At 39.5% G+C, this 144,179-nt stretch overlaps 6 protein-coding genes across 6 annotated transcripts; 2 read left to right on the top strand and 4 right to left on the bottom strand.

Moving 5' to 3' along the window:
- Positions 1-57,290: 57,290 nt before the first annotated feature.
- On the top strand, positions 57,291-71,875 carry LOC128738374 (alpha/beta hydrolase domain-containing protein 17B-like). Its single transcript, XM_053833441.1, has 4 exons — positions 57,291-58,080; positions 70,770-71,144; positions 71,219-71,631; positions 71,687-71,875. The coding sequence occupies exons 1-3, from the start codon at positions 57,806-57,808 to the stop codon at positions 71,433-71,435; spliced, it is 867 nt and encodes a 288-aa protein (XP_053689416.1). The 5' UTR covers positions 57,291-57,805; the 3' UTR covers positions 71,436-71,631; positions 71,687-71,875.
- Positions 71,592-87,368, top strand: LOC128735361 (uncharacterized). Its single transcript, XM_053829850.1, has 4 exons — positions 71,592-71,631; positions 71,687-71,703; positions 71,764-79,912; positions 85,898-87,368. Exons 1-3 carry the CDS (start codon positions 71,592-71,594, stop codon positions 73,495-73,497), a joined length of 1,791 nt encoding a protein of 596 aa, XP_053685825.1. The 3' UTR covers positions 73,498-79,912; positions 85,898-87,368.
- A 9,496-nt stretch (positions 87,369-96,864) lies between these two features.
- Positions 96,865-98,468, bottom strand: LOC128737205 (senecionine N-oxygenase-like). Its single transcript, XM_053831797.1, has 2 exons — positions 98,380-98,468; positions 96,865-98,272 (listed from the first exon to the last, which is right to left on the bottom strand). The coding sequence occupies exons 1-2, from the start codon at positions 98,380-98,382 to the stop codon at positions 96,971-96,973; spliced, it is 1,305 nt and encodes a 434-aa protein (XP_053687772.1). The 5' UTR covers positions 98,383-98,468; the 3' UTR covers positions 96,865-96,970.
- A 562-nt stretch (positions 98,469-99,030) lies between these two features.
- On the bottom strand, positions 99,031-100,385 carry LOC128735360 (senecionine N-oxygenase-like). Its single transcript, XM_053829849.1, has one exon. It carries the CDS (start codon positions 100,383-100,385, stop codon positions 99,114-99,116), a length of 1,272 nt encoding a protein of 423 aa, XP_053685824.1. The 3' UTR covers positions 99,031-99,113.
- Positions 100,386-112,996: 12,611 nt separating this feature from the next.
- LOC128734850 (senecionine N-oxygenase-like) lies at positions 112,997-114,777 on the bottom strand. The gene is made up of 2 exons (XM_053829226.1): positions 113,924-114,777; positions 112,997-113,863 (listed from the first exon to the last, which is right to left on the bottom strand). The coding sequence occupies exons 1-2, from the start codon at positions 114,492-114,494 to the stop codon at positions 113,145-113,147; spliced, it is 1,290 nt and encodes a 429-aa protein (XP_053685201.1). The 5' UTR covers positions 114,495-114,777; the 3' UTR covers positions 112,997-113,144.
- A 6,584-nt stretch (positions 114,778-121,361) lies between these two features.
- Positions 121,362-132,102, bottom strand: LOC128734591 (senecionine N-oxygenase-like). Its single transcript, XM_053828863.1, has 3 exons — positions 131,933-132,102; positions 122,604-123,171; positions 121,362-122,537 (listed from the first exon to the last, which is right to left on the bottom strand). The coding sequence occupies exons 1-3, from the start codon at positions 131,939-131,941 to the stop codon at positions 121,834-121,836; spliced, it is 1,281 nt and encodes a 426-aa protein (XP_053684838.1). The 5' UTR covers positions 131,942-132,102; the 3' UTR covers positions 121,362-121,833.
- Between the last annotated feature and the right edge of the window lie 12,077 nt (positions 132,103-144,179).

Below are 144,179 nucleotides of genomic sequence, written 5' to 3'. Positions count from 1 at the left end.
TTCAATTACCAGTACAGTAGGAAGTTCAATTTCAAGTAGAATCCAAGTCCAGTTTCCAACTTTGATCTCTGTCTTTTAACCATTGACTTTAAAATGTATAATTTCGATATGACTTCTAATTTGGGTTGGCTTTTAAAATTAGTTTTATTTAATTTTGACTTTTGATTTTAAACCTTCAACTTTGAACTTTCGGACTTTTAAGTAAAATTTTAACCTTTTGACTCTTAGTTTTTGATTAGAATTTTCACATTCAACTTTTGATTTATATATTTTCACATTTGACTTTCGAATTCTAACCTTTAACTTTTGACATTTGGATTTCAACTTTTCTTCGTCTTTTGGCTTCCTCGTTTTTATTTTCGATTTTTGACGTTTGTTTAAAATCTCGACTTTTGATTTGTGTCTTTCTTCTATTGATTTTCTATTTTTAGCATTTACCTTTCGATTTTTGATTTTTAACTTCTGAATTTTCATCATATCTTTTGATTTTTGGTTTTCAACTTTTGTCTTTTCATCATAGTTTTGAGCTTTTGATTTTGGGCTTTCAGACTTAGACTTAGACTCTTACTTTTTTTTTGACTTTTGATTTTTGTCGTTTTACCTTCAACTTTGGATTTTGATTTTTTTAGAAGGCCATTACAAATATTTTAAAAAGTTTTTGCCCCTCCGATGTTGGGCCACTGAAGGGTGGACGAAAAAAAACAAAGAGAATTCTCTTAATCGAGCAAAAAAAATGCATTTCTATTTTAAGTTTAAACGTGAAAACCAAATCTATTCTTGCTCTTAATATATAAGTTGTTAATTTCCATGCAAAAATCTATGAAAAAAGGACAAAAACAAAAGAAAATTTTTTTGGCCGATTTTCGGAAAATCCGCTGTTTGAATTTCCATTTCATGCTAGAAGCGTTAACTCAACTCGTACACCCATTTTTCAAGTTTTTCAGGCTGTACAGCCCACAGACAATTGATTTTTTTTTTTTAAATTAACTCATATTCTATAAATTATTTTTTTGCCCCCCGATTTTTCAAGCCAATTTCCTAGGGGGGGTGACAAAAACTTTTAAAATGATTTGCAATGGCCTAACTGTAGTTTTTCACAATCGACGAAAAGAATGATAGAAGAAAGTAATGAAACAGATCGGGAACAAGGTGTGAAGGGGAAAATTAGGTAATGGAGGGTCACTGAAGCGACGCTTAACAAGTTGTGATACAGCTTCTTCTTGTTCAAGCTGGGGAATTCATGGATCGAACCAGGCTGTAATCGGAGCATTACAACCGGATTCGAACCCACTACTTCTTCTCCGGCCCGGTTTGGATTTTTTGGGCTTTTGACGTTTGTTTCGTTTTCTTTATTTTGACTCATAAATTTTAACTTTTGATTTTTAGCGGTCAAATGTTTATTTTTAAATTTTATCTTTGGCTTTCAACTAAAATTCTCTTCTAAAACTTTCAACTAAATCAAATTGCAGAGTGAGCACGAATTAGCGGCTATCTGATGATTTAAGGCATTTAATTTGATACTTTACAGTTAGTTGCATGCAATTGTTTACATAGTTGCGATTGTGTTGCTGTCAAGTGTGAAATAACTGAACAGCAAAATGTCCCAATAATGTGCAGAGGATGTTAGCTAATTGATGATATTTGACTGTCATAATCTTCATTCGTTGTTTGTATGTTAGTTGAAAGGCAATTATATTTCAAAGGAACCAGTCACAATAATGGTGTTATATAAATATACTATCTGCAAAGAAATTGACGAATGTGAACCAGTGGTAAATGATAACCCTGATTATTAATTTATTTTCCCGTTCAACCGTAAGTTGTGCGTCCAACGACAAATAATGTATGTGCAAGATCCTCAAACCAGTTAACATTCGTTTCAAGCCAGTTGCCTAAAGTTGATTAGTGCTACAAGCCACACAAAAACAGATGATGCTCTTAGTGGAACTACGAACTCTAAAAACGGATAAAACTGATATACAGAGCATGGGCATTTAGGAAATTTAAAGCTGCCGAAAGCAGCAATGAGCCCGATTATGCTTTTCGCTGCTTGACAGCTACCACCATAATTAGATTAAGCTTTTCACTACATACCCAATAAAGCATACAGCTTGCTCCGATAAAAAGGTAAATCATTTAGCCAGCTTTGTCAACTTGAAAATACATCCGTGATTAGAAAAGTTAAAGTTTTACTGTCCGCTCATCCAGTTCAATTTGCTTTATAGCGATCATAATGAAATATCCCATAGAATAATTAATATATTTTCAGCAGTGTTCGCAGGTGTGCGGCACATGCGCGTTAAATTTGATCGTGGATATAAATATGATAGGTGAATAAAATCAACTCGCCATCGAAATTTCGCAATTTTTTAAAGTTAATTGTTTAAATAAAGTAAATATATTCATGAAAACTAATTGATAATAACTATCTTTCGGCAACAAACGTTACTTTGGTGAATTTTTGTTTGCGAGCTAAAAACAATACAATACAAAAATATGGCTATATGACCTTGCAAAAAATATTACTTAGGTGTTGAACTCTTATATTCCTCATAATAGCAACAATAAATTTGATTGGTCAGGGCATTACAGTTTTGACAGCTTTGAAAACTAACAGCTTTATTGTGGTTTGACAAGCAATCACAATAAGATATAAAGATCAATTTCGATTGATGTGACGTATTCTATTGCTAATCCTCTCGTATGGTAAGATCATAAGAGATCTGGAGCAGCTAACCAGTTTTATCGCGATAATATAAGCAGCATACTAGTAGTTTTATTGTGATTTTATATCTAGCTATAAGTAGTTTTTGACTTGTATCATCTTGGCTTCACTTGAGAGGCAGCATGGCGGCAGTTGTCGCAAGCGGCAGACTGACTGGATTCAAAAACAGTCAAATGGTCGTTTTCAAAGCGCAAGTTTAATGCAGAAAGCGTACGCATTCGTGCAATCACAGTCAACATGCGATCTCGTTTCAAGCTCTGGCAATTATTGTGGAGTAGCTGTAGTTTCAACAAGACGGCATAACACATCGCGCCGCGCATGTAACAACTGATTGATGAAACGTTCAGCGTAATAGACCCATAAATTTACCTCCGACTCAACATAATTTTTTGTGTCATAGGCCCAGCTGAAGTCTCTGGTTTACGGTGTTAAGCTGACTACCCCGTTACACTTGAAAGACAATATTCGCCACGTTATCAATCATACACGGCCTCGATTACTGGATAAAGCTCTCGAACGTCGGATATCCTCCGAGGCAGCCGAAATAGCCGTGACCCGGAAATCATAATCAAACAGAAATGGAAACGGATTATTTTCCGAATACGGCCAAGTTCTATGTTTCTAAAAATCGCCTTTTATCTTAGCAGCGAACCATGCCTTATTACGAAGAGGCATGGGCATTTAAGAGAAAGTGGACTTAAAGGGGGAAAATCGCATAACTTGCAATCAACACGGGTTTTTTTGTGATTTTTCGATTATTTAGAACGGGGCAACTAAGGGACCATTCCCTTATTACCCAATGCATTTGGGAGAGGCCCTACATAAGTCACGAAATTTGTAAATGGTGTCTCAGTTGCATCGTTCTTCGAAGTAATAAAAAAAACCGCGTAAAAAAGACTTTAGTGTAAACCTTTTGTTAGGGTTGATATCCATATGCTATTATTCAAAACGTTTGGATTTGAGGCAAAAACACTAAAACGGATTGAATCTTACTTGATAAACAGGTGGACATCTTTCTGACCCAGTTAAGGTAACATCCGGGGTTCCACAGGGCTCTCATTTAGGTCCTTTACTTTTCATTTTATTTGTTATTGATGTTACCCTTGTGTTGAATCATCACAAAGTATTGGATAATACCGATGATATGGAATTATTTATGGAAACTGCAACTCAATTAGACCTTCAGGTATTCCAGCAAGCGAACGACGTTTTTTACAACTGGTGCATCAAAAGTCTTCTCGATCTTGATGACTTCAACTGTATTCTTGGAGAACAATTTATAAAAAGATTTAATAGCGTAAGATATTTTGGAATGATTCTTGATTCAAAACTGGCATTCGTAGACCATTTCAACACGATTGTTAACAAGGCCAATAATATGCGTAGTTCCATGAAAAGAGTTAGCTATCACTTCAGGGACCATAAAAACTCTATAAGTTGCATATGTATGATCTATTTTAGAATACTGCAGTGTAATTTGGTCTCCTTACCAACATGTGCATTCCAATCGTATCGAATATGTATTGCCCCTTTTATGACTATTTAGACTACTGTAATAATCGTTTAATTCAACATACCGCATTTTGCACTGTTACTCTGACACTAGAGTGTTTTGGTTTATTCAACTTATGAGTTTGACTTCTTTTTCCTTCTTGTCCTTCTTTTTCTCGTCATTTTCCTTGAGCGAAATCGTGTGCGAAATCCGACTGTGATAATCGTGTAAATCGGGGTAGTCTAAATAGGGGCAAATGTCGCAATACAAAAAAAAAAATTTATTATATGTACACAGGAAGCTAGGTTGGAATTAATTTCCTCTTCCTCCGTATGAATTTCGATGTATGCTCATTAACAACGAAACACTTAAAAAAGGAGAGAGATGGCTATGCTCGCGTTTGTAAATGATATAATTTCGCAACGTATAAATTCGGAAAACATACTAGAAAACCTTAACTTCTATGCACCAGTGCGTTTGTTAAGAACACGTAATCTCTGTATGTTAAACCCATATAGAACAGATTATGCAAGAAACGGTCCAATTAATAGAATAATGAGCATTTACAATAAATATTTTAAAACCATAGACGCACGCTATGTCTGAAGGGTGCGATTATGCAACTTGGATGTACATAAAATTTTCTTTCACAACGTGTTAGTATAGGTCTTCACGATTCAGAATATGCTAATTTTAAAAAAATCCATCGGGAAAAAATTGAAAAAAGTCAATTTGAATATTTTAGCTATAATCAACCGGGTACAGGTGTACGCACTTTTATTTCATGATAAAAAGGGCTCCGATTTTGTTAAAACATTGTGGATTTGAAAATTTTAGACCCGTACTTTCAATTTGGCGCTTAGGGTGCGTTTCTTGATTTGAGGTGGTCCCAAAAATCATGACACCTTCTTTTGAATACTTAACTTTTCCATGCCAATTTTGAATACTGCCACGAAATCATTAAATATTTAAATTTTTATGCTTGATTGAATGAAAATTGTTAAATATGAAGAATTTCACTTGAAATAACTCGAAACAGTGGACCCCTCGTTCGCCAAGTGGCCAGACAGTATTAAAAAGAGTTGATTTTTGGCTAACTTCAACATTTTTATCATGTGATATTCCCTAAATTTGCTATATAAACAAATAACAAATGACACGGTTTTGTAAAAAGAAAGGATGAGGCTTTCAAATTAAGTAAAACATTTTTGGAGCGTCCAAATCCAAATGTCGCCATATTGCAGATTGCAAGAAAAATCCTCACATCGCGGTTATCTTGACTGTTGAACCAAACCATCAAAAGGTCACCGCAGAGCAGATTTCTGTAATTTAATACATGAAAATTTACTAAATCAATTGTTTTTCATCAAAACCGTGCTACAAGATTGTTATTTTGTAGAATTGCAAACCATAAAACCTAACTTTTAATATTGCGTTTATCTTGCGGTTATCTCCTAAGCGTGTTATCACCGCCGCTGCAGGCGGATTTTTCATAACCGCAGCAATATTAGGTTATGCCAAGAAATCGACTTTTTGTCACATCAATCCGTTTTATCTAAGATCTAAGATGACCGCTAACATTATTTCCGCTTAATTTGAAAGCTTCCTTTACAAAACTATGCTTTTTGTAATTTATTTCATAGCAAATTTAGGATATATTACATTACGAAGTTGTCAGGATTTGGTAAAAATCAACTTTTTTGAACACTGGTGAGCGAGGTGTCCACTGTTTCAAGTTGTTGAAAGTGTAATTCTAAGCTTTTAGTCATTTTCAGTCAAAGTCTAATACTCCGATTTCGATCAATCGGGTAGAGGCATACCCACTTACCAAACTATATCTCCAAAACAAACCAAAAAATAAACGTTCAATCTAGACACGATAAGTTTTGTACAAAATTTTAAGCTTTCAAAAAGTATAAAAGTTGGGATCTTATTGTTGTCATTGCATGGAAACATGTTCAAGGTTTTTGTAATTATGCCATGGTTTGGATGGTTTGGGTTTCAAACCAATATTATTTGTAAAAGTTGATACAATGCAACGTTTTTATTAGATACTCATTAATGTACCTTTCGATTGCTATCAAAATTGTTGTTTTCCGTTTGAGCGATTCAACAGTTAAGTATTTAAGAGAAGGTGTCATGAAACAGATGATGATTTATAGCACCACCATAAGTGGTCCACACACCCTATCCAAAGAGCGTGTACCCTAAGCATCAAATATAAACTACAGTTCTAAACTTTTCATAGAAAGAACAAATCCACAAAGTTTTAACAAAATCGGAGGCACTTTTGATCATGGAATTACTAAGTGCGTACATCTGTACCCGCTAGATTATAGCTAAAATATTCAAATAGACTTTTTTCAATTTTTTCCCGATGGATTTTTTTAAAATTAGCATATTCTGAATCGTGAAGACCTATACTAACACGTTGTGAAAGAAAATTTTATGTACATCAAAGTTGCATAATCGCACCCTTCAGACATAGCGTGAGACGTAACTATGTCGCGAAACAGAAAAAAGGCCTGTACTAGAAGTATACCCAAGCAACAATTTGGGTTTTATTATACTCTTATAATGGCTTTTATGACCAAAACTGGTCATTAAAACCAAAATAAAAGTGCAATAAAATACATATTGTTACTTGGGCATGACTTCAAGTTATTGCCAGCCACAGATAGCCCACCATAAGTTGCACATCATTAAATTAAGACACTAAGTAAGCTATAGAGTAAAAATATAGTCTACAATGTTTGACGAAATAGATAAATTTCTTGTACCTATGATCCGACAGTTCTAACCTAATGGCGTGAAAAGGCGTGGACCTGAGATACAGCGAATGTTATCCAATCCAAATTTGCAAATAGGAATTACACTTTGCTCTCCTTGACATTCGGTACTGATTGCCCTTGCGAATAATTCAGTATCTTTATTGACTGTACACGGTAATCAGTACAATGAGCAACTCCAAAGTCCAGCAAATCCTTTGTAATCAGGTTGATATCACTTGCGCGAGAAACCATTCGCAAACAACAGTAATCCGGTTTGCTTGTATAAGGTTCGTAACAGAAACGAAGTAATGTGAAATGATAAAATATTAAGCAACTGTTGTACAAGTAACACAAAAGTAACAGCAGGTGCACATAATGTATCAAGTAAATTTTCAAACAGAGATCCTCTGAAATTACCTACTGTCTTTAACTGTCCACACCGCAGAGGGTTACAAGCAGTACTGAAAATACACGTATCTGTAAAAATCGCTTTAGTGTAGTAAAATGGAATTTTCGCTTACTTTCTCGTTAACTCAGGAATTCTACTGAAACGCTCGAAAATAATCTATAATCTTATAGTAAACAAACTGGCGAATTTACATCCGCATCGGAAAAGTTTATTCAAGTTATATTTATTAGTTGAATTAGTCAAAAAGATTTGACAAATATTTGTATTGTACAAAACCATTTCTGCTAATCCTATTAGCCCTTGAACCTTTAACTTCAATACGACGAACTTTTTACTGACACTGAAGTAGAGAAAGAATAATTTAAAACTTCGCGACACCAACCTCTCGCTAGGTGGATTAACCCAACAGCCCGCTCGCGTGAAAGAACAATATTAAATTTTTCACTCTGCGGAACATAAATTGAAACTTTTCACAGCCTCCGGCACAACTTCGCTCTAAATTCAACAACTTTATCATACCGTAAATCAGTCATTCCTGCGGAATCTTCCACTATTTCGCAATAGTTGGCAGAAACCTACATTTCGGTGCCAGCACCCGGTGTGTGGTAGCCTAGCCTGCTAGCCAGTATGCGTGCACAAACGAAAGAACGCTCTCGTTCCATACCATAAATCCTATTAGTGCCCCGACTCGGAGTGAGCATAGGTCCAGCCAGTAGAGTAGTAGGTACGTACTTCGGTCGTTTTCCCAAGCCATCATAAAAGATTCATCTCGTTTCAACTGCTGGTTGGCTGGCCGCCCCGCCGCCGGCCGGGTGGCAAGTGTGCGGGTTTATATGTACCTAGAAGCAAACGGCTCTGCTGCTGGCCGTCGCAGTTTATCACAATTCGGATGGCGCTGTTTTAATATTATGCCTCTATATTGCGCTATCTATATTCATATAGATGTACTGTGCTGTACTGCTGCTCAGGATTCTGCAGTTTTTGGGACAGTTTTGTGTGCTGCTGTTCCTGCTCCTACTTGGCCAGTGGGCACATCAGACCGGGCGTCCGAGCAGTTCTGTAGTGAAAATTAAACTTGCAGATATTACCAACGGGGATGCCCTCATCATTTCGTTTCCTACCGGGCGGGAAGAAAACTCAGCTCGGAATGGTTCCGGCGAATGGGGATGGCCATAAAATTTCGATTTGTAAAGCTGTCAGCATTTGTAGCTCAGTCATGACAACGAAATTATTATTGATCGCAATTTTAAAATAGAAAAAAAAACGCATAAAAAGTCGCAAGGGTTTGTTATGGACTTCAAGAGTATCTCTACGGCTGGAGGCTAAATTCAAAAGTTGCTGTCAACCATAAAGCCATCAGCTTCAGATGTGTTGCTGTTCCGACAGTCAAATTCATCTCTGCAGAGTACCATTATCAAACTAAGCCTCAACAACCGTACTGCTATTAGTTTCACATTCGAAAACATACAATGGACCAACTATGGCTAAACCCCAAATCCAGGAAACATAATAATAGGTCCAAATGGCCATTTTACATTCTGCCACCGTTATCGTTGCCGCACCACGGTAGTTGTAACGAGTTCTGCTGGGGCCTCTTCGTGGCCGGTTCACAGGAGCCGATGCATACGGAGTCGGGAGAGCGATAAATTTCCCCTCTCTCGAGCCCCGCAGTCCGGCAAACATGACTTAACTTATCCTAGTAGGCAACAGGAAACTGCTGAATTATCATACACGGGTTGACCACTTTCGCACATACTTTCCGTAGGGTGGTGACTGAGTGGGTCACTTTGCTAGTTTTTCTCACATAGAACTGGCGAAACTGCTCAGTATCATTACCGGACGCTGCGTTGGTCTGTTTATCTCTTGATAAAAATCATTAGTGCCAGTTATCAAAACTAACGTCTCCCTAGTGCAAAAGCAGTTTTGAAGCCGAATTTGAGGACGCTCATTTGGCAGTAGTTCGGTTTGGATTCTTGGCATAAAATTGCCCGAGTTCATGTTCACTTATTATTGTAAATCATAGTTGTTGGAACATGTATACCTCTCCATTCTATTTTCGAAATACAAATGTTCCTCTCGTTATCAGCAGTGTGTTTCACCTTACCCTTACCACCCTAACATTTGCGAAGGCCGAGCTACTAAGGCCCAGCTGATAGGGCGCGAAGAAGATGAAAACATTTCCCTTGATAAGATACACGTACCTACCGGAGAAATATGCTCTAGGAATGTTCCTTTCGACTGACCTTGTTTAAATTTAATGCATCTAAAAGGAGCCCACATAACTCCTCGTTTCGTATCTGCTGCCCTTCTCGTTTTTGCCAGAATAGAAATGAATGTTCTCAAAGGCGTACCACCGACCACAGGGGTCGAAGGCGACGACCTGTCCACTCCTCGGTGCTTCAAACTCGGGACAAGCTCCCAGCTTGCTTCCGTAGTCCCAATAGAGAGCATCGAAACAGACTCCCCAGTCCCCACAGTCGTTTCGTCGACCGGGGCGCAAACCGGGGCCCTACATGTACAAGATTAACCACAGGCTTACATAAATTGTACCTTATTCCGACAACGACGTGCTCTCTCCTTTAACCGCATTTTCCCCCCACCCCGACCCACCCAGGCAAAGCATGTTGAAAGTGTTAAAAACTATCTTCTTTCTTTTCGTTTTTCTTCCCTCGAATCGCCACCGCCACGGAAAACAGATCCACCGGAGATCGAAGTAGAACAGCAGATCGTTCACAGCGGTGTCGGACATGAGGCTCAATTAGTGTGCATCGTCCATGCCGAACCGGCGCCCAACGTGATTTGGTACAAGGAGACGACCCAGCTGGGCACGACCGAGCAACATTCACAGCAGGTAAGTTTTCTATATATTTTCTATTGCCCTCCCGTGCGCCTCACTTTCTTTCGGTACTGCATCGAAATAGAGCACGTACAGTCAGTCACCGAGAAGATACATTTTGTCCACTGCATCCAATTGGTTGGCTGGTTGGTTGGTTGGTTGGTTGGTCCTCCTGATGCTGGATGAAGTAAGTCATTGGATGTATCTCCCTACCGTGCGGTTGCTCAATCGAATTACAGCACGTAGAAAATGGTGAACGAATTCCCGGGAAAAAGACCATCGATGGATGTTTCTTTTTTTTTGCTCGACAAGCAGGGCAAATCGAAAAAAGCTGCATTTAATCAGCCTTAGCTTGGCAGTTAAGGAGCAAACCGAACTGCAAAAGGAAAATTCCGAAACACGCTTCAAGCTCTAATGGCTGATGAACTAGAAGCTTGTTGAATTGTTTTGGGTTTATCTAGCACTTGAATACCTGCACAATTTCTTTAGAAAAAGAAAATCAATGTTTTGCGTTGAATAGCAGCTTTCAAATTTTCACCGAAAACACTGGAAAGTAGGGTTTCAATATTTGTCATCTAAATTTTAAAGCAAATTAAACTCTTCAATGATACAACATTAATTGAAGTACGAATTTTAAAAATCTTCAGTGCTTTGCGTTAAATGTGTGTAGGACTACAGTAGGCATTTGTGGTCAGGAAAAAGTTCATTTATTTACATCATAGCAAGTCCTGACCAAGCGCGCCGTGAATCGATCCTGCACGCTCGTAATAATAATCTCGGACTAACCGCTCGTGAGTTCACTGAACTATTGATTTATCCCAAATCCGCTGGATAAATAACCTGGAACAATTTGGAGAACGTCAGAATATGGACAGGAAACCCGAAAGTTACGCAAAAGCAAAGCCGTCGTAAAAATTTTGCATTCTTATTAGTAGTAGGTAGTAGTAGGGGAAAGCCACCATCAGTTCAAGGACTTGCCAATGTATGTGGGTAGAATTACAGTAGATCCAAATTTGATTATTAAATGAATTTCACACTAATGTTGTTAGAGAAGGGCCAAAAGGGATTGGGCGGACCCACAAGCAGAGGCACTTGTGCGCATTCCGGGGTCATAAGAGTCGCCATCCAGCATTAGGATGCTTCCATGTAATAATCAATTTCGCTGTACCAACTTTAACCCACGTGATGATTTGTTTGTTTTGAATTGAGAAGTGCCATATTTGCTTCAGACCTTAAGGATTCAGGTTGGCAATTCACTCCATCATCCAGCCTTCCACATTTATGATATCAATAATAATACAAAACCATATTATCGTCAATCTATGGTATGTTTCGGTAAGGAATATTCTCAATTTACACCTTTCCTATTTTGCGCTGGTGTATTGCAGCCTCCGACAGATCGAAACTTTTCCAAACATTTGTTTTTTGTTTCATCAGCGGAAAAACATTGTTTTCCATCGACCAACATCTGTAGAGCACAGTTTTCTGCAGATCTTCCATTTCTAGTATCTGTAATATAGTGCCAAAAGCTGTATATAAGCTATACATTTTTGCCTCGTCCGTGAATCGCAATTTTGCCCCGTCCGTGAATCGCACCTTTACTCCACTAGGCGCTTGACGGGGTTTGATTAAATTATGGAAAAGCGAAATATATTTTGTAAACTCTTTTCACCGTATTTTCAAAACATATATGCGAGTGATGTAAAACACTGCTACAAATTTTCAACAAGTGATACCCTCCTGTTGATATCGTATTACCCGTATAACAAAAAACTACATCAAAACCGCCCTAAAATAACATTTGCACGTAACTCAGCAACTATGCTTCGTAAGCAACCAAAGTTTACGTTAGATTCAAGCAGTCACCCATTAATGCCAATGTAGTCAATTTACTCGGAATCTGCGCCGATAAATCATCAAATCGCATCCTTACTCTATAACAAAGGTAAAAATGAAGTTTCAACCACATTTATGGTTGTTTTCCAAATGGATATGTATGATTAAATTGAAAATATTTACAACTCAATTTGACAATACTTTATTTTTAATTCAAAACTGTTATTTTCTTGATTCAAATAGAATTTCTTTTTGAAACAAAAATATTTTTAGGTTGTTATAAAAATTTCATTTGAAACAAACTGGAATTTTTTCGCTCCGTGATAGAAACGAAACCTTTCCCCGAACAACCCCGTTGAGAATCGCGGCTATAACACTGACGGACGAACAGCGTCGCGCGCAGTACCTTACTAGTCGCAAGGACTTGCATAGTGTCGTCGTCCCGTCAGTAAAATGAGTTAGATCCCCATCCATGAATCGAACTTTTTCCCCGTCAATAAATCGAACTTATGCCCCGCTAGGCGCTTGACGGGGTTTGATTAAATTATGGAAAAGCAAAATATATTTTGTAAATTCTTCTTACCGGAATTTCAAGAGAGATATCTGAGTGATGTAAAACGCTGCTACAATTTGTCAATAAGTAATATCCTCCTGTTGATATCGTATTTGCCGTACAACGAAATATTACATCAAAACCGTTCTAAAATAACATTTACCCATAACTCAGTAACTATGATTCGTAAACAATAAATGTTTATGATAGATTTAAGCTGTCAAAGTACTCACCCATCCATGCCAATATAGTCAATTTACTAGGAATCCGCACTGATAAATCATTGAATCGCACTTTTACCCGCATCGCACTTTTACCCCTCCTTACTCTATATGAACAAAAATAGAGCAATCTCACCAGCAGTCCTTCGTATGGAATAGAGTAGCATCCTTTGAGGTTCCATAAGTGCTTCTAATAGTTAATTTAATTTTTTCATTCTAGTATCCACGTGCAGTATTAAGACTCGTTTTGGCCAACGTTTTTACGTTTTTACTTGATGCTTCATAAGCTAAAACGAAAAAAAATAATTTAAATAACTTATTAGGCTTATCTGTTAGCTAGGCCGTGTGGCTCCGTCATCTGCCCAAAACCGCGGTTTTGAGACCAGGCAGCCGGGAACCACCCAGCATCGCACCTCCTAGCTTGGCTACTCAATAGAGCATTACTAGGTATGGCCACGTGGAGCCGCTAGGTAGGGGTTGGGATGGCTACAGCTATATTGGCCGCTCCTATCGAATCAAAACCATAATGCGAATCAAAATCTAGAGCCAAAAAACATTAAAGTCATCATGGATGATGAAACGTTCTTGGATGCCATTTTCGCACAAATTCCAAGAAAAGAAATCTGTGCACTGGAAGACTGCCATAATAAAACAAAATCGACATTCTCGATAAAGTTCCTCGTTTAGCAAGCAATCCGTTCAACCGCAATAAGAATGCAATAAAACTCGAATTTGCGATTGACAACTGTCATTTTTGGGGTGTATTAGTAATCTTTTTCCACCTCTTTTCCATTCCATTTTAATTGTTTTGCCACACTTGACAATTGTCCAAAATCTTTTGATGATACAAAAATCTGGTCAATTTGGGGAATTCATACATTTTTCAATAAAATTAATATTATTCTGCTTATACGTAATTTATACGACTTCCCGACTGCAATGGCAGCTGACTAAGTCGGACCAAATCTACACAGGACCTTCGTGTGATCGAATGATTAGTAAAATTATCTTCTAAAGACACATGTCCACTTGTAAATTTGTCCATTCATAGTTGCTGCTGTGATGAAAACCTTTTCTTTTCACAACTACAGATGTCAAATCGTCAAGTTTGTGAGAGATTTCATCTGCGAAGACAAATTTGAGTCCGGGGAGTCCGCCTTACTTTTAGCAAGGTAATAGTTTTGACCCGGAAATTGTCCAGAGTCCATTTTCACATACTCTAAGTGACAGTTTGAGTTTTATTCCACTCTTATAGTGGTATTTTTTTCAAATTTTGGTTATTAAAACCACCATAAGAGTGTAATAAAACCTTTGATATTACTTGGGATTTTTCATCGTCCATGATTCAACGTTAATGTTTCCCGGTAATTTTGGAAATTTGAGAGCCTTTTTTTACTTGTATGGATAATATCACTACGACCAGCATTTTGATCTATTGTGATATCCAGGTGTTTGTTCCGCACTTCGTTATTTTTGCAGTATCGCTATGGGGTGAGCGAACTGCTTATTATCCGTGCTTAAAGTGTCGGTTTTTCGCCCCTTTTTCCTTCAGCGCTTCGTCCTACTTTTCAACCAATCTTGTTCTAGAGCCAGGAAGTAGTGCGGAAACTAGTTATAATTTGTACTTGGACAAGAGGTTTCATACGCACCTGGAAGCAAGTATCATACTTATAACCAGCCTCGGCTAGAGACTTTATGAGGTTCTCGTTCCTAGAACCAGATAGTGGAACAAGTTATAATTTGCCCTTGAACAAGAGGCTTCATTCGCACCTCAAACAAGAACCACTCTTATAACGCGCCCTGGCAAGAGGCTATATTGTTAGTAAATGCAGAATGCAGAAGGAAGGATTTAGAGGGGCCTGAGAATAAACCCATGCTAAAGTCTCTCTGACATCGAATGGCCTGATTCTACTAAGATCCGATCCCACGATCACTCGCTTGTCAACGCAGACTCGGTAACCTTGCGGCTTCAGGGCCCCCATTTGAGAGCCTCAGCGACCATTCCATCTGACCATATTATTTACAATGTGTGAGTGCAGAATTTTTTCGAGTCTCTCGCATTCCATCTTCAACAACTTTTCGATGCGTGAATCAATCCTGATTAATTTTACCACTAAAACTGTGAACTTTTTCACGAAATTTTAACAGTTCGATAATTATTTCTCCTCGAGTGATTAAAATCAGTTTAAAATGCGAACCATTTCGTATTTTGATAAATTGATAGTTGTTTTGCTCAATGAGAGCATATGAGGATGAAGATGTGTTTCTGTAATAGCGAATTTGTTTATTCAGTCCGAGGTAGAACTGGATGAATTTTTGGTGTTCATTTGCTCCTATATGATAGATAAAATTTATCTTATTTCAACCTGGGTGGAACAAACAAATTCGTAATACGATAAGCATCCATTAGTAAAACGAAATCCAAGGAAAAATCAATGAAACAAATCGAAGCTCTCTTTCTCACCTGTACTTATCTCATTGGCACTCAGAATAACCATCGAACTGTCAAAAATAGCCATACTTCGGAGCCGTTATTTTCGTTATTTTCGACGGAAGGTGAAATCACTATCGAACTGTCAAATTTTAACTAAAAAGTTGAAAATTTCGCGAAATGATTCACAGCCTAAGTAAATAATCCCCCCAGATCAAAAGGCTGTTGTTAGTTTTAGGCACGACAAATAGAAGCGCTACAGTAACTAGGTATATAAACCTAACACTGAAACAGACTTTATTGAAAGTATTTTATATATTGCATACCACCCTATCGGAACTCAGAAAGAAAATCTAAATACCTTTCTGCCAGTAATCGATTTCTTAAACATTTTCAAGTAATACAGACATGTGATTGAATTTTATTATCAATTCTCTTGTAGTTGTATTCTCCAAAATCCTTGTTTAGTGAAATTCAATAGCTTTGGAATGGAAAATGTGCAAATTCCCGAAAATAAACAAGAGAGACTTTTATCAGCTTACTATATAACAAACTATAGCTAGCTATCAGCTATCAGCTAACCGTCTCTAAATTGCCTCTGAATTGCCGAATTGTATTCTTTCTTGTCCCCATTTTTTACACTGCGGGGTGGTACAACGACAATGGCGTCACTGTGATTCTAATGAAGTTCGCCCAATACCTCGGAACAAAAAACGATTCTGAAAGACCAACTGAAAAAGAACTGCAAGTGACGAGAAGGAGTTCAAGCGAAAATAGAACTTGTCTATCCAACAAGTAGGAAAACAGCAGGTGCAAAAGATGATGGACCGTGCTTGGGAAAAAGTTTGATAGCGTCTGTTTTGTCGTTCCTGGGTTATGATTAAGAAGAATCAATCTTCCTAAAAATTACTTACTTCCAAAACATTTTTCATTTAAACTCAAGAGCTGTTTGTGAATAAAGACACATTCTAATGAAGTTATTGTGCTTCAACTGAATAAACCCCCTAAAAGGGGATTACCTACGAATGGACGAAGCACAAATGGTCGAATCACGAATGGCCGAATGTCATGTACAGCCGAAAATATTCACGGCCTTCAACTTGCACAAATGTTGGGTATATGCTATTCCTTCTCGCTGCCGCTCCTTCGGACTTAACTAAGGAATAATCCCAACTAGTCAGTAAATCTAGGAAAATCTATGCACCTAAATAGAAGTGGTTTCTGTGGGAGGGGGGTGTCGTCACCCCCACCCCTCCGGGGTAGCCGATGACGGATCACCAGCGAACACTCACAACCTGTGGCATCTAGGAAACTTCGCTACTGACGCTACTGTTGAAAGTCAGGAGCGAATGGCTGTTCCATTAGGTTATACTAAAGGTATGGAGGAACTTCCTACGGACTGGTTGGAAGATCTCATATGCCCTATTTACAAAAAGGGCCATTGACTCGAATATAATTATCGAGTCACTTTGTTTACAGATTTCAAGGCGGCGTACGATTTAGTTAAACGAAATGAGTTGTAATACGCTTGATGGTTCAAGATCAAGCGGCAGGATAGTGGGTGAGTCATTCGACTCGTTTGTCACGTTAGATGGTCTTTAAAGCTGCTTAAGGGTGTTAAAGTGGCTTTACAAACTAATACCAAACTTTCATTCGGTTCACAGCACACCTGCTGTCAGATAATAGAATATCGCAATTCGATTGGCAGCAAATATATATGTCAGTTATCGACATTATCGACTGCTTCAACTGTAAAGATATTTTCACTGACAGTTCTGCAGATGCAGATGGGGCGGACCATACGGTGAGTCCTGATCCATAAGATGGCGGTTCAATTCCCGAAAGATGACGACATGCATTTTTAATTATACTTGCATATACGAGTTTAAGTTTATTCGAAATTAAAAATATAGCATACGGCGCCATAGCAAAATAAATATGATGCGTTCCATTTTGAAAAAATTGATTTTTTATGGCTGCATAATGGTTGAAGAGACGTTGATTAAACGATTGAAAAAGTATTGCAAAACTATTTCTCGTTCTAAAAATAGAATTGACAGCATTGCGCAAATTGGTTATTTAAAAACACGCAAAAGCCTCTATTAAGCTCCATTGCAGCTTTGGAAGCAGCTACTTAAATAACAATTTCAGGCTAGTCAAACGTTTTTTAGTTGAATTTTTTCAACCTGTGGCTGAACTATGGTTCAGTTCTAGAGACAAAAACGTTTTTTCAGCTCTTAAACATCTAAGTCAAGCTTCGGGCTTGCTAATAGCTACTTTGAAGCTGTAATGTAGCTTAATAGAGGCTTTTGTGCGTTTTTAAATACCCAATTTGCGCAAAGCTGGAAACAAAGCGCACGGAGGCGATATAACTGCTTAACAAGTGTTCAAACGAAATAGGTTTTCTCCAATTTCGGTTGAATAAGTATTGTAGAATTGTTTACATAAATTACTATGGCTGAATAATTATGGCTGCTAAAATGTTAAATCAGTGCATAAATGTTTCTTGGGTGTGCTCAACCTTATGGTAAAATTTCTAAAATATTTTTTTCTTGTTTCTTGTTCTTTTCGTTGTTCGTTTCACACTTTGACAAATGTGTGTTTATTAGTGATTAAATATAGCACGATAATGTTATTTATTATTACTGAGTGATGTCCAAAAAAGTCGATTTCTTAAAATATACATTAAACATTATGGAGAAAGCTCCAGTGGTAAGGAAGCTGTTTAGAATAATGAATTTTCAACAACTAATCATAAACAATCAAGCGAATTAGCGGTTATTTAATCCACCGCATTTCAAGAGTTATCTCAGTAAATTTAGAAGAAGTTTCGCACCTTCATTTTAAATAGATAAGAGGTGTGACTCAAATACAATCTGCCAACCCCGTCTCGAAAGAATTTAATTACGCTAACACGAAGACACTTCACACTTAATATATAATTCATCCGACCCAACCCCGCTATCATTAGACATTTTTCTCCGAAGCGTTGAATCGACAATTGAATCGTGTACTGTTCGGCATCGGATAGGATTTCCCGCCAGCAGTCTACCGCCAGAAAGTGCCTGGAAAAAGAGCCATCTTCCAGAACCAGAACGTTTCAGGCACGATGCATTGCATGGTGAAGTGAGCCTCATCGCAGCCGTCCACCTTTTTCGCTACGGACAACGACGGTGGCTTTATGCACCAGAACACAGTGCAGTGCAGTGCAGTGATTGTGGTCGGTAATGGAGAGACAGAGAAGGAGAGAGCAACATTGTTTTTCCGTTTGCAACCCCTTTGGCACGGCATTCGCCAAACGTACGGTTGGTGCATGGGCGTTGGGGAGGATGCGGTTCGGTAGAGGATTTAGTCTGGCATTTTCAGCCAGCCGCAATAATATGATGATTCAATACTCCAGCGAAGCGAAAATTGATATTTCCATTATGTTGATTGTGTGCAAGTTATTTATACATACGGACTATAGGACTGGACCACCCACAAACCGTATCACAGGCGGGCGATAGCCAGGTGATCCTGGTGACACGTTGAATGCGATTGGAGATCACTGGGGTGGAAGCGAACCATTATTGCAATAACATACTGCTTTGAAGGAATTATTGCTAATGATATTGTCGCAAAATTATAATAAACCGACGAAGATTACTTTAATTCGATCGGAAGAGTTGATGAAGTGAATATTCGGAATATTAAAACAAATTTATACATTCTGCCGATTCGTTCCACCTCATTTTTGCGGAGAACGGAATGCCGGCCGAAAATTTATTGTTCCTCTTTGCTGTGCAAATTTACTTCCGTAAGGATGCCTAACCTAACCATGCGGCGCGGTTGATCTCGGCTGAAGTCAAAAGCCTCCACGAAGGACTTCGCAAATCGTTAACGTTGCTCTTTCAGTCTCGTCGCAATTACTCTTACCAGAAGGGTTCTGCTACGTGCAAGCGGCCGTCCCTACGTGATGTTTGTAAGGCTTATGGTAAAAATGTGAGAGGCGAAAAAAGGGCACAGGAGAATGCCACTTGAATCTATAACATTCATCCATTTGCGCTTAGCGCAGCATCCACATACACAACAGGCAGGAAAGAACGGCTGCTTGTCTGGCATTCGAGGCACATTCGCATACCGGCCGCGCCGCGGCGGGAAGTTGGGTGTATCAACGGCGACCGGGTTGTGCAATTCCTGTCGAACTCCTAAACTTCGTTGTCAGTGTAGAAGACTGTTAAATATTTAGCATGTGATGATGATGACATTTGACTCTGGAGGGAGAGCAACCGCGTGCTAAAAATATGACACCACTTTGCGGTCGGTGGCTGGTTCCAAATTAGGATCAACGAGCAAGAAGTTTCTCTCATAAAGTGAACCGAGCAAACTTCCGTAATTAAAAGCCGCATCGTGTTGAATCGATCTTTGACAATTTCGTTAGGAAACTTCTAACGACCGGCTTTGATCCCAGAAACAGGTGCTTAAAATCGACCGGTTTTGCCGGCTGGGGAAAGTGGAGAAACTCATTATTCCGAAACCTTTTGCCCGAGGGATGAGGGAGGAAGCCCTTCGGGCGGGCACCGCGGGCGGGTGATGCATAGCGACGACGCCGCCCGGCGAGGTTATTTGACTTCCACTAAATTAAATGTAATTCAGAGAAAAAGTTTCCTTTATTGTTGTTTTTCTCGCTGCTGTTGCTGCTGTTAATTGCTTTACGAGCGGCATAATTTTCATTTTAAACGAGTGGCTGGGTCGCTTCTTTCCACTATGAGGAGCAGCCTTGTTCCTCATAATTAAATGGGGCTGAATTATGAGCGATGGGTGCGGTTTAGATGAGCGCGTGATGTGATGCCGGTGAACTGTTTTCGGCAAGTGTTTAACTTTTCCCCTGAATTGCTGTTGCAGCGAACTTTTGCCGGTAAAATATGGTTTTACTTGTTTTTCTGGAATGGTTTTTTGCCATATGAAGGGTTTTGTGCTGGAATTGGCATATTCTGTTAACGCCTTCGTCTTGTTTGGCAGCTGAATTGGCGTGTGATTTCAGCGGAAAAGTTTTTATTTTTACTGCTTGTATGACATTTTACTTAAATGGATATTTAATTTACAACTTGTAAACTAAGGAATGGATTACCCAACAAACATTTTTGTTAAATAACCGCTTATCATACGCTTGTTACCCGGTAATTTTTTTCCTGTATGGACTCATCACTGCGACCAGTATCGTCTATCTATTGTGATATCGCCTGGGTGTTTGCTGTATTACATACACTGCATTTTTATGCTATAATCGCTATTGAATGAGCGATATGCTTATTAAATTTTATGCGTGCTTGTCTGTAATGGGGTTTACCCTTCCTTCGACAGCCAGATGTTCTTCGAACCGTTTTATGACACGAGAAACCGTCGAATTCGGGATTGCCAATTTTTGACCGATGTGATAGATTTTCATTTTTGGTGTAGTTGTGTAGATTTTTTCGCAAACGAGCTGTTCTTTCGACTCCGTTTTTCATATCTTTGCTCACCTGGTAAAAAGACTCACACCGTGCAGAAACAATGTACTTTGAACTTTTTCTATGCAAAGTTTCAGTTAATTGTACCCAACGGTTCAAAATCTAGAGCAATTTAAATGTGTTGCAATTTTATCGTGGACACCCTTTATGCCTATCATGTATTATGACTAATATTCGTATGCCTAACCTTCATATGCGTAGCGGCTGTATACCTAACGTCACGCATCCTTTTGCGAAGATGAATAGCAACGGTCCGAGTACGCTACCTTGAGGAACGCCGGATGGAATACGAAAAGTTCGAGAGCAAAAGGTGTTCGCTAATTACGCTTTCTCCGAAAGATAAGTGGGTAGCCATTCCGTGGTCCAATCCACATGATCTTCAACTTGTCGTTATACGACATTCGATTCGAATCGGACTTCGAAAAGGAGAAGCGTTCCCGAGATTCTTTGAGAACGTCACGAAGAAGGTGCAGTTCCACTGTCCACCAGATTTAGCATAACGCTGCTTTGTATGCTCGTCTTTTGTGCGGGACTAGATCTTTTATGATTCTTTGCAGATGCATGCATGTTATCATCGGTGTTCTCGTTAAGTAGTAAAATAAAGAGTGCATGATGAACAGCAACAGAGAAGGTCTGTGGTTTAGAAGTCTGTCATTCAAGTTACCGAAGTTGCTATTTAGAACTGGAAGCCCACTATGTGATTGTTGCGAAAAATAGGAGTAGATTTCGTTGCTATCGATGTCTTCGTGAAGCTGCGTTAAGGTGAGCATTCCGTAGTCGCTGTCAATTTTAACTGCCCCGTTTGAGTAATTTGAGTGTACAAACCTCTCACGTTTTAATAGTAAATCGTGAACAAATGGTCGAGTGTTTCCTTCACATTGATAGCAAAAATTCAACTGTGCCGAATGGATCAGAGAGTTCCAAAATTCCGACAGGCTTCCCAAGTAACAATTTCAATTTTAAGGTGCACTTGAAGAGGTTTCCAGCATTTGCTGCTTAAAACCGATCTCAAAACTTGTAATTCTACAAAACTGCGATAAAACAGCCATAAAACCCTTATAAGGCGAGGGAGGCCCACACTAAAGAAGGTTCTCAAGAAAATTTCCAAAGATCCATTTAAAACTTGTAATTCTTATCGATATCTATTTATAATGACTTCCAAGAGTCGCTTGAAACAAAAAGAAAACCGCCACAAGTGTTGATGATTTTATGGTTGCGTCTTCAAAGAACACTTGCAAGACATCATACACTTTTCACAGTCTTAAATGTTTTAAATTGACCAAGAGCTATAAGCTATAAGCATTCACAGATATTGCTATTTCGAAAAGGGTATAAATGAAAATTGAAAATAAAAGTGGTGATAAAAGCAGCTGCTTTATTGCTCATAAATGAGAAATTTTTGATGCCACGCTCGGTTTGTCGATGTTTTATGACATGAAAGTTAGAAAATTTTAACGCGCCAGTTATTTTTGCTAGATTATTGAAAAATTAAATTAATAAAAAAAATTAATAATTTCATGAAGAAGTTGATAGCTACCAAATTTTTAGCTAATTGTGGAAAAAAGGCTTTTATATGTCTAAACATTTATTTAAAAAGATAAGATTACTAATAGTATTGCATAATACCATCTTTATAAGCGCCCATATGCAATTGCCTACAATTTCAAAAGTAATCAAAATAGCCCTGTTCGCCATTTTTTCAATGGTTTTATCCAAATCAACCCGAAAGCGCTTATTAGACTAACATTTCTTGCACAAGACAAAGAAAATTTTTCCAAGAGCGCGATAAGTTCATCAATACTTATTGTATTCTTGAAGAAGACACGTTGCGCTTGAATAAGAATTGTTTGAATTACTTGAGGGCACCAAGTTTTTGCAAGATAACCATTCTAGTATAAACAAAGAAAACATCAACGAAGTACCCACGACTAAAATACACAAGGCTTGCTACTCCGCGACCAGCTATTTTTTGTGACGTTGATAAGTTCGATGAAATAAACAAACCGTTTTTTCCCATTCATCTCCAAATGATTGTTTCAACCGCCGAAAACGTTTCTACTATGTTTCCTTAACAACCCAATGCAGTTTCCAGCATTATGAATGGAAAAAACATTTACCACGTGCAAAACAATTTGAAGCCTACTACAATATTTACGCCGACGAATTTGATGATGATGGCACATATTATGTTTATCTCTAATGAGCTAGCCTCCTATATTTAAGTCGTGGAAGTACCGACGTAACGTGTTGTTTGTGCTGTTTGGACTGCACGTCAGTTCCAAGCGTTTAATTTACAATCGGTACAACTGTTTTTAAAAATTATGCTTCAACTGCTTCAGTGCCTTCAAACACTTTCCATACAAAGACATCTGACATTTGATCTGAGCTCTAGAGGAAACCCGCACCGCCTCTGGCAAATGCATCATTACCGGCACTGTCCTTCCCCAGTTCAGTTAGGCCTGAGATCTTTATTGTTTTGTGACTTCGCTATCTGTTCATATGAAAGAGTTTTCAAAATATTTAAACAGATTTTCGCTTAATTTTCGTTTAAAAGATCTGTACTCTTCAATTTTCTCCAGGTTCAGACGCCCATTTTGACAGATTAGTTGTTTACGTGGGAATGTTCTTATTCAAGCGTATAATTTCTCTTTCAAGAACATACGATTTTAAGAGAGTTTTATGGCAGTATTGTTAAGATAAACGAATCTTGCAGAAGAATGTCATAAGTTTTTGTCAAAACTATTGTTAAGTTTTAAGAAGCGTCGTTTATAAGCAAAAATGAAGTATCCTTTAAAACCCCTTATAAGGTGAATTACACTTATTGATAATTTAGTTTTATGGGTGATTCTTCAAGTCTCCTTCAGTCATACTTCAGAAATGTTAGTCAAATAAGATAAAATTCACTTGAGGAAAAACATTATAAAACCTAACAGACTTTGAAATGCTCTGATAAAACTACTATAAGAAATGAATAAGACCAATTTGCTATTGGATTGTTACTTGGGATTGCATCCCGGTGGTAGTAAATTATACGGCTAGTGCTTCTCAGTGGAGGATGCCTTGACGATAACGGATACTCTGATACATGGAAGCTGATCAGAATAGAAAGGTTGCGCACATTCTTCATTTCATTTGCATTTATTGTCCGATAGCGTAAGGCAAGCCTTTTTTAACTACTATCTCCGATCTTACTAAGTCAGGTTTGTACAGTCTTCTTTTATAACTAATCCTAGTAAACTAATTTGTATTACTAATGTCGGTTCCAATAATCTAGTGAGCCCCTCTTAAAAAATGCTTCTGATGGTGTTCGCTTTAATGATCTAGGACGAACGTTCCAATTAACCACACCAAATACAAATCGCGAATTCTTGCCATCAAGAGTATAACAGAAAGCGATTCAATGGTTGTGGGATTCAAAATAATGCCATTTTGTTAGGCGTGTTAGCGGAACTAATCAGGTTGCCCAACCGTGGAGCTGTAAATGAAAAACCTACTATTGTACTGAAGAAGTCTAAAAGTCTAAAGTCTAAAGTGATAAAAACGATACAATAAAAACGAGTGAAAAGATCACCAAAAAAGTTTAAAACATTCAGTTAAATGTTAAAAGTTAAAACAACTTTAGTTTAAAATGTAATACTGCTCCAAGCAAAAGCTTGTTTCGTCAATATTATAGATTCTCTCGGAAGGAATGTTGCGGGTAACGTCCCGGAGCAAATCATAGTAATGTGAGATCAAAAATGGATCAGCAGCTCGTTTCTTGGCAAGTTCAATCGTTTGTGGCTTTGTTTGTGGCAAAAAATTATCATCTCTTGGGATGCCATTTTTACCGCACCGCCTTAATGGAGTTTCTCTTCAAGTAGCTCTAAGTAGTAGCAATGCCTCTTTCGAGTATATAAAAATGGTTTTCCGAAAGTGCTTTCGGACCATGATGAATTCTGAAACCGAATACTCAATTCGAAATAGGAGGTTAGTCGAACACTGTTGCTGTTTCAACTCGCCCCTCTGTATGCATTTCTCTTTACCCGATGAGGTTAAAATATAAGGGGTAAACTGAAATGGCCACAATACAAAAAGAAAAAAGTATTCTACTTAGACTTTTTTAACATTGTTACACTTAACCAAACCCAAATAATTACCTGACGTACAATTTTGAGTCAAAACTTACCAAACACACATTAATGAGCAGATTTAGACAACCCGAAAAAATGTTTGTGTAAATTACTGTATTGTAATGGATTCTTAGAAAAAATTCCAATCGATTGACACCATTATCTCTGGAATCTATTGAGGGATGACTAAGTTATAAGCGTGCAAACTAAAGTGGAACTCAATATAGAAATCAAAGACGTAGCCCTACGTCAATAGAGCCAGAGTAATGGGAAAAGTTGGTGGTTTCCGGCGCGGCAGTTGATTTCGCTTGAGTATCCTCAAATTATCTGAATACGAATCCCTGAGATCAAGCAGCTGAGCTTAAGGCTGTAACGCAACATTCTCTGTCGACAAGTTGAGCGACTTGGCGGTTGTTTTTGATTAGTTCGTCCTTTAGTTCAGACATGCTTTTCAACTGTTGCCCAACGACAGTGCAAATCACATTGCCCACACACGAGACTTGGGTTTTGAAGCAGCAAAACCAAAAAGACAAACAAACAGACAACGCGATCAACTACTACCAACTGTCTTCATTCGCAATATAAAACAGACAGGGAAGTAAACGCCATTTATTCTGTTTTGTCGACAGCAAGCCCCGAAATTGCATTGGCTAATTTTAATTAGGTTTGGAGTTCCACAAGGTAGCCACCGCGGGTCCGTTTCTTCTCCTCGTACAGATGAAGGATGCAAACAATACCTTGAGTTGTATCAAGAAAAAATCTCACGCCAATAACATGAAGCTGTATTACATTATCAAGAAGCCAAGTAATGTTATTCTTTCTTCAATAACAACAACTAGTGACTTAGACTGATTGGTAGAAAACAAATCGTATTGTCTTAAAAGTTTATGAAAATGGTTTCTTGGGTTAATCTTTTGGAACCAATGAAATCTCCACGTCCGGATGGTATGTAGCCACAGGTATTCTATCCAATTCTAAAATTAAAAATAACTATATTCTCAATGAGTTTTTAAAGAACTCTCCGTTATATTGTAATTAACATGGATACCGTTAAATCGATAATTGAGAAACCACTCAAATATCAAGAGACGGCACTTTGTGCTTCCCTTGATACTGAAGGAGCTTTCGATTCTACGTCTTTCGTTTTGATTATTATGGCTCTCTCTGAAAACGGAATCGATAAGTTATCGTGTTAAGTTATCATAACACTACAAGGCGCTGAATTCATGTCCACCAGAAGAAGTTCTCTCCCCCTTACTTTGGTCATTGGCGGCCGACGCACTCCTTCACAAGTTAGTAGATTAAACAGTGTAACTACCCAAACCCTGTGGCAACTGAAAAAATTCAATTTAACTCGTAATAAACTACCCTTTCACGAGACTCCTAACTCGACACTGTCCCGTTTTTTATCACAAGAACGGCTTAATTTCTTCGGAAGTTTCCTTCTTACTCCATACCGAGTATAGAGTCCAAATCCCAAAAGGTCGTTGATATTATCAACCATATATTTAGTACCGAAATGGGGCTCAGGATTACAACTATCTAGCACAACTCCATCAATGGGTATAAGCAAGCAGGGCTTCGACCGATCCTTTTTTTCTACCGCAGTCACACCAACGCGCATTCAAGTTCAGACCGTCCGTTTAGTGATGGAATATGAACGCTATGCATAACACAACTGGCAGTTTGCTCAGTCAAACGCCGATGGCACGCAGTAGAATGAACGCATTCTAAAGCTTTTTTACATTTTCGTTTCGATCAAGTTGCCTTTACCGTTTGGAGCAGCGAATGACTGCAAAACAGTCACATGACTGGCAGTCACCACGCTTACGAAAAGCAACCGCACAAGCGTATGATTCAATACTACAAAAAAAAACAACCACTACATGTGCATGGATGAAGTCGGTCGGACTCCGTCCAATACAAACGAATATTTTGCTTGCGTCGGACCGACGTCCGGGTGACAAACTAATACTGTGAGCAGCCGATTTGGAGACAAAAAGAGAAACGAAAAAATACGTCACCGTATGCTTCCAGTCAGTTTGCAGTTTATATTCTCAAAGCGCAAAGCAAAACGGGAGATTGACTGTTTGCTTTTGCTGAGATGCCGCATGAATTGTAAGACGGCAGCAGCGCAAGCGGCAGATTGACTGCATTCAAAAAACAGTCAAATGATCGTTCAAAAAGCGGAGTTTGAATGCGGAAAGTTCGCATTCTCGGAAGTCACATTCAACTTGCGATCCCTTTTCAAGCCCTGCACCCAAGTAACAATTTGGGTTTCATCACACTTTTATGATGGCATTTAAAACCAAAATTGGTCATGGAAACCGCCATAAGAGTACAATAAAACTCTCATTGTTGCTTGGGCAGTCCGTAACATGTGTAGAGCAGTTGAAGCCTGTCCCAAAAGACGATCATTAAGTGGCGGTTTAACCCAATGCCCTTCTGGCATACAAAAAAGGCCGCGCTGCTTAATCTGCACAGGACCTCGCGCGTTATAACGCCGGCTCTGGTAGGCAGATCCGCCCCAAGCAACCAAAAGTTCGGATTTCACTTAAGGAACGAACTCGGAAGTTCATATTTGGTTCAAATTTAGTTCCACAGGACTTTCTTGCTGAACAACATGATACTACATTTCCGAACCAAACTTGATTCCTAACAAAGTTTCGTTAATATTTGTAGCAACTTGAAAGTTCATCGTGCGGCTTGAGAGTTCAACAAGCGACTTGAAAGTTCAACATGCGATATGAAAGTTTGAAATTGAAGCGAAACTTCGACGTAGACACTGAAACGGCGTTTTGATTGAATAGTGAAATTTAAACTGCGGTATTAAAACAAAAAATTGATTTTTCTAAAACAATAAAAATAAAAGGGTTTGTTCTATGCCTGCGGTAAAGCGAGTGGTGGCTGCATTGGTATGGATGGCTGCATTGGTATGGGTATGGGTGGTTCCAGCTTTGCAATTACTGGAGGCAGAGGCAGACCTGCATTATTCAGAACCAGCATGTTTTGAAAGCTCACAGGATTCTGGCTAACATTTTTCTTGCGTTGGCTGTTGGCTGGCGCGCATCTGATGGGGGCTCACCGGAGAGTTCCTCACATAAGCCCACCGTTGGACCGGATGCCGTTTCGCTTGATCGTACATTTATATTTTAGCCATGCTTTTTTGGGGGTGATGTTGGCATCCCGAGGTATTTTTTTCACATCTTGAACTCGCTGTGAATTGGGCCACAGCATAATGTTTCCGGATTTGGAGCTTCGGATCCATTTTTCTGGCACCACCGGAAGCTCATTGTGGCCCCTTCCGTTCATAGTCTCGACTACGGCAAACGGCATATCTGTAATCAATGAAGCTGTAATCAATTTTGCGTCAGTCAATATTGTTTGCATTGTATATAATTACTAACCTGGATTTTGCAAAAAATGTTGCTGCAGAAAAAATTACCGCTTGCTGCTGCTGAAACATTCAAAACAAACTGGTGAACTGCCAAACGCAAGTTCACATAAAGCTTCGCGCGTATTTTTCCTGAACTGTCACGTTCGGCTGAAGTTTCGCGCGTACTATTTCAAAACTTTCACGTTCGGATGAAGTTTTGCTCGTACTATTTCTGAACTTCAAGTTCAGAAGCAAACTTTTTGCGAACTTTTTAGTTCTGTTTGAAAGTTGCTTAGCATTCCTGCTCGAAACTTGAAAGTACGGTTAGTGGCTTAAAAATGAAGCTGAATAGAATTCTATTCATGATAATTTGGGTAGCTGATTAAGCTAAAAAAATCCCTTTTATCGGAACTTTTGGTTGCTTGGGACAGGCCTAACTATAGAATGCCGATCAAAAGAATGGAGCGCGTTTTCGATTACTTCGATTTTGGGTATAGACGTGTCATTAGAAATATTTTGTAAGAGTTTTATCTATATTAGATTAGTTTGTATTAATCGTAAATTATTTAAGTTGGGGTTGTTTTTAACTGGTGTATTGCTTATAAATAAATACAAGTACTAAACAAAAACAGTTCTGAATTATGAAAATAATCTAGCTCCTCCTAGAAATAAAGGCTAGTTCGACCAATAGATACAACTACTACTACCGAATTGATCGATCTGTTGTCGATTAAGAAACCGAGTTTTATTGTTTTTACCTTTGACACCTGGAGTCCCTCGAGGAAGTATTCTGGAACCATAATTTTCTAAATTCTTGTGAATAATGTGACTGCAGCAAGTTCATTCACCATATGTTGATAGTACGTCCAACCGGTGCTTTTCGATCGTCCAAAAATCTATGAATAAAGCATATGGACTTCACATCAATTCGTTTTGGGGGCATTTGAACGACGAGGGTTGAGCAATTTCCACAATTTCAATTGAAAGCACTCACTTGAAAAATACTTACGAATAGGTCTCTTTAATATACTTTTATAAGCATATTTCATGCTTATTCAAAATTCGATAAGAGAGGTTTCAAATAGTGCTAAATCCTGAAAATCTGAATAAAAATTGGTATAGCTTTGCAGTATATTTCAATGATTTATAGAATTATGATTCAAAAGAAGTTAAATAGATAAATGCATCAAACATCTAAAAACCGAGACGATGTGTTATACATTAGCAACAGTCGAATCCTCTTAGAGCAGTCTAGCACTTTAGGTACCATTGCTTAAATAGAATGCGACGAGCAACGAAGGACGGCGGCAGTAGTGAGTGGTCCCGAAGGATGTTGAATGTATGTGCATACCGTATTCAGCCGCCGTCACTTCCCCCTGTCGCGTCTGTCGGCCTGGATTTGCACATTCAATTTAATTTACGCTGAAATATGAGAGCATTAATCTGCGAAAGGCTGAAAGTGTATTATGAAGGATTATGATCTAATAATTCATTAAAGGATAATAGATTGCGGCAGCGACAACGACGGCGACGGTACGTCGACGGTTGTGACATCAACGACAACGACGGCGGGCGGCTGCCCGGTTAGCAGGATCGCACAGAGCTATAGCTATAGCATCGAGGAGAACGTGGTGACTAATAAAAGATTGACTGTTGTTTCACTAATTCGATGCTGTGTTCAACAAGATTATAACGTACCAAACGCTAAATCTATACATGTAATAAATTGAGTAATGCCTCAGCTATGAACAAAGAACCAATTAAAACCGATTGCTTTCCATTCGCTTTTGCGTTTTCTCCCATTGTATTTTACCATTAAGCGCGCAATTTCGATAAACTATAAATTGTTATTACGAAACAGTGGCCTTCATGTGCAGATTATTCCGTTGTGCTCGGTATAAAAGCAGCCACCGGGAAAAAGGTTTTGCAGCAACGCTAAACTTCCCCCATTAACTGGCAAAGCGGGGTGAACATTATTATTTTGTCTGTTGTGTCGTTATAATCTTTAAGGATAACCAGCTGACTGCACTGCACTGTTCAGAAATGGTTTAATGTGTTAAACTTTAAAGTTCAAACCATGCTTAAAATGTGTTCTGGTTAGGTTCTTTTTTGTTTCTTCCTTCTTTATTTTTTTTTTCTTGGTACCACAATTTTTCAACTTTATCTGCATTCAGATAAATAAATATCACTAACCATATCATATGTTCCCATATCACGCCGGCTGACAACACCAAGCAACAAAGTTAACACTTTCTCCTTGTGTGGTGTCCTTTCGAAAGGGTTCCAACCACTTGGCCAGCCAGCCATGTAGTTGTCTCCAGGCGATGGCAAGAAACTTTAATGGAGAACCGCAATATCTGTTCATAGCTGTTCGGAATGCTCTTTGCTTCATCTCGTTTCGTAATAATTTAATTAATTTCCACTCGAGCTCGACTGTTTCCATCTGTGTGTAGCTCAGGAAAAAGCGACGCACAGGAGTACCAGGATAGATAGTGAAGCATTCTTGATTGTTGGGAAAAGCTACTATAGAGTACCGTCAACAGCGAAAGAGTGGTTATGACAGCGAAAGATTAACCGTCGTATCCGTATTTTCTGTTCTTTTCCCACCATCCGCAGGTTCGAGGCAACAAGCACAGTCTAATCATTCGAAATGTGACATACCTGGATCTCGGCAACTACACCTGCCAAGCTTCGAACAGTCTGGGCAAGGACCGCGGTGCACTAACCCTGAGTGGCTTACCCACGATCTGCTACTTTGACTCGGTACGTATGATATAACCAACCATATTTGTGAGACACCCTTTTCCAGTGTTCGTCGCCTCCGGATGTGATGTGGTTTTAATTAAAATTTGATCCTCTCGTATATCAATCACCGGACCTGCTCCCGCTTTTCCTGCCGGCGGCGGTCAGATATGAATATACTACATACCCTATATTGATATTGACCTAAAAATTCGCTTTCTGTCAACGTCCCGAATGGGGGAAAAATTTCTCGTCGTGAAAGTTTCGGCAATTATTTACATTTTTCGTCAGCTTCGTTAATGTTTTTTGTATCTCCCTCCGCAGCCCACACTGAGCAGCTACCGAGACCAGTACAACATATCCTGGACCGTTCAGAGCTACTCGCCGATCCGGGAGTACCGACTGTTCTATCGGCTGCAGTCCTCGTCGAAGCACAACCTGCTGCACGCGTCCGGCCATGACAAGGCACTGGACAATCACATCTACAACCACGCCGGCAGCACGCACCAGATCTACAGCAGCAACCCGTACGGCGGTGGCTCCGGATCGCACCTGGGCGGCGAGCAGTGGGAGAACGTGGTCATCCCGGAAATGCTGGCCGATTACAACAGCATCCACGGGGGGCACTACTATCAATCCCCGTACAGCTATCAGTCCGGAACGCGACATCGGATGAGCTTTCAGCTCAAGAAACTGCTAGCGGGCAGCAACTACGAGGCACGGGTACAAGCTCGCAACGACCATGGCTGGAACCGGCTGTCCAGTATATTTCACTTTTCTACTCGTTCCGAAGGTACGTCACCGATCAATGTTTGTTCTGTAAAATTCAACACACCATGTAAAACTTTTATGAAATACTTTCGTTTGTACTTCTTATGAACTTATGAAGAATGAACACTGGAAGAATTGGGAAAAATGATATGCAAACTGTGAAAAATAACTGATTGTCCATGATAAATCCCAACTGGACGGTCAATTATTTTTCACAGTTTGCATATCATTTTTCCCAGTTCTTACACGGGTGCAAGCTCGCAACGACTTCAGTCAATTTCAACATTTATCAAATATTACTACACAACACGTTGATTTATTTGAGCGAATGCACGTGATGCTAATAATTATTAGCAAACATACAACCAACCCTTCAACGGGTAGACTTCTGTAGATAGTTTTTGCTTTGAGAGTCTCAGAGCCACAAATGAAATTTATTCTAATTGGATAACAAAATATCTGTGTTGAGAATAGATTGACATTTTGGCATCAACATCACAACATTCCCAAGCAACAATTTGGGTTTTATTGTACTCTTATGATGGCACTTAAGACCAAAATTGGTGTTGAAGACCACCATAAGAGTACAATAAAACTCACATTGTTGCTCGGGTTCTGACTATGCGTTCAATAGTTCTTATGTTTCAAAATAAAAAATTCAGGAACACTGTGACAAAAATAATTGCACGAATTTTGTCAATTTTTACTTTTGAAAACATGGGACATCTAGAACAAAATGTTCAACCTCAACAATATTCAGAGACGAGCTACTCACTGAGTTTTGTAATATTTGGAAAAAACAAGGATTGGATATGAAAACCAAAATAAAGATTTTATAATATATCTTACCTGTTGCTAGTCCAGATTATTACTTTTGCATGAATATCAAATCTTGATATTCTTTTAAGTGTACTTTTAAGAAAAATAGTCATTATCTATCGTCGCCTCTTGAGAAGGTTAAATATGTACAGTTTCGGGAATACACAGAACAATCTATATGTATAGCTCTATGGCTGGTATCCTTTGCCTCCGACAGTGCAAATGGTATTAAGATTTCTTAATTATGTAATTTATCAGCGTATATAACATAGTTTTTTTCTCAATGTAGGTATTGATACTAAACGTATCAAATGAACTTCATGAATATTTTTCGCTAACAGATTGAAAAGACCGCGATTGTCATAAGATAAGCGTTTGTATATGTCTCGATAAAAAATAAATAGTAAAGCAACAAGCTTTGTATTATGTTTTAAAGACAGTTTCTAAAAAAAATAGTTACGCGAAATTGTGTTATAACGCTTTGAAACTGAGCCAGAAACTGTGCTGTTAGGGATGGATAAAACGAGAACCTTAGCTACAGTAAATCATAATGTTCAAAGAGTTTTATCTTTTTTAAAAAAAATAACACCTCCACCATTTTTTGCTAAAAACTTTGTGTATATGTGTATATTGAATCGCCAAAGTTTCATCAAGATTCGTTTGCCGCTTTTCGAGTTATGCTTTAGTATTGGCCTGTTTTTAATCTGAAATCGGCTATATCTTATTAACTCATAAAGATAAAGCAAAATAGTCTCCTGCAAAAATATTCTTCTCTTACGTATAAAACATTTTTTAGGACCTCATATTGAGCTATCTGTTGAGATAAATGAGTTATAAGAGGAAATATGATTTTACGGGTCGTCCATAAACAAAGGTCCACTGCTGAAAATACGTAAGAGTTAGAAATTTGGAATGTTTAGAAAAGTTATGTGAAATGAATCTATCTTTAATGTTTTGGAACTAAAAAATGGAAAACAAACTTATTAAAAAAAATTATTATTTGAATTGTTGTTACGGTATCATCTGAACATTGAACGACCCTTTCGAAAGATGCATCATGTTTTCATTCAAAAAGTTGCCGAAGACTTCATTGAGCTAGAATATCCCGTTTAGGCGCAATCATTTTTGTCCGTCTAAAATCGCTTTCTGGACCATAGTGCATTGTTGTTGCTGTTGTTGTTTTGCATACGCGTCAGACCATGTCCGTCGCACGCGGTGATCTGGTGTGCGATGCGTTATGTATGCATGCAAGCAGTTTTCAGCTACTAATTCAACCCCCAAAACTATACGTTCAAAATTAAATTGTAACGAAACTAAAAAGGATACCCGTTGCACGGCAAAAAACGAATTGTAGAACGGTACCAGCTTCAAATTGGGAGATAAAAACAATAAACTTTATCACACCTTTTCAGGAGAAAATGGATAAAAACGCCTCGAGAAACACTCATTTCAAAGCTCTTTGCGTCTGAAAAGTTACTAAATTTCATGAAGTAGGAAGTTTAAAGACAATTATCAGTACAAATTTTTTTCAGCTTTCGAATGAAAGTAACAGAATTGAGCTAGCAAGCATACTTTTTGTACTAGAGCTAATTTAAGACAAACAGAACCACAAACTAAAAATGTTTAATGACTTTAACGATTCAGATTTGATCATATCCGTAGAACGATATTTTTCATCAGATGTGTTCGTCTATCACCTTCTGAAATATTTGCACTGAGCTACCTAACACTGTGTATAAAAATTGTTTTTCACAAAACTTTTCACGATGGTGAAAGTTTCACGATAGCATTTTCCAGTAGAGTTATGCTAGAATTATGGCTGGGAAACTCGATTTTCCCTTTTATTTAGATGATTTTTTATAGACCAAACCTCGTGTTTATTTAGTCTTGACCGTGAAATGCGATCAAACAGATATTAATATTTTTTGAAACGTTGGTTCTACAATGGATGAAGGGACAGTAGGGGAAAGTAATTAAAAGTTTTTTTGAAAATGGAGAGGAAAGAGTGAAAAGGTGAGGGGGGCGGGGGGTTATTGGTAGCTACGCTTAACAAGTCGTCGTTGTGACTCCTACCTTTTGTCCAATGTCCAATGTCCAATTTTGACCCATGCACCTTCCAGCATTGGACAAAAGGTAGGAGTCACAACGATAGCTTGTTAAGCGTAACTACCAATAACCCCCCTCACCTTTCCACTCTTTCCCCTCCATTTTAAAAAAAAAATCATTACTTTCCTCTACCGTTCCTTCATCAATTGTAGAACCAACGTTTCAAAAAATATTAATTTTTTTAAAACAAAACAGTTTTCTCAGTTATTCAGAAAAAAATATTCTCTGGGAAAAGGTTTCCATAAAATTTTGCACAATGATGGAAAACTTGAAAAAGATCCGGATAAGTGATGTTTTACTTCATGGAAAATGTTTAATTTTTTTTTTCTTTACTTTTCTTCTTTAATAAAAATGTCACGATAATATTATGTTTTATTCCTAAGGGAATTCTCCGTTTTCTCCGTTTTCTTTGTATTCTTAGTGTTCCTTGGTACCGTTTTGATTCAAACTTCGATCACTTAAGCTATGCTGAAACTTTCTTTAAAGTAAAAGGTTCGAAAACATTTTCATTCTACCCCCATAAGCGGTTCAATAGCATGACAATTTATTTATTTTCGTGAGAAAATTTTAAAAATGAGGATAAAATGTTATTTTACAATGAAAAACACTAAAAAGTTACAGTTCGGTTTTGATTCAAACTTCGCTTCATGATCGACATTCAAGCCTCGAATATTTCAGTCTCAGACATCGAACATTTGTATTACTTTGATAAGTATTAATGTTTTTAGTGTCAATCAACTAAAATGAGTGAAATTATATTCTTTTTCTAAACACTGTCTTTCTAAATTCACCTAACAGTATGATTTAAGTTTTTCACGCAATAAGGCCATTACAAATATTTTATAAAGTTATTGTCCTTCCGGTATTCGGCCACTGAAGGGGGGGGGGGGAGAAAAAAAAACAAAGTGAATTTTTTAATCGAGTAAAAAAACATGAATTTTAAGAATTTTTATTTAAGGTTTAAACGTGAAAACCGAATCTATTCTTCCTTATAATATATACCGTCATCCGGGGATACTTGCAACACGGGGGTTACTTGCAACACTTTGGCGCATCGCACTTTTGACAGCTCTAACGCATTTGTTTGTTAACATAACCATTTGTACCCAATGCCATTTTAAAGAAGGGGCGTTTACCTATTGTTTAGTTAAGTTTAATCCATTACATCATTGTTTTGCTTGTTTCTATACGATTGGAAAGTAATACTACTTTCAGAGTAGGAAAAATGGATGTGCAAAGTTGCGTCAGTTCACTGACATGGAATTATTTATTATTGTTTGGTTCCTGTACACTATAAGTGCATCATATTAGCTAACAAATAGCAACTTTGAGCTTTGTTTATATTTTGAACTTGGAGAAGAAACGATGAATTCGTGTTGTTACTTCCAATATGGCGCGGCTAGCAGCACCTCTAAAAATGAAAATTATCGTAATAGACAGTATATACAAAGTAAGTTTGCATCTGTACGATGTTATTTCGTCTACCACCATCTCCAGAAAAATTAAAATTGTGAAAAATTTCACGTGCCTTGAAACGGCAATTTGGAGTTCGCCGACATGCTGCATTTTCATCGAATATCTTTAAAAAAGCGATAGACGAAATTGGGAAACAAAAAACGCCTCCAGTATCTCTTGTTTTACTACAAATACATTCAAAATATCTCAAAATAGTCATTCGCGGTTTGAAATCAGATATAAAATCATAAGAAACGCAAAATCAGAAAAGTGTTGCAAGTAACCCCGTTTACTGGGTAACTTGCAACACCCCTATTTTCGGATCATTCTACAGATTCATTTAGTTTATATTTTTTCTCATAATCATAAATCAAAAGTACTCACCACTATACAAGTTTTGGCTACTTACACTTGGACCTAAACCGTATACTTCGAAAGTTATACTAAGTCTAAGTTCAAAAGTGTTGCAAGTATCCCCGGATGACGGTACTTTATTATTTTCTATGCAAAAATATACGAAAAAAGACAAAAACGAAGGAAAATTTTTCAAGCCCGATTTTTCAAGCCAATTTCCAAGGGGGGGGAGTGATAAAAACTTTAAGTATGATTTGCAATGGCCTGGTGTCAATCCATACTTCTGAAGTCAATCGCTAATATTTTCGAACTCTATGTACCACATCTAAAGCAAGTTGACTTTGTACAGCTTTACAGTGCAGACAATTCATTTTCCCGAAGGAAAAGCCGGAAAAACCTGATATTATTCGTGGCTATTCGAAGTTTGAATCTGTTTTCTCGGTTTTCTCCATATTTTCTGTTTTTAATTTTTTTGGTTTTTGTTTTTCCAGTGTTCTTCGTTTACTGTTTTCCTTGTTTCCTCTACTGTCTGTTTTCTGTAATTTCTGTGCTTCCTCAGCTTTCTCTGACGTTTCTCCTTTCCCTATTTTCTGTCGTCAGTTTCCTGTATTTTCTCTCTTCTTTCATTTCCCCAGTTCTGCTTGTTTTCTTAGCTTTCTCTGTTTTACCTCTTTTCTTCATTTTTCTGTTTTACTTCTTGGTTTGTTTTCCCTGCATTCTCTGTTTTCTCTGTTCCTACTGTTTCTTCTGTATCATCTCAGCAATGTTGCTTGCAATGTTTTTCTATTTTTTAGTTTTCTGTTGTCTCTGTTTCTACTGACTGTTTTTACAACTTCTGCTTTTTTCTCTACATTCTTTATTTTCTTTCTTCTACTCAGTTTTCTCTACTTTTTTAGTTTTCCCTGTTTCCCATATATTGCCTGTTTTCCCAGGTTTTACTGTTTTCCTTATTTTCTCTGTTTCCTTTGCTTCCTCTGTTTGGTTGGTTTCATTTATGTTCTCTGTTTTATGTTTTCTTAGTTTTCTCTGGTTCCTCTGTCTTCCCTGCTTTCGTATGTTTCTCTATTTTACCTGTTGATTTAACTTTTTCTGTTTTCTTCGTTTCCTCTTTTTCTTCTTTTTACAGTTTTCTCTGTTTCTTAAATTTTGCTGTGTTTGTAATGCCTCCGTTTTTTCAGTTTTACCTGTTTTCCGCGTTTCCTTTGTTTTCTTAACTTACTTTGTTTTCTCTGTTGGGTCTATTTTTTATTCTTACTGCTTTCTCTCTTTACTTTGCTTTCTCAATTATACCTGCTTTCCATGTTTTCTGTTTTCTGAGCTATTGTGTTTTCTCTTTTCTCTCAGTTATTTTTGTCTTTATATTTTCCCAGTGTTATTTGTTTCATAGTTTCTCTCTTTACTTTGCTTTCTCCATTTTTTCTATTTTCCTTGTTCTCAGCATTTTATTTTGTCTACTTTCTTTTTTCTCTGCGTTTTTTGTTTTCCTAGTCGTCTCTGCATTTTTGGGCTCCCAGTTTTCTCTGTTTTATCAACTGTCTCGGACTCGAACTGGATCTGTCTTACCCGTTGCTGTTTTCTTGCTTTTCGATTTTTCGGTTCTTCGGTTCGACGCATTCTCTGTTTTGCCAGTCATTTCTATCTTTGGGTTTTCCTTGTTTTCAATTGTCTTTTTACTCTATTTTCATTGTTTCATTGTTTTCGTTGCTGGCTGTTTTTTCTGCTTTCACAGTTTTCTCTATTTGCTCCGTTTCCTTGTGCTCTCTGTTTCTTTAATTTTCGTCCGCCCTTATTTAGAAAATTTTCAAGAACATTATTCACGGATTAATGCGGATTCATGTAACAAATTGTTTTCAAGATAAATGTAAGTGAATTTTCTTAGAAATCAGGAAAATAATCTAGAAAAGTTTACCACAAAATTACCACGGTGATGGAAGACTCCAAAAAAAAGTCGAACTCAACAACAGACACTAATAAAGCCTGCAAGTCATAAGCAAATGTCGTATCTATCAAAATCAAATTTCTAGTGGAACTAGACTGTGAAATGGTTTCGACTTATCTTTCATTCAACTGAAAATTATTTGCCCGAAAATTCAAATCTTATGTATCGTTCTGCATGTTTTATCTTCAATACTTTCACTGTCTCCCTATTTTCCCTGTGTTCTGTACTTTCTTATTCTTCTCTGTCCTTTCTGTTGGCTCTGCTGTTTCTGTTTTCTCCGCTTCTTTTTTTCCTATATTTTTACTGTTTTCTCTGTTTTTTAGATTTCTATTTTTTAGCTTTTCTGTAGCCTCTGTTTTCCCTGTTTTCAGTTTTTTTTGTAATCTCTGTTTTTCCTATTTTCCGCGTTTGCTTTGTTTTCTTAGCTTACTTTGTTTTCCTTGTTGGGTCTATATTTTGTATTTCCTGCTTTCTCTCTATTCTTTGCTTTCACAATTTTCTCTGCAGTTCCTGATGTCTGTTTGTTGAGTTACACTGTTATCTCTCCCTGGCATGTTTTCTCTATTTTTCTCAGTATTCTCTTTTATTCCGTTTTCTCTGGTTTCCTGCACTGTTTCTTGCAATCTCTGCACTTATGACTTTCCTATTTTCTCTGTTTTCCGTCCGTCTGTTAGTCTTGTTCTCTCTGCTGTCTACTTTTCGGTTTCCTTTATCACGTGTGTTTTTCGTTTTCTATGTCGTTTCTGTTTTATCAACTCACTCTGTTTTGCATATTTCCTCAGTTGTCTTTATTTTCTCTATTTTCTCTGTGGGAGCTGTCTTATCCATTGATATATTCTTGCTTTCCAGTCTTCCGGTCCGGTTTCCGCTTTCTCTTTTTATTCAGTCATTTCTGTTCTTTAGGTTTTCCTTGTTTTCTGTTTTCTGTTTTTACTCTATGTCTTATTCGTTTTCTCTGTATTCTCTCCTTGCTGTTTTCGTTGCTTTCACAGTTTTCTTTATTTGCTCCATTTTCTCTATGCTCTCTGTTTTCTCTATCTCGATAGCACATACCCTCGATAATACGTACATTTTGCACAATTTATTTGTTTCATTCCAAGCTTTACAAAGGGCAAAATCATTGATTTAAAAAAAATAAAAATTAACCGCTATACTAAATCAACATCACTGAAATATAGATTTATTCAAAAGTGTGTGCAAATTTACAAATTTCATGCAGTAGTAAGCCATGCCTCAAAACCCAAAATCGTGATTTCCTCAGAAATCGACTAAATACTCTAAAAAAAACTTACCACAAAATGTCCATGATAGTGGAAGACTACAAAAAGAGTCGAACTCGAAAACAGATACTAATAACGCCTGCAAGTCGCAAGCAATATGCGTATTTATCGGAATAAAATTTATAAAGAAATTCAATTGTGAAAGCAGTTTCGACTTTCGTTTCATTCAACTGAACAGTAAAAAAGCAAAGCCTAAGCGCTACATTCCGTTATCGAAACTTGACCTTCTGCTTTTATGCGACAGACTTCGCAGCCAGCTGTTAGAAGACAGGACAATTGCAGAACCAGGGGATACGATCCTATTGATTCCAACAGCCTCTCCCAGCCGAGATTCGAACACACGATTGAAAAGTACTTACTTCAAAAGATCATATAAGTATAATTTATTATCTCTACTTCTTCTGTTTTCTTCGTTTTCTCTGAAAAACAGGGAAGTTTCTGTTTCTTAGCTTTCTATGTTTTTCCTGTTGGTTTCCTTTTCTTGTTTTTTTCTTTTTCCTCTCTTTCCTCTTTTTCCTCTAATTTTACTTTTTTCGCTGTTTTTCTGTTGACTCTATTTTCTCTGTTTCCAGTGTTTTCTCCGCTTTTCCACGTTTCCTTTATTTCCTTAGCTTCCTCTGTTCTACCTGTTGTGACTATTTTTGTGTTTTCTCTTCTTTCTCTGTTTTTTTAGCTTTTTTGAATTTTTTGTGTTAGCCTGTTTTCTGTTTTTCCTCAGTTATCTCTGTTTTTCTATTTATCCACTTCTATCGGTTTCATGACTTATTCCTTTTCCTTTTCCTTTTCCTTTTCCTTTTCCTTTTCCTTTTCCTTTTCCTTTTCCTTTTCCTTTTCCTTTTCCTTTTCCTTTTCCTTTTCCTTTTCCTTTTCCTTTTCCTTTTCCTTTTCCTTTTCCTTTTCCTTTTCTTTTTCCTTTTTATAAACATTTTCCTTTGTTTACTTTTTTCTCAGTTTTCTTTGGTTTCCCACTCGTCTCTACATTTTATGACTATACTTTTGCCACACGATTTCCCAGCTTCAAGGCAGGTCTTCAGCCAAGATTGCGGCAAATCTGGACATGGAAAAAATTTTAAGTTGATATTTCGGCAAGAATGGAACATTCACGATTTGGTATTCGCCAAAGAAGGCATATACCTATCATCCCGTTGCCTGTTTCTACTCAATCTAAGTCGAATACCACGAGTCAGTATCCGGATTAGGTATTGTTGACGAGAACCAGGGGTGACATTGCGATTCTGGTTCGTTTCGCCCATTCGTTTAACGAGGTCGAAACGAACCAAAATCACTCGAAACGAGAATCGCAATGTCACCCCAGGTTTCATTCTCGGTTTTTTGCTCGGTCGATGCTCATTTGACTACAGCGCCTGAACTAAACAGAATTCGAAAAAGTAGTGTAAAGCGCAATTGTAGAACTAATTATTATCTACATTATTGTTGAAGAAAGTATAGTTCTATCTTTCATATTTACGGCGCTATGGGGCTGTTACCCCGTTGGTAGCCAAATGAGCGCTCTTTTCGCTACCAACGGGGTAGCAGCCCCGTAACGCCGTAAATACGAAAGATAGAACTATGCTTTCTTCGGCAATAATGTAAATAATAATTAGTTCTATAATTGCCATTCACACTACTTTTTCGAATTCGGTTTAGTTGATGCGCTGTAGTCAAATGAGCATCTACAGAGCAAAAAACTGAGAATAAAGCCTGACGAGAACACATCCGAATAAACTAAACGTTTGATTCCACTACATCGTCACAAGTATCAATTCTCAAACCGTTCGGTTTTATTTGAATTTTAAAGGTTCTATTGCGTCCTAATCATTACTGTAAGTGTTACTATCAGGAAGGCGTAGTAATACAATGGTGTACCAATACAAAATTGATGTTACTGTCCTGACCAAACAGATTTATTGTTGCTTTTATGATGAAAATTGGAACTCAACCCCGAAAACATTGCCTTATGCGAGGCTACATTGTCGTATTCTAGCACCAGCAGGTCAAAGTTCATCAAAGCAAAGGGTGTGTTGCAGAAAGAAAGTTATTATGAATCGGTTATCATGTCACGGGAAGCAATTAGAATGATTTAACCAAAAATTGATATTCACTAATTGAATATATTTATTTGGCTTAAACAACTGGTTTTCAACTGGTTGCGTTGATTTTAGCCACCTACCATTCTAATATGCACGATAAATGTTAATGCGCATATGCTGCCCAACTACGGAAAGAGCTGTAAACTTATTATTTATTCTTTCGGATATTTTATAACGATTTCTACTAACGATATCGTATGGATATATATCAGTCAAATTGCAAACCCAAACCCAACTAAATTCTAGTTCAATCTGAATGCCGGTCGTAAAAGCTAAAATGTTTCTAGAATAACGATCAAAGTATCAAACACTAATTGTGGCAATCACGGTCCGTACATTACCCTACAAATACAATACTTGACACGTAATTAAGGCTTGTTTCAGTTTGCACCGAATTTACATTTCTTTTTTGTCCCTCGCAGATATGGAACTGGAACCGTCAGCCCAACCGGCCGTCCACGGCGCTGGCCTGCTGGATAAAGGTCTCCTAAGCAGCAGTGCTGCGACAGCACCTACTTTCCATAAATCATCGAACCACGGTCTGCTGATGCTGGTGCTGGCCGTGGCGGCCCTGTTGCTGGTACCCTCGCCGGTGGTGGCGGCGGCCATGGCCTCGCAGCTGCCACCGGTCGTCTTATCGGCATGATTTGCATTGTTTCCGTTTACCAGTCCGATAAATCACTAGACGACGACGACGACGGCGACGATCCAGGTGCAGCTTATTAAGGCTAAACAGGACGACAAACAAATTCAGCACGAAGAACATTAACGTTTGCCGCCGCCGCCGCCGAGAATCGCCCGGAAAGAGGTTAGGGGTTTGTTATTCACGAGTAAACCTTACATCGCCAACACGACTCGAAAGCCATTATACGAACAAATTGTGAGAAACGAGCACAACATGCCGCGTCAGGAGGATTTTTCCATATTGTTTAGAATTAGTTTACTTTAGAGGGTCCATTTTCTTTCGCATAGCCATACCATAGCCTACTCGATGAATCCGACTGTGTCGTAATTGCGTTAAGAATGAAAACTAATTTCATTACCACTTTTCACGATCACAGACAAATGGTGAAGTATTTTTAGTCACGGATAATTCAGTTTACAGATTTAAGTTAGTCATTTTTAATCAACCATATTTTGTACCAAAGAAATAGATGAAATTCAAAAAGTGAAACAAGAGACTTTGAGCAGATTGCCGAGAAAACCAAATCGAAAGAGGTAAAAATAAAAAAAACTGGCACTGGAAAGTAAACAAGTGCATATTTATTATGTAGGAAAAGATATAGAAAGTAAAGCTATTTTACAAAGTAATTATTATCAAAGGCCGTGTTGTCGTGTAAAAATGTTTTGTTCAAAATTGTAGTAGTAATCTTAGATTGGTTATACATAATTTTCGACCTGCACAACCTTTCGTGTCTTTCTTGTAAATTTCTATAGAATTCCACGCAACGCAAACGAAACTTTCCATTTTGCTTATTTCCGAATCAGTCAGAAGTAATTCATCAACTAGGAAAGAAACCGTATGTAAAAGTTAAGTGAATAAATTCTATAGTTTAAGGAATGAACATCAAAACAAATGAAACTTAAGAATAGGCCTTTCTGAACATAAAACTTCACACATCATCACTGCTCTGGTAACAAAACAGATTGAGAACAGTTATCGACACTTTCAGGCAGTGACTTGAAACGGCGTTTCAAACCGCTTGATGGTGGTGGGTACGTGCGAGTTTTAAAAATTTAAAATCGTAAATATATAAACAAACCATTTTACCGCCGATTAGTCTTGAGAAGATTTTTCTGTAAATAAACATTCCATTAAGAACAAAAAAAAACAAAATAAAAGAAAACTTTCATCAGAACATTTGAAACAGATTGTCGTATGAATTGCCAAAAACCTCAAACCAAAACGCTAGTAAAAGAAAAATATGACACGCATAGTAACAATTGCTTGTAAACATTGTTGCACAGCACTTGCACACTGATAAACACACTTACCTACTCGTAAGAACGAAGTGAATCGGATTGATTTTCATCGATTTTTGTTGTGGGACCATACAGAACGAAAATAATAAACTGATTACGAAAACATACAAACTGGAGCAGAAGATGATAAATCTGTTACCAGCTGATTGTATATTGTCCACGATAGCTGCTGTGGAAAACAACAATCAAACAGCAGTTGTTAATTGAGGTATAATTAAAGCTTGTATATCATGAAAGCAAAAAAACAACAACGATGTCAACAGCAAATAAAAACATGCAGGACAATTTTCCGCGGTCGCGTTCCCAGGAATACGACGACGCTAGCGCACTCATATACGAATCGATACTTCACAGCCTTTGTCGTTGAAGTGTTATCTGATGTTTTTGATTTACCAGTGCTATGCCAAATAAATTGTTCCGTAGTTTTTGTTTCATTTTCTACTTCCCATTTCACATAAAAAAAACTTCAAATTGGAAAATAATGAAGTAATAAAAATCGCAAATAAATTATTTTATTTATGTTATTGTAACAAAAAAACACTGAACCATTGTAGGAAACATGAACACACGTGCATGCTCGAAATTGACCGAAACAAATGAATAAATTTATTAAAAATGATCCCTTTCGTAAGATAAATTCATTCAACCGGCGACAGAAGCAAATTGATTTCCTGTTTGCAAGCTTTCAGGAATCCACAATAAAAAATAGCACAGTAATAAATACCGAGAATTAAAATCAGAAACATGCCACAGCATTCAGACGTATAGAATTTCGACGAGCAAAAAGTAGCGAGGAACAACAAATTGACGATCCGGTCATAAAGTGAATTCAATTCGCACAATGGCGCTCATTGCCGGCACCGGCACATTGCGCTGGAGCGGAACTGCTATCACACCGCGCATTATACCGATACAATATATCAGCGCTGCCCGAAAATGAAGGCGAAAGAGGTGTGCACATCCGGAAATGGTTTTTTTTAATTGAATTTTCTTTCATTCACACAAAACGGCAACCTACATACGCCTACCTACTACCTACATAGGAACAAATATCATGCGTGTACATACGAGAAGTAAAAAAAAACACAACACAAAATACATATTCCTTACCGCACAAACCGGGCGGAAGCGATAACTTAGAATTATTGGAGATGATAGGAAAGAGCACCCGCTATTATTTAATAGTTACCAACTAAAAGAGTGTATGAACCAGACGGCGCAAATGGCAACCGTGAGGAAATCGTAGGATCAACGTAGCAGTAAAACATTGCAGGACGGGTGCGTTAAAAGAAAAGTGAAAAAAAAGATACACATCGGAACAAAACAAAACACTAGTATTAAAAATTAAAACAATGCTATCTTAAACCTATGTGAGAAGAAGAAAAACAAGTAAGGAAAAATAGCAGAGAGAACAGATAATATTGTAAATTATATATAAATGAAAAATGATTAATAAAAAAGAAATACAATCTAAGAACTTGTGTGGCGCATATTTCATGATTACAGTCCACTCACTGGTCGGTCAGAAAGCAGTAAATTGTATAACTAGGTATAAAATAACCATGCGTCCCCTTTTGGTTGTCAACTACTGGCATTGAAGCAGTTCCAGTTGGAATGGAAAAATGATCCATCTATGTTTAGCGCCCAAAGCTTCGTATGCTTATTGCTAGACATTGGAGTTACCCACTTTAGCAAAATTCAGCGCCAGCAAAATTAAATGGGCGAAACAACTTGTACTCTGGAGCCTTAGGGTTGAAGCCTTTAGACCGAAAGCCCGGCTACTGTAGGCCAAGGTTATAGTGTCTTATTTAGTTCTCTGAATAAAAATCTGATTAAACTCACCAACCAACACCGAAGTGCCCAGATTGGGACACACTGGGGGCAACCCTACTAGCACGGTTGTTACAAAGTAGTTGTGGTAACCGAATTATTACTAATTTCAGTCGAAATCCGGTTGCTTTAACTAAATGGACCTAAAGTGTGCTACTTGGGAAGTACCCCACCTTCCAGAATCCGGCAAGTCAAGTCGGGAGTTGTCAATTTAAAGCGCTATTTTTACGATAAGGTAATTAACAAATGCATAATTGGTAATTGGTCCAGTCCAATTCATACTTCGACTTGAGGTTCAATTTCAGTCCATTTCAATCCATCTAATTTCAAATGCAATTTGAATTCCAGATGAGCTCCACTATCCAGTCCAATTTAACGTCCCATTTTAAATCTGGATTCAAATCTTATTTAAGTCCAGTTTCAATTTCGATTTGAAATTTAATGTCCCATTTTAAGTTCAGTTTCAAGCCCAAATTAATTCCAATTTTACCTCCGATTTCAGGGCCAAATGAAATGTAAAACATTCTCATTGTTGTAACTCATTTAGTAATGAATAAGCAACATTGGCCGATATGTTAACAGGCCAGTTTCGTCGCTGGCGCTAAACAAAAATTTAAAATTAAAAGTCACTCTGCAAAATAGTCAGTGTCATGGGATTTCTGTGTCGGTGTTGCCCATAAAAGGAAGCGGAAAAGAAAGCGGCGAAAACCGCATTTGAAACCGCTACATTTTTTCTTTGATATTGAGTAAATTTTGGAAACAAATCGTCCAAATCATAATAATATTACTTGAATGTACATTATAGAATACTTTTACAAGCAATTTGTTCACAAGTGACCTACAATTTGTTCCAAAACTTATAAAAACTACCGAAGTTGTGCTTGAATAAGCAAGAATAACGCATAACAGTCACACTCACAGCATGCCTTGATCCTTGCGTTGCCGGTGAACCGGTGACTGCCGGTGGAGTATTTTCAAGACCACGTGTCGTTGTTATTTTGATAATTCACGTGCCCGTTTAATTCATCTGTTTCAAATGTCTGTACTGAACTATTTGAAATTTTACGGGAGTAAGGATAACTCTGAAGATAAACTTCCAGTTCCTAGCATTTTCTGCTTTTATTTGTAATTTGTTATCGTGGGGTCGCATAAGGGGTTTTGTTCAATTCAGAAACTGGTCGCTTTCCTGTGTCAGGAACACTCCCAGAAAGTGTCCGAGTGTGACCAATGTGATCCTGGACATATTATATGACGACAAATGAACTATTCTGAGGTAGTTTTGCACTTTTGCGTACTTAGAGATGTCACATGTTGTATTTTAGTTCTATTCAGAAACTGATCCCCGTAGGGGTATCCGGAGCATTTCCGGATATGTGGTTAGATATGGTAAATGACGTCTTGAACACTTTATACAACTACCAATGGACAAGTTTTGCAAATTCGAGTACTTAGAGGTGTCGTATAATTGAATTATTGTGATTCAAGGTGGTTCAAGTTCCGGATATTCCGGAACTTATTCCGACTATAGCTTAGGAACCGTCTATCCGCTCCAAATTTTCTTTAATAGTGTTCTTGTAGGCCATAAAATCTTTCGTTTGGTAGTTGTTGCAGTCAAATCGGTTCAGGAATTTCCAAAATCAAATGCTTATTCGTTATTCATATATTTTCACTACTGTGACTGTTATGCGTTTATTTGTACTATGGGACTGACATAGTTTAATATTTTTTTCAACATTTTGGGAACAAACATGGCTTTTTTGTTTGAAATATTGAAAGAATAGATAATTTAAAGACGATTCCCAGGTTTATCTCAAAAATGGTGAAAAGTCATATGGGACTGTTATGCGTTTATGGGCAGTGTAGGTGTCGGTCAATTTAGTAACCGACGTTTGACGATAACCAAAAATAAAACCGGCCATTTCCATGCAATTTTGTCCATTGACAAAAAAAGTAAAAAATCAGGCTGGAAGAAGAAAACATTTTTTTTTTAATTTAAAGCTTTGGAACGGAGGATGTTTGAAGACGGATTGATATCCACCACGTCACGTGCTCCATTTTCTATAACAAAGTTAATGTATAACAACATAATTTCTCAATATGCAACCATCCAGTCAGGACTCCGGAATCGTCAATTCAATAGCTGGGTATTGAGTAATAAGCAATAAGAAAATTAATTGAGTTGAAACAAATTCTGCTTCAAGGCCAATTTTAACTTTAATTTAGAGTCCGATTTAAGTTAATTATCAAGTACGATTTGGAGTAAAAATTCAAATCTAGTCATTTCTAGTTCAACTTCAATGTCCCATTTAAACTTAATTTCCAGCCCAATTTCATGTCCAATTCCCAGTCTAATTTCAAATCAAATTTCCAGCTCAATTTTCATGTCCAATTTTCTGTCCCATTCTGTGGTCAATTCCGTGTCTAATTCAAATCCCACGGTGTTCAAAATACCGTTATTAAAAAATAAAATAGGCCATGTAAACGGAAAATGCCAGTTGGTTAGTATTGCCATCCTACACCCCTGAACCAATTTTTTAAAAAATCGATCGACGAATTTTTGAGTTACGCCCTTTAGGGCCGATTGCTCATATAAAGTAAATAAAAATATTCAATGACACTTCCAAAATGAACGTAAATCACAGCCGGTATTGATTTTTTATGCAACATATGCCTATTGCCGACTATTTTAGGCGTTTTACGCTGTATTGGAACTAACCGGAAATGTTCCGGATTAAGTTATCGCTGTGGAAAATAGCCAATATCGAACATGAACAAATACTTATCATGCGACACCTCAAATTACGCCAGAACTTAAAAACTAGATCACTGACAGTCAGATCAACTACCTAGCGCCATGTTGGTTATATCTGGACAAGTTCCGGGGGCTTCCGGGGACACCCAGACCAGTGGCCAGTTTTGTACATAAACAAAAAGTTATCGTGCGGCACCTTAAATCACACTAGAATTCAATAACTAGATCAATGACAGCCAAATTTATTTACTTCCCAGAGGTTCCCGGGGTCCCCCAAATATGTTCAGATATGACCAAATCTAACTCTAGATAGCAGATTTGGCTTCCATTGATCTAGTTATTGAACTCTAGTGTCATTTAAGACATTGCACGATAGGTTTTTGTTCATGGACGAAATTGGCCACTGGTCTGGGTGTCCCCGGAAGTCCCCGGAACTTGTCCAGATATAACCAACGTGACGCTAGGTAGTTAATCTGACTGTCAGTGATCTAGTTTTTAAGTTCTGGCATAATTTGAGGTGTCGCATGATAAGTATTGGTTCATGTTCGATACTGGCTATTTTCCACAGCGATAACTTAATCCGGAACATTTCCGATTACTCCCAATACAGCGTAAAACTCCTAAAATGGTCGGCAATAGGCATATGTTGCATAAAAAATCAATACCGGCTGTGATTTACGTTCATTTTGAAAGTGTCATTGAAGATTTTTATTACTTTATATGAGCAATCTGCCCTTTAAAACTTCAAAAGGGCGTAGCTCAGAAATTCGTCGATCGATTTTTTAAAAAATTGTTTCAGGGGTGTAGGATGGCAATACAAACCAACTGGCATTTTCCGTTTAAATGGCCTATTTCATTTTTTAATAACGGTATATTGAACACCGTGATCCGTTTTCACCTCCGATCTCATGTCATGTCTCATTTGATCTGTCCAATTTAAAGTCCCATTTTAACTCCAATTCCGAGTCTAATTTAGGTCCAATTTTATCTCCAATTTCAGGTCCAATTTGAAGTGCAATTTAATGTTCGTTTTTAGGGCCAAATACAATTCAATTTTCAACTACAATTTGAAATTAGAATCAGGTCTAATTTCAATGCCCCATTTTAAAGCCAACTTCTAGTCTATTTAAACTTCTCTTTCACCGCCGTACGATTAAGTACGATTTCACGTCCAATAATCCATTCTAAGTCGAATTCGGAGCCTAATTTAAATGCAATTTCACCTCCGACTTCGATGTAATCAAGTCCAAATGTCCGGTTTTAAGTCCAATTTCATATCTAATTGAAATCCAATTTCAACTCCGATTTAAAGTGCAATACCAACACTAATTTGAAGTGCAACCCCTATTTTAAGTAGAATCTGAAGTTCAATTGTGTCTCAATTTCAAGCTCAATTTAATGTCCCATTTTAAGGCCAAGTCTAATTTAATTTCAATTAGTGTTCAATTAGTAGGAACGAAAGTTGAAGTCCGGGTTCTGGTGCGGTTAAAAATCGGAACGAACTTTCTTAGTCCCGCTTTATTCCGATCCGATTTGACTCTGTTCCGGTTCCGGAACCAGAACTAGTCCAGTCCAATTTCAAGTCAAATTCAATTCTGCTTTCAAGTCCAATTTGAAGCCGATTTTGAGCTCAACACCTAGTCTAATTTAATTCTAATTTATGTTCGACTCAAAGTCTAGTGACTGAAGTTTTTAGAGCGTCTTAGTGGAAAACGAAACCTGAAATTGAAGAATTTTTCTGATTACATTCCACTATTAATCTAGTCCAACTGGCAACTTCCAATTCAGGTCCAGTTTGAAGTCTAATTTTTAGTTCAATTTCAATCCAATTTTAACAATTCCAATTTTGACGTTTAAACAAACGACAATTCAAATCGAAAAGCTAATCTAATGTCTGATTTAAAGTTCAATTTTAAGTTTGGATCGACATATATTTTGTCTTAGTCCCGTAGGATATTAGAATTGGTGTTGATAGGGATGCTGTGCTGCCACCTATAAAAGATTGTTCCACAAGCGAAGCAAGAATGGCAACTCGTCAGAGTGCAAGAGACAGAATGTAATGCAAAATATTTTTTTTTACAACATACGGCCAGTTATATTAGTGTACAAGAGATCGTTTATTGCCGTCAATGCCAGTTTATCTGAGTTACCGCCATCCGGGGTGAGATTGTGCCACGGGGGTCAGATTGGGCCAAAAACCAAAAATGTTTATTTGTGAAAATTTATTATATCTATAGAAACTGGTGACCAAAATTCAAACTGATGATAAACATAACATATTTATTCATAACTTAGAGTGGAACACAGATAATATTAGCAAACTATTTAGCCCAAACAGCGCTTCAAAGTTCGCGATCAAAAATACTCGGAAATAACGCTTGTAAAAAATGTCCTGCATAAACCAACCCAAACAAGAAATCGTATCAACTTGCTATTTTGAAGGTATATAAACTAATCATTTACAATGTATTGAAAGGTTATTATGCGTTGGATAAGTTTTGATTACGAAAATAATATTTTTCGAAACTTTGTACTTTTCGAGCTTCATGGGGGTGAGATTGTGCCAAGCCATAATGATCGATCCTATTTGTGGATTTCACATACACAACAAAAATACGTCAGTATACACCAGTACACTCACATTCCTTACTATTGAGCACAATATTTTGACAGATTAGATTGCATCATCCATTTTAGAGCAAACAGCATCATATGTCTGCTGAATAATTTAAACTAATTTTTACTTTTTCTCTGGATATTTCAGATACTTTGAATAAACACTCTAATATAAGACGAATATATTATACCGTGTATAAACCGCAAGTTTTAAGGAGGGGGAGGGGCGTGGGATGTTCTGCGGCTGCGGGTTTTCGAACGAAGTAATGGTTACTGTTGTTAAATGATCAAATAGGTATGCCCCCTTGGGATACACCCCTTCATATATCTCCTCTTTGTTAACCCTCGAAACGCTACTGGCTATATAAAGGCTGTCCATTGAGTACGAACTCATTTTTAGTTATTTCAGACCTCCCCGGATTATTTTCGTTCATACTTTTTGTATAATGCGTTGTTTTTAGCCGATCCCCTGCCCCTAATAGTCCACTAGGGTTGGGATACCGGGAGTACCGGAACCGGGAATACCGGTACTACCGGTTGATTTTCCAGTACCAAAATACCGGTACTGACACGAGAGAAAACCGGTACTTTCGGTACTGATCAATTATTCAAGTTTTCTAACAATCGTCCACAAAAACGAAGGTGAGTATCAATATTAAAATAAATATCCAAAACTGCGCCGAATATTTCGATGAAACAAGCGGAGGAGTTACTTCAGTGGTTTGACACCAGCAACAAAACTGAGGAAATCGTGGATGAGGCACCGCCGAGCGTTAGTTGTCGAAGTGATTATAACATGTTTAGCGCGAAGAAAAATTTGAACGGACTTCCGAAGCTCAAGGCATTTTTAGTTTCAAGGAGTTCGATTAGGCCTGTTTTCCAAAAAACACTTCAAAATGAATTCACTCACGTTGAAACTCAAGAATTAATGAGCTAGTATTAGACTATGCCTTTCGGTGCCTTGAGTACAATTTGTCTTGCAGGAAAAAATACTGAGAAAGTCTGTCATAAACCTTTGTCAGTTATGTTACTAAGATTCGTTTTCGCATAGAGGATAGTACATTGAATATTCTGTGCATTTTAAGTAGCATTATTGAAACCTCCTCCTCTAGCAGCCAAGGTGGTTTATACTGAATCAAGAACTTGTTTCCTCTGTACTTGGTTGAGCTTCTGGACACACGCCAGTCAGTTTCAACCTGGTCGAGCCATCTAACACGCTGGGCCACTCTATTCCGGGCGCCGGTGGGATTCTTGAAGAGTTTAGCCTCCCGACTTTCACCAGGTACATGATGGGAATCTCTCCATTTTTTGCGACCGCCAACTCTGTTAAGGCTAAGAGTAAGAATGCTAACAATGGCCCTATACTTACAGTCACGTCACTTAAATTTTTTAGATAGGAACTGGGTGACTCCCCAAGTAACAATGTGTGTTTTATTCAATCTTTTTTGCGGTTTTCGTTATCAAGTTTTGTCATTAAAGCCATCATAAACACTTAATAAAACTCAAATTGTGTTTGGGCCCGGTTGCTTGAGTGACAGTACAATTGAAATAGGTACTGTAAGGTGAGGGGAGGTGACTTTGAACAAGGCCCCAAATCAATAAGTATTAAGATTTTTAAGAACAATAGTTTTCTTGTTAATAACTCGGGTACCGGTACCAGTACCGGTATTACCGGTACTGATGCTTCCAGTACCGAAATACCGGTTGTCAAAAAATGCAGTCGGTACTCCCAACCCTATAGTCCACTTAGTTCATGGACAGCCCCATATGAACTACTTTATACTGATATTTATGTGTATTGTTTATAAACATGCTAATGTTCACTGTTTAGATTTTTAGCCTAACTTTATCTTTTTGGCACAATGTCACCCCCTAGAAGGGGTGAGATTGTGCCAAAGTTCATGCACTTCCAGTAAAATAAGGTTTCATTGTAACTAAACCATCTCTACGGTAGTTGTTAATTGAACAATTTAGTATAATTTGACAGGTTTGAAATCAACTTAGTTCCTAAATTGCGTGTATACTGAGCTAAAGAACAAAAACATATGCTTTTTTGGCACAATCTCGCCCCGGATGACGGTATGTCATTATTTTGAGAATGAGTTAATAATACTCATTTCGCGATTCGATCTGTTATGCACTGTTAAATCTATTCGAAATTTTACCTTTAGTATTAACTGTATTCTCCGCACATTGTACTCGGTCCTGGCCTACTCGTCGCCAATTCATTGCGTGTCTCCTTCAACCGCTTCGACGCGCTTCAACCTGGTTGAGCTATCTAGCGCGTTGGACCCCTCTATTTCTTGTGCCAGTTGGGTTTTTGGAGAGAACGGATTTCACTGCACAGTCGTCCGGCATCCTTGCGACATGGCCGGCCCACCGTAGTCTCCCAACTTTCGCCAGGTGTACGATGGGAATCTCTCCAAGCAGCGCCTGTAGCTCGTGATTCATACGCCTCCGCCACTCTCCGCTTTCCGTTTGTACTCCACCAAAAATAGTTCGCAACACCTTTCGTTCAAATACGGCAAGTGCACGTATGTCTTTCGTAAGCAAAGTTACTGTCTGAAGTCTGTAGAGGACTACCGGTCTGACTAGCGTTGTGCGGCGGCGTATACTCCCTGATCGAAGCGAAGCGTCTTGCGGAGAGAAAAGTAGGCTCGATTTCCAGCGTGAATGCGTCGTTGAATCGGTGTCGGTCGACGGTGACCAAAGATCCCAAATATACGAACTCATCAACCACTTCCATTTCATCGCCGTCAATAGTCACTGTCCGTTGGAGGCAAACGTTGCTTTGTCTGGATCCTCTTCCTTCCATATATTTAGTTTTCGACGCATTGATTTGTAACCCTATCCTCTTAGCATCCGTTTTTAGTCTGGCGTAGATTGCCTCCGCCGACCCAAGGTTTCTAGTAATGATGTCGAGGTCATCTGCGAAGCCTATGAGTTGGCTACTATTGCTGAAGATCGTTCCTCTCGTTTCGATGCCCGGTTGCCGGATCACACCAGCGATGTTGAATAACATACAGAACAGTCTATCCCCTTACCGCAACCCTCTATGCAGCGGGGTGCTATCCCTATCTTAGCGAACGGTGTTTGACAGTCGACTTAACGAAGGGCGCTATTCCAGAAAAAGCGCCTGTCTGACAGGTAAATTTGATGCCACCATTGTCGAGTAAAACGTATGCAGTGACTTGCTGTTTCTTTTTCGCATGTGCTGAGATGTTGGCGACAAAAGCATGGCACCCATCGGAAGCCCTGCCTCTACGCGTTTCGAAAGGACTCGAGAGTGCTCCCGAAACGCGTACGTAGCACATCACTCTCTCCAGTGTAGCCCTTGATCAGCCGCGTCAGTTTGTCCTGAAACCCGTACTCATGCATTATTTGCCATAGCTGTTCGCGTTCAACTGTGTCATATGCTGCCCTGAAAATTTTCGTGGATTTCAATGCGTGGACAGGATGCGTGAATGCGGGGATTTGCCGAGTAGTAGCACGGGCCCTGACAAAGCACGCTTGATACTGTCCTACGAGTTCTCTTGCTATTGAGAATAGACGACGCAGCAAAATCTGGGAGAGCACCTTGTAGGTGGTGTTGATCAGCGTAATGCCGCGGTAATTACAGCAGTCTAACCGATTGTCTTTTTTGTAGAAGAAACAGACTACATTTTCCATCCCCACCTCCGGTAATTTCTCCTCTTCCCATATCCTTGAAATTATCTAGCGAAGTGCCGTTGCTAGCGGTTCTTGGTAATTTTTGAATAGTTCTACCGGGAGTTTGTCCTTTTCGGCGGCTGTATTATTCTTCAGCTGACGAATTTCTCGCCGGACCACTTCGAGATCGGGAAGCGGCACGCTGTTGTCGTTTGTAGGCACTTCTAGGTTAATGTCAGGGTTAGGTGTGTAGTATTTACGAGTTTGGTTCACCTTCTCGTAAAACTTGCGCGTGTCATTAGCCCGGAAGAATTGTTCCAACTCCTCACGATCTCTGTCCTCCTTCTGGCGCTTTTTCCTTTTTAGGATCGTGGTCAACGCATTTGGCGCTCATCGATACTTTGCAAATTCTCTCTCGTGGATATGCTTAGATACTTTTTCCAAGCTCTTTTTTCCTCTCTATCGCTTGTTGGCAACCCCCGTCAAACCAATCAAATCGTGCACTTTGTGGGTACCTTTGCGAAAGAAAGTCTCGGGAAGCTGCAAAGTTGATGCATCGCTGGCCGTTATCAATCGTCTCGGTGTGCAGGCTATGGGGTGCCGATCACCGGTCCCATGCCGTTCTATAAATTGCCAGTCCATTACGCTAACCTGCACCGCTCTGGTGAAATTGGGCTTGGCCGGCAAGGATCCTCCACTCCTTCTCGCCTTTGCCACAGATTTCCAGCAGTGCCACGATGCCAAACTGTCGGGGTTCTAATCGAACGAGCAGCACCCTGACGCCGCCCACGAAATTTAGCGATCTGCAGTTCCAGGTACCAAATTTCCACTCCATGTCCTTATTAGGTCGCCTTTGTCCATGCCGCATGTTCCGAGCAGAAATTCCTTGTTTTTAGTGTGTTGAATTTAGATAGGCTGCCGTACTAGGGCCACGCTACCGAGTCTCGTGTTGGGCATATTCAACCTTGGATTGTAAAAAAACTAGATTTGATATTTACGAACGGTTTTTGTTATTTTGTTCTTACAGTTTTCATGTTACAAAAGCTCATGCAAACGTGTACTTTCGTTCAGCAGCTTGTCCTTTAAGCGTCCTTCAACGCGCGGCCGAAAAAACGTCACATTTGTACCACGTTTCCTCTATATGTACTGGTTTGTGAAAACATAAAAAATCAAATATTTTTTTATTTAGTATTACAAGTAGACGAGGACTCTTTAAAAAAATCAGTTTTTGTAGCTCGAAAAACAAAGTCAAAAATCAATCTTTTTGTTTTAACCACTGCCATTTTGCAACATACATATACAGTAGTCAGCCCACAATCATGGGACACACACACAGTTATGGACCGTTTTAGCTTTATCTGCCGCTTAATACGCGAATATTATACATAGCAGCTAAAACTTAAATGACCCACAACAGCCACGTAGCCAGAGGTGGGGGCCAGGAGTCATATCTTGGCTCCTAATACATTATATGCATATCTTATTGGTTATAACTATAATATATTATAATACATTTAATGTATTGTGGTTCTAAACGAAAAAATATGCATATAAAACAGTTAAAATCAAAATTGGGCCCCCGGGCCCCCCCTTCTGGCTACGTGGCTGACCCACAATTGTTTTTGACCCATAATTGTGGACTGACTGTATTTTGTAAATTTTAACGATGCTAGATTGCCAACTATTTATTCTACAAAAATTCGCATTAATCTCGGGTAGGTAACTTTTTCATTTCAACGTAGCTGACAATAAGAGATTGCACGAATCGGTTGTCGGAGTCACTAGCTAGCTAAATGTTTTGAAAAATTTCTTTTCAATGCTTTAGTTTTTCGCCGTAAAAAGCGGAAAAGAGGGGTCACTAAAAGAATCTCTCATTGTCAGATACAGTCGAAATGAAAAAGTATCCCGCAGTAATAATCTTTTTGCATGGCTTATGCCACTTATGCGATAATTTGAAAACTTAATCCAGATTGGAGCGACACCTTTCAATAATTAGCCGCAATCATTTGCTAAGGACGCCATCTTTCGCATATCTCAGGAAAATCAGAACAAATTTTTGGTTCGTAATTTTGAAATTTTGCTGTGAGTTTCATAGCACAGCTCTACTCACTGTTCACCAAAATTTTATCGTTTCTGATACATAAACATAACAAATGTCAGGGTAGCCAGAATACTGAATTTAATTACAATACTTAAACCACAATTACTGACTAAATCTAACAGCTTTACAGTGATGCGTAAATCAACTACTAACAACAAATTAAAAATTAATTATGTGTTCTGTATGCTTAAGATTGCCACTTCAAGTTATTCCAATAAAATAATTCACATTTCCTGCATTCGTTTTTGCGGTTTTTGCAGCTTCAATTGTGGGCGCAAAGGTATTGGCAACACAACTGAAGGTGGGCAATCGTGTGAGCGAAATGGAAGAGACAACAAAAGGAGAAAATAAAGCGCGTAGAACGCGTAGAACGAGTATTAACATTTCTCACTTATCACCATGCTCTCTCTCGGTCACGCTCACGATATTTGCGTATCTCCCGTCGCGTTCCTCTTTGTTCGTGTTTTGTTCGTTCGGTGAGGTTCGGTGATGATGAGCGTGAAGCGTCATAGATGAGACATTGACAGAATACTTGAATCGAAAACTGCAAAAAGTCAGCCAGCAGCTTACTGGAAGGGAGTGTGTGGCATTTTTGCTAGGAAGAAAAAATAGTACGCGAAAAACAGTACAATTTTGTGTAAATTTGCTGATAAAAGTGTTTAATTCGTGTGCGCTAATCACATTTGCGTCAGGAATATGTTGGTTTGCCACAGTGTCAGAAGCGAATCTGTGCTAGACTAGCCAGTAGTAGGAAGTCAAATCTATTGTGTTTTGTGTAAACCTGTAGCAGTCATTTTTTCTTGAGGCTGTGAAAAAGTCTGCTGCCTAGTTTTATAAAAGAAAAATTCGCTGGAAAAATAAGTGTTTATTTTGCTTGTGAGCTTTGTGAACTGTAGTTTTGGTGTAGCGAAGCCATTCAAGCTGGAACCAGCAAAAGAAGCAAGTGTTACAGCCACAGCTCGTAAGCTCGGATCGGAAGGAACCGTTTCCGCTGAATCCGAATCGGGCACAGCAGTAGCAACGGTAACAGTCGCTGATTCGACAGGAGAAGTATCCGATAGCAAAAGAAAGATGAATGGTCTCAGCTTCAGTGAACTCTGTTGTCTGTTCTGCTGTCCTCCCTGTCCGGGGAGGATCGCTTCCAAGCTAGCCTTCCTGCCCCCGGAAGCGAGCTACGAGCTGAAAGCGGACGATGCAGCCAACAGTAAATTTACGCTGAATTTGCTGGATCGAGCAGACTGGCAGTACGGTGACCGAGAGAAAGAATGCTTTGAGGCATTTTTTGCGAGGTCCTCCAGAGGGAACCGAATAGCCTGCCTATTCGTTAAGTGCAGTACTAATGCTAGGTAAGTGGACATCACCTACATTAACCCATTTCTAGTCCCAACATAGCGTGTGTTGGACATAATAAATCCATGTTTAGTGAACCAGATGATCACTGATAATGATCTGAAGGTTGCTGGCAAGGTACCTACATACAGAGAAGTAACGGTAGTCGTCTAACATGCAAACAAGAGCAACGCAACACTGCGTGCTTGGTAGGCTACTATATCATGTTGAACATGGCATGAGCCAATTATGCCTAATCCGACAGTACACTTGAACTCTACATTCCGTGGATCTATTTTGATTCATGCTGCACCTACAACTACGATCAATAAAAACGGTGAATAAATCGAATTTCACTGTAAACGTTCCACTCATTGACTCCTCGCGTACAATTTCCTCTATTAGAGAAGTCGTTTAAAACAGCTGCTATCAGGTTTAGGAAATCTAATTATTTGTCATCAAATGGTGAAAGATTTTTAGTGTCCGGCGTTGAGAATTTCTCGTCCCTGCAACTCAAGGAAATAAAATCGACTGATAAGACTTAGCGATAAGAGCAGAAAACATCGGGCTGTGAACGAATTCACGTACTTCATCCAATGCTGTGGAACGAATTCAACTGTGCTGAAATTGGTTTGCGAATTTGTTTAGTCTTCCAATATTATTTTCACTGCTTTACTGTGGACTTCGTTGATAAACTTCCATGCAGGAATTTCACAGCTATCGGAGCTGTTAAGGTAGATTTTTTCGACGAATTACAAGTTAGGAATCACTGACGTCATACTATGCATAGTATTTGGGATATTTTCAATTATCAGGTTTCTGAAACATAGAACTCTCTAAAGAGCGGTAACTTCTGTCACTATACTTAACTTTATCAATGATTGCTGAGTAACAGTTTATTTATTTGCTCAAGCTCCCCAAATTAGGTACGGCACTGTAAAAAGGAGTACGAATTTAACCACAGCGACGGAAGTCTGTGCTGCATTGCGCGTCGCATGCATCATAGCACCAAGCTAAGTCGATTGCTCCAATCACAAAGGAAGTTTTTTTGCGTTGATAAGATATCGGGCAGCACTAATTCACACTAATTACTCGAAATTGAGTCATATATACTACAGTGACCAAAAATATTCTGTAACCTTTTTCAGTCTGTCAGATCGGAAACGGATTCGTCGGAATGCCCAATTTCGGAAGCAGTTTTTGGCACAAAACAGGGGTTCTGTATTTGAAAATGTATTCACTCCACTCTTCTTACTTACTTACTTTAGCTGCCGAGAGCCGGGGTGGCTCTTGCCGTATCAAGAATTCCTCTCCATTGTACTCGGTCCTGGGCTACTCGTCGCCAATTCGTTGCGCGTCTCGACACGCGCAAGTCGGCTTCAACCCGGTCGAGCGCCATCTAGCAAGTTGGACCCCTCTATTCCTGGTGCCGGTGGGGTTCTTGAAGAGGACGGATTTCACGGCACAGTTGTCCGGCATTCTTGTGGCGTGGCCGGCCCACCGTAGCCTCCCAACTTTCGCCAGGTTAGGTTAGTCTCATACAACCGGTGCTTGCAGCTCAAGTCTCATTTTACACTTTTTTACGATTTTTGAATTATCGTGGTTTTTTATGACAATTTTTGAGTTAACACGGTTTTTTATGACGATTTTTGAATTAACGTGATTTTTTGCATCATCGAATTGACGCGATTTTTGAATTTGAGCGGTTTTTCGACGACTTTGAATAAACACGGTCTATTTTGTGACGATTTTTGAATTGACGGGAAATTAGTAGTCATCAACTTTTCGTCGGAAAGCCCAATTTTGGAAGCAGTTTTTGGTCCAAAAACGGAGTTTTGTTCGTAAAATTGTAAATACTGCATTCTTCTTGCGAATCTGAACAGTTCAAATATATTTTTATGAACAGAATTTTTGTTTCAAACAAAAAAACTGCTTTTGAAATTGGCAGAATCGATGACGACTAATTTCATCTTAACGCGGTTTGTTTTACAACATATTTCAAATTAGGGAACTTCATTTCGACCTACAAAAGTTCGGGAATGTCGGGGATATTTGACATTGGAAGAAATTCCGAGCCTGTTGGAAATTAAGTAAAAGTTGCTCTAAATTGCATTTTTTTTTGTTCAAGTTGCCAGAACACAGCTTTGCTAGAGCACAGCGTTGGTCAGCCAAATACTGTGAGCGTGTGTAAGTGTTCTGCAAAGCATCCATATAGCAGGCAGAATCGTCCACATCCTTTAGAGTACCAAGAAATGCAAGATATGACCCGGAGTAATCGCCGCGTCTGCTGTTGAATCTTGTGCTAGATATACCGACGCACGCGAATTAATCATATCTTTTGTGTCGGATAGCGGCGTGAAATAAATTTCATCCGTCAGCGTGCGACCGTCATCTAATATTGTTTTATCGAACGCACCATGCGTTCCCAGGCACCACCCATATGCGCTACCGGCGTTAGTGGAAATCCCTATACAAAATGATTGGTTTGATGGGAAATGCCAACAAGCGGTGAAGCGAAAAAAAATTGCTTGGAAAAGTTATCTGAGCTATGTCACTAGGGAGAATTTGGCCAAATACCAAAAGATAAGGAACCAATTGACCACGATACTGAGTAGTAATGAAAAGCACCAAAAGGAGAACAGAGATCGTCAAGCATTAGAACGGTTATTCCAAGCTAATGAGATACGCAAATTTTTCGAGAATGTGAACCAAACTCATAAAGGCTATACACCTAAACCTGACATGTGTAGGGACGAATGAGAGAATTTAATCTCAAACAAGCGCGATATTGTCGAAAGGTGGAAGCAGTTCTTTGATGAACACCTCAATTGCAATGTTGCAGAAGGACACGGAACGGAAGTTAACATAGGAATGCCCATGAAAGATAGTAATGTCCCAGCATCTCCAAAAAGTCAAACTAGAAAGCGGGTTGCTCAAGATAAAGTCGCTGGTAAGGACTGCCTTTTTAAACAACTACACGAGACTAAGTTATTTCCAAGATTTAGGTAGAGAAGAAGTTATCGAAGCAATGGATGGAAGGAGTGGTTTGTCTCAACTATAAAAATGGTGATCGGCTCGACTGCTGCTGCTATTGCGGCATAACGTTGCTAAACGCCGCCTATAAGGAACTCTCCCGTATCCTGTTACACCGGCTCTCGCCGCTAGCACAGATTTTCGATTTTCGAAGAGAATTACCAAGCGGACTTCATGGGGACTCGCGCAGTTACGGACCAAATCTTGCAAAAATGTCAGGAGTCAACGTGCCCACTCATCACGTCTTTATTGATTTCAAAGCAGCATACGATACAGTCGGTTGGAACGAATACCGTCCCACGCGGCGAGTGTTGAGACAAAGTGATGACTTATTCTGCATGTTGTTTAACATCGCTCTTGAGGGGGTGATCCAACGAGCGGGCATCGAAATGAGAACAACTCTAGTAAGAAGATCCTGCGGCGCATTCAAGCCCCTATTTGGCCCTTCGCCAAGCACTACGATCAACAACAACACACCGCCGTACGAAGCTGACGATGTACAAAACCCTTATTAGACCAGTACATTATGGACTGGAAACCGTGACGCTGCTCACGGAGGACATATGCGCCCTCGCCGTGTTCGAGCGCAAGCTACTGCGGATAATATCTGGCGGAGTACAAACTGAAAGCGGAGAGTGACGGAGACGTATGAATCACGAGCTACAGGCACTGCTTGGAGAGATTCCCGTGTAGGATCGTTGCACTAGCCTCGTAATTATTCTGTACTCTAATAACCTCTAATAATAATAGAATATATAAGGTCATTTCGATAAGCAAGGAAATTCAAGTAAAGCTAATCAGGGAGAAAAGGGTGAGAACAGGTAAAGTGAACTACTGATGAGAAATAGGAGCAAAATATTAAAATTGTTAGTTAATTTTATAAATTCAGAATCAGATAATTCCTGTTTCTTTCACCCGGTTCGACGTCTTAACGTTTACATGGTTGGTCATTCGACCATACTATGCAGTTGCAAACATATATCTATGTAGGCTACGGGGACTGCGGGACGCTTGGTAGCGGTCAGTTTTTGTGGTTTGGTGACGGGTTCCCGTTATAAATACTGCGCACTAACTGTTTGGTCTCGAGGGATGGTAGGCAGGTGCGACTCTATGGTTTAAAGTTTCTGTCGACTACCGCTAACGCCCACATCGTACTGCGCTCGATTTACTTTGTAGACCTATCCTGGGACAGTGCATAAATGCCATGGGGATGGAAGATGAAACTGATGGTCCGAGATTTGTCTTTCTATTGATACATTTGCGGTAGTTTGGGTTGGAAAATTGGCTGTGGGTGCGTGGTTGAGGACAACCGGTGTTAGGCGGAGCTGACGAGATCTCCACTTCTTCAATATACTACATTTTAACCTATTTAATTTATTTTGCGCTGGCATGTTATTTAATATTAATTACCGCTAATCCTTAGTCTGAACACATTTTTTCGAATAAATAATAAACTTCGTCGGAGCGACTATAACAAACTTCTACTGAGTTATTCTTTCCGTAAGCCGAGCGGTGACTCAATCGTCAAAAGAATTCAGATTGGCGCATCATTCGTGGCGGTGTGTTGAAACGTAGTTTCTCGAATATAGCTTGCTATAGCACAGTCAATACGAACTGCTAACTGCTAACAATTAAGGTTCCGCAAAGCGGATGAATTACCTTTGTACATGTTCGAGTTTGTTGATGTGAACAGCATGGTACGGTGCCAAAACTTGTACTGCAAATTTTTTTCAGCCATTCCATTTGTCACATCACTCGCGAAACTTAACTTGAGGCACAGAAAACTTTAATTTACCACCCGAACAGTTATTTGGTAAGATATTATAATGATTTTGCCCAAACTGTTCACTTGAATTGATATGAAAAACTTTACTTCGTTTCGATTGCAATTCCGAATCCGCGACCGCCGTTGTTGTACGTTACCAAGGAAACGGGTGTGTATGTGAAGTGCTGCCATATTTACGTTGAGCATGAAATTGACCAATAATTTTTGCTATTAAATTAATGGTCGTAGAGTGTCGAAAATATACTTATCAAATTCACTGATAATAAAATTCACCGTAAACAGCATTTTATGTGATAGAATTACTGTTGGATCTCGTTCAACAGCAAAAATAGATACGCGATTCTACGTTTCATAGTTGTTCATAACAGATTATTACCTACTACTAGCAACTCTGTTCTCGTCGTGAAAGTATTGAAATCAGTAAAAAAATGCAACGGACTCTCGAAGACCTTCACCTTAAGATATCATCATTTTATATTTGTATTGTTTTGCGAATAGAATAGAAACTGTAAGCGGCAAATAACCAAACGCATTGTGTGTGTACATGCAGATGGACGAGCAATGTTATTAAAACACAGGAGTATTGTATAAAATATGATGAACATTTCAGCTACAGTCACGCGAGAGCTTAACACAAAATTAGCTGGTATTCTTTACTCAATGTAATGTTGCCATATCTTCTAATAAATTTCTTTAGTACATGACGAAAAAGCAACAATTTTAGTAGTTTGTATGGCATCACTGGCTTACTATGAGCAAGAGGTAAAAGAGAGAATACGAAAATCCCCTTGTCACATGAAATGGATGCAATCTAAAAAATCGGCACGTTCATTCACCGGAATAATTTTGGAAACATCTGGTTTGCAGTCGGCATGCATTTCGTCTTATGTTTAAGAATAAAGTAAATCAAACTTACTATAAAACTTAGATTTTCAGATAGAACGGCTTATATGAGTAAAAGCCGTTGAAACGCAAATTTTAAGTGAAAAGTTCGGTGGATCAAAACTGCGCAAGTTTTTACGCCAGTTGTACAGACAGATTTTTTCATAGTGCATCCATCGTGTCTTTTGCAAGCGTAAATGTATAGATTAGTACATAGTACAGTAGTACCATGGAAGTCCCTATCCTCCCCGCCGCAGTCGCGCCTTTCCTGCCAGCGCTCATCAGTCGTCCCGGCCCTGCGTGTGGGTGTAGCGAAAGGGGCTTCCAAAATTCCCTTCCAGGCAAGCGCACTACCGCCAATTTAGATCCTCTCGTTGATTCGTCTCCCGTTTCTAGCACATGATCCAACCGGTTACCGAACAGTACTCGCGACGTCCAGCAAAACATCCACGTGTACTACCAGAATGTAGGCGGAATGAACGCAAGCATTCACGACTATCTGCTAGCGTGTGTCGATAGTCCATACGATATAATCGCTTTAACCGAAACCTGGCTTGACGAACGAACCTCCTCCACACAAATTTTCGGACCGAACTACGAAGTCTTCCGTTGTGACCGGAGTGCGCACAACAGCTGAAAATCAACGGGCGGCGGCGTTTTAGTAGCGGTTCATTGCCAACTCAAGGCCTCTGTCTCAGAACACAACGACTAGTTACCTGTTGAGCAAGTTTGGGTGTCTATAAATTTATCCGATCGCTCTCTATACCTGTGCGCTGTCTATTTCCCACCGGATCGAGTCAGGGACACCGTACTCCTCAAGGCTCAGATGGCATCGGTCTCCACAATTTCTTCGGCTGCCTCCGCCTCTGATGATTTGCTAATTCTGGGAGATTTTAACCTTCCCGAGATTAATTGGCATGAACGCGGCAACGCCTATCTGTTCGTCGACTTCAGTTCAGTAACTCCTCTCCCGATCACTACCGAGTTGTTCGACTGCTATAGTACAGCCACTGTGAAGTAAATTAACAAAATCACCAATGAAAACGGACGCTGCTTGGATCTCTGCTTCGCTAGTGTTTGCAGTCAGGCTCCAGAATGTATGTCGGCGCCTGCTCCCCTCGTTAAAGATGTTCTCCATCATCCACCGCTATTAGTTCAGATTTATCAACATACACCATGCAAAACGACCGACTCACCGTTGTTTACGATTTCAACTGTGCGGATTTTGATGCGATCCAAGGTATACTAAACAGTATCGACTGGAACGCAGCCTTGCAAGAAAACAACGTAAATGCTGCCGCCTTGACCTTCTCGCATATTTTAAATTATATCATCGACCGCTACGTGCCGAAAAAGACGATACGCATAAATCATCAGGCTCTTAGGCTCTCAACAAGCGCTACAAAAAGTTAAGCCGACACTGCTTCCGCAAATACTTAAACGACGTTGAGCGTATACTGAAGCGCAACCCCTAGTCGTTCTAGAAATATGTTAGTGCACAACGGAAAGACGACGGTCTTCCATCAGCCATGTTCCTTGGAAGCGACACTGCGACTAAATTGGATATGGTTTGTCAACTGTTCTCGCGGAAATTCTCCAGCGTCCTTGTCGATGAAAGGCTGTCCGAAACAGAAGTATCGACTGCTTTAGTCAGCGTTCCATATCTCAGCGATTCTCTCACTAACCTGTCTATTGATGTTTCTATGATCAAAAGCTCAACTTCCAGTGGACCGGAAGGCGTACCTTCAATATTTTTAAAGAACTGCATTGATGCCTTGGTTGCTCCAATCCGACGTCTATTTAACTCCTCGATTAGCTCAGGCATATTTCCTTCTGCTTGGAAATCCGCTTACATGTTTCCAGTTCATAAGAAAGGGAACAAAAGAAACATAGACAACTACAGAGCTATCTCTGCCTTATGTGCATTATCGAAACTCTTCGAGCTCGTTGTGATCGTGCCAATTTCCTCGTTCGTCCAGCAATACATCGCTGATGAGCAACACAGTTTCATGCCGAAGCGCTCAGCGTCTACCAATCTACTAACGCTCACTACGTACGTAACGGATTGCTTTGACGACCGATCCCAAGCGGACGTTATTCGACAAGCTAAATAATCAAATCGCCGTTGCAAAACTGGACAAACTGGGCATTGGAGGGCCGCTGCTTCAGTGGTTTAAATCGTATCTGACGAACCGTCCTATCAACGTATCTATCAATGGCTTCACCTCACCGGCTTTCACCGCCTTTTCTGGAGTCCCACAAGGTAGCCATCTCGGACCGTTGGTCTTTCTTATTTATTTCAACGACGTCAACTTAATGCTCAAAGGTCCTCGGCTTGTATTCGCCGACGATCTGAAACTGTTTTCGGAAGTTAACGACTCAACGGACACTCTCGCACTCCAGGAGCAACAGTTGATATTCGCTGGATGGTGCAAACACAATCGCTTGGTACTAAACTCCGAGTAGGGTGAAGTGATAACGTTCTCGAGAAAGCTGAACCCTATAATATTCGATTACCGATCATCAAGCGTACCCTTACGCCGTGTAGATTGCGTCAAGGATCTTGGGGTACTGCTGAACTCTAAATTGACTTTCAAACAGCATGTTTCATTCGTTGTCGACAAGGCCTGCAGAAACCTGGGATTCATCATGCGTATCGCCAAAAACTTCAACGATATTTATTGTTTGAAATCACTCTTCTGTGCGTTGGTTCGCTCCAACCTCGAGTATTGCGCACCCGTATGGAGCTCGTATTACCAAAACGGCGTCAGTCGAATAGAGTCGGTGCAACGGAGGTTCATCCGCTTTGCCCTCCGTAGGTTACCATGAAATGATCCGTTCCGGCTACCAAGCTACGATGTTCTGACGATGTCAGATGTTCTGACATCCCGGATTGACTGTCCTTGGATTATAGGAAGACTAGACATCTTAACTCGATCTCGCTTAACGCGGAACAATTTCTTCTTGCATATACCGCACCGGAGAACTAACTACAGTACTTTCGGTACTATGCCCGGCTTACAACGGAACTTCAACCGTTTTGTGTCCTACTTCGACTTTGACGTCAGCCGCAACGTATTGAAAACCCGATTTAGAGCTCTTGCTATTAGTTTTTAAGTAGTCAGCAGGATAGAAAAATCTGTTGACTTTTAATTAATAAACAAACAAATATTAGGTGTTCGGGTGCTTTCATATTTTGTGAACTTCTGCCAACTACGAAGAGATATTGACGAAAAGTGAGCCAGATATTGATGTGCTACAATGAAATGTTTCTAAATCCTGTATTTCAAGTGAAGTGAATGACCGGTTTTGTTTAAAATATTCAAGTAAAATGCGATACGCGGTGAGGTTAGTGCTGTGTGTGTGTGTCTTATGCTTTATGTTTTATGCTGAGATGATTTTGAAGTGCATGTGCTCAAAAACAGTTTTTTCGCCAGAAAAACATTTTTGTTAATGGAACTGAGTTGCATATGAAAGATTATCGATAATGTAAGGCAGACAATCATTTATCTAAGCGAATCTACTGTACTACATTTAAAAAATTGCAACTAAAGAGCCATTAAAACCTATTTCCTAATACACTTAAAGCAGCCATGGTAGGATAATTTCTCGTTAGCGACCGGCTGGATAGCCCGAACAAAGGACAAAAGGAAAATTTCGATAATGCAATGGAGACACACAGGCTTGACATACACTTTTCACTTTGATTTTGCTCTTTTGATTACTGCTCCTCAGCCAAGCAGAATTTGAAAAAGTGGTGTATGGGGCATTTGTAGAGCTAGTAATTATCTATAATATTGCTGAAGAAAGAAAAGTTTTATATTTAGTACTAGCTGACCCGACAAACTTCGTATTGCCACAAATTAACCTGTGTTGTACATAAATCATGAATCTCGGATGATCTTTGTCACAATCTCGAGTTTTGCAAGCCCCCCAGTGGGCTGCGCTTCCGACGGCGGGTCACCGGCAACACTCGCGACCGTCTCGTCCTGAATGATCTAGTGTTACTATAGATAGTTTTTGTGGTCTTGTATTGACTAATGTTTTATGGAAGAGTCTCGAATTTCTCGAGCTTGATTAGTTTTTGAGTTTCGCAAAAATTTCTGTTTTATTTGTATGAGAGTCCATATCCCCCTACCACAGGGGTGAGAGGTCTCTAACTATCGTAAAATAAATTCAAGACTCCAAAATCTCACACATGCCACATTTGGTTCCATTTGCTTGATTAGTTCTCAAGTTATAAGGAAATTTGAATTTCATTTGTATGGATTTCCCCTCTTAAAAGGGGAAGGGGTCGTAATTCGCCATAGAAAAAATTTCTGCCATCTAAAACTCCCACATGCCAAATTTGGTTCCATTTGATTGATTAGTTCTCGAATTATGAGGAAATTTGTATTTCATTTGTGTAGAAGCACTCCCTCTTAAAGTTGGGAGGGGCCTAATTCACCATAGAAAATATTTTTGCCTTTAGAAATCTCCACATGCCAAATTTGGTTCTATTTGCTTGATTAGTTCTCGAGTTATGAGGAAATTTGAATTTCATTTGTATAGGAGCCCCCCCTCTTAAAGTGGGTAGGGGTCCCAATTCATCATAGAAAAAATTGTTGTCTCCAAAAACACCCACGTGCTAAATTTGGTTCCATTTGCTTGATTAGTTCTCGAGTTATGAGGAAATTTGTATTTCGTTTGTATAGGAGCCCCCCCCTCTTAAAGTTGGGAGGGGTCCTTAGTCACCATAGAAAATATTCTTGCCCTTGAAAACTTTCACATGCCAAATTTGGTTTCATTTGCTTGATTAGCTCTCGAGTTATGAGGAAATTTGTATTTCGTTTGTATAGGAGCCCCCCCTCCTAAAGTGAGGAGGGGTCCCAGTTCATCATAGAAAAAATTTTTGTCTCCAAAAACACCCACGTGTCAAATTTGGTTCCATTTGCTTGATTAGTTCTCGAGTTATGAGGAAATTTGTATTTCGTTTGTATAGGAGCCCCCCCTCTTAAAGTGGGAGGGGTTCTAATTCACCATAGAAAATATTCATGCCCTCGAAAACTTTCACATGCCAAATTTTGTTCCATTTGCTTGGTTAGTTCTTCAGTTATGAGGAAATTTGTATTTCATGTGTATAGGATCCCCCCTCCTAAAACGGGGAGGGGTCCCAATTCATCATAGAAAAAAATTTTGTCTCCAAAAACACCCACATGGCAAATTTGGTTCCATTTGCTTAATTACTTCTCGAGTTATGAGGAAAATTGTGTTTCTTTGGTACAGGAGCCCCCCCTCTTAAAGTGGGGAGGGATCCTAATTTACTATAGAAAATATTCTTGCTCTCGAAAACCTTCACATGCCAAATTTGGTTCCATTTACTTGATTAGTTCTCGAGTTATGAGGAAATTTGTATGGAAGCCCCCCCTTTTAAAGAGGACAGGAGTTATAATTCCCCTTATAAAGAGGGGAGGGGTCTCAATTTACCATAGAATAAATTCTTGTCACCGAAAACACCCACATGCCAAATTTTGTTCTATTTGCTTGATTAGTTGTCGAGTTATGCAGAAATTTGTGTTTCATTTGTATGGGAGCCCCCCCTCTTAGTGGGGGGAGGGGTTTCTAACCATCACTAAAACCTTTCCTGGCCCCAAAAAACCTCTAGATGCATATTTTCATACCGATTGGTTCAGTAGTTTTTGATTCTATAAGGAACATACGGACAGACAGACAGACAGACAGAAATCCTTCTTTATAGGTATAGATTTACGGCGCTGTAGGGCAGCAATGCCGTTGGTAGCAAAAAGAGCGCTCTTTTTGCTACCAAGAGGGTAGCAGCCTTATAGCGCAATAAATACAAAATGCACAGTAATGCTTACTTCAGCAATATTGTAGATAATAACAAATTCTACAAACGCCCCATACATCACTTTTTCAAATTTTGCTTGGCTGAGATGCAGTAATCAAAAGAGCAAAATCGAAGCGAAAAGTGTATGCCAAGCCTGGAGACACATGGTGTACAGTTTTTAACTAAATTTCAAGCAAACGAATAGTGTATTTTCGGTGTCACTATAAACATCAAATAAAACTGACGGATCTAAATTTTTCTATAAAGGAATAAGTATCACAGATTTGAACAAATTCAAACGATTTTTGAGTTTCCATAGTCCTTTTTTTATGAAACTACAGAAGATAAGTTAAACAGAGCGTTGATGTTAAACTGTTTACTCGAATCATTGTTTATTCAAACATTGCTGTTATGGGGTCATAGGCAGCTTACTGCTTCTTACTTTTTTCCTCCTTGAATAACAGCAAAAATAGTTCAAACTGTCTCATGATGGTACACATGTGCGCAGAAGGAACAGCAGGTGCAGCACTCCTCCACGCCGCCGTTCTGAATCACGGCTTCGCGATGTGTGTTAAAGTTAGCACTCTTCAACCATAAAAGAGAGATCACATGCACCAGTTATGATGTGACGTAAAGTCAATCTCCGATCGTAATCTAACAGGCAAAGCTCAGGTGCATGGATTATACCTAACATTGCATAACAGCACAGGGCAATGTGCGAATTGTATCTTTCTTTCAGCACATGCACTTCTCTGGCAGCTCCGCTTCTAACTGGACGGTTCTGAAATAAATGCATGCAACCCGTTTGGTTGGCGCTTGTCTCCACCTCGACTTCTAGCCTAGCCAAGCCTCTATAGAACATTACATAGTACCTAGCACTTTTGAATAGTATCTTCTTTTGTTTGTCTTCCTTCCTCGCAGCAGGAGGTGTTCCATTTTTTCTCTTTTTTGTTTGTTTGTTCCGGAATTCTACAGGATGGAAGGAAATCGTACCACGTAGTGGGGTGTGGTGGCTCTGCCGGTTTCCGCTTCCGCAGCTAGTGTACGTCTACGACTTTGCTGCAGTCAGTCTGCCCTTTTTCCGGCGAGACTGATTTTGCTATTGAAGAAAAGAAAAAAAAACAAAAGCAAAGATAAATGAAATGATAATATTTTCTTATCTCCCTTTGCACTTTCAGATTCACGCTGCTTTTCTCCCATGGCAACGCAGTTGACCTAGGACAAATGACGAGCTTCTTTATCGGGCTGGGACAGCGCATAAATTGCAATATATTTAGTTACGATTATTCCGGATACGGTATGAGTACCGGGAAGCCAACGGAGAAGAATCTGTATGCGGACATCGACGCAGCATGGCATGCCCTTCGCACGCGGTATGGTATCAGTCCGGAAAATATCATCCTATACGGCCAGAGTATAGGAACAGTCCCGACGGTGGATTTGGCCAGCCGGTACGAGGTGGGCGCCGTCATTCTACACTCACCGCTGATGTCCGGAATGCGGGTAGCCTTCCCAGCTACGAAGCGAACCTGGTTCTTCGATGCTTTTCCTAGGTAGACGTGCAAAAATGTCTTGCTCTTGCCGTTGAAAATTGATAGTGTACGTTTTTTTTTCGTTTCGTTTTCAGCATTGACAAGGTTCCTAAAGTGACATCACCGGTACTGGTAATACATGGTACCGAGGATGAGGTAATCGATTTTTCTCATGGAATGACCATCTACGAGAAATGCCCTCGTGCGGTGGAACCGCTATGGGTCGAGGGAGCCGGACACAACGATGTCGAAATGTACAGCCAGTATCTCGAGCGACTGAAGCAATTCGTGTCGGTGGAGCTGGTCAACTGACAAAAACTTAACAAGGGAGTTGGTGGCGGTGGTGGAGGCGGCGGCGGCGGCGGCGGCGGCAGTGACAGCGGTGACAGCAGCCGAAAGAAAACCTGTTCCGATAAGGAGAAGCAAAGCAAAAAGAAAAACGAAGAAAATGGGAAAACCGCTCCTGACATGCCGGAAGACGATGAGATTGATGACGATTTCGCGACAGGTATAAATCAACCTAACTTTTATAGGAACAGGTAATGATTGTTTCTTTTTCGCAGACGATGAAATTTTGAACGCATCGATAACGATAAGCTCAAACTCAACGAATGTGTCGACTGGCGATAAACTTCTCTAGCATCAGGGGTCGGACGCTGGTAGCGAGTTCAATCTCGCTTCCTGCGTCCCTGCAACCGCTCCGGTTCCTTCCGCCGCCATCGATACACTTCCTTCAACGTTTTCCTACAATCTAGAAGATAATGACAACAAAAGGCACATCAACAGCAGTAACAATAACAGCAAACGAAGCACCGATTCGGCCCGAAGCGGCAATACCAAAGCCACCGTACACATCAACGGCGTTACGGTCGATCATTTTCAGCAGAACTCCGATGTGGATGAGGATCGCGCCTCGATGATGGCCGAAAAGGCAGCCAACTGTCGCAACAGTGATGTTCAAGGTTTCATATCGTACTCCAGCGACAGCAGCATGATCGAGCTGAACCTCAAGTTTAAGAAATGCGCTTGCAATGAAAACATTATCAACATTTCCAAAGAGAGCCTGCAGCAACGTCACGAGGAGCAGCAGCGAAATGCCGACCCGTCGTCTTTGAGCTTTGGAACCATCCTGCCGTCTGCCAGCGTACTGCATCAAGAATCGGGCGCAGACACCGCAACCACCACATTCAGCAAAGAAGGTAAAAGTAAGAAATTACTACAGTTAGACAAAGACAATTTGAATAGTTTAGTGACTAAACTAAACGATACTAATAGCTCATCCTCATCGTGTACAAAGTGTAGATTATCGTTAGATATTAAAAATATTTTAAAGCAAATCGTAAGCGATAGAGACATTAAATACGGGACACAGTTGCAAGCGGGTGAGGCTCAGAACAGGCCTACGGTAATAGAACCCACTCTCCCTAACAACCACACCGAAGGCGGATGCAATCATACACTAACGGTAGAAAAATCCGGTGGTACCCCTTCCAAAGCAGCCAGTTGGTCTCCACTGATTCCCTCCCCTCTTTCCCCTTCTCCATCCCCGAGTGTAGTCGATGACGATCCGGCTCGTCTCCAGCGACGCCATAGCGAAAACGTCGAACGCAGATCGATTGGCGTCCAGCATGGCCTCAAGCCAGGTTATCGCAAAAAACCACAGCTTCGCAAGGGACGAACTCAGGTTGAAGAAATTATCGTTATTTCCGATGAATTCCGCCGGCAATCCTTATGTGACCAGAAGGTACGAATCCATAAAGCAAAAAAGTTTTCCAAATCAATGGAAAGCATTAATCAGAAGGTCATAGAGGAAACTCCCTCGACCGTTGGAGGGGTGATCGAATGCCTGCATCTGGAAGATGACACTCTAACCGTAGTACTCGATTCCGATACTGCCACCAACACCAACCAACATAAGTCCAAATCCAAATCAGTCGACGATATCTCGCTCAATTCAAACCACAACGAGGAAGAATTCATTCTTCCAACTAACAGAATCAATGCCGCCAACAGTGTGGAACTGATTTTCATCTCGGACGAATTCGTTCAACGCAAAAGCAAGCAGGACGTCATAATCGTCGATTCCGGCCCGGCGACGACCACGACCAAGTCGCTTAAACGGAAGAAATCAACCCTAAAGAACGTAGCCAGTGTCGATGAACAACAGCTGAAGTCGTCTTCAACCGGTCGCCGACCGAGAGAGGTCAGGCTGGGAAAAAGCAGTTCCCTAAAGAGCGGCAAAGATCTGCGCCGTAAAACGACCATCTCGAACTCGAACAGCTTCCTGACGTACGAGGAACCCTTTTCGCCGGAAACGCTAGAAAGCAAGGACATTGGGACGATGTTCGCCGAAGCCGCGGCGGCAAGCAAGTAAAAACAAAAAAAATACAAATCCGTCGTTTTTAAATGTCACTAATAGAGGGTATGGCAACAGGCAAATTTGATGCTAGGTACTTACTCGGGGGGTAAAAGGGTTCCGCAGAGTGTGATGGAGGATTGATATTCATTTGGTTGTGGGATTTTTTTTCATGTCCAACAACGACAGTAAAATAAGCAGAAATGATTTCTGCAGAGTTCTGCTTATTGACGCAGAATTCATGGAAAACATTCTTGCCTCATTTATATGAAATTTTACTAGAACTCTTGATATTTTGCATTTATATTAAAATAGTACCTACCATCTATGAAAACTGAAGCATTGCACTTAGTCAAAAGTTGTTAGTTCAAAAGAACATTACAAGAGTACTAACTCTGCATCAATTATGCAATTATGCAAATATGTTTTCATATCGTCAACATAGAACAGCTTCTTGAGATAATTTGGAAACCACCTAGAAATTTTCTAATCACCATTTCACAGACATGTACAAAACCTAAATTACCGCCACAACGAATCGTCCACGTCCTAATTGTATAACCAACAGAATTCGACTAGCTGTGCTCAGCAAACTTACTTACTTTACTTCATTTCAGTGGGGACGGTCCGTTATCGATCCTGCACCGAATGAATTATGGTTCTCCAGTACTGTCGGTCCTGAGCTGCAGTTCTCCAATCCCTTCGAACACCAGGCTGAACTTCATCGTTCTCAACAGCGCACATCCATCGGATACGGGTCGGTCTGCCGCCAAAAATTACGGCCTCTTCCAGATTCTCTGCTGAAAATAATTTTGGTTATTCTTATGTCGGGGATTCCGGCCACGTGCCCAGCCCACCACAGCCTGCCACATTGTACCACCTTTACTATATCGGCATATCTGTATACTTGATACAGCTCGTGGTTCATTCGTCTGCGCCACACACCATTTTCCATTTTACTCTCGAAAACCCCAAGCACTCGACGATCAGTCCACGATTCATGTCCGTAAAGAACCACCGGGATAGTTGGTGTTGTGTTGAGCGTCAGTTTTGCACGAACCTCTGCAAACTACGGGACCTCAGCTGGCTTCGTAATCCGTAGAAAGCCCGATTTTGTTAATGGTCGGTCTCAATCCCGCTGTTTCCCATATAAAAGGCCACTTCGACTGCTCTACGGTTGATTCCGATGACATCGACCAGTTGCAAAACCAAGATACATGCGAGATTTCGTGATGATAGTCCCGTTTCTTTTCACGTTTTCTCTTCGTATTGCACCTTTCAAGACAATTGTTGTATAGCAGATTAGAGAGCGCATCTCCTTGCTCCAGTCCAACCAACCTCACGAAAGCGGCGGAAGTTTCACCCGCTATTCTGACGAATAATTTTCACCTATCCAGCGTCGCACAAATTAGCGTAACTAGTTTCGCCGGAAGACCTTGTTCTAGCATTATTTATTTATTGACGTTTTTAATGGGGCTTTCAACCGGTGGTTGGTTCTAGCATTATCTGTTACAGCTCATTTCGTTTGACTGAATCGTACCCCGCCTTGAAGTCCACACGCAGATGATGAGTCTACAAAATGTACTCCCGGAACTTGTCTAGTAACTGACGCAAGGTAAACTTCTGATTCGTCGGGAAGCGACGTTCACAAAAACCAGCTCGATACTGGCCGACGAAGGACTCCCCTAACGGTCTCAGTCTACAGAACAGGATATGGGAAAGCACCTTATTGGCAGAATTGCACAATGTAATGCCTCGATAATTTTTACACTCCAATCCATGCCCTTTTTTGAAAATCGGATACATGAGGCCCTTCAACCACTCCTCCGGTATTTGTTCTTTCTCCCAAATCCTGACAATGATTCTGTGGATTGTCCCACTTTTAGAAAGTTCAATCGTAATACCGCCCTTTTTTTTATAAACGTTGGTTGTTGGTGGTTCCATAGTGTGTTCATCGCTCACAATTCTAATCCTGTTCCTGCAGATCTTCATGCTTACCTCTTTAATCAACAGCATCTGGAAGTACTCCTGGCTGTTACCGCCGTATTATCAGCAAGCAGGCTGCCAGCACTGTTCTTGCATGTCACAGGTATGGCAAAATTCGTGCTCCTCACCGTTTTGTAGAAGCTCGGTGTGTCGTTGCTGGCGAATCGCTCCTCTGCGCCGGCGAGCACACGCCCTCGTACCGCCGTTTTTTCGATGGTGGATTCTTCTGCTATTCTGCGACTTGTTAAGCAAGCTTTCTGGCGTATTCTACTGCCACGCTATCTGCCTTCAGCTGCTGGATGTTAAAATGCAGCGTCCGGCGACGCTACGACGACGAGATCAAAGTAAGAATCGATATTTGGTCCCCAAAATGACCGTACATCGATGACATCCGAAAAGTGTCGACCGTCAATCAAGGCATGATCGATCTGAGAGCTAGAGTCTTCATTTCGATGCCTCCAGGTGTGTTTCCGAATATTCAGACATGGAAAATAGATGTCATTCCTCTAGCCACGGCAAAATTTATGAGCTACATCTTCCAACGATAGGACCGTAGAATTCCTTCCTCTTGATATGCGCATTGGAATGAATATGAATATATGGTACTACCACCTGCCTTAGCAGAACATCCGTTCATAGCAATGAGCCTATCATGTCAAAAAGAGTTGAACATATTCAACGATTGGTCATGCTTCCCAACTCTTGTATGAAGGGCCAAAAGGGAATTGGTCGATAAGCAACATCACTTACACGTACCAGGGATTTAGAGAATCTCCTTCCAAGGGCTAAGTCACCTGAGTCAATCGCTGAATAAACCGTCTTAATGCAGAATGACTCCAGCAGGTGGGGAGAAGAGCCCGCTCATCATCCACGATGTGTTGTTAATCGGGCCAAGATTAACCCTAGAAAGTTGACTGTTTCACTCTCCCTAGGCCCACCGCTTCAAACAAGTGCTCTGATGGTCCCTCCCTCTTCCCGATTCTAGTTTATTTATGAAATGTAGTATATATGGGTAAAAATAGAACAATCTCACCAGCAGTCCTTCGAATGGAACAGAGTTGCGTCCTTTTAGCTTCCATAAATGCTTCTAATAATTAATTTAATTTTTCTTCTGGTATCCAATATCCATGTGCAGTATTAACACTCGTATTGGCCAAAGTTTTCACTATAAAGCAGTAAATGCTTCATAAGCTAAAACGAAAAAAATAATTAAAATAACTTATATTATGCTTACCAGATCGTGTGGCTCCACCGTCTGCCCAAAACCTCGATTATGAGATCAGGCAGCCGGGAACCACACAGTATCGCACCTCCTAGCTTGGCTACTCAATAGAGCATTACCGGGTATGGCCACGTGGAGGCGCTAGGCAGGGGCTTGGGATAGCTAGAGCTATATTGGACGCTCCTCATTTGCCTTCCCCATTTCATACCCTCTTGATATGCGCATTGGAATGTCCCCAAACTTCAGATTATATTCCCCAAATTACTTCTTCTTTTGGGTACCCTTACCACTGCGTCCATTGTTTTGAACTATTGCGGTATGCCCTGTTTATTACATTACTTTGAACCTTGTTACTCTGATCGGCGACGCAGACAATATCTCCCCTTTTTGAGATTTATTTATTTATTTGTCTGACTGATGTTAGGCTCTGCCCGTGCCGTTATCGATATTAAAAAATATAATTACATACATAGTTATTACCTACTTATTTCAAATGATTTACATAAAATATTCTAAGATTATCTCTACTTTGCTTCTTTGTCAATTCAACATTTATAATATCACGATGATTGTTAAATGTGGCCATCATTCTATACATTGGTTCATTTCTGGCGTAATTCACGGTCACTTGACTTAATAAATATGGCGAATTATACCTGCCGGCGAGTATGTCCTTTAAGAACAGAGAATCTGTTGTACGCTTTCTGTTCTCCAAGCTTTCCGTTCCAATCAATAAACACAACAATTTATAGTTAGGCATCTCTCCGATCCATCCAAAATTCCGCAAGGCATAGCCAATAATTTTCTTTTGGATTCGCTCAATTCGTTTTTTGTGCACTTCGTAGAATGGTTGCCATATTACACTTGCGTACTCAACTCCACTTCGTACCAAGAGGCATTGTACAGTGATATGATAGTATGCGGATCCTTTAATTCTCCACCGTGCCGTTTGATCATGCCAAATAAGGAATTTGCTTTTGCGACAACCTTTTCAGTATGCCGGATGAAGTTAAGCTCGCTGTTCATTTCTACCCCAAGATCGCACACATGGTCTCTTCTTGGTATTATTTCACCTTCCATGGAATAATCAAATAGCAATTTATTTGTTTTTCGGGTGTATGAAACCAAATTACACTTCTTCGTATTAACTTTTAGGCCGAACGTTTTGCAAAAGCCGAGGAATTGTTGTACACTATTCTGAAGAATTCGACAGTCCTTAACAGATTTCACCGGGAGAAAAACCTTCACATCGTCGGCGTAAATTGAGATGTAAACTCCGGGGAGAAGTTCCCTGGAGCTCGTTCATGACTGTGACGAAAAGCAATGGCCCTAGATGACTCCCCTGAGGCACGTCAGAGTAGACCGGGAATGAAGCTGACTTGCTCTTGTCAATCTTGACATATTGCGATCGATTCTTTAGCTAATCGCTTATCCACCTCAGATTTATGCCGCCTATTCCATACTTTGGCAACAATGATGCGATCGCATCAATATTTATTACGTCAAAAGCTTTAGACATATCTGTGTATATTGTATCTACTAACTTGCCACCCATCCACCATCCATTGCACAGTTCTCGAAACAAATTCCGCCAAATTAGTTACCGTTGAGCGTCCTTTAAGGAATCCGTGTTGGGAAATTGAAATTTTGGGTTCAATCTCGCGATACAACGATACGATTCACTCGGACAATGTCCTGTCAAAGACCGGTAAGCGTGTTGATATCTCTCTTAGTGACACTCAGCAACTTTTGAGTACCTTAATACTCGACGTTATAGATGGTTAGAATGTTTGAGCAATTGTACGGCCACCCAATTGGCCATGACGGTTCGGCTCTCCCATAGTTTCAGCTCACTTCACACAGCTGTTTCGTGTCTTTGTTTTTTCGGCAGAGGGAGGGAGCATGCACGGTAAGAAATCGTCCACTGCATCAGTGACCGACTTGATGCAGCAAGGGCAGATTACTGTGGAGGGCGCCCTGATACTCCACAGGCTCCGTTGCGGCGAGAGAAACTATATAGACCCCTCCACCATTCATCCCTCGGCACGGGTCGCATCACATCTTGAATTAGGGGTTTATCCATTCAAATTTTTACATAATAGCCATGAATAACAGCTATTAAAACCATTTCCTGTAGGGGCTTTGGAACCTCTGCTTTGGTTCCTAGTAGTGATACCTTCTACGAGAACCGTCATGCAGGCGGAGAGTTTACACTCAGCCTTCGCATGAGTGCCCTCTTCTCTGTCCGCATACGACCCTAGTTTTCAGCGGTTGTCCGATTTCCACTAAGAAACGTATCCCGGATGGTACCACGAGGAGGTAGAGATAGGACCCAGCCAGCACCAACTCGTATATCAATGTACGAAAATTATCGTAAATATCTCTTAACAAATTCGGATTCGTAAATAAAGCCTAATAAAGCGCGCACAAGTTGATATTCTATCGTTTATAATGCTAGTAGTTGACAAACATACGATTTTCAGCACAAAGTTGTATAGCTGTATGTAGCTAGTAGCGCTTAATCGGATCTTATCGTATTGAAATACCTATATAAGTGTATCGCTCAAAATTATTCGTCAGTGCGTATATCGCCTCCAAAATGGTACGAATAAGCGGCTTTTGCGCGTCAAATACGATTTTGTTGGATACATATCAGTACGTAGCTCTTATTTGCAATCTAATTATACATACAAAAATGCTGACTGGGGAGTTACTGAGGCTGTGGAACTTCGTGGAGGTTCTGGAGCGCATTATTCAACCTTTTACTATCACCCCAAACTACAGAACTTAGTCGCTAAATCTCTGATTGGAACACCTCCTTCGAGGGCTTTTGTATTATTTTAGGAATACGGTCGCTACGAAAAACCGCAAAGGCATTGCCGTAATGTTGCGCACTGCGCGCGTTGTCCGTAATCGTCGCACGTTTTGTTAGTAGAAGTGTATGGATTGAATATCTTTTGCTGTGCTTATTGCAAAAGCAACAATGGATTTCACACGGAAGGACATCAACACAGAAATTTTAGAGGATTTCAAATAGTAACTTCCGGTACTTGCCAAAGGGAACCAATTGGGAATTCTCGTGGCCGGCTTCGCGTACAGGAACAGAACGGCTCTGATAGCAGGAACGAATTGTATGATCGAGTTGAAAGCAGTGATCGACTGTGGCAGACGACTTGTGGCTCATGTGGGGTCGGAGGCATTCATAGTACTACGGACACGGCATGGGTAAGTGGAAGAATTTATGTCTGCGTAAATGTGCTTACCGAGACGAGTGCCCTAGAGCCCCGTTCTTCATTTACACACGCAGAATCGGGACGACTGGTAAACGTTTCCAGCACCTTCAAATTCCCGAAATGCCACGTGATCAGTGAAATTTTTTACCGATCTCTTTTTTTCGAAAAACAGCCTCGGTTTTTACACTATAGTAGATTCGTTATAAATATAGCCAGAATAGTTCACCGGAGGGTGAAACGAGCCGTAAAACATGAGAAGTATAAACTTTAATACCGGCTTGAAGCGGTAAGTTTGTGTTTAAGCTTTCCTCGCGGCGACGTTTTTTCAGTGGTTCACTAACAGCGAGTAACCCCGCGAGGGTTATTATAGGCGTAGTTAATTTAGCGGCGGTATAAAGTTTAACTAATTCTTTGCCATTCGTTTTAAAAGTTAGTTTTATTTTATTATTGGGGCTGCTGGTCTCCAGTTCCTTGGACACCGTGTGCTTACCACCAGATTTTGCTCCACCTGGTCAATTGGAGCTCTTGCAGGTGCTCCTCCAGTATTGTCCGCGTTTATACCCGTAGAGAACAAACCGGTCCAATGAGCGTCTTGTACCGGGTATACTTCGTACGGGAGCTTAGTCTGTTCGACCGCAATTGCTTGTAAAGCGCATAGTAAGCAAGGCTTCCACTGATAATACGTCTCGGAATTTTACAGCTGGTGTCATTGTCCGCCGTTACCAGTAAGCCAAGGTAGACAAAATCGTCAACTGGCAACTGTTTTGCGCTTCCTGAGATCGGTATAGCTGTTCCAATTCCTTATACTTTTGGTCTGCCAAACGGCGGCTTTGCTCCCGGAAGAATTGGGTTCGCTGCGTCTTCTGTTTGAGTCTTTCCACGTTCTGATGTGGAAATTTTGGCACATCCTTGACGGCCTACAAACGGGTTCGCGAGTCAGCGCAAAAGTACTAGGACAATCTACTCACGAAATCACACAAAAGGAACGTAGTATCAATTTCGCATTAGAAAAAAGAACACCTAAAGAACTATCTAGTTTGTCGTTTATTTATTATCCCCCTCTTGGTCACTTAAAACTTAATCTTTAGCAGTCCCTATGTAGAGTCTACTATGACAGTGTTCCCCAGTGTATTCCCCGGCGCTGGTTCCAGAACTGTATCTCGGCTGCATCCGACGTCTGATCCTTCCACCAGCTGCTAGTTAGTGCAAGTCTGCGTTATGGGTTCGAAAAGGGTTTTTTAGAATTGATTGCAGTGGTGGGTTTGATGATGGCTTACCGATTTCAATTGTCTCGGTGGCTACATATTCCGCCGTCTTGTTCGTTCCGTGTAGATTAGCGTCATTTGCTTCAGCTAGCAGAATGGCTCTTTTATTATTTGAATTATTTGACCGAATATGAATGATCTTCAAGTACCAACCTTGATCGCAACACTAATTCACTCAGGCCGATGATTGCCAGCCTGACTGCATCTGTAGAATGCACTTTTTACGTACTTTGACTAACGCTCACTGAGCAACGTTGATTAGATATCCCTTAATCAAAATTGGCTAAATGTGCGCTTATTGGATTAACGGCTGAACTGGCTAATCGTCACCGGAATTATGATCACAGTTTCGTGTGTTGATCTGTTAAGATGTGATAATTGCAATGATAACAAGGGATTGTGTGAGATAGCTTTTAAGTTTGATGACATAGCTTCGGTGATCATTATTACTCTAGATGCGTGTTTTGTCCTTTTCGAGAGCCCGCTTTTCATCTCTTCAAGATCACGGATCGGCCTAGTGTATATTATTTGTTCGAAGTGGTGCATTAATAGCAGCCTGGGCATGGGTTCTGTTATCACCTCTAGAGGGAGTGCTCCTTCTGACTGACGCCGCCGTTTTGTCAGTAAACATTGTTGTGGTGTAGTAATTTCGTCTATTGTTGCTGACGAATCACTCATCTGCGTCGGCGAATGCGTGCTCCTTGTACTCGTGTTTTTAGACGGTGGGTTCTTTTCTCCGCAGTTCTAGTTTCTCTATCAAGCTGTCTGTTCTGCGCGTATTCGCAATGCACATACAACTACTGGCCTGGTTCTTCTTCTCATTAGTCATTCTCTGGCATTCGGGTCGGCATCAAACCAGCTGTTGCGCTGTCTTCCACACGTCCAGGGCCTACCACCTCTCTCGCAGTTATTTCAACGGCACGATGTAGGTTCCTCCACAGCCCACTTATATCTTCTACCGCTTCTTTCTACTGTTCTGCCATTTGTTTGCGATCAAGTTTTCTGCCATATTCCGCTGTCACGAATCAAACGCACGACAAGATTGCGGTCAGAGTCGATCTTTGATCCCCGAAAAGCATCCGAAAAGTGTCGACCGTCAACGATCGGTCTGAATCTGAGAGCTAAAATCTCCATTTACATGCCACCAAGTGTGTTTCCGAATACTCAGATGTGGAAAGTAGGTGTCATTCCTCTGGCCGCGGCAAAATTTACCTCAGATAAAGGCTATATCTTCCAATGACAGGACGGAAAAATTCCTGCCTCTCGGCGCGCGCATTGGACACATTCCACGCACTTGTGCACCAAGAAATCGGTACTTAAAACTGCATATTTCAACTTGAATTATATTGGATATGAACCAGTGATTATTGAACTGTTATACCTACCTAAATAACGATCTTAATCAAAAAATAAATACTACGTTAGAAAGTACATTTAACAGACATAATTTAAAACTTAGTCACAAACGTATTTTTTGTTAGCGGGAGCAGTCGAGTCCTCGTCGTAACGGGACACCCTGGAATGTGTCATTGGAATATCCAATGATGATTTTTGCGTCATGTTGTGGGCACTTTCCATACGTCCTTTCGAGTCTGTCATAAAACTCCTCCTTAGCATCATCGGCTTTATCATTTGTCGGTACGTATACCTTGAGTAGGTTTCTAGCGCCACTACCGTAACAGTAGATATGGTACTTAAAAGTAGTGCATGTATTAATAATTCCCTTTCTCCGGAATTTGGCCACTGAACTTTTTGAATAGCAGCTATATCCACTCCAAGTCGATGTAGGATGGAGCTCTCGAACAAGCAAGCTAGTTCGTGCCGCTCCATGGAGAGTTCGGACATTCCAGGTGCCGTTGGACCTAAATGTTTATCTATTTTAAAAATTCATATTTCAGGAACCAAGCATCACAGAGCAAAACCAGTACGTTGCGGTTAAATTTTCTTCACTAAAAGATTAAAAATCGATGAATAAGGAAAAAATACTTCAGAAACATTTCATGAAGTAGGACATAGTTTTTTCGATTTTTCTGTGAGCTTTCCGTTTCTCCCACCGTTTTCTAAATGATTTCCGGGATTTCTTGGACTGCTGAGAAAATTTTCTTACATTATCAAAAAATGTTTTCCATTGCCATGAAATTTTTTTTCGGATAATATTTTCCTAGATTGTTGAAAAAATTGTCTTGCAAACGCTCTTCAATAGTTATGAATTTTTAAAATAAGCAAGATCCGAGAAAGTCGAAAAATTTCGCTTACAATTTTGTGGAAAAATAGAATATGGCCATTACATTTACCCTAATATAGAATTTTATGAAAGTCTAGCTCTCTCCAACCCATTTTGTATGATGAGGTTGAATAATGCCCATATGCATAAATTTTAATTTCATTTTTTTTTTTATGATTTTGCATAGCTCTTTTCGGTTGATAGTATCATATGCAGCTTTGAAATTAACGTACTATATTCACGACCATTTGGAAGGATCTACCACAGTGCAAATATTTGATTTGATTCCAACGAATCTGATCGTAATTGGTGGTAGTCGGTGGGAAATGATTTGGGACAGCACTTTGCAGGCGGCATTGAGAACGGAGATCGCACAATGTTTCTGACAACGTGGCGTCCTTCTTGTAGATTGGGCAGATAATTTCATCTTTCCACTCCTTCAGTAGCTGTTCTGTATCCCCAATTTGAAGCTTTCCAGGTCTCATTTTCATTTTGTCATCTTTCCCAGGCGATTTATTGGTCTTTAGCTGTATGATAGCCTCCTTAAGTTCGCCTATCGTTAGGACTGGCACTTTGTCGCACCATCGAAATTGCTTTCCCGCCGTCATGGTTGTCTGCCTGGAAGCCATTCAGATGTTCATCGAAGTGCTGCTTCCACCTTTCGGTCACCTCACGATAGTCCGTCAAAATACTGCCATTCTTATTCTGACACATATTGGCCTTTGTGGAATGCACTCAGGTTTTAGGTTTTAGAATTTTCGCATAACGTCGTCACAACTGTCGATCAAAATGTGGTCGATCTGTTATTCTGTCTGATGTGGTGATCTCCAGGTGTATTTTTTTAGAAGTAAGTATGCTGGAAGAAGGTACTTGGTACGGCCATGTTCTTGGAGGCGGCAAAGTCAATGAGTCTAGTGCCCATTTCGTTGGTCAAAGTACGTACCGTTGAGCCCTTCCAGCACACCTCCTGCAACGCTACGACGCCAAACTTGCGATTCTTCAATATGTCGAAAAGCACTCGATTGGATCCTTGAAGATTGGGACATTGACAGTTCCAAGTTTCCAATCCATAGTTCTCTTTCTTCGCATGGGATTGTTCCAATCCAAAGTTTGTTCCTCATTCATTACGTGTTCAACCCTCTGTCTAACCAGCGGACCAACGACGGAGTCAACGGCAAACCCGAATGTCACGGATTCAATGTATTTTCTGGGATCAGAAGATATTGATTCATTATATGCTGCTGAAATCACATCAAACCATTACGAAAGAACCGTAATTGATTTATTTGAAGCAACCGTTAACAGAAAGCACCGCCAGATCACGTAATGAAGATCAACAGTAATTTTCCATCGTGACAATGCTCGGCCACATGCTGCAATATCGGTTATCAATTCCATGAAACATAGTGGCTGGTAAGCTTCCACTTGTTTCGTACTTCTTCGTTAAGCTAGATCCACCGAATTTCCATAATATCTTAGAAACGCTGCCATCAGGAAATCCACCGATGAATTTAAATTTTTTTTGGCAACATTGTATGCTCTTTAATTTACGACATTCTAATTACCATTCACCTTTACAGCCGGATAATGTAACTGCGATATATAAATAATATGACTGCGAATATAAACCACTTAGGTATCATCTGCATTGGGAAGTTATTTTCGAGTTGTTTTTGTTTCGGAATGTTACTAATCTCTACGCAAAAGGATGTTCTGCAAATTAAAAGATGTCATAATTTTTGTCTACCGTGTTTAAAGCCTTACATCCAACATCCGCTCTGTACCCGAAGTTAACATAATCTGGACTTGTGTAGGATAGTGTTATTGATTGTAAAAGTTTGTTGAAACCATAGATTTTCTGTGTAAAATTTTCGAATTACTATTCCATGAATTAACGATTGCATACCTTTTGCAACGACATGTATTTATTTTTTTCAAGTTTTCTACGGATTCAAAAACAGTTCACACTTAATTTTTCGTTTTACTGGTTTTTAATGATACCGGTGACAATTGACAAATATTTACTGTGAAATACTTTCTCTTTGCTCATTACTAATTATCGTGTGACTTCTACGCCTCCACATGTATCAACTAGATTAATGTAGGCTATAATTACTTAAAAGAAAACGATAAACTACTCAAACGGAATCAAGCAAATTTTAAGTGTTAACAGGTGTAGGTTTTCATAAAAAAAAAACTTTTATAGCACTCATTTTACCACAGGAGCGAAGTTAGCTGATTTGGAACTGAACCGACTGATTAAGATAAAAACGAGTTGTAGAACCGTTGGAAGACATGCCCGTTTTTAGCACAAATGAAAAGTAGTTACACACTAGTTAAGATCAATAAATTTATTCTCCCTTTTAAGAGAGCGCACATCAATGCAAGTAGAGTATACACCATAAACCAGATCGTCCCGAAAAGTGTCTCCAGTTTGCAGGAAATCCTTAATCTTACACGATTGTTGTTTTTCTAACCTCTATTGCAGATCTGATCTGACTCACCTTATTGCCGTCCCAAGTAGTAGAGCAAACAAAAACTAAATAACAACCACGTGGTGCCGATTCGCGCACTACAGTAGTTCAGAATAGTCAGATCGACAGGCACACGTGCAAGCAAAGCGTACGGGTGCACTGAGGCGACTGAGAATCTTCCTCGTCGAATGCTTCCCGAAAGCCACCGTAGCAAATCGAAACCAACCCTAGAGAAAACCCCATTTTCCACCACAGATCTTGTAGAGATCTGTCGGTGAATCGTACCGCACCTCCTACTACCGAACACACATTCCCTTTTGTTTTCTAATAGAGAAGAACATTTTACGGCTGTTTGAGTCGTCCACATAAATCATAGCATTTATTCGCGAAACAGAATCGGATACAATTTAATCAAGAAAACTTTAATGGAAGCAAAGTTAAGTTATTGCACTTACAATTAATTGTGATTGAGCTGAAAAAATCGGCATCTTGAACACAACTAGCGATTTTCAAGCAAAGAAATGGTCTTCCCTTGGATTACGATTAAATTGGTCGATTTCTTGTAATCTTCCCATAATGGAAATTAAGTTTCACATACTTCCAAAACCTACGAGAGATTACTAACGCACTCGCATGCAAACAAGAAGTCGGCCCCTTCCTTAGTTCACGTGCAACAAACGCTGGTAACAAACATCAAATTGTGACTACAAAATGTAGAAAGAAATTATTCTCTACTTTACTGTATGTTGAAACACAAAATCATTACGTCTAATATTGGCACTGCAAAACATGTATCAAAACATAACGAAATGTTATAACAAGATAAACCAAGGTACATACAAATATTGTAAGCTGGGCACTACGAAAAAATAAACTCACTATAATGGAATACACGAAAATCTCTACGAGTAAGATGATGTTTAACTAGAAATAATCTCATTCGAATTCGAATTGTTTTTTTTTTCTCGATACCACGCAAAACAAAAAACATTTAATCACACAACAATATAATAACGGAACAAAACCAGCAACAAATACGCAACGCAAACCACAAAAGACCCACAACACATGTAAAGTTAATTAACTAATTTAAATAAAAATATTGTGATCGTCGGTGAAAAAAAAATGTCACGAGCTGAACAAATCGTGCGACTGTCTGTAGAAATACTTATATATTTATTGTACTAGAACTGATTGTGATGAGGAGCAAACGGGTACGCGTGAAAATAAGTGCACGTGAATGAATGACTGGACTTAACTGACCGCAGTGCAAAAAAAACACATACTTAGCAATCGCGATTGTGAGGCGTAGGATTATTTTGTTTCTTTTCGAACTTTTTTTTAGTCTCTGTGCATTAGTCCATGCAATCCAAATAAATAATAGATACCCCAAAAAACAAAACCAGATTATTACGATTATTCGAAGTATCAAAAGTATATTCTTAGTTGTCAGTTGTAAGAAGGTTATACAAGCAAACAAAAATAAGGTAAATGTAAGAAATTATAATAAATCAATTGTTATAAGTAAAAAGTAAGCAATCATGCGCCCCTGTGTTTTTCCGTTGATAGAAAGTTGATAATATCAATATGAATGTCTCGGAGTACAATTTTGGGCTATTACACATTTCGCAAGCATGGCGAATGGATGACAAAATTGATTTCCCTTGTCATAAAATATGTTGAAGAACTGAACTGAAATTTGAAGTCGATAGTAAACGAGAAACTGCCCTAAAAACTTTTCCATACGATGATAAAAATCACAACCCAATAGTTATGCCTTTAACAAATCAATTTTTCCCGTTCAAAATGTTGCGAAATAAAATCGAAAAAGTGCCTAAAAGTTTTGTGCAAAGTATCCACTAACGAGTAGGGTTACATTTCACATTCGAATAGCGCCTGACCGAATCGGCAAAATGGAGCACGCATCCTGCAATTCCTAAGTATTTAGTGAGCAATAGAAGGACCTTAAGAACTTAAAATCATCAAAGTTTGGTCAAGTTTGCCTGAAAGAGAAAGCAAAAATTTAATGGTGAGGTATACTACAGTCGGAAATGTTCTTCACAACGTCTATTTCCATGTTTGAGTTCACACAAGTGCGATTTCTTGGTTAAATTTACCTTTACGCCGTTATATGAAGGAATGATACAATCAAAAGACATTTTGATCCTTCATATACATCAGAACTGCACACGATTAACCCATTATGACCCGGGTATACCTAAATTTGGACCAAATGAAGTGAAACTCTGTAATCTATTATATTATGGCTCGAATGTGTCGGGAAACGCAAAATCGTCATTTGGAATGCTTTCAAGGCCAAAATATCGCAAGTTAAATATTTTGTAGGCTCAGTTTCAAACAAACAAATTACAAAGTTTTTTACAGTTTTCTTATCGAATTTTGTGATAGACTTTACATATAAATACTAATTTACATGTCAGGTAATGTTTCGTCACTTTTTCATGCGTTTTGGAGACAAAAATTTTTTCGCCATTTTTTCAACTTTTTTTCCGCCATTTGTCACAACTTTGCACTGTTGAAAGTACAGATGAAATGACAAAAACTGACAAATTATATCACACACACATCAGATTGATGTCTTATCTCTCTTGTAGTGATATATTAACAATGCTAACTGTTGAAATTCAGCAGTAAACAGGTTTTGAAGTCGAGGTATGATATATCATACGCTGGGTCATAATGGGTTAAGGAATACTGGCATGCTCTACGTAAATTTCGACGACAATTGCGACGTTACGGATAATGAAATGTACTACAAGGCCCGTTTCGGACAAATTCAACAAATTTATACCGTTCGATCGGCAAAGATCTCCGGAAGACTGCAAAATAATCGTTTGACAACGGTACTACAGCTGCAAACTGGAAAATGACGTTTTTAACATCTGGCATCATGAATCTGGATTTTTAATAAAAGATGTGCTTTTAACAGAGGTTGTTGCACCTCCTAGAGCAGCATGCAGTTGACTGCCTTTTCTGACCCGATGTCCCGATGTCTGACCCGATGCTGTCGATATTCAAATTTGACCAAACAGTGGTACAACAACAATGGCATCACTGGTGATACCCAAGAAATGGAGTCCGGCCAATATACCAAAGCTAAGGGTGAATAAAGAATCGTGATCCTAAAGGGCAAACTGAAGAAAAAAAAGTAATGCGAAGGACTTCAAACGAAAATGCAGTTTGCTTACACATTAAGCTTGAAAACGCGGGCCCAAAGGATGGTGGGGAAATCGATGCAGGTGAAAGACCTATTAAGTGAAAATAAAGCATATTTTTAAAAATATTTTGTATCTGTAAGCGAACTTACTCCGTTTTATTCTGCTCGGCTTAAGACCCTTAGAGTCGGCATCTGCATCTAGTGAAGACTTACCTTCACAATATAACTTCGAATTGGTTTCACTTTGATTTCGGATTTTTTTTGTGCACACCCGAAATGAGACAAGGAATGATTTTACGGAATCAAAACTAATTTTACTACTAAATACTCACGGACTGCTGACTCACTCGCTGCTCAATGCGCCCTGCACCTCGGATTTCGGCTGTCTGGTTAGCCGGAAGTCGGTCGTAGATGCTCTGCTACAGGTATCGGTTACCTAGGAGCCGGTATATTTCAGCTTTTCACGCTCGTCGACTGCCTGACTAGCCGGTGTTTAAAGGTGGAACCGTCCTACAAATGTCGATGGTGGTTATTAATAATCTTGGAACACTTCTCGGCGGGAATATGTTTTGACGGACGATCCGTTTAGCTTCGCCAACTCACCCCTATCCTAAATCAGAAGTTTACTTTCATATATTTTTAAATCATTTTGAAATTTATTTATACAGTGTGACACATATGTATTCGAACAAAAACATGGTCACATATTTTTTTAAATAATTGCTTTATTTCGGATTTTAGTTTTAGAATTTGTCTACCCACACATACAGAACGCAATAAACATTCATTATTATATTAAATCGCCTTTTGCCTAAATAAGACACTTCAAACGCTTCTTAACACACTTCCATCGGAATATTATCCCATATCTTGTTGATAACTAACTTAAATTCGTCCAAATTATGATATTCATAATCCTTGAGCTTCTGCTGCATGTAGGGTAGATGCTCCAGTAGTTGTGGTAGCACCAGTAATAGTGGAAACTCGAAATATATCATAATTTTGGCGGATTTCGAGATAATTTCAGTTTTCTATTGTTAAATATATATTTGTTAACAGTTTTATCTAAGATACACAGTTAAAATTCAAGATGTTGGTGCAAAAATTGCAAATTCCTTATCAGCGGACCAATCTTAATGCTTAAGAAATTCGTAACAATCCATAGCATTTTAACAAGCCTACGCTGTTATCCACCTGCTCCCATGCTCACTGCAAGCGTTGCTAAGGAGGTAAACAACATTCCACTATTATAGGCAAATTTTCCACTATAATAATATTTTAGATATATCAACCAGCAGAATCGTATAATTTTGGTAGGTATTCAAAGCCAACATTATGGTGCACCATACTATCATGTAGTTCAATTGGAAACTGATAAATTGAGCGTTCAAATTGTTTTTACACACTATCCACCGACATAATCCCTCCATTACTGGAGCATCTACCCTACCCCATTTATAAAAATCCGGTGGATTCAAATCAGGAGAACTTGGAGGCCATTCGTTTTTCGGTATGAAATCCGTCAGGCTGGCTTTGCACCACGTCTGCACAAGATTCGAAACCGACCACAACCGATCATTATGAGCATGCCGTGGGGTTTTATTATAGAGATGCCTTACCGGTTTTACCGAAACCAGTTTTACCGGCATTACCGGTCTATTTTCCAATACCGAATTACCGGTTTGTCCACGATCAAAAACCGGTATTTTCGGTATTTTTTGTATGATCAAATAACAACTCAAGAAACTTGAATCGCTGGTAAAACTTTTAAGTTATTGGGCGAACTAAATTTCATGATGGAAGGTTCTACAAATAATAACTCAATTATGTAATTCTTGCAAAGGGAAAGCTCCGAAATACCCCACCACTGTCAGCATAGAGCCGGAGTGCCTTGCGCTTTTTAAGCAATCGTCCCAATTCAACTCAGTCCACTCCATGGGACACTCGTCGGCAATTTTCCAGACGTCTAAGAAGTCACAAGTCGCTTTTGATCTGGTCGAGCCATCTTGCACGTCGATCCCACCGGATGGCGGAGGGCTTGTTGTGAACCGCTTTTGTCACACTGTCATTCGGCATCCTTACGATATGTCCGACCCACCGTAGTCTACTGACTTTAGCCAGCTTACGATAGCAGTCTCTCCAAGAAGTGTATGTAGCTCGTGATTCATAAAACGTTTCCGCCACTCTCCACTTCCAGTTTGTACTGCGCCAAATATCATCCGCAGCATCTTTTGATCAAACACAATAAGGGCGCATATTTCCACCGTGAGCGACATCACAACTTCAACTCCGTAAAGAACTATCGGTTAAATAAGGGTTTTGTAAATTGTCAGTTTAGAACGGCGGCGTTTGCTTCGTGATCGTAGCGTTTTGCGAAGGGCAAAGTTGGTCCGATTTCATGCTGGAATGCGCCAATTAATCAAAAATATAGCGCAATACAAGAAATGTGCGATATACAGTGAAGCTGTTCAGAAAATCTTCAGTGAAAATTGACGGATTACCCTAGAAAAATGTCAGAACACACCACGGAAGAAGAATTTGTTCTGTTGCTAGTACAAACTGGAATAAAAATTTGCTTAGTTAGAATAGCCTGTTGGCAGGGCTAAGCCAATTATACGGGCTCTAATCATCGCTTCGAACGTCTCTGTCCGATCTAAGGAACAAGCATACACTTTACTTAGATCAAATTTACCGCTGGAAATTGCACTTCCTTTTTCTGTGGACACCGAATTCTCTACTCTAATGCTTTCACATCTAGGTTCACTTTCAAAATCCGACGACGAGATTCCCTGTTGATATTCAGCTCAACTGCCATTTTCTGAGCGGTCCGGTCGCAACTGCGACAAATTCACTCTCGACTCGAGCAACCTTTTTGACCTCTACAGTTCTAACGCGTCGTTTTCTTTCGGGTTTTTTACGGTTTTCAACAGATCCCGTCTCGACAAATATTTTTACTATATAGTATGCAAATCCTCTTTTTATGCCGAGATGTTTGAGGTCACGAAAAATAGTGCTGCAAGTAGCACCGTTTCGGAATTTACTTATTATCAACGACCGTAACTCGAACATTGGTACGTGTACACCGAACGAGATACAATACGAAAATGAAACTACGTCAAGTAAGACTTAAGTCGTGCTGACACACACACATGATATTAGTTTGATTGTATTAATAGATCGATGTTAAGTCAGAACGAACCAACTGACAAAACTCTGATTGCGAGAAAAGCGCGTTCAAAGTTTACTGCTGCTGTGTAGTTTAAATCTATCAATCATTCGAAATCATTTCATATCTTTGGCTGTTTACAACATTTATGTAATCTGATGAGTAAAATGTAGCTTAGGAAATTCTCAATCGTTTGCTGTCATTAACTTATTTTTTCAAATTTTGCGACTTGGTCCGGTCTGATTTAACACCGACCAATTGTATATGCCGTTGCAAGCATAAAATTGTTTTTGTTCGAATATATATGTGTGTTGCAGCCGAAAGGAAAGGCAATTTATTTGATAGCAAATCGTGTAATAGGTTTCAAATCTGTGGACAATAATATTACATTTTAGGTCATCGTTCGTATTAATTGCTTACTGTTTAGTGTCCTTTATGCCTGTCGGGCTGCTCTAGCACGTTGCGGCGTGCTGCACGTGGTTCACTGTATTCTAGGTTAAGTATGAATTTTGGAATAGGTAATTGTAAGCACTAGTCTAGTTTTAATGTTAAGTTTTACCTGGATAAGTAACTAGTTTTAAGTATAATCAAATCTGGTTCAATTTCACTTTAGGTTTTAATCTAATTTTTCGTTTTAATCCACTTTAGTATAAGTTTAATTTAAGTATTACTTGTAGTGTAAGTTTGAGCGTCTGCTCTCGATCACGACTGCACGGAAAAAGACAAGATCAGCAGCCGGTTCGCCACAGGCTGTCACTCGCTTGACGCTCCGCTTCGACTCGTTGCTGCGAAGCGCCGCTTGGGCTCCCTTCGGGAATGATGTCAGCTCGGGTGACCAGGCGACCGCTCTGTGCGGTGACAATGTGTGACACTGTATAATGCAATTTTTCATTTAAGTTGTGAGAATTTACATTTACTCGTAGATTTTTATTTATTTGACAAAGCTATCCACAAAGTATCGTACCCCAAAATGTAATTTCTTCAAAGGTTACAATTTTTCCAACACAAAATCGAAAACAAGACTGCTAAATTTTGTTCCGATGCATACTATATTACTGAAAAGTTCGTGGACGTCAGATTAAAATTGACAACTTTGAACTTCAAAGAAAATCTTCCGATTTTCTCAGATATACGTTATACGTTGCTACGCTTGCAACTAAAGGAATGTAAATTTAATAGCACTAGCGCGTTTATGGTGGTTTTTTGGAATAAGTTTTGTTAAAAATATTCTCGTTTGCTAATGTGTGACTTCGATTATAGAGCTATTCAGAAATTTGTGTTTTACTTTTATGAAAGCTCCCCTTCGCTTCCAGAGCGAGGAAGTATCTGATCTCGATAAGAACCTTCCTGACCCCAAAAACCCCAGAAATCACGCCGATCGGTTCTGTAGTTTCCAAGGCTCTAAGAATTAGACAGACAGAAATTTATTTTTATATATACAGATAAAAATGCAAGCAAATCAGCAACACAGCAAAAATATCAACATCATCATTATCACAACCGCCTTCTCTCAGCCTTGGGCAGACTTGGTTCTAACTGCTCCACCTCGTGCTGCAAACGGAAATGGAAACATTTAGTACAGGGGTGAAGCTTACCAGACCTTAGGGTCTTGTAGAGTCCGTAGTAAGCACGGCTTCCGGCAAGAATACGTCGAGCCGAGGTATACAAATTCATCCACCACCTTGAAATAGTCTCCGTTGACTACCACAGCTCGATCCCCAGCCAGCACCAAATCGTACATCAATAACCGAAAGTTATCGTAAATAACTCTTAAAGACATACATATGATATTCAGCACAGAATCGTATAGCAGTACGGAGTGGGTCGGGCTTAATCGGATATTGTCATATATTGTCATTTATTGAACATTATAACACAATTATCAACAGAGCTAACAGTATGCTAGGATTTATAAAAAGATTTAGCTACGACTTCCGTGACCCATACACAATCTTGCATATGTGAGGTCAATATTAGAATACTGTAGCATAGTCTGGTCACCATTTTCATTAATACACCAGGAACGAATAGAATCAGTACAAAAACAATTCGTGCTGTTTGCTTTGCGTAAACTAAATTGGACAAACTTTCCTCTTCCCTCTTATGAAGCCCGCTGCTTGCTTATAAATATACAGACACTAAAACAGCGACGTGAGTTCGCCAAAGTGTCATTTGTAAACGATATTGTTTCACACCGTATAGATTCTATGGAAATTTTATCTAAACTCAGCTTTTATGTACCGAACCGTCAATTGCGGAACCGAAATATATTTAGCATAAGTCACTGTCGCACAAACTATGCCAAATTCGGGCCTTTAAATCAGATGATGATCGCCTATAACCAACATTGCGAAAATATTGACTTTACTATGTCTAAACTAAAATTAAAACAATACTTTAATGCGTTAGATGCAAAAAAATGTAAGCAATATTATGTAACTTAAAAGTTGCACTGTTCAGTTTTCTTTGTAGACTGTATTGTAGTAATAGAACTAATATAATGTAATAACTAATGTAAAAGGTCTACTATGATTTGACGACAAAATAAATAAAAAAAAAATAATTACTTATATCGATTAAATGCGTATGTTCATTGATATGCCAATTTTGCGCATCAAATACGATTTATTAGCATGTATATATGTACGTAATGCTGATTTTTAACTTTTATCTATACCTATAAAAATAAATTTCTGTCTGTCTGTCCGTATGTTCCTTATAGAATCGAAAACTACTGAACCGATCGGCGTGAAAATTTGCATGCAGGGATTTCTAGGGCCGGAAAAGGTTCTTATGATGGTTAGAGACCCCTCCCCCACTAAGAGGGATGGCTCCCATACAAATGAAATACAAATTTCCTCATAACTCCAGAACTAATGAAGCAAATGGAACCAAATTTGGCATGTGGGTGCTTTGGGAGGCAAATTTCTTTTTATGGTGCATTGAGACCCCTCCCCTCTTTAGGAGGGGAATTATAACCTCTTTCCCCTATAATAGGGGACACTCCTATACAAATGAAATACAAATTTCCTCATAACTAGAAAACTAATCAACCAAATGGAACCAAATTTGGCATGTGGGGGATTTTGGAGGCAGGATTTTTTGATGATGGTTTAGACCCCTCACCCCTGTGGTAGGGGGATAAGGACTCTCATACAAATAAAACAGAAATTTTTGCGTAACTTAAAAACTAATCGAACTCAAGAAATTTTAGACTCTTCCATAAAACATAAGTCAATAACAAGACCACCAAAAACTATCAATAGTAACAAGAGATGATTCGGGGCGAGACGGCCATAGTCCGCGAGTGTTACCGGCAAGCCGGGTTCGAAAGCGCCGGCCACTGCGGCACACAGCACTGTACACCATTCATCGTGGCCTTAATCAGTCTTGTCAGCTTCCCGGAAAAGCCGTTTTCGTCCATAATTTTCCATAGCTCTGCATGGTCGACAATATCGTAAGCGGCCTAGAAATCTATGAATAGGTGGTGCGTAGGGACTTGGTATTCGGGACATTGGAAGAACTGTGAAAAATGATATGCAGACTGTGAAAAATAGGGTCCTGTTCTGTAAGACGCGTCGAGTAACTCGACGCGCCTCAGTCATTGTCGAGTGGTGGAGTGCGGTGAGAACGGGCAGCATAGCGGCTCGATGATCAACCAAAACAAAGCAAACTCAGGTGTCAATTTCTAACAGTTGAGCTACTTGCTTTTTAGCGGTCGACTCAGTGGACCGCTCGACAAAATCGTGAGGCGTATGACTTACATAATTCCAAAACTGGACTAGTCGAGCAAAGTAACACTCGAAGTGAATTATAGAATAGGGCCCATAATTGACTGTTCATTTGGGATTCCACCTGGACAGTCAATTATTTTTCACAGTTGGCATATCATTTTAACAGAGAGATGAGACCATGCAAGAGACGACACAGTTTCAAAAAATACAGTTTTGTCTTGAAAATCTTGTATTTTCATTGCAAAGTTAAACAACTGTTTCGGAAAAACAACTTTGTCAAGCCAAAGTTCAGAAATGTTGCATCTGTTATTTATTGAAAGCATTTGCAATTGCACTTTTATGAAACTTTCTCGATTCTCTTTGTTTCAATGGTTGAACCGTTTACTTATTTGTTTACTTATCGAAACAAAGACATCATAATTGTGGTCTCATGAAATCTTGCAGTTTACTATTGTGTTATGCTCTTCAATATTTTATCAATCTTTATTTTTGAGAAATCTTAGTGTCCGGACTTGGATGCTGTTCGGCCACAGAGAACTTCCCGCAAATTCAATGTTTTATTCAATGTTAACTTTTGTATTGTATTGTATAAAAAATATTTAAAAAGGTCGACGGCAAAAAAATGAAAATATAGTGTAAAATTCTAATTGTGAACAAATCTCTTTAGTGAAATTTATGACCCAAACTGTAATAGATATTGAATGCAATGTTTAGTGCTTTGAGTTACAAAATATTCTTGCTGCGAGCAGATTATTAGTTGATCCAGTTTTTTGTTTTTTTTTTCTATGACGGTTTCATGAAGCCATTAGAGCATGTTGGTAAGCGATAAAAAAGAAAGGGAAGGAGGTATTGGATGCCAATTAGTTCTAAAGCCGACGAAAAACCACAATTTTCAATATATTTTCTTAATATATTGCATTATCAAATCAACATAAAAGAACTGAATACATCAATTTCAATTTTCAACAAAAGACATGTTCGTTACTAACACGTAATAACATAACAAATATCACTTCCCGCGACCGGCCAGCTGTTCATCGTAGACAATCTCGAAACTCTCCGCATCCAGCACTCGAAACACATCGTTCCGATAGTTGCTCAGATCTTCGTTCTTCCGTCGATTGCTCGCGATGTGCATCTTGGTCATTACCGGTGGAATCGGTTCAATACCTGCCGTTGCGGCCAGATCGTCGTAATACTCGGCCTGACTAACGCCACCCAACATGTGCGCCTGACGTTTATGCAAACCACGGGCCCATCGACCTGCCATTTCGGCATCGTGATCGGCCTGCATCTCCAGCCGGGATGGAAGCTCCCTTCTGCCGGAATAGTATTCCATAACGAAGCGCGACTGTAGGTCAAACATTAGCGTAGTACAGACGTAGTATGGAATGCCGATGAATGCCATTGTGGGATGATTGATATTCAGCACTTGTTTGTACAGTGGTTTAACCCAGTTGCTATCGACTTCGATGCCACATGATTCGTGCAAGAATGGAAAGTTGTAGCGATAACCTGTGCAGTATAAGATTAGATCGACCGGGTGACAGGATCCGTCCTTAAACTCAACCTGGGACTCGTGAAGCCGAGTTACATCCGGTGCTTGTATCACGTTTGAAGGAAACAGCATATCCTTTAGCTTATCTGGTACGTGGTGACTAAAATAAACCGTGTTAGCGTGAGCAGCTGCAGCGAAAACCAGATCTTTCCCGCTGGGACCGGATCCAATGATAAGGACATTGCGGTTTTTGAACAGCTCTGGTTTACGATATTCGTGACTGTGTAGTTGAATGCCTTTGAAGCGCTTCCGCCCTTCAACTTCCGGTGTCGCAGGATTAAAATAATGACCATTGCAAACCAATACAAAATCGAAGATCATTGTTTCCGTTTCATCTCGAGCTAAATCTTTGACTCGAACTTCCCACTTATTTGTGTTCGTTAGTTTCACCTCCTCGACCGAATGCTCGAACCGTATGTGCTTATCTACTTCGAAATGATTTGCATAATTTTGTATGAATTTTAGAACCTCACTAGAGTGTATGTAAGACCGCCGTTGCTGTGGCATCTCATAATCTGGAAATCCCATAATCTCCTTAGGCAGGTTTGTCCACAACCCCTCGTACATACTGCTGTGGATCGGCAGTCCATTGCTGTCCTTGCCGGTGGCATCGGTGTAAACCCAGGTACCACCGAGCTGGGCGGTTTGCTCAAAAATCACCACATCCCCACCGGCTTGCAGGACACACTTGCCGGCACTGACTCCGGCAACGCCGGCGCCAATTACACAGTAGCGCGACCGTTGATGGGTATTCTGTAAATGGATAGGTCACGAAGCTAATTATCGAAAAAGCAAAAGCTAACAATGGTGATAAGCTAAAAAAACCTTAAACCTGTGAAATTAGATAATCGTTTACCTACCATTTAGAATTAAAACGAATACTGCCGTAATCTGAGTCGCAGTCAACAACACTCGAACAGACTAGCACGACGGCAATCTATTGACTGACCAGACCAGAGACGAATGGAAAAGTTGAATGAAATCAACAGATTAATGGTGTATGTTTACGTTTTAACACACGGTGTCGTTCACAGAGGACGTCCCGTATTTTTCAGAGTTGAATCCTTATCCTCACCCTCTTTATCAACAACATTTTTCAATTCAATTTTTCGTTAAATTTTTCAAACTCACCCATTTCCTAGTTTTAGGAACATATTTTGTTAACAACGCTTAAGGGGGAATGAAATAATGTGTAAATTATAAGTTTTGAGTAAGGGTGTGGTAGTAGAGCGAGACAAACGACAGCGCAGTTGCAAAGCAGATACGTCGTACTCATTCGAATGGGTTTTTCGTTTTGATCTAAAAAACTTCACCCATCCATTTGAATTATACGTCTTTATTAGATTAAAATAAACGAAATTTATTATAAAATGATTTTGAATTAACAACAAATCCATAGAAACTGTTTCTTAGCTCGAAGAAAAAAATCATTACTTAGTAAAATTGCAAACGGAACGAATTTAGAATTTTCGTAGAGGAAAACATTAAATACCATAAAGTATGAAGTTGTAATAAGATTTAACCAATTCAAACGATTCCGCAATTTTCGTCAAGCATAAAATATATACTTTAAGTGGGAAATACATTTTCTAATTTAACAGGAAACCGTCCTAAAATGTTCATCGTTGATAACCTCAAAGATATCGTCCCGATAGTGCAGCAGATCTTCAGCCCGTCGTCTCATACATTCTTCGAACAGTTTCATCACTATTGGCTTCAGTGGTTCAATGCCCGCTGTCTGAGCTAGATCCTCGTAATATCTAATCTGCAGGTCACCTTCCAGTTTGTGCATCGACTTCTTCTGCAAACCCCGACGACGACGTTCCTCGACATCTGCTGCCGTGTCGTTCAACATTTCTTCACCGGAGGGAAAAGTTTTCCTTCCCGTGAAAAATTGCACACAAAATCGAGCCTGCAGATCCATCATCTGGGTTGGACAAACGTAAAACGGAATCCCAAGCAGCGCCATCGAAGGATACTTGATGTTGATTAGATGTTTGTACAACGGTTGCACGTGATTTTCCTCAACGTAAATTCCACAGTCCAAACTTAGAAAAGGGAATGAGTATTGGTACCCGGTACAGTAAATAATAACCGAACATTTGAGTTCAGAATTATCCTCAAATACAATTCCTGTTGGTGTCAGCCGAGCAATGGCTGGCTTAACTTGAACCGAAGGCGTAAAACTAGCATTCTGCGTTTTGTAGTGGCTAACTGTCACGCTGTTTGCCACCTTTGAGGTGGCAATCGCAATATCGGAAGCACTGTAACCGGCACCAACCAACAGTATGTCTTCTCCTTTGAAACTTTCTGCACATCGGTAATCATGACTATGCATTTGAACTCCTCCGAAATCAGCTTTGCCCGGATACTCAGGAATCTTGGGGTGCGAGTAGTGTCCATTGCAAACCATAACGAAATCAAACTCGATCGTTTCAAATTTTTCATCACGTAAATCCTTCACAATAACCTCCCACTGGCGGTCCCCACCGGACTGGGGACAAACTCGTACCACCTGATGCTCCAGCCTGATAGATTCCCAAATTTTATGCTCATCCGCATAATCCAGCAACCATTTCAGCACCTCCTCTTGTCGCACGTAGGAAAATTCCGACTGAATATCCGAGTCCGGGAAGCCCATGGTTTGTTTCGGTATATTCGAACGCAGCCCGCGATACATGCTCGTGTGGATGGGCACTCCATTCGCGTCCCTTCCGGTTTGGTCCGTATACACCCAGGTTCCTCCGATTTGGTTGGTCTGCTCGAACACCATCACCTCGGCTCCCGTATCTGCGGCATGTCTGGCGCTGGTTAATCCGCCTGCCCCGGCACCAATGATGCAATATTTCGGTCTTCTCGGGTCCATTCTTTGCAGCTTACTGAGGCACGCGTAGTGCCAGTAGCTCTTGTTGTCGTTCGTTTGTCTGAATACGAATGCGATTATTTTGCACGTTAGATAGTGATAACGGTTTGCAAATATTTGAGTTGTTTAAACGGATGAAAAGAACTATCGAACAACAGTGTGAAATTTGCAAATCATTGTAATTAACAAGCAAACATAAATTGATTAAATTTTTATTTACTACATGCCTGATTGTAAGATGCTAAATATCTCTTAATTTTATTTTAGTTTTCAATTCACTTTCTATATTGCACATTTTTATCCAACATAAACCTCAGAATACGGTTGATTTTCTATAAACTTGAAGAAATTTCCTATATCATGTATTAGAATAAAAAAAAACTGTAGAACGATTGGGCTCGTTATTGTTTATATTACCATATTAATTTCCATTATTGTTGTACGCTCGTGAGAAGACTTGATAAGTGAGATAACGTGAGATGTTTATGGAAGAGCTACTATCACAGATAAGCGATAAGCGAATTGAAAAAAGTGAACCTATCGCTAGGTTTTGATGCAAGTAGGTCAATTGAAATGATATGATCTCTTGAAACGCGTGCCGCTAACTGATGTAGAGGTTGAACACGAAAAAAAGTACAAAGGTCCATGCCTAGTGGCACGGGCGCAGGCTTGAAGTAGGACTACGAATGTAGCGCAATTCGTCTCCCAATGCTAAAGCCGGTGATTTTTGTATGAATTTCATATATAGATGCTCAAGTTGCGCATTAAAAAATTGTGTTCTTACATGTGAGAAATTCATAATTTCAACTCTTTAGCTAATTTATATGGTGGACCTGAAAAGGTCCGTTTGTTAATCTCTAATTCTCAAATTTCTGACTCGTAGTGTCCATTGTCAACTTGAATAACACAAGGAATATTCGAATAATTTTTAATCGAATAATGTCAGCACAAGTAGTTGAATTAATCGAATAGTTTAATTAATCGATTAGTACAGACAAGGCTCACCGATTAATCGGTAATCGAATAATTGAAGATTTCGGACATCACTATTCCCACCCATTTAAACCCTTCTGCTTCCGCGACCAAAATTTGGGTTTTCTAGCTTATTTAATATTCTATTATAGCAGCTTATTGTCAATTGCAAGTAAAATTGTACCATCCAAAGTGCGATATCACTCATAAAGTGCTATTTTGCATTAAATCGTTTCGATCTTCGGCGCACTTTTTCGTTATCTGCCAAGCAATAAGTGCGCCGAACAGACCGAAACGATTTAAGCTAAAATAGCACTTTTATGAGCGATTGCGTATTTATTGATTGGACAATTTTCCTTGAAATTGACAATAATAGATCGATGTTTCGAATCCAACACGGTCGGCGTAGTTTCCACTCCACACCAAACAATAATTGGCTGCTGCCAAGTTTTACCACCTTTGCCGCGTCCGGATCCGGACAGGGAGATAAAATCGTAACTCTCATTATTATTTGTAACCCAAACAACGCGAAAATGATGCCGTTCGCAAAATCAATTCAACTGTTTCATATACTTATTCAGTAGTTCTTAAAAGAACTGATTGTTTTCTACCAGCTGTTAATAATACAAATCGAAGAAATTTACTGCTAGGCAGCAGCTTTTTTCGAACCGCATTCTCCGTTAAAACAACTTCTTTTGGCTTTGGAGTTTTCGGTGCCTTTGTTATGGTCTTCTTTGACTTAGTAATCTTGCTTCTCGCTAGCAAGTTTGGTAGGCGAAGGAACCGGAAGCGCCAGTTCTTTGTTTGGACCAGCTTTCTCTTGTTGAAAACTAACTTCAAAGCCTTTTTCACGAATGTGTCCAACCTTGAAACGTTAGCTGGCGGCGATATACTTCTAGACGGCTTGCAACGAGGATCCGTTGACTCTTCGGTTTATTGGCGTCTCGCTTAGTGAATTTGGATGTCTTCGTTGCCTTATTCCGGGGAAGTAGCAACAGCTGAAGCTCAACGATTTTCGAGCGGATTCTATAGAGCGTAAATGAAATACAATCAACCTTTGGTTCAAAGGGAATTTAATCCATAGCTCTTCTCCTATATATTTCTTTCATCCGTGTTAGGGAAGCATTGGCGTGGGAAGGCAAAAATAAAATTAAAGCAACGTCATGAGTTAGAAGATCGCATGGTGAGTCACCACATATTTAACGTTTTATAGATCAAATCAGAATAAATTCTTCATGTTTTAAAGAATCAGCGACATTTGGAAATTTAATTAAAGAAATTTAGTATACAGAAAATTTTCATCTCTTCATAAACAAATTCGTTCGTCCTAAAAAGGACGGGTTGTGGTAAATTATGTGGTTGAAAATCCGGCCAGCAGAATGGCTTGAATGTTTGAAACAACACCTCCCAGGGCAATGGTGACAACGGTTACCGAACAGAGCATTTTCCATTGATTCAAGCTCTTCCGCTCCCGCAACCAAATATTCTAATACAGCTGATAATAGATCAATGCTCCTGTATCAACGCGTTCGGGGCACTCTACACCAAACAATGATCCGCTGCTGCTACCGTACCGTACGGATGCCAATGCGAAAATGATGCCGTTCGCCGGCTTATTTCTGATTATATACCAGAGCAAACGGCAGCAAGTTGTAACAAAGGCGGATCAACGTAGGGCAGAGAATCATAGACACGAAAGAAAGGCGGTACAACCAGGAATGCCACATATAATTCTGTGTTTTTTGTTGGAAAAATCTGACAATCTGTACGGCGAGGAAAAATATCTGTGCAAAAATCTGTCCAATGCAAAACAATGAGAGTGAAAGAGATAGAGAGTCATTTTGCTGACTATTTCCGTCTCTTTCACTCTCATGTAAAAGTTCAAAAATCTGTTTAATCTGTGTAATTTGGCGAAAATCTGTATTCTATGCATACAGATTCTGTACAGGCGATTTCGTTCAAATATCTGTTAAACACAGAATAATCTGTGCATGTGGCAACCCTGGGTACAACGTACAACGAAACCGTACATTGTTTGAACCAAACCGGTGTCCGGTGCTTCCTTAATGAAGAGCTACCAGTTTCTGCAGAGCAACCTAATATGAAGCATCGTCTTCATGCCACCGAAAACCAGTGGAAAGGCCGCAAAGCGCGATAGGAAAAAGAAGAAGAAGCCACGCCACTAGGAGAGCAACGCTATTTTCTTTCATTTATTGCCGACAGGGATGGCACGGCAACGGGCATGGCAGACGTGCACTCACAGTTGTGTGTGGTTGTGCCGGGTGAGTTTGCCAAGCGCGCCGTCTCGGAAGGTCAGGCTTCTGTAACTATACAACAATTAGCCCTTTTTAGGGCCTAATATATAAATGAAGATGCAATTCGATTTTCTCACTAAACGCTTAGTCTCGAATTACGAAGTGGCGCAGTTTTCTTTCGCCAGATAATGTGGCTTACTCGTTTCATGCTTTTAGAAAGAATCTTAAATTCGTATTATTTTGCATGTGTAGGTATATGAACAATTTTGTTCAGAAATACTCTTCGGAAGGTTTGTCTTAATACAGTTTAAACATGTAATTTCTGACGGGCTCATACTTCGAACGCTCATACTAAACTGCCAACATCACTTTAAAATGTGAGAAAAATCAATTTAACTGCTTCGTATACTTTTATTCAGTAGTTCTTAAAAGAACTGATTGTTTTCTACCAGATATTAGTAATGCAAATCAAGGAAATTTACATCTAGGCAACAGTTTTTTTCGGGCACCTTCTCCGCTGGAACGACTTCGTTTGACTGGGGCTTTCGGTGCCTTTGCTACGGTTTTCATTGGCTTAGTTGATTTTTGTTCGGGGGCACCCGCATATTTACTCCAGCAGTACAGCTTTAATCGGAGCCGCCTTTGCAGCAGTTAGCAAAGATATTGTTTTCGTCCGTTTTATCAACCTTGAACAAATCGGAAGCGCCTGTTCTTTTTGTTTGGACCAACTTTTCGACAGCTAATTTCAAAACCTTTTTCACAAATGTGTCCAACCTTGGAACGTCACAATTGTGGCTAGCGGCGATTTACTTCCAACGGCTTGCAGCGAGGATCCATTGATTTTACTGGGTATTGATAGCAGCAAAAACCATACCCGTTCGCTGGCGGGTGAGTCGGTTACTTCTTCGGTTTGTTGGCGTCTTGCTTGGTGAATTTGAATGTCTTCGATGCCTTATTTCGAGCAAGCAGCACCCACTGAAGCTCAACAATTTTCGAGCGAATTCTATAGAGCGTAAATGAAATACAATCAAAACCCATAGCTCATCTCGTATATATTTCTGTCATCTGTGCTAGGGAAGCATTGGCGTGGGAAGGCAAAAACATGAAAATAATGAAATAATGAATATACGTCTAATATTTTCTCAATTATTAAACGTCTGTTTGGAAAACATGGAATCTATTGTATTGTTATGGATTTTTTGAAAAATGTCCAATCGATTGATACCAATATCTCTAGAATCTGTTGACGGATGACTGAGTTATAAGCGTGCAAACCATAACCACTTTTCGTTACATGTTCCCTTTTCGTTTTTCTAAAGTGCACCCCAATATAGAAATCAAAGAAGTAGTCCTACTTCAAAATTTTGTACATGTCACATTCACATTTAGCATCTACTCTTCTCAAAGCAAAGCAAAAGACACGCGGCCATGTCGATAAACAAAATAAAATATTTTTAATGTATTGAGTATACATTACTAAGTTTTATGCTTAGTGTAAGGCCATTGTCAACCTTACTTTTTATCTATAGCCCATTGCTCGAACTTTTTCCCGAAACTGGTCTTCATCCTTTCTAGAAATGCCAATACCGGGGGATATTTCGAAAACCGGTTTTTCGGTATTGATAAATGCAATACCGGTAAAACCGGTAAATGTTAATACTTAAAAACAACATTGACAAATCATTTGAAGAAGATCTCTCTATAACCAATGGTACTCAATTTCTTTTGGCATAACTAAATGATTAGTTTATTAAAAACCCGAATTAATCCACCTAGCGGCGTGACCTAGCCTTTCTACTGCCGCAATAATCATTATATAATTTCTCAGGAACATCTATAATTAATTTGACTATATTTTTAAATATCCGTTCTGTATTCCTCAAAATCCTTATTTGCCAGTAAAATTCACAACGTATTGCGTACAATAATTATATTTTCTTTCCTTGGGTGCAGAAATATTTGTAAGTGTCATTTACGTTACTTGATGAACACCTTATTTAGTTTTATAGTATTTACGTGATTTATAGAAATTTATAGATTTATAGGTTTACGTAAATACCAAAGATAATGTTTGCAGACTTGAATGAATATATATAGAAAATTAGAAATTAACCCTCTAACGGGTCTAAATTAAATTAAAGGCCTTACCTGACCTTACCTGGAAATGCTTCATGTACTTACTGGAGCAGCTAAGCTAGGAGGTGCGAACTAGAGCGCCTGTTTTCCAGGCGAGGGGCGTCTCACACAGCGTCTGTCTCGGAACGGGCGGCTGAATATGAAATGCTGTATACCGCAAGCTATACCTAAGATGGCAGACCCATCAGCGGGATGCAGATATCGCGACCTCGGTGAGGTAGTATACCGAAAAACTCAATTACCATGAACAACGAAGAAAGAAATTCCTGCCTAATCAACTTATACGCACCGGCAAATGATAAATCCGATGATGCTAAGGACGAATTTTACGACAGGCTTGAGAGCATCTATGGAGAGTGCCCAAAACACGACGTGAAAATCATCACTGGAGATGCAAATGCGCAGATCGGGAGGGAGGAGTTCTTCCGTGCAGTCATTGGAAGACATAGCCTTCATCTGTCGACCAATGATAACGGTCTGAGGCTCATAAATTTTGCCGCGGCCAGAGAAATAGCCATCTGTAGCACCTACCTTCCACGTTTGAATATTCGGAAACACACCTGGAGGCATCTAAATGGAGACTCTAGCTCTCAGATCGATCATGTCTTGATTGACGGTCGACACTTTTCGGATGTTATCGATGTACGGTCTTTTCGGGGACCAAATATCAACTCTGACCACTATCTCGTAGTCGTAAGATTCGCGCAAGGCTGTCGAACACGACGAAAGCTCGCACTGCGAGGACGCTGCGTGTCAACATCCAACGGTTAACGGCAGACGGCGTGCCAGTGGAGTACGCCAGGAAGCTTGACGTATGAATCGCAGAACAGCAGGTAGAAGGAGATGATATAAATGGGCTGTGGAGGAACATCCATGTTGCCACCGAAACAGCTGCGAGAGCGGTGGTAGGCACGACGCGTGGAAGACAGCGTAACAGCTGGTTTGATGTCGAATGCCAGAGAGTGACAGATGAAAAGAACCAGACCAGGAGTCGCCTGCTCACTGCGGCAACGCGTCAAAACAGAGAGAGGCACAGAGAGACTAGAGCTGTGGAAAAAAGAATCCATCGTCTAAAAAAACGCGAGTACGAGGAGCACGTGCTCGCCGGTGCAGACGAGCGAAACGCCAGCAACAACACACGGAGTTTCTATAAAACGGTGAGATGCAGGAATTTTGCCATGCCTGTGATGTGCAATGATAATGCTGGCAACCTACTTACCGACAAAATGGCGGTAGCAGCCAGGTAGAAGGAGCACCTCCAGACACTGTTGAATGGAGAGGTAAGTGCGATGCGGAGATCAGCAGGGACAGGATAGAAATTGTAAGCGATGGCCAAGCTGTGGAGCCACCAACACAGAAGGATTCCCAAAAAAATCCTTCTTCATTACTTTCTCTTATCATCCCTTCATCAATTGTAGAACCATCGTTTCAAAAAATATTAACACAGGAGGAGTTTAAGAAGGCAATCAGTGAGCTGAAAAATGGTAAGGCTGCTGGGAAGGACGGTATCCCGGCTGAACTTCTAAAAGCGGGGAGCGCGCGGCTATACGAAGCAATCCACCGGATCATTGTCGGGATCTAGGAGGAAGAACAAATGCCGGAAGAGTGGTTGGATGGCCTCATTTGCACAATTTTCAAAACGGGACATCGACTGGAGTGTGAAAACTATCGAGGAATTACATTGCTTTTACATTCTGCCTACAAGGGGCTTTCCCTTATCCTGTTCTGCAGACTGAGACCGTTAGCGGAGTCCTTCGTCGGCGAGTACCAAACTGGTTTTCCCAGATGTTTACCATTCGTCAGTTGCTAGACAAGTTCCGGGAGTACAACTTGCAGACACACCATCTGTTTGTGGACTTTAAAGCGGCGTACGATTCAGTCAAACGAAATGAGCTGTGGCAGATAATGCTAGAACATGGTTTTCCGACGAAACTAGTTACGCTGATTCGTGCGACGCTGGACGGATCCAAATCATGCGTTAGAATAGCGGGTGAGACCTCGGCTGCTTTCGTGACGTTGGATAGACTGAAGCAAAGGGATGCACTCTCTAACCTACTATTCAACATTGCCTTGGAAGGTGCATTACGAAAGGCAAACGTGGAAAGGAATGGAACTATCATCACGAAATCTCACATGCTTCTTGGTTTTGCGGATGACGTCGATATCATCGGAATCAACCGTAAAGCAGTGAAAGAGGCCTTCAGGTCATTTAAAAGGGAAGCGGTGAGATTGGGACTTAACACTTCCAAAACGAAGTACATGGTTGCTGGTAGGGAAGGTCAAAAGTCTTTTCTCGCTTTTCCTGTCCTGACGTTTTCGAGCTTAGGTTTACAAAAGTACCAGAACGAAAATAGTTTTGCAACAGATAGCGAAACAGACGTGGACGAGGTCCTGGAAAATTATTATGAACATATACGAATAATAAAACCCTGGTAACTTACTAAAATCAGCATATATGTATGTAATTCATAATTGAAATAACCAAAATGTCCGACCAGACCCGGCCGAGATTTTTGGCATACTTATACTATATTCTATGGTGGTTCAAGCAATGCTAATATTAGTCGCCAGTAGGTGCCTATTTATGAAAAAAAAAACTTGTAAAAACGGTTAAATTTATGCTTCAAATCAATTTTTAAAGCAAATAAAGTAACATATGATATTTACACCTTCTAGAAAGTTACGTAATTTGATAGTATCCAAAAGTTTGTAGAACATGTCAAACCTGTTAGATGAGGTTTTGTGTACAAAAAGTTTAAAAACTGGTTTTAAGGGGGTCACGACAGAAAGTCAATTGTATCTCGCAAACCAAATGATGCAGATACTGCAGATCATTTATGGTCTTTAGCGCCTTTGTTCGTATGAATATCCCCCTTAATATAAAACTGTCAAAAGTTAGCCATCGCTTACTATAATGAAATTAAAAAAAATAACTTTTTTGTGTTAGGAATTATAGACATAGTTTCTTCGGCAAAGTTGTAAATATTGTAAAAACAAGTAACATTGCTGAAAAAATGAAATTTCTATCTTTATCGAGTGCTGAACTATAGGGCATATTCTTTAAAACTTTTTAAAAAATTGGTTTTTCATACTTAGCTTTTGTTAGTTGCATTTTAGAAGAATAGAATGTTCTAGGTAATTATCGAAGCTCTCAAAATACACGTTTTTGCAGAAGACCACAAATCTCTTGGACCTTTTCTTTACAAAGTAATCGTTTTTGGCCCGTGAAGTTAGGGAAAAGTAAAGCTTAAATAAGCGATAACTTTGTAAGGAAATGTCCTAGAGATTTGCAAACTTCTGCAGAAACGTGTATTATGAGTCCTTCAATAATCACCTAGAACCATATAGTTCTGTAAAATGCAGCCAATATAAGCTAAGTATGAAAAACTAATTTTTAAAGAATTTACAAGGAAAATGCTCTATAGCTCTGCACTCGATAGGAATAGAAATGTCATTACTTTAGCAAAGTTGTTTAACTTTATATTTTCCATAACTTTGCCGAAGAAACCATGTGTCTATTTACTAACATAAAAAATAGACGTGTATCGAGACTTTAGCGAACGTGAAACACATAAAACGTATGCTTTCCGTACTCTCAGTTGGGTGGTTGGGGACAAGCGGAACCCATACAAGTTTATAGTACTCGACTTAAGTTTTAAGATGAAGCGCTGATTTCATAAATTCGCTTGCCCCATTTTACCCCATGGGCTTGTGAAGCTATGGAAATTTAAAGCTTGAATATGCGATAACTCAGTAAGTAAAGGTCCAAGAGATTTGCGGTCTTCTGCAAAAACGTGTATTTTGAGAGCTTCGATAATTACCCAGAACATTGTAAACTTGTAAAATGCAACTAACAAAAGCTAAGTATGAAAAAACCAATTTTTAAAGAAGTTGCCCTATAGTTCAGCACTCGATAAAGATAGAAATTTTATTTCTTCAGCAAAGTTGCTTGTTTTTACAATATTTACAACTTTGCCGAAGAAACTATGTCTATATTTCCTAACACAAAAAAGTTGTTTTTTTATTTTCATTATAGTGAGCAATGACGAACTTTTGACAGCTTTAGATTAAGGGGGGTATTCATACGAACAAAGTTGCTGAAGACCATAAATGATAATTGGACCACTGTGTGCTGGTGTTGCTAGCAAATTTGCTGCAATCCACTAGGGAGCATATTTTCGGTCAAAACAAGTTCGTGTTCGGAGGAGGCATTGGTCGCTAGATAGGAATCCACGTCAAGATCATAAGACCAAGCCAGGCGAGCAATTTATAGTCACCGACTACTAATACAGAATCGTCGGGGGCTGCTTTAGTTATAATTTACTGCACGCAGTTGGAATGCGCGATGTATCTATCCGATTCGCTGTTGAGCCTCAAGTAGATACCACACACATAGACAGATTTGGTTGAAAGGCAAAGTTTTACAACCACGTTCGAGCGAGTCACAACAGATTTCTTTACAGCGACGAGCGTTCCGCCTCCTCTTCGTAAATGACTGGTCACGTGACTGCGGTCACAGCCGAAGATATTATAGTTACGTGACAGCTCGGCATTTTTCACTATCATTCTGAAACTATGTTTCGGTAAGTACGATAACATCATAGTCACTAGAAGCGGTCCTAAGTAAAAGTCATTTGCCTTCGTACGCATCCCTCCGGCATTCTGGTAGTAAACAGTCAATGAGGTGTTCGCTTTGCTTCGTAACGAAGAATCTTCGAGCGATTCCGGTGCAGTAGATCGCGACGTGTGGCATAGAACGGTAAAGTGAGGAGTGGCGTATGAAGCAGCTACAGGAGAGTTACTGAGTCCAAATGCTGTCAACATTACTGGAGCTGTCGTTGATAGGTGGAGGTGGTTTTCACGAGTCTAAATTGTCGGTTTCCAAAAAAACTGTTAGTGGACGGGCACGGTGGGGGTTTGCACAAGGCGAGCAGTCAACTGGTACTGTGGGACTACGCTTAACGCCTACATGTCCATTGCCGGAGTCACTGATGCTGATGATTCTATTGGGTTCAACAGTACTGGCCGTAAAAAATCTCGTTTTTACCAGAATCCTCAAACTCTCAAAATCCAAGAACATAGCTTTTGATTTCAGATCCTCTGCCACCCCGACTTTGTAAGACACAAAAGTAAGGGAGCGCAAGTCTTTTCCGCGAGGAACAAGTTTAACGACAGTGGTCTCGTTTGTTCCTAAATTCGAATGCACCATATCGGTTACCGTCTCGTCGCTAACATCCGGATGAATATTTGACTAAGGACTAAGCTGTCTAGGCTGGGGTAAAATAAATTACATACCCCATTTTTTATTAAAAACAATTCTAGTTTAATTAAACAAAGCCTAGGTGCTAGATTTCGTTATCGAAACTTGATCTTCTATTCTTATACGACAGACTTCGGAGCCAGCTGTTATAGTACAGAACAATTGCGGGGCCGGTGCAACGATCCTATTGACTCTAACAGCCTCTCCCAGCCGAAATTTGAACATACGGTGACTGGCTAGTTTAGTTAAAGTACTTAATAACTGGCCTCTTCCTCACTTCACGCTACGTTAAAAAAATCCATTTTGTCGAAGCATTCCCAACCAACCCTAATGACAGTTGCAGCGAGGGACAGTGAATGTTATGTCTGTTTGTCTACAATAAAAGTATGCAAAAAATCTTAATTGAGTCTGCTCAGGCATACTGGGTTTTCCGTTAGCCTTGTCGATAATTTTAATTGCGATTTTCAAGTATTTTTGCTAGTTTAATCGAACTACTAGGTTATCTGCCAGGTCGTCTGTTTCTGAATCTATGTCACATATTTCATCCCGACAAGTTTGCAAACAATTGCATTGTTTGTTTACTGTCGGTTACCTTAAACTTGTAATTATAGAGTCCACCGTTATCAGTAATCGACGCAACAGATTTTCATTGGTTGCTATGCTGTTTAGAATAATAAATACTGAATACATAATTGTAGAACAATTGTAATCATTTTTCGTCACTCACTTTGTTTAACACTAAATAACCATGAATCAAAATTTTATAAATAGATCGTCAGATGCAATATTAACCACACAGTTGCATATACTTTTATATCATTTTTCAGTTTTTTTTTAAATTAAGCGTGTAGGGGGCTATATCTCTGCATATTAGCGTTGGTAAGAGGAAATGCTTATCAACTTAGGGACTATATTGGCTCGTTTTATTATCCCTGATTTCCCTGATCGCGGATAAGTTCAAGTTGTTACGTGGTTTTTGAGCCGTAAATCTCGCATGTGCATAGTATTTTTCGATATAAATTAAATTATGGTTGTATATAAGCACCATTGGTATTGTATTAAATTTGTTAAAAAAGGTATTTTTTATATCTTAATTTTCGTAGTTACTGACTTTACAAGAATATTTTCGAATATCCAGGTTAGTCTCATGTGACTGATGCTTACATACCTACATCATCCATCTAGCTCCGCCCATCTACTAACAACAATTCCTTTCCCGAAATACTTGTGAAGATGCAGAGGATTCCCTGGTCTTTAGTAGCAACAAGTATTGGACTAACATTCCTTTCCATCCCACCAAGACCCGCATTCGGACGTGGCCGGCGTCGGTATTGATCAGCATGCAGGGACCTGATAAGGTTGCACAATGAAAAATAGCGTGCTGTCCCAAGTATGCTTTTTCCAGCCATCATTTTGCAATTTTCATCGGTCTTGGTCAATAACGGAGTAGCAGCACACGAGCGGTATCCTATGCTTATGCTTATGCTTATTTTTCAGTTTTTTTAAGATTAGAAATAGAATTTCACTTTTTTTCTTCCATTTTTTGTCTTGTTGAGTGATTGTCATAAAATTGTCTGGCAAACATCAATTCAAAAAAATTGAGGTTCTTTTGAGATATTCGCATTTTTTGTTTTAAATAGCATGATAGACATGTACGATAGCGACAAATTAGGTAAAAACTGATAACATGAATCGATTACGCGACCAAAAATTCATAGAAAGAGTATATTGAAATGTCCGTAAATCAAATTGTTTAAAAGATTTATTTTTGTTTTATTTAGTTTTTTGAAAATTGAAAAAGAAGTTGCGCCACTGTTAGGGAGATTAATCAATCGGTATAAAACTTTGAGAAGTTGATCGTGCGGTCGAAAAGGATTATGTCAATTTGATTGAAATCGCTGATACTCGATTGCAACCGATGTAGTCACTCGACATGGAATGACCCACATAGCAATCATCTCCGCCGAATGAAACTTGATTGGGTTCGCAAGTCAGTGAACTATCTCACTTTTAACCGATTCCTTTCCATAAGGAATATATTTTCTATTTTTCATGCCTAATTATTATAATTTATTCACAAAAATTGTAGATTTTTTAAGCTTAAATGTATTCACTAATGGAGACTCTTATGCCATAAAACTAGTTTTGTCTAGCTCGAATCACTTCCACAAACGTTTCATCGTCCACTATCCGAAAAATATCGTCTCTAAAGTGTAGCAAATCATCATTAAAGCGCTGGCTGCTTTCGTTGTGCAGTTTCGTCATCACCGGTTTGATCGCATCCAGTCCGGCCGTCTTGGCAAGATCGTGATAGTAATCCCCTTGAGCGGGGCCCATCATGTGAGCCTGCCGCTTGCGGTAGCCTTCCTTCCATCGTTGTTCCATCTGTTGTTGCATATCGGCTAGCATCTCGTCTTTGGTGGGTAGCTTCTCCTCGCCGGTATAATACCGGAGACAGAATCTTGCCTGTAAGTCGAACATCTGTGCCGCACAAACGTAATACGGAAGTCCGATGAAGGCCATCGTGGGGTGATTGATGTTGATGCAATGCTTGTACAACGGTTGCACACAATTGTCGTCAACCGTGATTCCACTGCTGAGGCTGAGAAAAGGAAAACTGTACCGGTATCCGGTGCAGTACAGTATGACGGTGCAGTCGCTGTGTGTGCCATCCACAAATAGGGCTCCGCGGGATGTAAGCTCTTTGACGTCCGGCTTTTGTTTTAGGTTGTTCGGGAAGACGGTTTTGAACGGTTCTTTCGTATGGTGACTCATAATCACGAGCCATGCTGTTTTGGATATTTCCAAAGCCAAATCCATCCCAGATGGACCCGCGCCTATTACAAGTACAATTTCTCCTAGAACAATATGTTTTTAATTATTTAATATAATTTTCTATTTACAATACGAGAACTAACCTTGAAAATGCTTTGGTGAGCGGTAGTCATGACTGTGCAATTGTTTTCCCCGATACATTTGCATGTTACGATACTTCGGTATCATCGGTGTATGATAATGGCCATTGCAAACAAACACAAAATCAAAAAGAAAGGTTTCCACCTTGTTCAGCGGTAAATTTTTCACATGCACTTTCCAGTTTCCAGCTTGATCGGACGGCTCAACAAACATAACGTGGTGTTCAAGCCGCACATGCCGAGTAACGTCAAAAGTATCCGCATATGACCGAAGAAACCTTAGAACATCCTCCGCCGGAATGTAGGACTCTTCTTGCTCAGGAATCGGAAAATCCGGAAAACCCATAACTTCCTTCGGTAGGTTCGTCCGCAACCCTTGGTACATGCTAGTGTGGATATCCAACCCATACTTGTCCTTTCCCACGGCGTCCGTGTAGTTCCAGGTACCTCCAATTTGGTCAGTCTGTTCGAACAGTACAACTTGGCCGCCCGCTTCCAGCACTCGCCTGGCCGCGGCTATCCCAGCCTTCCCAGCACCAATTATGCAATACGCCGGTGGTTGGCGGTTCATCATTTGCAACGGGAAACTTAAATCGCACCACACACGACCGCACGGGTTTAAACAAACTAAGAACTAATCGAACCGAGCACTCTCGTTATATACTTGCCACTAGAGAGTATCAGAACCTGTTGCGCTTCCTTATCAATTGCACTCCTGCTACGCACAACAAACTCATAAAACTATCAATCAGGAGAATGGTGTCCATGCACTCAATGAGCACCCTCACTATCGCACTGCTGGAGCAAGCATGCAAAACTGAATCGGTCATGCGTCAGCGGACTAGTGCTTTGTCCTGCGCCTACGGTTGCCCGTCTACCTGTCGAGCAACTGTTTCTCGTAAGCGGCTTAAAAGGTATCTATTTGCAACCTATGTATTGCGAGAGGTATCCGTTTATTATCTAAGAAAGAATATCTGAATCGATACAGGTTCTAGAATAAGGCGAATGTCTTTATAAGTGTTTGTAAGCTGGCCTTTTGCTGCAATTTGTAAGTATTTTAGTTTGGTTGATTTTCATTTTACAAAGTTGGAATGCAAATTGCATTCTTTATCTCATAGGCTTTCGGCTCGTTTCTATTAGGTGCATTAACTGCACCAGAAATGCATTACTATCGTGTTTTTGAAGAGTAAACGACAAACGAAAACGCATGTAACTGTCATTCTAATTTATCTGTTTCAACAGATTGGTATACAGAACTATTGGTATATGTTTAGTTTAGTTATTTATTTATCTGATAGCGTAAGGTAAACCTTTTTTGTTTTTTTTAATTTTGCGCATTTTGTAGGGGTGTATGTGCAGAATGAAGTCTTCATTTTGTTTTTAACATTTGAATCGTTTGTTTGAGAAACCATTTGACATTAGTCAATTTTCATGACTTTTGACAGCTTTGAACCCTCGAGCACTCCTATACATCTTCTCTTAAAATTTCAGAAAAGGGTAGTTTCACCAACCCCCTCAAATTGGGATTAAAAATATTTCTAGAAAATCAGTTATTATTGTTTTCCTACAATTGTGTGAAATGCACAAGTGGGGTTTCTCAAACCAACGATTTGCTCTTCAGTTATCAAAAAGGGGGTCGAAGATATTCATCGCGCATCTAGAAAAACCGAACTAGGTACCCTCATCGTTAGAAGTCGCAAAATTAGTTACCAACATAATAAAAGTTTTAGGGGCATGTTTGTTGATAGGCAGAAAACCTTAATAAGGGGGGCACCTGTTCCTACCGCATTTGAAGCAAACGCCATCTTTGCAGGATAGTTGTCCGGCGTTCTCGCAACATGCCCTGCCTATTGATCCATCCAACTTTATCCACTTTTTAAATACTGGGTTCGCGACAGAAAGCTGTGCGAGTTCATGGTGCATTCCCCGTCTTCATACTCCGTTCTCTTATACGTCGCCGAAGATCGTTCTTATCATTTAGCGCAGGTCTCAGAGATTTCCATCGCTTTCACCTGTCACCAGGAGAGGTTTAAGTCAACAACCCGGTTGTCGTTGACTAAGCTGGGTCACCATGAGCCTCTGGGTGTGCTTCTTCCTCGTTGTCTTTACGGATGTTGTGTTTAAAATTGAACTTAACATTGGACATTAAGGTGAAGGTCGTCAGAGTCCGGCAGCTTTTTTTTACTGATTTTAGTACTTGTTGTCACTATCGTTTTGTTTATGCTATGTTACTTTTTCCAGGCGAACAGAGTTGCTAGTAGTAGGTAATAATCTGTTGATGAACAATTATGAAACGTAGAATCGCGTATCTATTTTTACTGTTGAACTAGATCCGACAGTAATTCTATCACATAAAATGTTGTTTACGGTGAATTTTATTATCAGAATGAATTTTATAAGTATACAGGTATACCTCGATAGTACGTACATCTTTGCTTCGTTTAGCGTACGTATTACCGAAATATACGTACTATCGAATCACAATTTTAGGTTTTGCAGCATTGTTGTATTACGCTTAATAATGCATGGAATTTGAAAATCTGCATACACTATTCAATAAATATATATTTTCGTGATATTGATTTAATATAGCCATTAATTTTCAATTTTTTTAAATCAATGATTTTGCCCTTTGTGAAGCTTGGAATGAAACAAATAAAGTTTTGCTGGAAAATGTACGTACTATCGAGGCAAAATGTACGTACCATGCGGTATCGAATTCCATACAGCTTCAAAATCCGTACACCTAATTGAATTTGCTGATTATATGTATTAAAACTGTCTAAATGCAAAATATAGATAACAGGTGCAGACCCATTTTTATTAGCATCATATCGATGTCAAAACTTAGGCAGTAGGCCATGAAATACAGTTAATAAAAATCAAACTGTAAGTGCCTATCGGATTTCCTTCCCAGATAACACAAGATCGTAATAGACAGTTCACTTTAAATCGTATGCATGTCAATTTTACATTGGAATTGTATAATGATTAGAGTATGTCAAAACAAAATGAACAATAGGTTGTTTTGCAGTCGTGTTCGTTCTCATATACAACTCATGACTGTGAATTATAAAGCAGTTATATCATAATCATAATCAGTTATTAAGTTATATCTTAATCATATATTCAGGAATATGAAGTTGCGTGTTATAAAAACCGCTGTATAAAATGCAAGATAGAATTACAAATAATCGTCAAAATTTTCGCACGTATATTGGCACCACTTTGGTACCCATATGTTCTTATTTTGCGTGAAATATAACTTTTTCGTTCAGATATGTTGTCTTATTTCTTAGTTGCAATCGAGATATACAAACAAAATTGTTTACTGGGTTATCCGTTTGCTGTGTCGTTAGCAATTTGCTAAGAAAACCCTTTCAATAAAATCAAGTGTAAAGCGTACTTGGAGTGATTTTCATGTTTCAAATTCCGAAAATAGATTTGAAGAATAGATGATTATTGTTGAACAGCTATGTTTTGTTCATTATGGCATTGAAATAATATTTATTCATCACAATTAGTATGTACTGTACGGATTTTGAATCATTTGTACTAGTTGAATCGAAATCCGTTCACCTATGCAGTATCCTTAGTTATCCAACGTTATTCCATGTTTTGAAAAGAAAATAGAAAGAACTAAAGAGCTAAACATGTGTCGATATACTGGAAGACGGTAATTGCAATTATAGATAGTGGAAAATACTTTAGTAAAGCATCGAGATAGTTTGCAGTTCCGGTCACTACGTTTAGAGGTACCATACTGAATCGGTCAAATAAACAAAAACACCATAGCAATTAACTTTTAACTTATTGAGATCAAGCATACATGGATTTAGAATCATAAATATACGATCTTTAGTTAATTTCAAACATGGTATAAACAATTTGAATCAAAGGTGTACGGATTTTGAATCAGACATGGAAAAGTGTACGAATTTTGAATCAAGAGCTGTACATTTTGTCCTCGATTTTTTATAACTAAGATTAATTTTAGCTTCCTGTGATTCCAAATAATATTAAAATAAGCAATATACTGTCAAAAGAAAATGTGATGAATTGCATGAATTACAATTCCATAATTTTACATTGACCATTTTAAATTATCAACGTTCTTAGGTGTATAGATTTCGATACGGCACGGTATTGTCGATGGTACGTACTATCGAGGCAAAATTGACGTATTATGGAGGGTACGTATTATCGAGGGTACGTACTAACGTATATGAATTTTATAAGTAAGTGTTCCTCTTTCGGACGTTCCTCTCCATTTGTCAGCTCTCCCTCTCCCACCTATTAGGAAACCTTCCCCCCCGCTTTTGTTGACCTCCCAGTTCTGATTCCCTTATGGCAAGGATCATGTGTACCAAGTTTGATGAAGAACGATCAAAGCGTTTCGGAGTTGTGGGCTCCCCCCCTATTAGGGAACCTCCCCCTATCAGGGAACCTCCCTCCCTCGTTTTTGTTACCCCCAGTGCTGATTGTCTTATGCCAAGAAACAATTGTGCCAAGTTTGATGAATAACCGTCCAGGCATTTCGGAGTTACGGCCTCCCCCCTTGTTGCGAACCCCCCCTTTTGTCAACCCCCCAGTGCTGATTCTCTTATATCAAGGAACATGTGTGCCAAGTTTGGTGGAGATCGATCAAGGGGTTCTGGAGTTATGGTAGAACATACAAACATAAACACGCTCACTTTTATATATATAGATTATCGACCCTCTACGACCATTAATTTAATAGCGAAAAGAATTGGTCAATGTTTACGTTGGCATCACTCCATGTCTTGCATCCGTTCCCTTGGTAACGCACAGCAACGACGGTCGTGGATTCGGAACTGCAATCGAAACGAAGTGAAATTTTTCTTATCAAGTCAAGTGTACAGTTTGGCCAAAACCTTTATAATATCTCACTAAATAACTGTTCGAGTGGTAAATTAAAGTTTTGCTTCAATTGTTTTGGTCACCGTAGTCCTTTGTATTTTCTTTCTAATTGATGTAAATCGGTGAAAATTCGGTGAAACAAAAGTTTCACCGATTTACATCAATTAGAAAGAAAATACAAAATTAAAGTTTTCTGTGCCTCAAGTTAGGTTTCGCGAGTGATGTGACGAATGGAACGGCAAAAAAAATTAATGAAAAATCGACGGCGAAAAAGTGAAAATGTGGTGATGAATTTTAATTGAAGAAATCTCGGCATTTAGTGTAATTTATGCCACCAAACGTAATAGAACCTATAGAATGCAATGTTTAGTGCTTGGAATTACACGATCTTATTACTGCTAGCGGTTTAGTTGAACTAATTTTAGTTTTTTTGTGATGGTTTTCCAAGTCTATGGGAGCATGTTGGTACACTGAAGAAGGGAAGGGAAGGGTAATTTAAGGTGGCATACCGACTGCCATTATTGTACTCTGTCGACCTTGTCGTTAAATTAGACTTGAATTTGGATTAATTTGAACAGCAATTCACTGGTTTTTGCTCTCACTTTCTTTCCGTTTTTCTTCTTTTTCTCTCGTTTTCCTTTTTCTGCCGCATGTTTCCAGTTTCATTGTTCTGTTTTTCTTCATTTCCGGTCCTATTTTTTTATGACTTTCAGACCTGTTTTTCTTCATGTATTTCAATCATTTTTATTACATTCTTTCCCATTTTACGGCTTCTTTTTTATTTCTTTTTTTTTTGGCTTTGTAGGTGCAAGATTATCGAGTCTGCGTTGACAAGCGATTGGTCGTAGGTTCGAATCTTAGTAATGTACTGGTCAGAGGAACGCAATGAGTCCTCGCCAGGAACAGCTATAGTTAGAGACAGTATTGGCAGCGAGAAACGAGTGAGTAAAGTAGAGTAAGCTTTGATGGAAAGGTAAACACTCACGCACGCATAAAATTATTAAGCATATCGGTCCCTTGATAGCGATTATAGCAAAAAGAAATGCAGTGCGGGTCATGCAGCAAACACCCGGGCGTTATCATACTTATTACTTTTCATTCTCGTTTTTCGTCTTCGTTTGTTACGTTTTTCCTCTTCTTAAAACCCCGTTTACTCGTCTTTCTTGTCACGTTTATTCTGTTTTTGGCTTTCTTTTTTCCCTTTTCTCTCCGATTTTCCTTTTGTATCTCCACTTTTTCTCTTTTCCTTTAGTACATTACACATGCCTGTTTTTTTTTCTTTTTATGTCTCATTTTCCCGTTTCTAGTCCCATCTTTCTCCTTTAATATCCCGTTTGATTTCTTTTCCCACTTTCCTCGTTTCCTCTGTCAGTTTTCTTTTTTCTCTCGCGCTTATTCTTTTCCCTTTTGGTTTCTCTTGTTGTCTATTCGATCCCTTGTCGCGTTTTACACCTTTTTCTCTCTCGTTTTCATTGTTTTCGTGTCTGCCGTTTCCTCTTTCTCTGTTGCCTTTTTTCTTCATTTCCTGTCCCGTTTTTCGCTCTTTTTTCCTGATTTTCTTATATACCATTTATCGCCTTTTTTCTTTCGTTTTTCCTCGATTTCAGACTTGTTTTTGTCATCTTCTTTTTCTTCTTTTTTGTGCCGATTTTCGTCTTTTTTCACTTTTAACTTCTTTTCTATTCCGTTTTTCGATTTCTTCTGTTCTGTTCTACCTCATAAGTCCTGCTTTCCCTCCTTTTCTGATACTTTTTATTTTGTTTTCCAGTTTATTTTTTTTTGTATTCCGTATTAATTTTTTTTCTCCCCATGTTTATTCTTTTCTGTCCCGTTTTTCCCCTTTTCCCCGACAGTAGAGGTTTCTCCATTTTTCGGCTCTCATATTTTCTCTTTTTTGTCTTTTTCAATCCCATTTTTTCTCATTTTTCGTCCGCAGTTTCTCCTTTTCTGTCAAGCTTATCCTTCATTTTTTTCTTTATGATTTTTTACTTTTATCTCATTTTTCTTTTATACCTTGCCGTACTTCATCTTTTTCGGTCCGATTTATGCCTCGTCTTCCCTTTCTTGTTTTCTTTTTTGTCGCTTTTTTTCTTTTTTGTTCCGCTTTCACGTTTTTTTTCTTTTTCTATCCCGTTTGTCTAGTTTTTGTCACGTTTTACTCCGTGGTCATTGCTGTTTTTTCCTTCTGTCCTAATTTTCCTGTTTGCTCCTTTTTTTGGAGAGTAGCAGAAGATGTCTCGCCTCCCAGTTGGCTCCGAAGTATGACGCTGGCCTAATAAGCCAGTCGTCCTATGTTCGAAGCTCGTCTGGAAGAGGCTGTTAGAGTCAACAGGATCATAGCAACTGGCCCTACAATTGGCCTGCACTCTAACAGCAGGCTGTGAAATCTGTCATATAAAAACAGACGGTCAAGTTTCGATAACGGAATGTAGCACCTAGGCTTTGCCTTGCTTTAATGGACATGAAATTAGACTTGAAGTAAGAAATTATATAAATTGGACTTAAATTGCACTTGAAATAGTATTTGAAATTTAGCTTAAAACTAGACTTAAAGTTTGACTTGAAATCGTTGCTGAAATTGGACATGACAATAGAATTATATTTGAATTTGAATTGAGCTTAAATTGAGCTTGAAACTAAACTTGGAAATTTGAATTAATTGCGGTTAGGGAGCTAGAGTTGGACAGATTCAATGTGAGTTAGAGAGATTTTATTTGCCATAAGTTGTATAATAGTTTAGTAAGAAAATAACGAGACAATAATTAATTACTTATATTAGTTCTTCTTCATCACACTCGTTTTTTAACGCGTTGTCAAAATCAATGCCAAAATGGGATAGCAATTACGTTTAATATATTTAATAATTTTCAAGTAGGATATATAACGAGGTCCCAGAAGTAGCATTTGATGAAGCAAGCCATTAGGACCTATCTATTTACAGATTTTCCGAAAAACTACTGATCGTACCATACACGCAAACTTATTTACATATTAGTAAGTAATGTGAGAAAAGGTATACCTATCTTAAACACCTAATCAATCTTAACATATGTCTCATCATCAACTATCCTGAATTTATCTTTTCGGAAATTAACCAAATCTTCACTAAATCGAAAAGCACACAGCTTATGCAATTTTTTCACCACGGGCTTTATCGGTTCCACTCCGGCCGTCTTGGCCAGATCATCGTAGTACCGATCCTCCTGCGGTCCCATCATGTGGGCTTGTCGTTTTTTCAAACCTCGACGCCAGCGTTCCTCCATTTCGGCATTAGTGTCGTCTTCCATTTCTTCCCGCGGCGGCAACTGCTTTTCTCCACTGAAAAATTTGATGCAAAATCTCGCCTGAAGGTCCATCATTTGAGCGGCACAAACGTAGTACGGCAAACCAATGAAAGCCATCGATGGATAGCGGATGTTGATGCAGTGTTTGTACAGTTTCTGCACGTAATTATCCTCTACGAGAATACCACAATCACAGCTCAGGAAGGGAAACGTATACTTGTACCCGGTGCTGTAGCAAATGACACTAAAATCCTGCGTGGTTCCGTCTTCAAAAACTGCACCCGTCTCCGTCAACCGGACGACGTCCGGCTTTGATGTGACATTTTCAGAGAAAACCGTTTTTGGCTTATCCTTCAGGTGGTGGCTTAACGTGACACGTTCCGCTTTCTTGGAGATTTCATACGCTAGATCCATTCCAGACGGACCAGCACCGATGACCAGGACAGATTCACCTGTGATTGGAAAAATCGAATAGGTATATTCGGAGTATTTTAAAGATAATTTTTAATTTAACGTACCAACAAACGGATCGTTACAGCGGTATTCATGGCTGTGCATCTGTTTTCCTTTATAAACATTCGATCCAGGATAGTTCGGTAACTTGGGTGTGTGATAGTGACCGTTGCAGATCAGCACAAAGTCGAAGTAGTAAGTATCCAACCGATCATTGGGACAGTCTCGTACGATCACCTCCCATTGCTTTTCATCCTTGGTTGGTTTCACCCGAATCACGTAGTGACTGAATTTGATGTTTTCCGTTATTCCAAAACTATCGGAGAATAGCTTGAAAAATTTCAGCATATCTTCCGCAGGAATGTAGCTGCTCTCCTGTTCCGGTATCGGAAAATCCGGGTAACCCATAATCTCCTTCGGCAGGTTCGTTCGCAAGCCTTTGTACATACTCGAGTGCACATCGATTCCGTACTCGTTCTTGCCTACCTCTTCGTTGAACACCCAGGTTCCACCGAGTTGGTTGGCCATTTCGAATATGGTCACCCGACCACCCGCTTGCAGCGCATGCCGTGCTGCACACAGGCCGGCCGTTCCGGCGCCGATCACACAGTAGGTGGGCGATTTATTATCGGTCTGAAAAAAAATTGAAGTTTAGTTGGGATTCACTGTAACGTAATTCACTTAAAACAGTTATTTTTTTGATAATAGTTAAGAGGCTTTCATTGTTAATCGGATAATACAGCTTTTTGCTATCGTACGGTCATCATCACAGGAAGCCAGTTGCAGGTCCTGTCCTAGGTCAAACGCAGCTAAACAGAAAGAAACTATGCACTGCGCTGTCTGGGTGCAGTAGGCACTGCCAATGTTTGATAATATTCATTCAATCTACTCGCAGAGGATTGTTTTGCAATCAGCAGCTCGAGTAAGAGGAAAACCAGAACAGGAAAGATTCCGAAGACCAAGGTCTTCCCTCAATCTGCACTGGTAAGTATGTTTGTCGTGTGTTCTAGAAGCCTCATATCAACTTCAGGTTCATCCAGCCATAATACATGGCTGGTTTACATGTTTCATGTTTACAAACAATAAACAGACGGACAGCTAGGATGAACCTTGGCGCTTGCATTGTATAAAGTGATTTGCATGCATCTCATTTACTACAGCTAATATGTGCAATGCACTGGAAATGGAAAGATAACATTGAATGGAGTGTTCTCCGTGCTCGATTGGGAATGCTATTCAGTTGTGACGCAAAATTTGCATCCCATGTGAGTGACATTACAGGGTGAGTAGTTATTGTTAGATTCGCAGGCCAGCATTAGGCCGTTGCCATCAGCTTCAGTAACCATTGGTTATCCATAAGCTACTGATTTATTGGAACCTTATTTTATCTATAGATCCTACTAATCTACTCTCTTGTATTTTGCGAGAGTATTCATCAGCTAGAGATGATCGGTATAATTTACAACTTCTAAGTCACAGTTATTACTGTCAGCAAAGTGGATGGTCACAAAAATAATACGCTTGCATAAATTTTAATTTTGAGTGTACTTCGTGTAACGTATATTCATAACTTTTGGCTTAAATTAGTCCAATTCAAATCTTTCTCCTTTTGCTTTACCAGTCGCAATCGTTGTTGAAAAGCATTACAGCACGATATCCTGAGGCGTTTCCTCCCAAATCTCCTTCAAACGTTGCTTGAAACTATCCACAGTCAATTCTTTGGTGCTCCCTAGTTTGCCTAGCATGTAACCCGTTGCACAGAAGTCAAGAGGATTCAAATCAGGTGAAGAGGCAAGGCTTTCGAAGCAATAAAATCCCGAAAATTGTCCTCATTTCGCCTGGTGAGACGGCGCAGAATCTTGTTAGAAGTAGTATGGGGCATTCTTGTAGTGGTTTTCGACAATGGGAAGAAAATGGTTCTTCAGAACATTATCGATGTAATGTTTATTGTTGACTTTAAACATCAGGTCCAGTGAACAGCAATGGAACCTTGAAATTTTTGGATTAACAACCCCATACCGTCACCCTGGAAACATTTTGGAACCTTTGAACAAAGCAGTTTGTACATGTTTTTGTCCGAAAACAGAGTTTTACAGTCACCGTGCCGCGTGAACAGCTTCGACGACATCTTTCGACTCTTGCAATCTTCTGCTTTTTAGTCAACCCGTTTTTTTGTTAGATTATAGTCTTTTCAACAGCTCGGGTCATTCGTAACTTCTGCGGGTTTGGGGTTTGAACCCTCGGCGTGAGAGGCGTTAATGCTAACCACTACGCCGTTTCAGTGGTGATCCAAAAGGCCATCTAAGTATCTTAAAGGAATTTGAAATTAGTCCTCTCATTTTTCAAGCTGAATATCTAATGGAGAAAAAATTCGATTTTGACCATTTATTTAGCATCCATGAACCAGCTCGTAGTGAATGGGAACGAGGGGGCCCCTATTTTCAATAACTTTTTACACTGATGGTTCGAAATTGGCAGACCGAGTGGGGGCTGGCATTACTGGTCCTGGACTGAATAGGTCAGTGGCAATGGGCAAATGGCCAACGGTCTTTCAAGCCGAAATATATGCTATTCTAGAATGTACTTCGATCTGCTTGAAGAGAAAATATAGGTATGTAAATATTTGTATTTTCTCAGACAGTCAAGCAGCTCTGAGAGTTCTAAAATCTGTTGCTTGCACTTCCAAATTAGTCTGGGACTGTGTAAAACTGCTTCAACAGCTATCTACACACAACAGGGTAAACCTCTTTTGGGTTCCCGGGCATTGTGGTATAGAAGGTAATGAAAGAGCAGACGAGTTAGCCAGATCTGGATCTGTTATGGAATTTATTGGCCCCGAACCTTTCTGTGGGGCATCCAACAGTACGTGCAAATGAACTGAAAAAATGGGAAGAAAATCAGGTCATATTGAACTGGAATAATAGGGGAGTGTCGTCGTGGTTGGGCCACGTTTTGGAATTCGCCCATAACTTTCGTTTCAAAAGAAATTTTGGAAATCTAAATACATCGTTGCAAAGGTCTAAGAATAAGGTATATTTCCGGAAAGTTTTGAACTGATTGCTTGAAAAATAAAAAAGTTATAGGCATTTACATGAAGACAAAAAATGTTGTCATAGTCGGGCCATGTTGTAAGGGTTGGGCGACCACAGAAAATCTAAGACATACGTATTGAAATTCTTTATAGAGACATGAAAAGAATGAATACCGTGAACAACGGCTCATATAGGTACAAATACCCTATTTTCAATTTCATTTTTGCGAAATTTTGGCGATCTTGTAAAATCAATATTGCTACAATCGCCTTTTCCGAAGTGTACAACTACAATGAAACAAACAACAAAAATCTTGGTTTTTATCATATTAATTGTGCTTTATTTCATCACATTTTACGTGACTGACATTCTTTAGCAACTATTACGCTTCTGCGCTTAAAATTATGGTGGCCCAACCACGACTACTCAAGTGGCCCGACCATTACAAATAGCGCTTTTCTAGTATTTCACCTTAGCCTTCCCAAACAACTTAATGGACGGGATTTTTCTGTATTCTTCGTGTGCACCACAACACACTTCATACATTTTTAAAATTGATCTCGTTAATTGAATTTCATGAATCATTTCTTGACGAAAAGTTCATTGCGCCTGGAAAATTTTTTTTTGTAAGATTTAGTCACTGAATTCAGTACGGGTGTTTTGAATACACGATTGAAACTCACAATTTTGTGAAAAGTTGGCTATCACAGTAAGAAGTTCTACAATGGTTGTATCATAGATATCATGAGTTACTAAAACTGTAAAATCGTGATGGCCCGACCATAACAGTGGCCCGACGATAACGACAATACCCTACTGTTTCAGTCCGTCATGCAAAACGGTTTATTAAGCCAAATGCCTCAATCACGTAAAAGCTTTGGAATCTTTCAAAGAAAGATTTGAGTACTTTTAGCGGAGTGGTTACTGGTCATTATCAAAGCAAATAGCATCTAAAGGTAATAGGAAAGCTTAATGACGTTAGATGTCGTTTCTGCAATCTAGAGTGTGAAAGGGCTAGTTGCTACGATCCCATTGATTCCAACAGCCACTCCCAGCCGAGATTCGAACATACGACGACTGGCTTATTAGGCCAGCATCATACCTCGAGGCCAACTGGGATGCCATCAATTAAAATAACAATTACTAAACGACATAGTAGTTGTTCAAATGTAAAGACATACAGCAAAAGAGGACACACCACAATAGATCAAAGAACTGGTCGCAGTGGTCCAAGGTCCCCAACAAGAAAAAAACACTACGCCGAGGACTAACCCCTAATATGGATCCGTTGTTTTTTGTATGGAATCAATGGAATATCGTCTTTCAAAATATTCTTCATGGTTGACTGCGAAATTTCCAGTTTGTTGGCCATCTAATAAGTCCACACTGATCTGGTTTTCGTCGAATTCGCTCTCTTACTCGTTTGATGGCTTCTAGTGTCCTTACAGTGCATTTACGGCCAGAGTTGGAGAGTATTCTCCAAGAACCGGTTTTTCTGTACCACTTGCTGACATGAAAGATTAATCTTTTGTTTATTTCGAGTGGCTACAGCTTTTTTAAAATACGGTCGACATTTTTTCAAAAACAGACTTATCACAAGTGCTTTTTTTGCGTCCAAATTCTCACGACTCTTGAACGATTATTATATTTAATAAATTTTGATCCATTTCCGTAGTTGTGCAACATATCTGCATTAAATTATCGTGCTTATTGAAATGACAAGTGGCTAAAATTAACGCGCCATCAGAAGGTAGAGGATTACGGCAAGGGGATGGACTGTCCTTTATGTTATTCAATATCGCTATTGAAGGTGGGATCGAAACGAGAGGAACGATCTTCAGCAAGAGTAGCCAACTCCTAGCCTTTCCAGACGACCTCGATGTCATTACTAGAAACCGTTGGACGGCAAAGGCAATCTACGCCAGACTATAAACGGAAGCTAGGAGAATAGGGTTACAAATTAATGCGTCGAAAACCAAATATATGGTAGGAAGAGGATCCCGAGAAATTAACGTTTGCCTCCCACGGACAGTGACTATTGACGGCGATGAACTGGAAGTGGTTGATGAGTTCGTATATTTGGGATCTCTGGTCACCGCCGACAATAATACGAGTAAGGAGATCCAACAACGCATTCAAACTGGAAATCGAGCCTACTTTTCCCTCCGCAAGACGTTTCGATCTAGGAGCATTCGCCGCCGCACAAAGCTGACTATGTACAAAACGCCAATAAGATCGGTAGTCCTCTACGGACTTGAAACAGTAACTTTGCTTACAGAAGACATACGTTCACTTGCCGTTTTTTGAACGAAAGGTGTTGCGGACTATTTTTGGCGGAGTGCAAATGGAAAGCGGAGAGTGGTGGAGACGCATGAATCACGAGCTACAGGCACTCCTTGGAGAGATTCCCATCGTACACCTGGCGAAAGTTGGGAGATTACGGTGGGCCGGCCACGTTGCAAGGATGCCGAACGACTGTGTAGTGAAATCCGTTCTCTTCAAGAACCCCAACGGCACCAGGAATAGAAGGGCTCAACGTGCACGATGGCTCGACCAGGTTGAAGCCGACTTGCGTGTGTCGAGACGCGCAACGAAATGGCGACGAGTAGCCCAGGACCGAGTACAATGGAGAGGAATTCTTGATACGGGAAGAGCCACCCCGGCTCTCGGCTGAATAAGTAAGTAAGTAAGTAACTACCAAAGATGTTTGAAAGCATTGTTTATGATCATGCATATACCTGGATTGAACCTCTAATCCAAAGCTGTCAACACGGATTTGTTAAAAAACGCTCAACAGTGACAAATTTATCAGAATTTGTTTCCAGAATGGTGCAATGGATGTCGGATGGTTACCAAGTTGACACTATTTATACAGATATGTTTATGGTGTTTGATCTATGGTTAGCATAGATGCAACGGTTGCTGTTCTACAAAAGTGTGGAATTGATGGCGTCTGTTTAGAACGGATGTATTCATTCTTAACTAATCGTTTACAGTATGTAAGACTACACAATACTAACGCGAACTCTTTATTTGGCATGGTGAAACGATGCCGCGAACTAGATGATCCATATACGATAATCGCAATATATAATGGTTTGGTTCGCACGACCATTGAGTATGCAAGCGTGGTGTGGCGACCAATTTATAACGTATACATAAATCGAATTGAGCGAGTTAAGAAAAAATTTGGTTGGAGGTACGAAATGCCTGACTACCGATCTTTATGCTTATTAGTAGGAATAACCAGTCTGAGCGAACGTAGAGTTTTAATAGATGTTTTGTTCCTTAAAGACGTTGTTTCTGGAAAATATAATGCTCCATATTTGTGTAGCCAATTGCGCGCTATGAAGGCAGAACCAGCCTAAAAAGGGTTAGGCCTTTCCAGCTATCAAACAGGTCGCAAAATTACGTCCGGAACGAGCCCATATATAGAATAATGGCTATCTACAATGATCTTCAAACTGTCATTTCTGTTAATATGTCCAGCGCTCAATTAAAATCTAGTCTTAGGCAATATTTTAACAATTCTATGTAATGTGTATAAGTAATTTTTGTTTGTATGTATTTATACAGTTTTTAAGTCAGGCAAAGCCTACAAATCAATAAAGACAAATCAAACTAAATTCTTATATAAACTGTTTCTTAGGTTCAGCCGTTCTCAAGTTAACAGATGTGAAATGCATGAGTCACGGATTTGGAACTAATTTTGTCAAATTGTTCACTTTAGGTCAGAAAGCAAAAATCTTAAATTTAATGCCGATTAATACACCCCACGATTAGTGGTAGTACCTCCTTTTTAAAAGGAAACACCCGCTTTGTCAAACCTTTTTATTTTCATTTACTTATAGATAAACATGAAAATATTAGGTTTAGAAAGAAACTATCACATTCCAATTCCAATCGAAAATAGTCGAGTAAAAAATGGCTTTTTTAGCGCTTTGAGCAGGAAATGATCATATAGAAATCAACACGTTTTCGGAGCTTAATTCAACTGTTTGTTAACGCGGTGCTAGTTATCAGCCATATGCATGCACATGGGACTTGTTATTAATCGATATTCGACCATTTTTGATTTCAAAACTACGTCGGAATACAATATTTGACTTTTTCTCGTTAAACCCTTTGATCTGATACCCATATTGTGGGGATTTTGTATTATTTCCAGTCATATGCGGTTATTTTCAGAAAACCGGAAGTTACCATCTTTGATTCTAAAATGGTGTCAGAACACGCTATTCCATACCCAGTCGCCATACTCTGTCACCAATACCCATTTTATGGGGATTTTATATCATTTATTAACATCTAAAAATGGATATAGACCACTATGTTGCGGAACGTTTTGGGGATTGCAAGTAAATTATATATGAAATCATATGAAATTTGTTTTGCATTTTATAGTATTTTTCTTGTACTTTCACATGGTTAATAAATGGCTTGCATGTATTTGCATGTTTAGAAGTTATTACTATTGAAAATTGTATGATTTTTAAAAGAAAACTATTTTTTTATTAGAGTGGTTTTAACCCAGAGGGTCATTCACCACTCAGAAAACTTTAATTTTCTCCGCAAATATTGACGATAGCATGTTACTACATTCTAGAAAAGTATGCAATTTAACAGTTTGAAGATATTTGCCGAACATGTCAAATGTGTATAAATACTGTAGAAAGAGCTGTTGTAAAAAAATGATTTTCGTAAAGTCTCCACAAAAATTGTTCCTTATTTCTAAAACTATAATAGCTAGAAGGTGACTTTCTTTGGCAAAGTTCTTAATAATAATCTTCTCAAAAATTTTGTATAACATTGTTTTGCTGTATCTCTTACTGTTCAAAAAATAAACTTTCCATCTGACTTTTAGGGGGGGTTAAACAAAGAATCGTTTATGCCATATGAAAGAGCTTTTAACGCTGAGAAATTTCTCTGAACAAACTTAACCAGTATAATCAACCATTTCGGAGCAATTTAAAAAACTCGTGTTTTGATACCTCTGGGACCACTGTGCAACGTTCTGAATTCAATGCAATCGTCTGATAATTAAAATGACAAGATTTGGCTTCCTGGTACCAAAAAGTACTCTCGAATTAAAAATTTTCAAATACACTTTAGCTCCGTAAAGTTATGTAAGTTTAAAGAGAATTTGTGACATTGTATTCCGCAAATTACACCCTCAGAATACAAACTCTAACAACGCCTCTGAATGGAGCAATTGATAACAGAATGCAAAGCTGTCTAGTCGAACACCGAGATTGCTAAAACGTGAGCTAGTTTATTTTCTTTTTCGCTATACATTGTACTAACTAGAGTAAAGGTTCCTTTTGCTGGCCCACCTCTGTTCAAACTGTTCATACCGACCTCAATCCTACTGTGGTGTTAATTCCCTTAATTGTGATTAATTATCTATACGCGAAACTTCGCGTAAACGTTTCATCATTTTTTTTTTTGGGAGGTCGATATGTTATCACATAAAATGGCAAATTCTGAAAATAAAGTAAATAACTCTGATACCCTTTCACCCGCGTGTGTGGGTATTACTAAGTAGCAAGAAAATCCTGTTTTCGGCAGCTGATTAGTTTGACTGTAGAGGTTTTGCATTTCGCGTAGTCACTCAACGATCAACGGTCTCCTCTTAGGGTACAATTAATTTGTGCATTGAGCTGCTTTTACAACCTACTCATATAATTAGCTATGTATGTCTTATCGATTGACCTTTATTTAAGTATGAATTTCATACGTATGTTACTATGTGTGTAAAGAATTGCGTTGTAAAGTTGATACAAAGTTGTAATACAGGAGTACTGGGGGGCAGATGAGTCAAAATTCAACAGATTAAATGGTGAAATCCGCAAATTTCATACACTGTCTGGAAGATTATCACTTGTTTGTCGACAGACATCAGCCCCAAGCAACAAGGGTCTCTTTTCCTGTACCGTTACATGCTTGCATTGAACAGCAAATCTCATCCATGTGATAATCAGCTGATGTGAAATAAATTTCCTATTCCGCTCCACAGTAATTAACCGCTGCCTGCGGCAGGAAAACAAAAATATTTGCTAAGCTCAATGTGTTTAGGAGTTCATCAGATGGGGTTGCTTGAGCCGTCTGTGACTACAAATTAAGGAATCACACGGAACGATCGTTTTTGCTGATATGATTTGTGGAATTATTGGCTGGTACTGGACGAACAGCACAACCATAGAATGCCAGACTCCCATTGGGATATTTCAGCAGTTCGGTTATAACCCGCGTTAACTGGGATGAACCAGGGTAATAAACAAATTCACTGAGTAAAATTATGATGCAAGCCTTGGGCATCATTGCATGCTCTATACCCCAGTTATAGCTATACTATAACTTACCTGCACCATCGTATTTATGGTACAATCGTTTGGTCACCAAAAAACACAATGCCTTTAAAATTAATTTCTTTTCCTATTTTTCACTTTTAATAACTTTGTTTTCTAAAATATGTATACTCTTCAGGACTTTTATGCTTTTTTACACTCAGATTAGAACCTTTCCAGTGCAGCGTTCGGTTGAGACTACCGACAAGTTCCTTACTTTGGTTCATATTTATTGACTTGATTGACGTTTGCAGCAACGTCCGGCTCAGTACCTAGCATGCGTTCCTACACAGCTGAGATTTCCAGCATCATTATTTTTATACAATCACGTATTATTTTAATCGATTAAATGAAATACATACTGTTAGGTTTTTACACGGAACTTGATAACAGTAGAATCCGACAAAAAAACTGACGTATGTGTTGTCGGTGATGTGCAGTGAAAATGACTCTACAAAGCGTGGAAGTCCAAAATTATGTTGACTATAATGCTGTGGAGAAGAGAATGTCTTTGAACCTAACGTTTATTAATATGATAAGTTATCGGTTGATCCCTTTTGCCACCAGCGTGATCCAGACTCCAGAGAAGCGAAACAACAACACGATCGTTCCGACGAGCGCCGCGCCTCCAACCAAACACCATAACCTAGGCAACAACGGCGAACCCCCAGCAAGCGAGTGTGTGCAGCCCGCCCCGCTGATTGGCTGTGCACGCTGTGAGCTCAATACAGCCAAATACACGTGCTCGGCCCACTAACACATTCTGATGAAACGCGTAATCAGTTTGCATACGCCATTGATTCACTCGAACGGCACATGGGCAATCGGGCCGGTCCGGTTTGCCAGCTGATAAATGGATGAATGGAAGTAGTCGCAGTAAGTGTACAGTTCATTTTCTTTCATTTTAAACATTATCATTCATAAGTGCACTGTAGTCCAAATATGTGGTACTTTACCCAGCATGATTTGCAAAGGCTCTCGTTTTGCTCCAAATCTAATACAGAAAGGGGAGCGACCTTGCAATCAGCATTTTCGCCGAGATTCGAAAAAAATTAACGCGGTTTATTACGTCCTGGTATTCAGAAAAAAACGAAGAAAAATATTTTCCATACATTTGATTTGTTATTGCCATTTTGGTTGGTAACAGTAAACAGTAGGTTATACCTACTGGCTTAAAGATGTACGCTTCCACTGGCGTCCAGACCGTATCAAAATAATAGCCTCAATGCTATCGAAGCTCATTTGTTTTCGTATTGATTTTAGTAATTACGTAGTAATTACGTAATCGCATTAATTTGAAATTCCGTTTATCAGTTTTATGATTCATGTCCATGTGGCATAGAGCATGGGATAGTAGTACCGAGTACCGTAGAAAACTCCTTCGCTTCTTGTTACTCATGCTATGGTAGAGATGCGAGCAATGTTCGTCCTCATTAGTTTTCGTGCTCCAGTGTATCGATTCCTGCCCTTTCTAGGCTGCCATTCTTTCATTAATTCCCGGGATCGTCACCGTTGTCGTCAGCCTAGAACCGGGGTGGCTCGTGCTGTTTCAAGTTGTCGTCGCCATTCAACTCGGTATTGAGTCACTCGTCGCCAATTTCCCGGTTGTCTCAGGAGTTGCAAATCACTTTCGACTCAGTCGAGCTATCTAGCATGTTGTGCTCCCTGTTCCTGGTGCCAGTGTCGTTGTTAAAGCGAACTGTTTTCATTGCACTGCCGTACGGCATCCTTACGACGTGTCTGGCCCACCGTAGCCTACCGACTTTCGCCAGATGTACGATGGAGAACCTTTCCAAGCACTGCCTGTAGCTCGTGATTCATACGTCTGCGCCACTCTCCGCTTTCAGTTTGTACTCCGCAAAATATCGTCCGCAGTACCTTCCGCTCGGACACGGAGCCACATACGTCCTCCATGAGCAGCGTCACGGCTTCAAGTCCATAAATGCTGACGACGAATTCAGTCGACTATAATGCACTAGTGTTTTATTATTCAATTTTTGACATATTTTCTCGTCATTCTCCGATGATAACAAAACGGCGAAAATACTCAAACAGCTATCCAGAATGGTTTACACCGGCACTTGTAAATTTAATGAAGGAGAAAAGAGCAGCTCTGAAGCGGATGCGTCGGTCTCCTTCAAACGAAAACGTGTTAAAGTACAAACAAATACTAAGATCGTTTAAGGCCGCTCATAGAAATCAGGCTTACATCGTATCAGGCTTACATCGCAGACATACAATTTCGTTTGAAAAGTGACCCCAAAGCGTTTTGGAAATTTGTGAACAGCAGAAGAAAGAGTTCCGGCGTTCCGGATTGTGACTGTTACAAGGGTGTCACATCTACCGATGTTCAATCATCAACAGAGCTTTTCGCGGAGTTTTTTGAAAGTGTTTTTACTGAAGCAACGGGCAGCATCACCGAATTGTCCATTGATAATGACGATGTACCATACCCATTGTCCAATTCTTGTGTCGAAAACGCTATTCGCAGGCTTGATGTCAATAAGTCTGCAGGTCCTGATATGCTAACAAATAGAATCTTAAAACAGTTTCGACTAGAATTTGTGGTGTCTCTTACACGCTTGTTCAATGTGTCACTAGCTACCGGCCATTTTCCGGGGATCTGGAAGATCTCGCACATCACTCCGATACATAAGTTGTTGCTATTCAATCGGCAATTCCGAAGCTTTTTGAGTCGTTAGTTTACAGTCGCCTTTATGGTAATGTATCTCTCCTACGCAACACAGATTCCTAAAGAAAAAATCTGTCATTACAAACCTTTTGTTCTACAGTTACGGATTACATTTCAAAAGGTTTTCAAGTGGATTGTATATATATACAGATATGAGCAAAGCATTTGACGCTGTCGACATTAATAGTATCTTGGAGGCGGTTAAAGATTTCGGAATTCGTGGCTCGCTGTACAACTGGGTAAAATCTTACCTCAAATATAGAGTACAATTTGTAAAAATGCGTGGCTACAAATCTCGTTCGTTTACTGTGCACTCAGGAGTACCACAAGGCACTTAGGACCATTGCTATTCGTGCTTCTGATGAACAAATTGCCTGATGCTATCTTCCATGCAACTATACTGATTTACGCAGATGATGTGAAAATCTTTTTTCCCATCAAATCCATTGGTGATTGCATGAATTTGTAGCTTGATTGAGGTCATGTGAGAAGGTACTGCGAAATCCGTGGATTGAAAGTAAATACCAACAAGTGTTCAGTTATGAACTTCACCAGAAAAACCAACCCTATTATCTTTGATTATGCATACCGAGGAAATGTGGTGCCGCAAGTTGAATATGTTCGTGACCTGGGGATAACGTTCGATCGCTCGCTTTCCTTTAGTAGACACATTGACAATGTGATTAAAGAGAGTCTGAGACTTTATGCTCTTGTCAGAAGATTTATCCGTGATCTCAACGACCCTTACGTAGTAGTTTCGATCTACAAAGGCCTTGTCAGAAATAAACTCGATTTTGCGAGCGTTATTTGGCGTCCTCAGTATATAACGCACATCCAGCGCAGCGAAGGCATCCAAAAAAGGTTTGTAAGATTCGCTCTCAGGAATCTTAGATGGAACGGAAAACAGCTACACCCGTATTACGATCTGTGTTCTCTGGTGGATATTGATACGGTCCACTCGAGACATAAAATAGCCGACATCGTATTCTTTTTGAACATCCTCTCAGAACGAACAAACAGCCAACCTCTGAGCAGTCGGTTAATATTTAACGATAGTGCAGTCACACCCCGACAACGCAGGACCTTTGAGCCGCCTTTTCGGACCAGAAATTATTCGCAGCACGAACCTACTTCTCGCTTCATGAATGCCTTCAATGCGTTGCAGCATATTATAACCATTGGCATGAGCTCGGATGTGATTAGGCATAGACTTAGTTTATACTTCAGAGGATAATTACGTTAAATCTAGGCTATTTATTTTATGACTTGTAATTTTTGTAACTTTTGTAACCTGTAGAATTAGATTTATTGTCATTATTACTTGTATAGATTTAAGAATGGGTAAAGGGTTTGAAGCCTATATTCGAAATACATTCATTCAATAAAGAACTACCGGTCTAATAAGGGCTTCGTAAATCATCAGCTTCGTACAGCGCCGTATTCTTTTTGAACGTAGTGTTTTGCAAAGTACAAAGTTTCCGCTTGAACGCCCGCTGGATCTCCTTACTAGTGTTGTTGTCAGCGGTCACCAGCGATCCCAATACACGAACTCATCTACCGCTTTTAGTTCGTCACCGTCATCGCCAACGGTTACCACCGTCCGTGGCAGGCACGTTTTTTATTCCTTTGAGCCTCTTTCTTAAATGTATTTAGTCTTCAACTCATCCTAGATTCCGCTTTCAGTCTGGTTTAGATTGCCTCCGCCATCGCAAAGTCCCTGGCGATGATATCAAAGTCATCTACAAAGCCTATAAATTGGCTACCCTTGGTGAAAATCGTGCCTTTCGTTTCGATGCCCACTCGTCGGTTCACCCGCTAAACCTCGCCGCGTCTCGAAGACTCTCGAGAGTATCCCCAAGATGCGCACGAAACACATCACTCGATCAATCGCGTCAGTTTATCCGGAAACCCGTGTTCGTACATTATCTGCCACAGCTCGTCTCAACCGACTATATCGTATGCTGCTATGAAATCAATAAAGATGTGATGCGTGGGCACGTTGTATTCCCGACATTTATACAAGATCTGTCGGACGGTAAAAAATCTAGTCCGTTATTGTGCGAGCACCCATAAAGCCCGCCAGGTAATTCCCGAAACTGTATGCTATCGGTGACAACCGGCATCACAGGTGTAAGCTGCTGCACGTTGTGTTCGCGGACTGCAGAACCACTTTACCTAAAAAAATAGCAAGAAACAAAAAGATTAGTGTTTAATATTAGTATTTAGAAGAATGGGGTTAAATAAAAAGCAAAGAAGGGATAAAATAAAATTTATAAATGAGGAAATACAGAAATAGAAATTTAACAGCTACTTACCTGAAAGCATGCCACTGATGTCGTCGTCTGAAGTCCACTAATAATTAATCAAAACAAACCGCTACCAACAAAATCGAAGATGGCCAATGAACGTCACATGTGACAGCATTGACGGAGAAGACAGCATTCGCTACCCGTCCCGCTTCAGGCGAAATCGGATGGTAACCGTAGAGGGCAATAGTAGATAGAGATCACTAGTACTAACACTTCCATTTCAAACAAAAATCGAAATTATATGATTTCATTTTGAAATTGTTATACAAGATAATAAAAAGGCAAGAACAAAAAAAATGGAAAGGTTATATAAGCGATTCCACAAGCGTCGTTTAATATAATTCTATTCAAAGCCTGAATACTGTACAGTGCGTTAAACAACTTGTAAAGTCGAGTACTAATGTTTGAAATTCAAATTGGAAGGAGAGTGAAGTGAAACAAAGGTGGAGTTAGTAGTACTAGTCGAAGATCGACCCGCCTGGAGTTTTGTCGTGGCTGATCGTCCCGTTTCCCGCTTGGTTGGTGTTGGATCTACGATTGCTGTTTGGCCTACTGTTTCCTGGGTTCAATTAAGCCGATTGGACCTAGACGTGCTGTTGCTGTCGATCTGTTGACCTGGAGTTTCCGGGTGTTGTCTGGCCTGGTTTGTAGCTGATGGTTGGTGAGTCAAGCTTGACCCGATCAAGAAGTTTGTGTACACGTGTTATGGAGAAGATATTGTAAATTGGAGTGGCAGAAGAATTGAACAAACAGGACTGACGAATTTGATTAAAGGACACCTTTTATTCTTTCTTTGTTCATAGCTATTTGAAGAATTCCCCATTCTTATAAGTGTTTCTGCAAATTCGATTAAATTCTCTGCGCACCGAATCCTTGAGATTCAAAGGGGGAGTCTCATTCTCGCAACCTTATACAGGATACAGAATCTAGTACCTTGAGTACTCCCTGGAAATAACCTAATGTAGAGCCGTTGCCAGCGTTTCTCGGCCATGTCTGTAAAACTCTACCGGCAGGCGGTCCTTACCAGCGGCTTTGTTGGTCTTCAGCATCCCGATTTCTCGTTTGACTTCTTGGAGATCAGGCGCTGGGACACAACTATACTTTCATGGGCCCTCCTAGGTTAACTTCCGCTTCGCCTCCTTCTGCAACTTTGCACTTGAGGTGTTTTTGGATGGAATTCCGTTCATCGTTTGTCTCGCCCTCTAATTCTATTCTGAGATCAATTCATTGCCCACCGGCGTGCATTACAATTGTCATCATATTATGATACGAATAACGCTAATGGTGACCCAACTTTGACCGGTAATATACCAGTAAGCAGTCTCACATCCCGTTTCCAGGTATGCCTGGCGTAGGTATGTATTTATTCGGTCGAATCCTTATGTGTACTACCAGAACGTCAAAGATTTGCGTATTAAAATCGTTCGACTGCGTTTATGATTTATCAAAATGTAAGCGTAACTTACTTGTAAGAAATATGGTTTACGGCTGATGTCTACAGCAATGACATATCTCCTGACTACGCTCTATTCCGGTGATTACCTCGAAATTAGGCTGTCAGTATCAAGTATCAAAGTAGCATGATCTTATCTTCGATAAATCGAACCAAGCTGTAATCTGTAATCGACTCATGCACCTTCCAGTATTGGACAAAAGGTAGGAGTCAAAATGACTACTTGTCAAGCATAGCTACCAATACCCCCCCCCCCCTTCCTTTCCGCTCTTCCCCACCTTCACCAAAAATTTTCATTTCTTTCCCTACCGTCCCTTCATCAATTGTAGAACCATCGTTTCAAAAAAATATTAATATATATGTATGACCGCATTTCAAGGTCAAGAGTAAAAACTTGAGATTAGTCGAATACCAGTAAGCTTTTCGAGAGGGACGCTCCACGAAGGACCAAATGTTAACCGTGCGACAGATCCTCGATAAATTCCGAGAATTCAGCTTACAGACTCACCATTTGTTTATAGATTTCAAGGTGGCGTTCGATCCAGTTAAACGAAATGAGCTATGGCAAATTATGCTTGAACATGGTTTTCTAACAAAACTGATTAGGTTGATACGTGCTACGCTTGATAGTTCAAAATCGAATGTCAGGATAGATGGTGAGACTTCGGACTCGTTTGTGACGTTAGATGGTTTGAAGAAAGGTGTCGGACTATCGAATTTGCTGTTCAACATTGTATTGGAAGGTGCTATTCGAAGGGCAGGCGTGCAGAGTATTATGTAGCTAACTGAGGTCTCGTAGCCTGCAACACCGTACAAAACTCGCGCTCTATAAGATGGTAATTCTCCCGGTAGTACTCTAAGGCCACGAAGCGTGGACGTTGAAAGAGAGCGAACGACGAGCTCTTGGCGTTTTTGGGCATTTTTGATCCTGCGATCAATTCTTGGCCGGATATTAGACAGAAGAGTATGACGCCGGCGCATGAATCATAAAATATACCATGTATACAAAGATGCGGATATTGTCAAATGACTAAAATATTCAGCAGAATACCCGTCAGAGGCCGACGTCTTCGAGGCAGACCCCGTACCCGTTGGATGAGCGCTGTTGATGCAAAAGTTTAGAGTAGAGGGTGACTGGAGACCGGCAGCCCAAGACTGAGAAATGTGGATATGGCTTCTGAATTCGGCATGGATTCGACAAGCGGATTGTCGCCGAAAAAGTAGAGTAAGTAATATGCCAGGTGAAGCGTTTGTTTAAACTTACTGGAACTGGACCAGGGATTTTTCAAAAGTATCATATCGAGAATCTAAATTTTTTTACACGGAGACAGTTAATGAACTTATAACTCATACGATTTTTGAAAACTTCAAGGATTCTACTGGGTCACTCGTGTAAGGAACATTATTTTTTAATTTTTTTATTTATTGTACATCATCTGATACTGATGCTGATAGTCTTAATGAAACAATTAAAGTGAACTAGATTTAGCTAATCTATTTTTAAACATGTAAGTGGGTTTGCCAAATTCAGAAAGATGTTCAACACTATTGAAAGTACTCATACAAAACATCGAGGAATACAAAGCATCGGTGATGGTCTCAACACACTTTGGGATGCACGGAAGTTCATCATAGACATCAGTTTCGGGGAGTCTATTTCACCGTTGAGCACTTTCGCCACAAATAAGGCCAGCTGTAGTTTGTGACGTGTTTCGAGCGTGTCTAGTCCAATTAAACGGCAGCGATCCGGGTAAGGGAAAAGATTATCTCGTCCAGGGAAGACTCCTCAAAGCTAAACGAATGAATCTTCTCGGCACACGCTCAATCCGCAAGTTCCAATCGTGCTGAAGCGAGGTCCAAACTACACATACATTTTCCAGTATTGGATAAACAAGAGAGCAGTACAGGGCTTTCTGGCCCTTTAAGGATCCTTGAAGCCCCGTAATATTCTAGCGATGAACCCTAGTAGACAAGCTTTAGACACGATCGCCGTGCGGTGCCTGTCAAACGTCAACTTTCTGTCAAAAAGAACGCCGTAATTGTCCTGTATTCTAACAGCCGACTGCGAAGTCTGTCGATAAATGAAGGGTCAAGTCTTAGAAAGACGTTTAAGCCCAAGGCTTTGCTTTGATAACAATCCCCTAAACTACGAATCGTCAAGTAGATTTTGAAGTAATCGACGTAAACAAGTCGACAGCCATTGTCTATGGCATGAGCTGCGTCATTAAAAAAATAATACAAAGAAGTGGGACACGACTGCTACCCTGTGGTGTTATGAATGCAGATGATAAATCTGATACTAGCTTGACTTCTAACTGAAAACTCTGTCACACAGGAATGGCTTCATACTTGAATTAGTGTGTGCACTCTTATATCTTAAATTCGTTCAAACAACGAATTTGAGATATAGGAATGATTGCAGCCACGTGACAACCTGCTGTAAAGCAACCAAGCGCAAAATTTTGGTTAGCAATGAAGGGAATCAATTCGGTTAAATGCTGCTTTCAGATCTGTATATATGTATTACACCAACTTGTGCTTTACGTTCAGTTTCCAAAATACAATTCTAGGTACATTCCAGGTACAAATCCATGCTGATCGGAAGCTTTGTAGTTCTTAGTTTTACTCATGATAATAGTGCTAATAACTAGTTCAAATAATTTGAGTGCAGCTGATAAATTAGTTATACCACGATAGCTCTTTACATTCCGACGGTCACCACTCTTGAAGATGGGAACTTATATGAATATTTATAGATATTCGGGAATTTGCCCTGCATAAGCGATTTGTTGAAAATGCAGCAGAGATGAGCAGAAGCAGAGTTTCAATGCAACGATTTAAAATTACAGCCGGAATCCCGTCCGGGCCAGCCGAATACGAACATTTCAATTGTTTCGTAGCAGTAGTAATCATTTGTGGTGTAACTTCAAAAAAGTCGGCAGGAAGGCGACAGGAACGTTTTTAGCACAGTTTTTAGCATTATTCCACAAAAACAATATAATTTAAAAACACAAAATTGACACAGGAATGATTCAAACATAACACAAAAATATATTTAATCGATTATTTATTTATTTACTATTTGATGGGGCTTTCAACCGTTGGTTGGTTCGCCCCAATTTAAGCGATTATGTTTTTGGCTAAAAAAGTGAAATTGAAAGTGCAACATTTTGAATCACATTTTTTTGTCGAGTAAACCAACAGTATATGTGCTACGGGGTGAAGTGGCTGTCAAATTCATACATTTCCGATGTCCCACGCATAGATACCAAAATGTTAATTTTGACAGGAACCAAAAAATTTGCTGGGAATTCCCCTTTACCAAGGACCATTTGAAAGTTGCTCTGTTCACTCCTACATGAGAAAGAGATAGCAACACACCATGCCCTTGTATATGTGCCAGTCACTCATACACAGCCAAGCAGTTTTTTCTAGCTTATTTCAAGCTGTCAAAAAAGTGTACAACGTGTTTTGTTACTAATCCGACATGCACCTTTAATGTGTCAAGTGACGCAAATAAAAAACAACAAAAACATCAACATGAAAATGATACAAAAAATATGATACAAAGAAGATAAAAAATGCCACACAAATATGTCTCAAAAATGATTCCAAAATAGCGTAAAAAATACATAAGTTAAAATGAAAATGATACAAAATGCATGAAAAACACGAAAATGACAAAGATAACAAACAAATATAAAAAGAAAACAAAAATAACTCACGGAAGAAATGATACTCCGATTTTTCTTCATTTGTCGAACAGAAGAAATGAAAATTACTCCAAAATGGCACAAAAACACCACAAAAAGTACGCTAAAACTGACATAAACCGATCATTTTGGTAATTTATAATTTACTTTGACTTAACTTTATTTAGTTTCAGATTAAAGTTAAAGCTTTTTCAGCGGTATTTATGTACGTTAGCAAATGCATAAGGGTCATTCCACATCAAGTGACCGAGAAAAAGTTCAAACGTGTAATCGACCTTCACGGATTTGAACCAAATTTTTCCAGATTGCTCGTTTTCGGTCAGGAAGTAAAAATCCAAAATTCGGTGCCGATCATACATTCCCTCGATTAATGGGAGCGCCTCCATTTTTAAGGAAAAAACCCGTTTTTGTCAAAACCTCTTATTTTCTTTTACTTATATCTCGGGAAATATTAGGTATAGAAAGAGAAAGACACTATTTTCATATTTTCAAAGGAAATTACTCACGGAATTCGAAAAAGATATTATTTTTGAGCACCAGTGCTGCCGAATATTTTTAAACTCAATTTGAAAACTAAATTTACATTTTTCTTTCAATGAAGACAATTTGATCTCAAAAATTCCAGCTTCATCGTGTTTAGCAGATTTTTTTACATAAGAATCACCTATCGCCCAGAGGTATTCTTTGGCGATCTCGAGATACAACGTTTAAAAGGAAGCAATCTCCCATTTTTTATATAAAACTAAGTGCAAAATAACTTTTTCTTGAAGTAATGATTCTCTCTACTCGAACTATCTTCTATCTATACCTATAAAAATGGATTTCTGTCTGTCTGTCTGTCTGTCTGTCTGTCTGACGGGATGTTCCTTATAGAATCTAAAACTACTGAACCAATCGTCATGAAAATTTGCATGTAGAGGTTTTTGGGATCAGGAAAGGTTCAAGGTTCAGGTTAAAGACTAAGAGGGGGGGCTCCCATACAAATGAAACACAATTTTCTGCATAACTCGACAACTAAACAAGCAAATGTAACAAAATTTGGCATTTGGATGATTTTGGAGACATGCATTTTTTCTATTGTGAATTGAGACCCCTCCCCTCTTTAGAAGAGGAATTATGACTTCTCTTCCCTTTAATAGGGGGGGGGGGGCTTCCATACAAATGAAATACAAATTTCCTCATAACTCGAGAACTAATCAAGCAAATGGAATCAAATTTGGCATGTGGGAGGCTTTGGAGGCAGGAATTTTTTTTATGATGGTTTGAGACCCCTCACCTCTGTGGTAGGGAGATAAGGACTCTCATACAAAAAAACAGAAATTTTTGCGAAACTCAAAAACTAATCGAACTCCAGAAATTTTAGACTCTTTCGGCCGGTTTTCAGACTTGGCAACCCTAAGACGGACACAGGCCGCGAGTGTTGCCGGCGACCTGCCGTCGGAAGCGCCGGCCACTGCGGGGGGCAGCCCCCTGTAGAGATCACCTCTATCTAGGTTTATTTATTTTCCTAGATCTACTGACCTCTATTACTTTTCTTCAGTTGGGTCACCCCTGCGAAATGGTACTTTCTACGAAAAGATTTTCCATGAAATGGTACATCCCGCGTAAGAAACTCTATATTCCGCGTTATGGTCAACCGAGAATTGGTGTTCCGCAAAATGGTATTCGGCGAAATGGTTTGTAATGATGGCGAATATTTAAATGTTATCCGCTTTGTTTTATCAGGGTAAGCCATGGGGGGAGTTGTTTTCTATTTTACTGTGAGGTAAATTTGTATATTAAACCACCCATTAACTCCTCAGAAACCTGCAAAACTCGAGATTGTGATAAAGGTCATTCGAGATTCACGACTTATGTACAACACAGTTTAATTTGTGGCAATACGAAGTTGGTCGGGTCAGCTAGTAATAAATATAACAAATATAATTGCTATAAAACCCATTAAAAATATTGAAAAAAAGTAACGGGTCAAGAAAAATTGAGGAAGAATTCTGACATAAAAATTTTATAGAAAATTAAAGCCGGATTCAAACAAGCGTGATTGTGTTTTGAGATTTCAAAAGCAATTTTTATGCTCATGCTAAAACGTGTTTGA

This window comes from Sabethes cyaneus, chromosome 2, assembly GCF_943734655.1.
Source record: "Sabethes cyaneus chromosome 2, idSabCyanKW18_F2, whole genome shotgun sequence".
Taxonomy (NCBI): Eukaryota; Metazoa; Arthropoda; class Insecta; order Diptera; family Culicidae; genus Sabethes; species Sabethes cyaneus.
Note: the sequence above shows the minus strand (reverse complement) of the source record. Positions and strands in the feature narration are given on the sequence as shown.

Excerpts from the sequence above, each read along its gene's own strand:
- LOC128734591 (XM_053828863.1), bottom strand. Across the intron at positions 122,538-122,603 it reads CTGTAACGATCCGTTTGTTG|GTGAATCTGTCCTGGTCATC; the intron begins GTACGTTAAATT and ends TTCCAATCACAG.
- LOC128735360 (XM_053829849.1), bottom strand. The coding sequence starts at position 100,385 with ATGGACCCGAGAAGACCGAAATATTGCATCATTGGTGCCGGGGCAGGC.
- LOC128735361 (XM_053829850.1), top strand. The coding sequence starts at position 71,592 with ATGCCGGAAGACGATGAGATTGATGACGATTTCGCGACAG.
- LOC128734850 (XM_053829226.1), bottom strand. The coding sequence starts at position 114,494 with ATGATGAACCGCCAACCACCGGCGTATTGCATAATTGGTGCTGGGAAG. Across the intron at positions 113,864-113,923 it reads CTCACCAAAGCATTTTCAAG|GAGAAATTGTACTTGTAATA; the intron begins GTTAGTTCTCGT and ends ATATTGTTCTAG.
- LOC128738374 (XM_053833441.1), top strand. The coding sequence starts at position 57,806 with ATGAATGGTCTCAGCTTCAGTGAACTCTGTTGTCTGTTCTGCTGTCCT. Across the intron at positions 58,081-70,769 it reads AAGTGCAGTACTAATGCTAG|ATTCACGCTGCTTTTCTCCC; the intron begins GTAAGTGGACAT and ends TTGCACTTTCAG. Across the intron at positions 71,145-71,218 it reads TTCTTCGATGCTTTTCCTAG|CATTGACAAGGTTCCTAAAG; the intron begins GTAGACGTGCAA and ends TTTCGTTTTCAG.